The sequence below is a fragment of the Polypterus senegalus genome, chromosome 3 (assembly GCF_016835505.1).
Source record: "Polypterus senegalus isolate Bchr_013 chromosome 3, ASM1683550v1, whole genome shotgun sequence".
NCBI lineage: Eukaryota > Metazoa > Chordata > Cladistia > Polypteriformes > Polypteridae > Polypterus > Polypterus senegalus.
The window spans coordinates 260,233,376-260,377,554 of record NC_053156.1 but is presented as its reverse complement, the minus strand read 5'-3'; the positions used below and the strand labels follow the sequence as shown (position 1 = coordinate 260,377,554).

The window sequence follows — 144,179 nt, the reverse complement described above, 5'->3', positions numbered from 1 at the left end:
TCGGAGCAAGTCACAGAGTAGTTGATGAAAGTCTCTGGATATGTCAGACTACGTGATTGGACTTCACAGGAGTGCGCCGCTGACTCACTAAGATTATATAAATGAATGCCACAACTGAAGATCGCTAGTAAATTCATCTGATGTGACATGGCCTTTAAGACGACAAAGTTGGGAGTTGTTATAAACAGTTTAATAATAAGTTAAATCAGTGTTTCCCAACTGCCGGTCCAGGAACCGATAATACTATGTATAACATCTGTGCCGGTCTGCAAAAATCATTGAAATCCCAGGTCATGTTTTTTGGCCAACGTCAAAAAAAATTACGTCATGTTCTGTCTCAATACTCAAAAGTCCAAGAGGACACGAACGCTGCTATCCGGTCTAATTTTAGTAAAGCTGGATGCTCCAAACTCGAAGTTGGACCTGTGCCTCTGATCTAATTCAGTAAATCTTGGTGGTGAATTCTCTGCTCAATTCAGAAATTACACTTAGAAAGAGAGTCCCAACACTTATGTGTTTCCTCTTCAGGTACTTGTTGGACAAATTATGATACAGAATAAACAGGTTTATTCTATTTTACAGAATGAAGGTCAGTAGGAACAAGACAGAATACATGAGTGTGAATGAGAGGGAGGTCAGTGGAATGGTGAGGATGCAGGGAGTAGAGTTGGCGAAGGTGGATGAGTTTAAATACTTGGGATCAACAGTACAGAGTAATGGGGATTGTGGAAGAGAGGTGAAGAGAGTGCAGGCAGGGTGGACTGGGTGGCGAAGAGTGCCAGGAGGGATTTGTGACAGACGGGTATCAGGAAGAGTGAAAGGGAAGGTCTACAGGATGGTAGTGAGACCAGCTATGTTATATAGATTGGAGATGGTGGCACTGACCAGAAAGCAGGAGACAGAGTTGGAGGTGGCAGAGTTAAAGATGCTAAGATACGCATTGGGTGTGACGAGGATGGATAGGATTAGAAATTAATGCATTAATTTGAGGGTCAGCTCAAGTTGGACGGTTGGGAGACAAAGTCAGAGAGGCGAGATTGCATTGGTTTGGACATGTGCAGAAGAGAGATGCTGAGTATATTGGGAGAACGATGCTAAGGATAGAGCTGCCAAGGAAGAGGAAAAGAGGAAGGCCTAAGCGATGTGGTGAGAGAGGACATGCTGGTGATGGGTGTAACAGAATAAGATGCAGAGGACAGAAAGATATGGAAGAAGTTGATCCACTGTGGCAACCACTAATGGGAGAAGCCGAAAGAAGAAGAAGAAGAAGAAGAAGATTCTGGTGAAGATTTTCCCAGTTTTCTGCCAGTCCTCTAATCAAAAAGGTTGAAAACTGATTACTTGAGGGATGGAAGCGCATTATTATTTTGCACAGCATCTGACTGGGCTGTGTCCCACTGACAATTAAGGCAGAAATGCCACTCTTGGTGACACAAATAGGCCAGCCATGAGCAGTTGTGAATGTCCCTGCGATCGACTGGTACTACACATGGGGATGAGTTCTGTTTTGCACGTAATACTGCTAGAAAACTCTCTGGGCTCTAGCAAAGCTGAACTAGAATATAGTCTGCTTCTTTAAAAATGGATGCATGGTCTGGTTGTGGCAGCACATAACGTGAAAATATTACAGTCTTCCTCTTACAAAATGTAACAAAGTCGGTCAAGTAAGTCATTGTCTAACCTGCTTATTCCCAAATGGTGTTACTTGTTGGTGGGTGGAGGGAATGCGGGGTGCTGCAGCCTAACCCAGCTAGTACAGGGCACAAGGCAGGAAGAAACCCTGGACAGGGTGCCAGTCCATCACAGGGTGAACACACACACCCCACCCTCACATATGGGAGCCAGTTTAGTATTGCCAGTCCACCCAAGCTGCATGTTTTTGGACTGTGAGAGCTCTCTTTAACTATACACAACTCAAGACTTTCTTTTGAGAATTCAGCCAGTGATGGTGCATGTTGCTGTTGCTAAAATCCTTTCACCGGCTTTAAGTAAACTGGTTCTATAAATCCCACTTAGTCCAACCAGTAATGCAATTATTGTGCAACAAGTGTCACACGGGGCTGCCTTTAAGAAAGAAAATGAAAGGATGACGTCTTTAGGCATCAGTAACACTTGTCACCTGTGGGTCTGCCGAACACAAGAAAACCAACAACAAAAAAAAAATTACCAGGAATATTTAAAAGTCGGATTTTAACAAGTTTTTAGTAGGAAACAATGACATTGTTAACAGGACAGCTTGTCTAATAAATCATTTTAATAGCAGTAAACAGATGTCTGGGTAAAAAGGAAACAGATGAGCAGCCTAAGAGATGAAGAGACATGTCTATAAACAGAAGACCAGGGGATCAAATTCAACGCAATTCGTGCTTCTCAGCGGAGAGGAAACGTGCGGGAAAACAGCGCAGTATATGAAAGGTCAGAATTACGTAAGTTGATATTGTCCTCACACAACCAGTCCGACCTGATTTGTCAGCCCAGCTTGGAGACATCACTAGGGGAAGAACTGAAGCCCCCACAATGCTCCTCCACTTGACTGATTTAGAAGAAGAGGAAATAAGTCATTTAAATATTTTAAAGGGGTAATGGACTTTGAAAAGACTAGTCTAACAAGTATTGTTACTCATTAGCTGGGACTTTGAGAATAAACACATACAGTATCTTCAGCTTTAGCCTGACATGTGTGCTCATGAAAGTGAGGGCCTGAGCTTCGGTTAACGTGACAATTCTGAGAAGTGCGAGGCGGCCATTCGGTCCTTCAATCTTGTTAGGTGAGCTGATAGCTAAGTGGTGACATGATCTCCACCTAATGCGCTTTAAAAGTTGCTGGACTTCCATTACATGACTCACTAGTTTGTTTCAGACTTGCTTGTGTGAGGACGTGTTTCCTGACTCCTATCGATTTAACTTTTATCGATGCCATGAGAGGTATGAACACCCAGATTAGGTCCCCACACAGCCTACTCTGCATGGGACTTGAAGACGTTTAACTCCTCAAGTCTGTCAGGTAATTTGTTTACCATGTGTTGTGCTCATTTGTAATTCACTGAGACCGCTTTCACATTGTTATCTCCAAGGGGGTCACCATCAAGTCCCCAAATCCCTAACACAACCATACCAAGACAGTCCTGAGTGCAAATAAAATGTTTTTTTATTCACAAAATACCTTTAACAGGCTACATCTTTTAGCACAGCACATTAAATCGAATATTTCTTCTTCTTCTTTCTTATCGACTCCCCCGAGGGGAGTGTTGTCCGGCTCCTCTTCTAGCTGAGGTTGAGCAGCCACTTTTATCAATGACCCAGGAGTACTGGTAGAAGGGCATAGACTGCTGGAAGCAATTACGGGTCAAAGGGAAGTCCCTGAGAGTAGAGACTGTGAATCACAGTAGCACCCCCTGGTGGCCCCCGTAGAACCCAACGGAACTACAGGTCCCAGCATGCCCTGCGGGTGTCAGTGTGGGATTCCTAACTGAGGGAGGCTGCCATCTTGTGTACTAGGGGGAAAAAATATTCACTACCACTCATCGTCCACAGTCCTTCCATTGCTTTGGCCCCCCGGCTGGGTAAGGGTCTTTGTTCACTCCTGGCCAGGATGCCAGCCTATGTGTGCCATCTATTACAACATTAAAGAGTCTTTTTCTGCTGATCAGCGTCAAAAAGGCCCAATTGAATCTACAGTACTCAATATTGTAAAGCAATAAAATGAAAACTCCAATGGGGTGAATACTTTTTAGATGCACTGGATGTCCCTGTCATTTAGTGTCATTTATTATGAATCATTATAATGATTCATTATTGCTGTTATTGGCAACAATATTGCCTTTTCCAGAGTACAACATTAGTATTTAAAATCACAGAGTGCTGTTTACTCTCAGCCTTCCATACCAAGTTTTCCTTAGAATGTTTTTTTTAGATTATAGGTAGAGAAAAACCCAGAGGACCACTGAGGTGACATCCAGACTGTGTGGTCTCAGCAGTATTTAACCTGAAGGCCCACCGGATGTCAGTGTTCATTCTCGGACCAAGTCTGGAGCTCCGCACCTCTGAAGATATCTTCACTAAAGATGATAACCGCTGCTTGTTTTTTCTTGGTGTGATTGTGCCCGCATTTTTCCCCTTGGACGTCACCATTAAAAAGGGCCAACTCCAGTTCTTTGTGTTCTCTATGAATTTATACTTTTTAATGGATTGTTGATATTGACGAGTCCACGACGACTCCTAGGTCCTTCACATGAGGGGTACTTTCAAGTTTCAGACCTCCCATTGTCTAGTCAGTGGTACTGTAGCCTCCATCCCACAGCCTAAAGACGGGGAGGTGACACTGAACAGGCCCCATCTGACTGAATGAACTGCAGATGGGCACTCGGGGCTGCGATCAACGGGTGTCTTGTCGAGGACTGATTCCTGTTCTGTGTATGATGCGTTTAGTGTAATTTCAGGAAGAAGCTTTGGAAAATCCCTGAATGAGTGTTTAAATGAAGCATTCAAGATTCTTACAATATGAAAAGACTAGGTGGCTTTGCCCCCCGCTCGCTTCGCTTGTCAAACCCTGTTTCATGGGAATTGTTACATATGCATAATAGAACTATTTTACATTACAGCGAGTAACTAACCATATTAAAAAAGAGTAAAACGTAATACTTTGAAAGTAAATTATGTTTCATGTTGTGTTAAGAGTTATTTGTTGCGTAATACGATTTAGTTCTGTTTGGCTTTGAAATTAACATGGAAATACTTTCTAAACTTACACTTTTACTGTAAAACTTCAGTGAAAACAAGTTTTTTAATTAAATTTTCATCAATATCACATTGAATTTTGATTCTGTGTTTAGACTTTCATCGTGACAGTGCAACATATAACTGTTCGTGATTGAATTTCGTTTCTTTCTCTCTATTAAATAAAACGACTTTTTTGAATGTTTGGCTCTGAGATTTTTAAATTGTCTTTGCAAAAGATATTCTAATGGGAAACTGTTAAAAAACATTTTAATACAAATTGCATAGCATGACCTCCTTTGTTGTGTAATGCTATCCATGGAAGATTTAATACATTGACTTTCTTAGATACATCCTTCTTTCTACAGTAATTCATGTGGAGGAAGACCGGATGGTGTTAACGGTTGTAGATATTCTTTGGGATATTGTAAGTTGATGTTTTCATGTTCCGCACAATCACCAAAAACTGTTTTAGCATAGTCTATTGATACACATTTAACCAATTTGCTGTGTAACCGATCGACATTTTTAGCATTAATTCATTTGACTTGTTTCTTGGTGCTAGGATTGCCCGTGTACTAATTTCTTCTGTTGATAACCCTTCGGGATGAAATTCTTCAATAAGATTTGGACATAATAAATCTTCTTTAATTGGGAACTTAAAGTGAGGAAAACGTTTAAATTTATAAGAGCTGAGAGAGCAGAAAATGTATCTGTCAAAAGCATTCACAGGAATGAGAGGTCAGATTACCGTGTGTGCGTGGTTGAAAATGGTTGAGAGGAGGGCATGACTTGAAAAAATCTCATGGCCAAGGTCTTATCTCTTGGGACTTGAAAAAATCTTCCAAAAAGTCTTGTCTCATTTCAAGATTTTTTTTATTATAATAGAGAGATAATCTGGCCGAGCAGTTAAGAGCCACATGGCTGGAATTGGATGAAGTGAGCTGGCCGGCCAGGCACTCCCTGGAAGTTAATAACTCAATGATGCCACTAGACAAGTGCAAAAATTTAAAAATCAACAGAATAATCAAACGAGGACTTGTTGGCAACCATTAATGTCCTACACTAGTATTCATCAGTTTTGTAGAAGCAAATTCTATTGTACATCTTGAAAGAAATACAAATTGTAAATCTCGATGCTCCCTAATATAGAATTGCACCAGCAAGATTTGCGAGTAAAAGCCGAGTGCAAGTGTTGTGATTTGAGCTCTAAGTGACAGCGCGGCTTTGACTTCAGTGCTTTAAGTGTGCACCTCAAAGCTGGCACACTCACATTTAGGGGCTTCTTCTAAATCTGTGAGTTTTTTTTTAAACTTCTCTTATCCCAGACCCCAGCGGAGATGAATATCAAAATATAGTAGACAATTATCATAAACTGGCAGGGTTTCACTCATCAAATGAATTTGTCTTTTGTGCGAGGATCCTGTTTGGATGTGTATTGTATTGCTTCCTGATTTATTCTTTTATCTCAATTTATCTGCTGTAGATTTAACCAAGTATGCCAAGAAGTATTCATTTCAGTTTTAAACTATGCATATCCCATGAGTGAACACACTGCATTGTGTGGTATTTTGATGAAGCTTTAATCTTTGAAATATGTAAAATGGAATATACACCTCATTGAGGTCAGTGAGCCCAACTGTATGAAGATGTAAAACTCTGTTAAAGGCACTGAATTGGGCTAATGATGGTGGGTTCACAAAGTATTCAGACCCCTTCACTTTCAGCACGCTCTGTTGTGTTGTAAATGTAATTTTTAATGGATAAATTTGTCATTTCGGCCTATCAATCTACACTCAATAACCATAATGACAAAAGTGTTTTCAAATATTTTTGCAAATGTATTCAAAATCAAAAACTGCAACCTTTGTTTAGACCCTTTACTGTGGCACTCATAGTTGTGGTCAGGTGCATCCTGTTTGCTTTATTCATCTATGAGATGTGTCTACAACTTGATTGGAGTCTACCTGTGGCAAACTGAATTGACTAGACGATTCACACTACATGTCAGGACAAAAGCCAACCCATGATATCCAATGAGCTCTCGGTAGACCTTCATGATCAAACTGTGGTGAGGCACAGATCAGGGACAGGGTATAAAACCATTTCTAAAGCTTTAAGGGTTCCCAGAAATACAAGGGTCTTAATAAGTCAGAAATGGAAGATGTTTCCTATGATTGTCCATCTGGCCAAACTGAGTAATGAGCCAAGAATGGCTTTGGTTAGGTAAGTCTGAGAGAACACTGGTCAGTCTGACAGAGCTTCAGATAGGAGAACCTGTCAAAAGGACATCCATCCCTGCAGCACTCCATCAATCAGGTGCATATGGCGGCCCACTCAGAATTTGCCAAATGGCTTTAAAAGGACTCTTTCTGGCACATCTCCCAGACATACACGCTAAGCTAACTGCCCAGATTGGTTCTGACTCCTTGTGACCCTGTGAAGTTGGCAGATTTATGAATGAATCTAATAAGTAAAGAATATCAGATTTAGCCAGTGCTTAGTGCAGCTGTTAGACAATTCTGGGCATAGTGAGATTTGTGGAACTCCGATCAAACTCCCAAGTAATGAATCTGAAGCACAACCTTGACAACCTTTTAGATATTGGATGAGACACATAAGTCATAAAGTCTCTATGCCCAGAAATTTCTGTGCCTTCACTCCATATCTACATGAGTACCTCTGATTAACTTTTATATCCCAAGAACTTCATGCTAATTAAATCAAAAATCTAAATTAGTCCAATACGTCTGTAAATGTATGCAATTGAATGTGTAAACCTTGAGATGGAATGATTTTCTGTCCAAGATTGGCTCCTGCCTTATTCTTGAAGCTTTTTGCATAGAACATAAGAAATTTGACAAACAAGAAGGTGGCTATTCAGTCCACCCAGTTTCTTTGTTTACCTAATAGCTTAGCTGTATCTTGTCCAGATGTGTCTAAAAGGTTGTCAAGGTTCATCTTCAAATTCACAACTTGTTAGTTTGTCCAGAGTTCCACAACTCTGGTGCTTCCTGGCTGCTTCTTTATTTCCAATGGTAACCTTGAGTACATAATTCAAGATCTAGCTATAAGAATTCAGCTGGATCTACTTTATCAAGGCCTTCGAGAATTTAGAAGATCTGGATTAGGACCCCCACAGTCACCACTGCTTTAGACTACACAGGTTTAATTCTCAGTGTCTGTCACAGAAGGACGTGTCCTTAAGCCCTGATGTGCACTTGGTTGCTCTTCTCTGCACAGCTTCAAGTGCTGCTATGTCTTTCTTCTAGCGTGGTGACCCTAACTGCACACAGTAATCCAGATGTGGTTTCACTAGTGCATTATATAATCTGAGCATAATGTACCTTGATTTATTCAACAGTTTTTATGATCTAACCTAACATTTTATTTGTCTTTTTAACAGCTACTGCACATTTCTTAAGTGATGAAAACGTTGACTAAACATAACCACATCAATCCTATTCAGAGGTGGACTCCTTCAGGACAATGTCTCCCATCTTGTATTTATAATTTATGCTTCTTTAGATTACATGTCATCCTTTGCACTTTCCTGCATTCACCTGTTTTTTCCAAGTGTTCACCCAGTTCTGAAGCTTGTCTTTTTTTTGTTTTCTCTTCAGTGTTCGCCATTCCTCCAGTTCTAGGGTCCCAGTGACTTTCACATGTGTACTAACTATGCAAAATCCATGTCATTGACATAAATAAGAAAAAGTAACGTTCCAAAGACAGACCCCTGAGGGGCTCCACTGATGACCTCACCCCATGTCGTGCATCCTCCTCTTATCTGTAATCTTTGTCTCCTGTCAGTTAATCAACCTGAGATCCAGTTCTGTAGGTTACCTCGGATGCTTGCAGTCTCTTGTTTCATAAATAGGCTAACCTTCAGTGCGGGCCTGAGCCAATGGCATTTTGAAAGTAAACCATTCTTGACATGTGCTTTGTTTTTGCCAACTAATCTAGCTGCCTGTTAAAAAAAAATGTTGTAGGACAGGGGCTTTGTGTCCTTTAACTGGAAAAAGAATCAAGAAATGCTTAAGATGAATTATAATAGTTGAAGAATTTCAACTTTTAATTTTACTTGATGTTTCATGCCGGTTTCTCAACGCAGCAGGTTCCCTCAGAGACTGTTCTTAGAGCCGCTCTTGCGTGTTCACATATTCACCGCTAGGTGGTGATGTAGCAATGCTAAATGAGTCCATTTGAAGAGTCGCACTGCTCCTTATGCTTTTTACATTTCACTGCTTTAGCGTATTATGGCATTAACAGCTGCAAAAACATTTAGCCCTTAATTAACCATTTTTAACAATACCAGTTTATTGGTTTGTTGAGTCTGCTGTTGTCTTCAGTAATGTCTGAAAAGACTTCAGTACACGAGTATTCTGGTATTTATTATTTCCATAATAATGGTGTTTTTAGCCTGCTCTTGTTCTTTTCCTGTCACCCTCACCAGCTACCGGAGAAAAAGGGCACTATGACACTTTAACATTAAACAGAATATTTTTTAGACGAACATTCAGTCTTTTGTCAATACAAAAATTATCCAGAAACTATTCCAGCATGTTGAAGTAATTCATTGATTTTTGTACACAGAAACAAAAATCTGCGATAAATATACAAAATGTAAAAAACACTTTTGACTCGTTACCTGTATTACGGTTTTTACTGTGCGAATATATTGTTAATTTAACGTATTTAAAATTCCTGATCTTACAAATAAACTATATACATTTTATTAGTAGATATCGTTATCCAACAAAAAAAAACTAAGCAATCTGCAAAAATTAGCATAAAGGCACACTCGAGCGTGTCTACCGTATAGATAACAAAGTAACGAGGAGCGAGTTACACACAGAGCCACCGCACAGGATGAGCGAGAAGACCCTCACTGTGAACCCCGAAATATCGAAGGTGCGGCGAAGACAGAGTGGGCGGGGTCAGAAATCAGACCGGTGCAACATGACGAGACCTGCGCATGCGTATTGCTGCAGCAGGGGATAAATAAACAGGTATTCGTATACAGATGCACGAAAAAAGACAAATGCATGATTTTTGCAGTTAATATGTTCAGATTTTAGAAGATTATTCATCTACTAATCAATACTTTATTTCTGTAAAAACCTCAGTGGTGGTATGTTTCAATTTCTGTTTTGTATAGCATCTAATATCTTTTTTATTAGCTTTTTCTTTTTCCTTTTTATTGTGGCTGTTAACCTTGTGCCCTAAATTTGGTCTACCTGGACCTCATCATTATCAGAGTCCGAAACTGTTGATATCGTAGTTTTATTTTTAATTAACCGATTTTGGGGGAATTATGTGGCTCTCTTGCAATGCCAGAGGATTGGAGTGTAAAACCTAGGCATTGCTTGTGGAAGTAATAACAAACGGGGATTAAGTTATTGTGCTTTTACCTCGTTTCCATCCAACCACCTTCCAAACCTGCTTATCCTGACTAGGATGCCAGCATCACAGGGTGAAAACACACACACATACACCGGGGGTCAATTTAGAAACACCAGTTCACCTGCCATTTTGTAATTAATGACATACTCCATACTTATAAGGGAGTACTGACTATTCAGTACAAAGCTACATGTTCAGGATGGCATATCATTTAAAGGCTAAGCAGTGATCATGACTCCCACATTCCTTTAAGGCACATGGGCCTGAAGCCTGCTACAGATAATTATGCCCAGGAATCTTCAAACTGGGCCAGGTATGCAGAGTGTAATGTAGGATTTTGCTAATAAACGCACTACTAGCAACAAGTATGCCATCAGACAAGAGAGAGAGACAATGCTATCACAGAAATTACCAACCAGACCAATAATCAGCTTCTGGGCAGGCAGTTCCTGATAATAGCTGAACGCTCTTCTGATTTCTGGAAGACTGACGTGCTTGACCTCTCAGCCGCAGTAACAATCAGACGCTCAGGCGGTGCGCCACAATGGGTTATCAGTTTGAATCTCCGCATGCTTTGTAACAAAGTGGGAATCTTGGCATCCTAGGGCTAATGGAAGCAGAATCTGCTGTCAAGGGAGTTAACAGTAAAAACGTATGCAAAAAAACCTCCGTGTGATGCTTGTGATCCATGTATAGTGACAATACACACCAACAGAAGGAATGGATAACAGGCCAGAAAATTGCACTCCCAGTGTCATTCACAGCACACAATCTACCTGAGCTTTCAGTGTGGGACCCTATTAGAATGAAACATTTACCCCAAGACCAAACTGGCTTGTGGATATTTGGCACCTCTCAGCAAGAAGTCGCTCCAAGATGCTATCTAGTAGAAATGCAGTAGGTGGCTCCCTGTATCTCTGTAGATCTAAGATCAAAAGAGCCTTCTGCTTGCCTAGCTGCACAACAATGATGGTGCAGGATTGTTTTCTTCCTGGCCTTGTCAGCCACAGCTGAGCAGCACTAACCTGAGTCCACTTCTTCTCTGCCAGTCTTGACTACAAGGCTTCTGACAGAAAGTGGAAGAGGAGGCTCCCCCTCCCAAAAGATTAATGGAGTGACAGTCTGGAATTCTTACTACAGACTCTTATCTTAGTGTTTATATATTTTTGTGTATGTATGAATATATACGCTCACCGGCCACTTTATTAGGTACAGCTTCCTAGTACTCAGCTGGTACCTTTTGCCTTCAGAACTGCCACAATTCTTTGTGGCACAGATTCAACACGGTACAGAGAACATTAGTCAGGGATTTTGGTCCATATTGAAATGCTAGCATCATGCAGTTGGTGCAGATTTGTTGGCTGAACAGCCATGATGTGAATCTTCTGTTCCACCATATCCTAAAAGTGCTCTATTGGATTGAGATCTGGTGACTGCGGAGGTCATTTGAGTACAGTGAACTCACTGTCATGTTCAAGAAACCAATTTAAGATGATCTGAGCTTTGTGACATGGTGTGTTATCCTGTTTGAAGTAGCCATCAGAAGATGGGTACATTGAGGCCATGAAAGAGATGGACATGGTCAGCAACAATACTCAGGTAGGCTTTGGTCAACACCACCAGCCTGAACCATTGATACAAGGCAGGATGTATCCACGCTTTCATGTTGTTGATGTCTAATTCTCTACCATTCGAATGTTGTAGCAGAAATCAAGTCTCATCAGACCAGACAATGTTTTTCAGTGTTTTGTTGTCCAATTTTGGTGAGTCTGTGTAAACTGTGGTCTCAGTTGCCTGTTCTTAACTGACAGGAGTGGTCTCCTGCTGCTGCTACTTCAAGGTTTGACGTTTTGTGCATTTAGAGATGCTCATTTGTATACCTCGGTTGTTATACCTCTGTTGTAACAAGTGGAAATTTCAGTTACTGTTGCTTTTCTATCAGCTTGAACTAGTCCGGCCATTCTCCTCTGACCTCAGGCATCAACAAAGCATTTTTGCCCAGAGAACTACTGCTCACTGGGTATTTTCTCTTTTTCGGACCATTATCTGTGAACCCTAAAGATGGTTGTGTGTAAAAATCCCAGTAGATCAGCATGTTTTGCCAACAACCATGCCATGTTCAAATTTACTTAGGTTTGCTAGGCTTACTAGGTTTGAACTTCAGCAGCATGGCAATGTCTACTGTATGTGTCTAAATGCACTGAGTAGCTGCCTTGTGGTTGGCTGATTAGTATTTGTGTTACCAAAGTTAATAAAGGTGAACCTAATAAAGTGGCCGCTGCACGGAAGACACCTTAAGGGCTCTGGCAATAGTAATTACCTACCAAACCAGGGGGTTGGCACTGTGTTCTAATGCCCTCTCTCTTCCACCGCTGATGACACTCCTGTTCCTGCCTGAAACCCATATTATTGGAAGTTCAGCCATTTTGAGTCAGTTATTTTCTGAGCTCTGGTCTGGAAGGATGTCATCCGGAACTTGTTGTGTGTTTTCCATTGTTGCCTTATTTCAGTTATACGGTGGTCACCAGGTGGTGCCCCAACACTTGCATTGTTTTGTCCCCTCTTTACAATATATATACTTCAAAAAGTAAACTAGAGTACGCAAAAAGTAAGAGAAGAACTTCATATTCTAAAGTTGTGCAGCTGTGTATTTTAAGGATAAGTTCAAATTTTTCAAGTCAGTTATTTCTTCACAAGCATGGTATATATTGATTGGCCACGCATACTTGTGTTCAAAAGTTAAATATTGGCATTTTACATTAAACCCTATGGAGGACAGGGCATAAAGTATAAAAACTTACCGAAAATGTTCTTTTTGAGTTTGAATAAAAGAAAAGATGCCTTCACAGTTGCTGACATGTTTGGGACAATCAAAAGAATCTGGAAACAATAATTTTATCTTGCATCCATCCAAGCTGCTGTTTTAAGAAGTGTTTGAGACTTCCATGCTTTGTAAATATTTACCTAATCTGTAACGATTTTTTTTTCATGTTTTTTCTTTTTGTAGTTAAGGTAAAGTTTATTTGTCTTGTGTTTTAATTGGTTTAATGGTTGCTTACTGTAAGGCCTACAATATTTTTTACTTGTTTTGGTCAATTTCTGTAATTTCATCTTGCACAGCTAATGCACACAGGACTGCATGGACATAAAAATCTGAAGAGACACGCCTGCAGATGTGCACGTCCACGCAGAATGACTGATGATGAAATTTACGTCACGCAGACCCTCACAGACTCTATTTGATATGCAAATGTGCAAAATGTAAACAGGCCTTTAAAGTAAATGCCAAATCCGAGACTGTTACTTTTTTACAGTCCAACGTCTCCTATTTGCAAATGTACAAAAATTTATCTAACGGGGCCTCATTTATAAAGCTTGAATATGTAAAAAAAGGCCTGAAATGTGTGTACTCAACTCAGGCAAACGTCAGGATTTATAAAAGAAAACTTGACAGGTGAATGTGCATATATTTATGGCAACATTTTGGAGTAACTGGAAAAACATGAACCCTCGATCAAGTAGGAATATGCAGCCAAACCAGCTAAATGATGACTCAACATGTATAATTATTCAAACGCTGAGCCAATATAATAATGTGAATTGACGTGCCAAACATATTAAAGCTCAAATATGATAAATATTCTGCACAGCCTGTAATTTGTTTTCCTTTAAAGAAGACCAATGCTGCGTATCTGCACTGAAGTTTTTTGGTTTGTTGTCACTTAATGCTGGCAAAGGTGTTGTCACTTCTCACAGAACTGGCTGCCAGGTCAGGAATATCGCAGTCAACGTTCACTCTGTCGAAGTCTTTAACCGACTTGTGAGGCGCTACACCCCGTCTTTGTATGGTGTGGGTGCACACACACATAACATGACATGTTGTTACCAACATAAAAAGGCCACTTACACCCGTGTCCGTTTTTGTAATGTAACCTGAGCACTCATACTGCAATAAAGGCACCTATTTTGCGAGAATGAAACCTTATTTGTTAACCATAAGCAATTATGTTAACATACAAGTTATCTGAGATGCCAAGATGAGACTGGCAATCATCAGTACTGCCCTGACACAATGTTGCATGGAAAGGCATCTCCTTCAAGTACAGATGCCATTCGCAGATCAAACTCGGAACACATAGATGTGTTTTTTCCTCCTTCTGTTATGTACACTCTGCCGATGACTAGCAATACGCCTCATCCCCCAAGATCAGACCTTTTTACTTTTTTTTTTTTTGTATTTTTATTTCAGGCATTGTGTGGCTGGAGTTCCTGGCATTTACAGAAGCAGCAACATGTTCCCTTGTTTCACTGCAGCCACCAAAGGAAGATCAGAACTTCTGTATCAAACTACTGGATGTGTCATGCGGCTGCTCCACCAGCCAGTGAAGATCTGCGGCATCCTGACTGCATATGTTTGAGGCTGATTAGTATGTACCATATTTAGGTCTTTCAGGGTGGAACTGGGCAGGTTGAGGAGCGTTCACAAACTCTCATTTATAACAAGATGGTGATTTATATAGGGTAAATTGCATAGAATTATGTGTAAGCCAGGTTTTATAAATCTGATTCTTTTTGCTGTACATTTTCCTTTTTTTTGGGCATACGTATATTTTCATGCTCAAAATCATGCAACGTTTTTAGAAATGAGGCCCCAGGGCATACAGACAAAACTAGAAATGTGCGTACACACAAAAAATTTAGATGCGTAATACTGCGTAAGCAAAGTTCTACCCACTTTGCCTTTATAAATCCCAATCAATATAAATTTTAAAGCACATACAAACACCTTCAGCCCCACTCCGACTCCTCCCAGAATTACACCTACAGTTTTGTAATATGGAAATAAATATAAATAGCCCCTTCAGTTCAGTGTTTTGTTAAAAAAGACAATGGCAGAAGCACATTGAAAAAAGAAGAATTTCAGTGAATGCAAAATGGACGTCCTGCTCAGTACCATTTTGTGGCTTAAGCAGTGGTATAAGCCACACATGAAACTGATGGGAGTGATACAATGTGGCAAAGGCACTGAAAAGTTAAGAAAGTCGCACAGTACCCAAAATAAAAATGAAGTGACCAGATATCAAAGTCGACGTGAAAAGGCCAGTCACAGCCCGAATGAGTAACAACACCACTGGAGGAAGTGACAGAATTCCGGGACTCACACCGAGAGAGCTGCTGCAGTTAATTTCAAGACACTTGTATATCTCACCACAACATAAATGAGACACATTTATGCACCACGGATAATTTTCACATTAATAGAGTGGAAATGCTTTCTGTTTAAATAGGCAAATTCATACTTCTGAAGGCACCTTTATAGCAATGTGCACGCAGTTGAACACTGCAATTACATTTGGAAAACTGGATGTTACTGAAAATTGTGCTTTGATTTTTGCCCATTTAACCACAGTGTAAGGAAATTTTATACAATATATCTTGGGTTACAAGTGGATAATGCCATCCCATACAGCTGGCATGGTGCTACTCAGTGATGACTGAGAAATACCAGATCAGTCAGCCAGTTCACAATGAAAAGCTCCTGTGGCTAAAACCTGAAGATGGACAGAACTTGCAAAGGAGTAGGTAGGGCACAATTCCTCAAAATCTGCCTTTTTAAAGCCGGCTCCAGTTCAGCGCACAGGTCCAAGAGGATAGTTCTTGGAAATCGAAATCGATTTTGAGAAGCCAGTCATCATCATGGGACAAGAAATCAGGATGATCTCTAAATATGCGCTCCCTTCTAATGTCTTCTAACCAACGATAAAGCAGCCATGGTAGATGGAATAGATTGGCCATTGCGTGCACCATTACATTGATTGATTACAATCAAGTGCTTTAAATTTGCAAACGATATTCAATTAATTTTGCTGTATTTCATAAAGCCTGCATCATGGAGGTGAATATAAAAAAGAAAGGGAGACAGAAACACACAGAAACAGTAGCACTGCTTTGACACTTGGTGCCACCTGCTTACAAAACCGAGCAGAAACTTGCATATGCATGGTCTGAGGCTGTTTGTGGCATTACACCTAGTTTTTATATATCTTGACGTGACCGTGTAAATGGGCATACACAACATTCATTTTCACACGAGGCACCAGAGGAGTAGGTAACATACTTGATTTTCTTTTATTTCTGCTTTTTTGAACAAAGAGGAGGTGGATTAAGCAGTCAATTAGATCCTAACAGGGGATCTGTAATTAAAAACTGAAGAATCATCAAGTGGTGAAAACATTTTATTGTCTAGTTTCCTGTTTTTTATCTTCCTTTTATCCTACATGTTAAAAAGGCACTTAGACCATTAAGGGCAATGAGGAAGCATCTCCAAGCATGCTCTCCAAGTCCCTGCTAATTTGCATTGCTTTGTGTAATTCCCTCGTCTCAACACTAATTTGCACCACCGGACTCCTTGTTTGTTGCACTATAAGCACACTCACTAGATTTATGTAACAGATTTTTGCTGCAAAATGTTTATCTTTAATGAACTGTACTTTGTTCTTATCACATGCCCTGTTTGCTGTTGAACTCAGGATTTGATGTACAACATAAAGCACACTGTACACAAATCCTGAGTGGAGGATTGCTAGTTCAGAAGTTATTTATTACTCATTAAACATTCCTTTGAGGATTTATATTTAAAATGTATTCATAATTTAGACAGATCATGATGTATAGATGAGTGCAAAGGTTGTACATGCAGGCAGTGACAGGTCCATGAACATATGTTCGGCTCCTGCCCTGGGACTGTTGGAGTTAAACTTTGTACTTGCCTCCCAAGTTCTGTGTGCTCTGCTCCCCACACTAAGGAAGTGCATTACATAAGCTGGGACTCTAATTTGCGTAGGTATGTGTGAGTGGACTTTGCAGTGCAATGGCATCTCCTTTGCCAGGTTGTCCCTGTCTCATGCCCACTGCTGCCAGGACAGTGGCCAACACCCTGTAAATCTGTAATAAAAATGGTGTCCAGAAAATAGATGGGAGGAATGATTAAGGTTTTGTCTACCAAACTAAAATATGATATATTATTGGCGCGGACCTCCTTAAAACAACTGGCACAGTTGTCGAATTTGGTAATTTAACTAAGTTAACTAAATTAAGCCAAATTTACTCCATGTCCCACCTTACATAAAAAGTACTAGTTCATTCATTCTGTAAACCTGTTTATTTAATTTTCTCTCTTTATATATAAATGCTAAGGTCAGTGGATCTGTCATTCAAACTACTAGTTTCAGAACTTTGATCTTGGTCTTAATCAAAAGCTGATTAACTGTTACATTCTGTAAATTCATATATTCAGTATTTTAAGTAGTGGCAACCTCAGGAAAGTGACCTGTGCTCTTGGTTTTACTACAATAAAGTGATTAATAAAACAAGTTACATGAAGGAAAGAAACAAAAACAGCAGTGAAATGTGCTGAGCATCAAGCAAATCGCAGAGGTGAATTACATAATGAAGAATAAAAAAGAATAAGCAGACAAATTGATAAAGCACATAGACAAGCAGGACGTCATCCTGAATAAGGAGCAATCCAGCAGCAAACAAACACAATAGCTCATGGAGGAATGGAAGGCAAAGTCTAGGATACACAATGCAGGGACGCCACAGACACAAATACACAGCGACAATTGAAAAGGTCATTAAATACTCAAAACTTTGGAATATATGAAAACATTGCTTTTACATCCTTACAGCATGACAATGATCACATTGTGGATGTAACTTTGCTAAGCAAAGGTGATGCATTTGACGTATACTTGATGTTGGAAATAAAATGTGTTGCCAAAATAGAAAAGTTTGATCGTCAAATATTTGAATCTTCTGACCATATGTAGGCATTGCTTTTACATCCTTAGATCAGATGTTTGTTTGAAGAGCACTACTTAGGTCACCAATGTGATCACTGTGAAATTGTATTTTTTTTATAGTAAAATATATATATATATATATATTTCCAACATGGAAATATATGAATGCTCTATATGAACCATCTTCATTTTAAGATTGTAGGTCAACGTGTTTAACTCATCTTATATTGAAATGTTAATGTGTAGAAGTGTGTGTGTCTGTCAGACCCTGAAGTGAGAGGTGGAGTCGGGGTAACAGAAAACTCGCTTAGCCACTAATAATAAAAGTGAGGCCAGTACGTCGGCCAAACGAATCCTCGTAGGAGGGAGGTGCCCAGAGTAGTTCCTTTCAATTACCTGACATCTCTACATTTTAATTTTTTGTCTGACAAATTCAATAGTTTCTAGGACCCCAGGCTTTTTACAGCACAGGCTTACACAGCTAGTTTAATCTATACTAATAAAAGGGAAAGCCCTCACTGACTGACTGACTGACTGACTGACTCATCACTAATTCTCCAACTTCCCGTGTAGGTATAAGGCTGAAATTTGGCAGGCTCATTCCTTACAGCTTACTTACAAAAGTTAAGCAGGTTTCATTTCAAAATTGTAAGCGTAACGGTCATAACTGGAACCTACTTATGTACATATATACGGCCATAGCCTGCAGCTTGGTCACCGTGTGAGGCAGAGTTGCGTCCCCCATCATCACGCCTCCCACGTAATTGAGTGCCTGCCCTTATAAGGCCGTCCGTCTGTAGCAATCCAATAGACACGCTGCCGCTAAATATTCGCGGGTGAAGGACTGTGCTAATGCTAACAAAGATGAGATGGTCAGGGATAGACTAGTGTTTGGCACAATCTTTGCGAAAGTGCAAGAGAAACTTTTAAGTACAGTATCTTAGCTAACATTAAATAAAGCCGTGGACATTGCAAGATCGCACGAGATAGCACAAGCACAGCTGAAAACCTTCGATGCATGTACTCCGAGCGGCTCACGTGAACTGACTGTGAACGCAGTACACAGAGAACAAGCAAGAGCTCCAAAGAGCGCTGAACAAAAAATGCATTACAAAATTGAGAAGGCAGCAAAAGAATGTGAAGCGAGTGACGCATACAAGCATATTCATAAGTGCAGCTACTGCGGAAACAAAGCACAGTGTAAACCTTAAGTTTAAATTAAGTTAATAGACACGCTGCCGCTGGCATTCGTCATGCCTACGAAGAATACGATATTCGCGAGATACAAGTTTAATAAGAAGACGCAGGGCATAAATGACACTTTTGATCATTTTGTAACGGAGTTAAAATTGCTGTAACGGAGTTAAAATTGCTGGTGAAGGACTGTGCTTATACAAACGAATAGGAAAGTAAGGTATAAAGCTTAAGTTTAAATTAAGTTCATAGACACGCTGCCGCTGTCGTCTGTCATGCCTAAGACGAATACGATATTCGCGAGATACAAGTTTAATGAGAGGACGCAGGGTACAAATGAGACTTTCGATCACTTTGTAACAGAGTTAAAATTGCTGGTGAAGGACTGTGCTTATGCAAACGAAGATGAGATGGTCAGGGATAGAATAGTGTTTGGCACAAACTCAGCAAAAGTGTGACAGAAACTTTTAAGTGCCGGATCTGAGCTAACATTAAATAAAGCCGTGGATATCGCAAGATCGCACGAGATGGCACAAGCACAGCTGAGAACCTTTGATGCATGTACTCATCACTTCGATGAATGAAACCTCTTATCTTTACAACGGTTGACAACGAAGATAAGATGGTCAGAGATAGACTAGACAAACAATGAATGTAACTTGAACACAACACATCCTCCAAATATGAGTCTGATTAAAACAAATAATGATAATCAAATCCTTGATGACAGCAACACTCATAACAGTTACAAATCAATTACATTGACAATCATGTTACATTATTTTTAAAATGTTTCCTTTTCTTTTTCATAACTTCTTTAACATACTACTTCTCCGCTGCGAAGCGCGGGTATTTTGCTAGTATAAAATAAAGGTTGGTCTTGCTCATTGAATCTGGTATCATGCAGCACAAGTCTTACCAACCTCATTCATGTACATTAATCTCGGATTCATCAGTCATTCTAAGCCATAAGTCTGACAAGGGAGGAAAATGAGAATACTTGTACACAAATAGTAAATAGGCCACAACTTCAGCCCAAAGCAATGGAGCTAGAAGACAACAGCACTGACCACCACACTTCGAAACTGAGAGCAAAAAAAGTACACTGAAAAAAGTATTCAACTCTTAACTGTCTCTTGCATTGAACTTGAAATAAACAATCTGGATGAAGCATTTTCTTTAATAAGCTTTTGGACGTAGTCCCCTCTGTATATGCCTTCTGTCATTCATTATTCTGGAAAATTGACTGCAGTGAGGGTCTGAATCATTATAAATGCTTGGTTAAGCATATAAATGATTGGTTAAGCTGGAAAATAATTCTTTACACAGAAATAAAAAAAAATAGAGTGGTGGGTCTATTATTTTTAAGACTTCTTCTGAGAAGCACAACAGTATGGAGTCCAGACTACAGTGTTTAATAGTACATGGAAGGATGTCCATGTCATTACATTGCATTCACCATTATTGGGACATGTACTGAGTGAGGTCTTGCTGCAGTTCTTGCTCACTTTCAGTGTGCTCTTTCTTTTCCAAGTTTTGGTCCAGTTTACTGTACATTTTTATTGTGTGGAAATGGTGATTTTGAATTCTGGGGCACCTGCAATAGCTTTAGTGAGTGTTATCATGTTGCTTGTAAATTTAATTTAATTCTGTAGCTGATGTGCGTGGTGTCAGCTAAAAGTGTTAAAATGTAATAGATTGTGAGAGATGAAAGCCTGTCAGAAATGTACATGCAAAGTTTAGGGTCATGGACCAAGCTGGTAAGAACTTATCCTTGTTGGACAGGTGAGGCCACCTCATATAAAGGAAATGAGTATACTGAAATGAATCTGCTGGCATCTGTATGAGGTCTGATAGTTTACAACAGAGTTTCATTTTCAAAAGAAAGCCTCAACATGAAGGAAAAAAACACCATTCTAAAGAAAGAACTTCACAAGTTTTAGTTGACTAAATATAATTGGAAAAATTAAACATAATTGAAGAACAACAAGGGCTCTTTTTAGGCCGGGTATGCACTGTTGGGTTTTTAGAAATCGTGGCTGAGCGACTACTCACATGATATGGTAAGAGTCGCCAGTCGTTTATGTGCTTCAACTGTACACGCACATTCAGTCAGATTGATGCACCACAATGCGGGTGCTCAGACTATACATGTACACATATATGGGTTTACATGTACCCATTGATTTTTTTGCAATAAAGCTTTATCCGTTCAGAAAAGCAATATAGCCACAGGCCTCTCAAAATGTCAACCAAGAAAAGAAATGCACTGCTATACTGTGCCTGAAACCACAAAGACAAGAAAAAGGCACAACCAGACATGCAGACGGTTTGAAAGGCACGGACAATACGGTAAACTTATTTTACAGAACAAATTATAGGTACGTAGTCTATGTAATTTACCACTGTTTCTGTTTATTTGATGTTCTTCCAGTAAATGTTTCCTAAGATATTTTTGGCACTGGGATATCTCTAGCCAAATTGCACAGTGGATGCCCATCTTTAGGGAAGACCAGTGGTAACTCAAAGCTCTTTAAATTAACATAGGGGTAGCACCTCAGCCACCACAAATGAATAACACCCACTTGGATGATGCAAAAGCAGCCATTACTGCACCAGTACACTTACCACACATTAGCTATTAGGTGGTGAAGTGGCGAGAGAAAATTAGTTAGTTGGGGACAGAGAATGATTATTAGGTCAGAATGGGCAATTTAGACTATTTAGCCAGGACTGAAGATAATTCCTATTCTTTTTGAAAGATCTTTAATGATCACAGAGAGTCACAACCTCGATTTTACATCTCGTCCAATAGACAATCCAAGTAGGACAAAGAATATAGATAAAAAAAGGATCGAGAAGAAGACAAGAAACAAGGAAGAGATTGTGAGAATATCAAGGAGGAGAAAAGATCAAAGAGGAGGATTAGGACTGTGAGTCAGTGTGTTGGGAAGATTCCTCACAGTGGGCGAGAGCAAAGGTGCTCCAGTTAAGCTCTGAGGGAACAGGAATGGTCGATTGGTTTTGCCGATGGGATAGGAATGGTGATGAGATGATGGAGCCGGGTTTTGAATGTCATAGCTGTGACCAAATGAGGTGGCTGGGACGCAGGCTGTTTAATAGATGACCATGTTTGTCAGTGTTCAGGCCATGCTGAGAAGACCTGATGGCTGAGCTGGGGAAGCAAGAAAGGGAGGTAGGCATAGGGCAAGCAGAGGAATCGAAAGCAAGTGAACCCAAATTTTAAATTAATGGCTTTAGTCTCTACTTTTAAACCTATTTAATGGGATCTATTTATTTATTTTACTCCCACAAAACAGCACAGATTTTAAGGAATATTTATTGTTTTTTATTTGAAGAACTTGCAATACACTATTTCCTTGGACTGTGTCGGAATAAAATCCACCTATCTTGTTGTCGTGTGTCCTCATTGCACTAGTCCATGTAGGTTAAATGTCTATCGATTTCCTGGGAGCAGAAAGATGCCAGTCTGCATGCAACCCAGGTCATCACATATGTACTATATTACTATTCTCTGTATGATATAAGATATTCTTGCCCCATCACTTTTTCTGGTTAGTGGAATATTAAAAAGCAGTTAGCTGAAAGAAAGGTTCAGAGATCTTACTACCAAAGTGTTTCTAAAGTTGAAAATCAAGAGTTTAACCTTATAAAAGCTGTCTTATTCTACAGAATACAAGGACAGGCTACTGCTGAGTAAATTTACAGCTGCAAATAAATAAAGATCTTTTACTCATGGCTAATTGTAGTATGGATGTGTGGTTCAGATTAGGTAGACATTTTGTAATATGACAGATGCATACATTACAATCATTTTTGAGGATAGACCCTGATAGGGGCAGTTGAAATTTCAAATGCCTCTGACAAAGTAGTAAAAAGTTCCAAGTCGACAGCAAAGCCAACAGACATGAGCAATGGAGGGTGCACTTAGTGGCATGTTTTACAGGTAGAATATAATCCTGGGCAGATTTTAAAGAAGTGTTAATGGTGTAAAATTTGTAAAAGATCTTGAAAATGTCTTTTCATTCGTAGTTTGTATTTGCAAAACTGGAACCTTCGACTCGAAAGTAGTTTTGGGAAGTCTGCGGCAAGATCTCATTTACTGTGTGTTACATTTTATCAATTAAATTGACACAACTGGAGCAATTTTATGTGAAGGAATAAGAAAGTTTCCTCCATTATAGTATCAAAAGTCAAGTAAGACAAAAGATTACTGGCTTTGATAGAAGCCGAGATAATTAAGTAGAGACCTTGGGGTTTGAATACTTACACAACTGATGATATTTCAATAGCTTCTGTCTTCATGGGAAGGTGTTGGTAAACAAGGTTGTGTCGCTCATAAACATTTTTTCCCAGTCCAATGAATCAAAATCTCAGGCAGTGAACATCTAAAAAATAAACTTGGTTAGAAAGTTAAAGAAATATTCCACCCAAAAATGGTAAAGATGTTTTTTTTTAACTGCTACTTACCCATGGTGTTTGTAGTAAATGGACAAGAAAACATTTTAATGTAATGTTTTTATGGTGAACGGATATAACAAAGTTCCTGACACAATAGGCTTCTATGAAGACCAATGGTGAGAAGCAAAACAAAGCATCCAGGCAAAGAAATCTCAATTGGCTTGTGTCATATAATCCACATTAGATATCCAGTATTTTGCTTAAAACCTCCCAAACACATGGATTCTGGTATGATATTGTTAATTAAACCACATCCATTCTCCTGAATGACTGGCGAGCGCAGCACACTCAGACAAGAGCCACCTTTCTGAATTGAAGGCCCAGCTCGACCCCTCTTCTGATCAGGCATCAACAGGCATGTGCCCAATAGCTGTATCTGCTTACTATCCAGGTTGGGTCCTGCTTGTAACCAATGGGATATAACTGGCTCTATGGGATTATTACACAGATTTAAAAAATAGAGAGACATTATACAATAACAATGTACTTGCAGTGGTGTGAAAAACTATATGCCCCCTTCCTGATTTCTTATTCTTTTGCATGTTTGTCACACAAAATGTTTCTGATCATCAAACACATTTAACCATTAGTCAAATATAACACAAGTAAACACAAAATGCAGTTTTTAAATGATGGTTTTTATTATTTAGGGAGAAAAAAAAAATCCAAACCTACATGGCCCTTTGTGAAAAAGTAATTGCCCCCTGAACCTAATAACTGGTTGGGCCACCCTTAGCAGCAATAACTGCAATCAAGCGTTTGCGATAACTTGCAATGAGTCTTTTACAGTGCTCTGGAGGAATTTTGGCCCACTCATCTTTGCAGAATTGTTGTACTTCAGCTTTATTTGAGGGTTTTCTAGCATGAACTGCCTTTTTAAGGTCATGCCATAGCATCTCAATTGGATTCAGGTCAGGACTTTGACTAGGCCACTCCAAAGTCTTCATTTTGTTTTTCTTCAGCCATTCAGAGGTGGATTTGCTGGTGTGTTTTGAGTCATTGTCCTGTTGCAGCACCCAAGATCGCTTCAGCTTGAGTTGACGAACAGATGGCCGGACATTCTCCTTCAGGATTTTTTGGTAGACAGTAGAATTCATGGTTCCATCTATCACAGCAAGCCTTCCAGGTCCTGAAGCAGCAAAACAACCCCGGACCATCACACTACCACCACCATATTTTACTGTTGGTATGATGTTCTTTTTCCGAAATGCTGTGTTGCTTTTACGCCAGATGTAATGGGACATTTGCCTTCCAAAAAGTTCAACTTTTGTCTCATCAGTCCACAAGGTATTTTCCCAAAAGTCTTGGCAATCATTGAGATGTTTCTTAGCAAAATTGAGACGAGCCCTAATGTTCTTTTGCTTAACAGTGGTTTGCGTCTTGGAAATCTGCCATGCAGGCCGTTTTGCCCAGTCTCTTTCTTATGGTGGAGTCGTGAACACTGACCTTAATTGAGGCAAGTGAGGTCTGCAGTTCTTTAGACGTTGTCCTGGGGTCTTTGTGACCTCTCGGATGAGTCGTCTCTGCGCTCTTGGGGTAATTTTGGTCGGCCGGCCACTCCTGGGAAGGTTCACCACTGTTCCATGTTTTTGCCATTTGTGGATAATGGCTCTCACTGTGGTTCACTGGAGTCCTAAAGCTTTAGAAATGGCTTTATAACCTTTACCAGACTGATAGATCTCAATTACTTCTGTTCTCATTTGTTCCTGAATTTCTTTGGATCTTGGCATGATGTCTAGCTTTTGAGGTGCTTTTGGTCTACTTCTCTGTGTCAGGCAGCTCCTATTTAAGTGATTTCTTGACTGAAACAGGTGTGGCAGTAATCAGGCCTGGGGGTGGCTACGGAAATTGAACTCAGGTGTGATATACCACAGTTAGGTTATTTTTTAACAAGGGGTCAATTACTTTTTCACACAGGGCCATGTAGGTTTGGATTTTTTCTCCTAAATAATAAAAACCATCATTTAAAAACTGCATTTTGTGTTTACTTGTGTTATATTTGACTAATGGTTAAATGTGTTTGATGATCAGAAACATTTTGTGTGACAAACATGCAAAAGAATAAGAATATCAGGAAGGGGGCAAATAGTTTTTCACACCACTGTATATATACAGGAACTGACTCACTAGTGAACGTCAGACATCAGTCATTTAACGCAATACTACCACTTAAAACACCACAAGAAAAAACTATTTGGGCCTTCAGTATGTTATACACTACTGTCAAATTGCCTATCCACCCTCTGCTTTTTGTAATCCTCTTTCACTTTAGCGTGTTGGCGGAACTGTAATTAGCAGTACAGTATTCTGTGCATATCATTTGTTATTGTATCTTCCATTCCATTCACTTGCACACATGGTAAAGTTGCTAAATATCCTGAGTATAGTTACTAAAAGATAGACTTTTTTGTATAACAAGTACAGTATAGAAATTCACAAATGCAAAAAGAATATCGTTAGTATTTGGGCAGATATTTATGAAAAAGATTTAAATTTTAATCATTGTAACATGAGATTATTACTTCCGATATTGGTTACAAGAGATGAGTAATAAAACACCCACCGGTATATAAGGTGCAAACATCTTAGTAACAAACAACTATTGTTTCAGCAAATTGATATTAGCTTAAAGGCAGATGATCCAATTTCTTGAATAGTCCATTTTGTAATTAATTTCTGCATTTAGTCATGCTGTTTAATCCAAGAAGGATAAATAGAAAGCAGTCCTCAGTACCATGATTCCAGCACTAGTAAGTCCATCATCGATGCAGTAAGTGTCATGGCTAACACACAACACCCTCGCCTCCCTGGTAAGCAATCATTGCACGTGGCTTCCTACTGCGGAGAGAAACGTTTATAGAGATCTTTCTGAAGTGACATAAGCCCTGTGAAATAATGCCCTGTATTTAGCTAAACACAAACGTGTTACTATAGTCTGAATCATACATGGTAGCTTTGACAGTATATTTTAATGCAGACAAGTCAAACTAGATAACTTCTCATAAAATAATTTCTGAATACTGAATAAGGTTCACAATAAATTATTTTTAAATCCCTAAAAATGAATTTTGCAAATTAAAAAATCACGCACATAACCAACAATATATAATAAATCTGTAAGTAACATACTTGTAGGCAGGCATTCAGGGTAGATTTTGGAGAATGACATATTATAAAATGCATTATAAAATGATATTGCATAAAAAGCATTAAATGATTCAGTATCTAAATTTAAAACGTGAAATAAATTGATTAGCTTCCAAAATGTACCTCATTTTACGGTTATGGCATGAATGAGGACAGTATCTCAGAAAACAGAACAAAAGACTGACTTCTGTCTGTCCAACCTGTTGTAGCTTGAAGGAAGCAATTCTGCCAGTGATGTCCACCTTTCCTTTCATAATGAGCCCATCTTTGCCAAAGTAGCAGCCGGTTCACAGCAAGTCAGGTAAGTGACTGTACACCGAGTCTATGAGTTTTTGGCTTGCATCTTGACTTTTTACTCCAGCAATTTCAAAGAGTTTATCCAGCTTATCTTCAGCCTGAGGGATTTCCTCGATTACATGAAGCTCTTCTGGGTTTAGGATGTGCAGCATATCATCAAAGATTGGCTGGAGGTCACAATGATCCAGTCGCACCTGACGCAGTACGGTATCTTTCTTTTCTGTTAATTAAAAGACATGAGTAAAGACAGAAATGAGTTTTGGAACAGACTTGTCTAGCTGTAAAAGCTCTTCCGAGTTTAAAGGTAAAAAATGGTCCAGAACAATGCAAAGTAACACAGGATGACATATTTACAGAAAACAAAGATATTTTGGCTTATTTGTTCAAATCTTCAACATTCTAAATTATAATAAACTAGCAGAATACCCGCGCTTCGCAGCAGAGAAGTAGTGTGTTAAAGAAGTTATGAAAAAGAAAAGGAAACATTTTAAAAATAATGTAACATGATTGTTAATGTAATTGTTTTGTCACTGATATGAGTGTTGCTGTCATATATATTGTGGCAGGTGGCTGGGTGTGGTCACCAATCAGCCACCTACTTAAGGAGCCGCCACCCTGCAATCAAGGCTGGAGTCGGGGGAGGAGGAGGACGAGGTTGTGGCAGAGGAGGCGAGGAGAGGAGAGGCCCGAGTGTGTTGTGGGACAAGAAAGTGGCTAGTGAGAGCCTGGACTTGGGAAGACAGTGGCTGTTGAGAGCCTAGACTTGGGGGGGGGTTTGGTGGCGGTGCACTTGACTATTTGTAAATATAACTGTAAATAAACGTGGGTGATGAGTGAAACTGTGTCCGCCTGTGTGTGTCCGGGTCGCTATATTTCACAATATACACACACACTCACATACAAACACACACACACACATATATATATATATATATATATATATATATATATATATATATATATATATATATATATATATATACACACATATATACATACATATATATATACAAACATATACATATATATATACACACACACACACACATACACACATATACATACATATATATATATATAGCAAAATACCCGCGCTTTGCAGCGAAGTAGTGTGTTAAAGAAGTAATGAAAAGGAAAACATTTTGAAAATAACGTAACATGATTTTCAATGTAATGAATGTAATTTTTTGTCACTGTTATCTATATATCTATTATCTATCTATCTATATCTATATCTATATCTATATATCTATATCTCCTTTGTGGTGCGAGCAGCTGTTGCTGGGGGTGCCAGAATCCATCGAGGAAGAAAAATGAAAAACATTATTTGTACAAAATCTTAATTTATCTATCCATTCCTAAATAATTAAATGGGCAGGCTATTTCGTATCAGTGCAATACGCTGCTTGTTAAAACGGATGACTCCTGCTCTTATGTGCACTTACTGTAGTGCTGCGTGGGTATTATGAAGTATCGTATCTGTTCAAGTTCTATTTAAATTTTAAATATAAGTAATTTTTATTTAGTCGACAGAAATATGTTTGGTAGGAATGAAAGTTAAATTTAGTCAGCATTGCATAAATTTTTCTTCACCATAGAAATTTAAAGAGTAAATTCAACTTACATTCCTACCAAAGATATTTCTGTCGACTAAATAGAACCTACTTATATCCAAATTCGAGCTGTTGAGCTGTCGCCTGCCTGCCTGGATAAGTCACCCTCGCTTAGCTCTAACTTTTTTACCGTTCATTTAATCATGGCTAGTCAAGAAAAAATCAGAACATGGAAGGAGGATTACACTGAGTATGGCTTTACCAAAATAATTATTGATGGCGAATAAAGTATCCATTATTCATAAAGCTTCAATTGGTGATCATTTTTTCTGCGTTAATCTCATATTTTTTCATACTTCTTCTCAAACCAAGGGGGTGCGAGGGTAAAATGAATCGGGAAGCGCTGATTTATATATATTGAATATACTGAAATAGTTTTACTGTCAAATAATGCAATCAATACGCTGCACATGTTTTGCCCTAATTCTGGGCTCATCAGGCATACACACTCATTGCACCCCCTCTCATGAATCAAACCTCGGACGTCAGCACTAGAGGCGAAGCCTCTCGTGTTGCGCAACGGCGTGTGTTTTGTTTATTTGACAGTATGTAGATCGGGGTGTATATATATATATATACTCCTGTAGCCACAATAAATGCCTTTATTTTATAGACAAACCAGGGATGAACAAGTTCCTTTCTACTGCAGCCACAGCCGTGACACACATAAAAAACATCAATAATAACTCATAAATGTGCAATATCATTTAGGAAAATCGCAACATTTTACTCACCAAAAATTCGGATTATTTGTAAACAAAATCCATCGTCCTTCTCTTTCCTCAAAAACAGTTCAATTACTCTGTCGTACAGATTATCCGAGCGCTTCAGTTCCATCAAAACCTCACTTTCTATTGCCATCGAAGGTAATGCTGAAAGGCGAACCCGCCCTATGGTATTTCTGACATAAGTTTGAACTCGATTTAAGGCTGAAAATATCCGCTCGACAGAAGCAGAGTACACAGGAATGCTCACCGCCACATATACTAATGTGAACAGCCACCCCATGCTCTCAGATTTTTCTGATGAAGGAAGTCAAGGAGATCAGTGGGAGATTCTCCTGCAAAATCATCTATAGCATACATTACAGTCAGTTCTGTTTTTAGCTGAGACAGATCAAAAAGTGCTCCGTGGCTGTTGTGTTAAAGTGTAGAAGGCTGCATGCGTGAAATTTTTCTTGTATTCCCGAAACTTTTCGGGCTTGAGGAGCGTGACAAACATCAGGTTTTCATGGTCTTGAAATCTGGTCTGTGTCTGGCAAATAATATTGTCCAGAATCCTGCCATGGAGTTGGCCGTAGTGCACGCGACGATCTTTCACTCGGAGCGTTTGTGGTGTGTTCAATGGCGTTGTAGACTTCCTCATATCGGCTTCTATCCAATCAATGGGTCTGAATACGGTGACGTTGCCGTACGCCTGCTAAAAATCTGATTGGTTGAAGCAACAGGTTAATCGACATGTATTCTGTGTTAGAGTGCCTCCACAACAGATTCTGAAAGCCTCTCTGCATGGTAACAAATGACGGCTGAAATGTGATTGGTAAAATATTTTAATACGAAACTCCGCCTCCCACAGCTATCGAGCTGCATTCTATTACAGTATATATGGACGAAAGTACGTTCCAGTTATGACCATTATGCGTAGAATTTCGAAATGAAACCTACCCAACTTTTGAAAGTAAGCAGTAAGGAATGAGCCTGCCAAATTTCAGCCTTCTACCTACACGGGAAGTTGGAGAATTAGTGATGAATGAGTCAGTGAGTGAGTGAGTGAGTTAGTGAGTGAGTGAGTGAGGGCTTTGCCTTTTATTAGTATAGATATATACTATATGATAAAACACTAAGGTCTGTGTGTCCAGTCCCTCTAAGAATTCTGATTGGTCAGTGTGGCTCTGGTGATGCGACGAAAGAGACACACAAGAGTAAAGGCATAGGAGGCACACTGAAAATTGCCTTTAGGAGGAGAATAATGACAGGGTCTGAGAAGCAAGGTTTATGGGAACGTGCAAACACAGAGAAAAGGTGCTGAATGTACACATAGGTTAAGGGATAGCAAATTTTTTTTAATTATTCTATTACCTTTCTTTGACAGATACTGTGGCTAGTACTATATAAAGCCAAAGGTATTTCAATAAATACCCTAAATGTTTTCAGTTTTGTGGAAATTGATATTATGTACTGTGGAGGACTGCCGGCTTCCCATGCCGGTCAGCACCCCCAGGCCGCCAGGAGGAGCTCTCCCGACAGCAGGGCCTTATGGACTTTGTAGCATTTATACACAGCCCTGCTGGATACCTTGGGGACCACCAGGAGTCGCTGTGGGGGGGCTTATGGGCCCTGTGAGGCCGTATGACCCGGGAGTACATCATGGTCACGTGACGGGAAGAAATGTCGTGCTCCAGGGTTGAATAAAAGGACTGATTGCCCTGACCCGGAAGGAATTAGGAACTATGGATTGATGGGACAGAAACACCTCCGGGTCAGGGGCTATAAAAGGACGGTGCCTCAGTCCAGACACTGAGCTGTGCTGGGTGGGAGAGGAGCAAAGTGTCTGGGCGAGGAGGAGTAGTTTATAGTGTTGTTTGTAGTGACTTAAATATATGAGTAGTGTGGGAGGTGCTTGGTGCACTGAAGAAAACAATAAAAGGTCTTGGACTTTTACCTGGTGTTTGTAGTTATACCTGAGGGTTCAAGGGAGCACTAGCGCCCCCTACTGCCACAGTACATATATAAAGTACACTATAAACCTTTGGCAAAGAAAATAAAATCTGCTACATGTATTTCAATAAGCATTTGAATGCAAGAAAAAATAATAGCGAATGATGCCATGAGGGCCTTTTTGTGTATATGAGGATGAAAAACACAGAGCAACGCCAGAGTGTTAAAAAAAAATTAAATATGTTATAGTTGTTTAAAAACTATAAGTACGTTTAAAAAAGACAAAGAACTTAAAAGGAAGAGAGGTTTATTTTTGGAAAGAGCATTTAGAGTTCAAGAATGTATTCCAAATCTGTTATGATCTTGTTCTTTTCTTAATTTAACCACTGGAACATTTCATTTCACTTCTCAGAGTGTTCTTGTTAAAAGTACAACTAGTTTATGTCTTACCATGACTAATTATTGTGTTTGCCATTATATAACAGTTGTTATTGTGTTGCTAGGCAGGGATGACTGTCAGTATGTGGCATGTACCATGGCCAATGCAGCTGAGTTTTATTTAGTGATTTGGTTTTGGTGATTCCAATTCAGGCTGTTTTAGATTTGTCTCTTTACATGGTTTCTGATTATGTCTTATCTCCTGCTCCTTTTAAACATAATAAACTATTAAGAGACTGAATGAGGGTGAGGAATGACACACTGTGGTTTACAAAAAATTTATAGCCGTTTGTTTTTGGTGTTGTCCTTTGTGTGCTCCTGATCTTGATTTTAATTCACTTACTTTGGATTAGCATACAATTTTGAGTGTTCATCTTACTATGAGTTTTATGACTATAAGTCTAATTAAATGTCAGGTTGAAAGTTAAAAAAATAACAGCAGTCAAGTAACACTAAAGGAATATTTTGCAATTTTCATTTTTTTCAGATCTGCAAACTTAAATCTGCTAGCTTTCAGTTGTATATTCTGTACGTTTACAGGTTACAGGTTTTACAAGTTAGTTTCACTGCTAAGTTCCTCTTAAAACCTGTCAGTGTTACACTGCATTTTCTGTGTTAATATTACAGTGATCCCTCGCTATATTGCACTTCGACTTACACGGCTTCACTCCATCGCGGATTTTAAATGTAAGCATATCTAAATATATATCACGAATTTTTCGCTGGTTAGCGGATTCCTGCGGACAATGGGTCTTTTAATTTATGGTACATGCTTCCTCAGTTTGTTTGCCCAGTTGATTTCATACAAGGGACGCTATTGGCGGATGGCTTAGAAGCTACCCAATCAGAGCATGTATTACGTATTAAATAAAACTCCTCAATGATATACGATATGCCTCCCTCGCGGTGCTTGATTGTTTGCTTTTCTCTGTCTCTCTCACTCTCTCTGACATTCTCTGCGCCTGACGGAGGGGGTGTGAGCAGAGGGGCTGTTTGCACAGAGGATGTTTGCCTAGAGGATACGGACTATCCTCTAAAAAGCTTTGGCATACTTAAAAGCCCAAAAGCACATATTGATTTTTTGATTGGTTTGCTTTTCTCTCGCACTCTCTCTCTCTCTCTCTCTCTCTCTGACATTCTCTGCTCCTGACACACATTCTTTGAAGAGGAAGATATGTTTGCATTCTTTTGATTGTGAGAAAGAAGTGTCATCTCTGTCTTGTCATGGAGCACAATTTAAACTTTTGACTAAAGGGTGTTACTGTATTTCATGTCTAGAGGGCTCTAATAATGTTAAACAGTGTGGGAGAGTTTATAAGGGCTTAAAATATATAAAAATAACCATACAAACATATGGTTTCTACTTCGCGGATTTTCATCTATCGCGGGGGGTTCTGGAATACAACCCCCGCGATCGAGGAGGGATTACTGTATTGTAACTGTCATGGTCCCATTTGGGAATCTTTTTTGTTAATTGTTTTTTAATTATTGGCTATGTATTTTGCGTTCCTTCTGTTATTTAGTTCACTTTGGTCTCTTGCCAATGATGTTAATAGGAGGCACGAGCCCCTGTTTACGTAACAGAAGACTACAAATATCTCAGCCAGCCACTACATCTCTGCAGTGGCATTAGTTATTTTCCAGTAACTGCATTTTCTGCCACATTTGTTCTCTTTCATGTTTGCAAGTGTAGTGTTCTTTAGACCACTTACTTTTGGCTTTGTCTATTTTGTGTCATTTTTGCATTATCATTTTGCATTTGTTGTAATTATTTATCTCATTCCTTCATTTCCTACCCTATATTTACATTTCTGCTCTTTTAATTTGTCATTTAATGAATTCATGGATTTTATTTTTTTTTAATTATTACATTTTTACTTTATCTTTTCAATATGTTTAATGTAATTATAGTGACAAGGATTTTTTGATGGCTTCTTTACCAATTTTGGGTAATAAACATAACAGTATTTATCAATTTGTGAATACATATCATATTTTAATTCTTGCTTGTTCTTATAAGTGCCTTGTGATGACAAATTTAGTTGTTGTGGATAAAATGCAGTTTGTCAAAAAAAAACCAACTTTTAAAAAGTGCCACTTCTAATTCCTGAAAACCATTGTCTAACTGTTATTGAAGTTGCTGAAGTTTGTGTCACACAATTTGGGCGAAAAAACTGCAGATGTGTTGTGTTGCTGCAAAATGTGTGCTGTGTCTCTTGAGAGATGAGCAAAAAGTGAACCATCTCACAGCCAGTCAGGAGTTGTTAGTTCGTCAAATGCTGATTAAAAACTCTGGAGCATGTCCTAACAGGTGGAGAAACGTGGGTGTACATCCCTTGTGGACTTTTTTTTTGTAACGAAAGTTGAAATTCACCCTAATAAGTTGCTGATTTCATATGATACGCGCCATTCCACAAAACGAGATCCATGACACATGCCAGAAATGGAAAACCCATTGGAAGAAGTGTATAAATAGAGGAAGAGAATACTTTGAAAAGATTGATTTTTTTTTGGACATACCTCACATTTACACTGTGCCTTGTAGAGATTGTAGAATAGTGCATTAAATCTTCAACTTGTTTTTTTCTGTATATTATGACTTGGTGAACAGTAATCATTATGGAATATCTCTCTCTTGCTATTTGGCACTGCGGTGTTCATTTTAACCTTCTCTAGTTTTCTTCTTCATAAAATCTTTTGATACTATTTTGTGGTTAAATTTTTATTAACAACTCTTAAAAGGAATGCATTAGATAGGGATGCAACAGTAAATGATTTTAGGAATATTCAGAAATCAAATCACCTAGCCCACACTGAGAGAGTGCTACTAAGGGAGAAGTAAACAAGAAAGAATGGCAAATAAGAAATCAGTGGCAGAGCCAGAACACACACCCCTCAGAAGGGGAAGGAGTAGAAAAAGGGTAAAATGGAGCAGGGTGTATGATGTACCTAAAGGACAACTGTTGCCTTAATATTATTTTAATTTTGATTATTAATTTTTGTTATTAACACTAATGAAAATATGTATCTTGTGTTGCCAACTGAATGTACTGTATTCTGCATAGATAAGGTATAGTACACCCTCCATTTAAGCAGGGAACAACTTAAAATTTTTTAATGTAAATACTGCATTAGAATTTCAGAATTTAAAATTTATTTTTTTCTTTTTTAGTTTTTATGATAGATTCGTTATTAACACTAATGAAAATATGTATCTTGTGTTGCCAACTGAATGTACTGTATTCTGCATAGATAAGGTATAGTACACGCTCCATTTAAGCAGGGAACAACTTTTTAATGTAAATACTGCATTAGAAATTCAGAATTTAAAATTTAATTTTTTCTTTTTTAGTTTTTATGATAGATATAGCATACTTGTTAAAAAAAAGTCATTGTTTTTGAAATGCAGCAAGTAAATTACTCATAGTCAAATTATTATGAAATAATTTGAAATCACTGTTAAACTGGGGTTCTGAGGTATTAACCCCGGTACTAAGAAAAAAAACATTCCATGTGTATGAAGAATAAAAGAAGATAATAAAATCTTAAATGAGACTAATATAAGACTAAGATGTTAATGTAAACACAACCTGATAGTTCTGTTGTCCAGGTATGAAAAAGCTTTTTAACTGTCACAATATATACTTCTAAAGTTCACTATTTGCTATGTGCTTACACAGAAGCTACATATTATCAAGCAATTATCTGTTAGGTATGCATGAAGCAGCACAGCCACCATGGTATGCACTATGTTTTTCTTTTAATAGGAATGCCATAAGATAAGTGTACCTTGTAGCCAAAGCACCACAGTTTGGTCATTATTATTAGTTACTAGCAAAATACCCGCGTGTCGCAGCGGCAAAGTACTACCTTAAAATTTTTATTAAAAAGAAAATTAAACCTTTTTAAACTGAGGGAAAATATGCCAATAATTATTTGTTAAGGATCTCTTTGTATACCACATTGTGAGTTCGGCCCTCCGGTTGTAATATGACCAAGCTGTGCGCTGAGCTTACTCTTGAGCATGCAACGTACAGTTGGCCATGTGAACAGTAATCTTGTTTCAGATCTCACATCTTGGATTGCTGCTGTCATAATCTGTTTAATGAGTTTCATGGTTTGTTTCAATTACGACAGTATTTATAGGACTTGTGTTGAAGAGACATTCAGCATCTGTCAAGCGTTGTAAGTATACAACCAGTTTCATCGATAACTTCACATCCAGCTTTTGAGAGTTTAAACATTCATAAACATCAAAGTGTCCACTACTAAATTCGGCACCTGTGAATCTAAGATGTTTAAGAGGCATTGGCGGTTGTCCAAAGGTGTAAAATATTTGGCCATTGCGGTACACTTGAAAGCGACAACCAAACAATTCAACGGCAGCCATCAACTCACAAGCAGATGCATAGGTGAAGAGCTTAAGCATTTCACTCTTCTAGTGCTCCTGTGTAGTATAATTATCTCCTGTACTGTCATCAGCCCACACCTTGAACCTGTCCCAGTCATTCAATACATAAGACACAATGTTCCTCCGGATATCAAGAGTGAGCCTGATATGGCCGTGCAATATGTAACAAAGAGAATGGAAAAGGTAGGTGCCATCTCCGGGCATGGAAACCACTCAGTAAGTGACAGTTCTTTGATCGATGGTGATCACCTCGATAGACATGTACCCATGTAAAGTACTTTGTATGTCTAAAATACCTACACAATAACTATAATCGTAATAAATGAACAATAAAACAGCGGAGAAGCCGTGGATTAAATAAAAAGGCTGTAGTTATCAGCAGGGAGACGTAAATTCCGTGGCGAAGCAAGGAAGGGAATGTAGAGACTGGAATGACGGACGGCCTTATATAGGCAGGCAGCCAACAACGTGGGAGGGTCCCCCATCCCAACGCCGCCTCACACGGTGACCGAGCTGCAGGCTATGGACATATATGTATGTAAGTAGGATTCAGTTAGCGTTGGGAATCCGCGTACCAAATTTCTTGAAGATGGGCCCATAAGTAACAAAGACGGTTGAAAAGTTCAATATGACGGCCGACGGTGGCATCATACCACCGAAATAAGTACCAAATTTCAGCCTTCTACCTACATGGGAAGTTGAAGAATTAGTGACGTTGGAAAGTTCAATATGGCGGATGACAGTGACGTCATACCACCGAAATAAGTATGTACATTGGTTTCGGTTAGCGCAGGGAAGCCGCCTACCAAATTTCGTGAAGATGGGGCCATGAATACGAAAATTCAACATGGCGGACGCTGTTGACCGTTATGACCGTTACCCGTAGAATTTCGAAATGAAACCTGCTTAACTTTTGTAAGTAAGCTGTAAGGAATGAGCCTGCCAAATTACAGCCTTCTACCTACACGGGAAGTTGGAGAATTAGTGACATTGGAAACTTCAATATGGCGGCCGACAGTGGCATCATACCACTGAAATAAGTACGTACATCGGTTTCGGTTAGCGCAGGGAAGCCGCCTACCAAATTTCGTGAAGATGGGGCCATAAATAAGAAAGCTCAACATGGCGGATGTTGTCGACCGTTATGACCGTTACGTGTAGAATTTTGAAATGAAACCTGCTTAACTTTTGTAAGTAAGCTGTAAGGAATAAGCCTGCCAAATTTCAGCCTTCTATCTACACGGGAAGTTGGAGAATTAGTGATGAGTCAGTGAGTGAGTGAGTGAGTGAGGGCTTTGCCTTTTATTAGTATAGACTAGCAGAATACCCGCGCTTCGCAGCAGAGAAGTAGTGTGTTAAAGAAGGTACGAAAAAGAAAAGGAAAAATTTTAAAAATAACGTAACATGATTGTTAATGTAATTGTTTTGTCATTGATATGAGTGTTGTTCTCATATCTATCTATATATATATATATCTATCTACAGTATCTATATATATATATATGTTGTTCTCATATCTATCTATATATATATATCTCTATCTATCTATATATATATATATATACTCGCGCTTGGCAGCAGAGAAGTAGTGTGTTAAAGAAGGAAAGAGAAAGAAAAGGAAACATTTTGAAAATAACGTAACATGATTGTCAATGTAATTGTTTTGTCACTGTTATGAGTGTCGCTGTGATATATATATATATATAGCAAAATACCCGCTTCAGCGATGTCATGTGTTTAAGAAGTTATGAAAAAGAAAAGGAAACATTTTAAAAATAATGTAACATGATTGTCAAAGTAATTGCTTTGTGTATTTGGCGGCAGCATCACAAAGTTGTTTTCGGTAGCTGCATCAGAAAATGTACCACGACGCCTGACACGCCTCCTTTTACTGTTTTCTCAAAGCTTGATTGCTGCTGTCATATATATACACACACACACACACACACACACACATACATACATATATATATACAAATATATATACACATACATATCTTCATATCTACATACTGTATCTATATATACATATCTACATATACACATATATATATATACATACCTATCTACATCATATATACACACACATACATACATACACACACACAAATATATATATTATGTGTGTATGTATGTATGTATGTATGTATGTATGTATGTATGTATGTATGTATGTATGTATGTGTGTGTGTGTGTGTGTATATATATATATATATATATATATATAATCTAGATAGGGGTGTGTGTGTATATATATATATATACACATACATACATATATATACACATATATATACTTGTGTGTATGTTTGTATGTGTCTATATGTGTGTGTATAGCTTTGGTCACTGAGTGCAAGGGAAAAATAATAAAATATAGTCTATAAGTTATTAAACAGTAAAACATTAACGTTTTAAGAAGTACAGGTACATTGAGCACTACTGGAGTGGTTGCGGGTAAACTACATTTTAAAGACTGTGTAACACAACAGGTAAGTAACTAACAGCAGCTAAAATGTATATGGATCATCTCTCGGTAGTAGATCCCTTTTGAAAGGCGCTACACGACGGCTGTGGTATAGAAATTACATTTTCTATGTGAACGCTCAAATTTATGCCTCTGGTAATGTGCCTTACCGCATTTAAAGAAAATTAGTTTTGTGTCCTCTGCACTGTTAAGAGAGAAAGGCTTTGGTTTGGGATAAAAGGTGTAAAGAAAGGAAAGTTGCCTTTTTCTTTTATATAGTATAGAGAGATGTGTTCGCTGACGCTATGATCGCCTTTTGGGGACAGTCGCGTGGGTCTTGTGTAGACTGGTGAGACGCCCCTGCCATTAATCAGCTGTGATGGCACTGTCAGTCCTCCACTCGTGTGCGTGTCTTCATAATCCGAGGTGATGACCTCATAATCGATACGCAAAAGAAAGTGTGAATCGCCTTAATATTATTTTTCCGTGGTGTAGAAAAGGGGTCCCGTGTTTGCACTTGTCTGGGCTATAGCGCAGGGGGAGGATGAAAAAAATTAAAAGTGCTCACTTTGACTTAAGGCAGAAGCGCAGTCAGCGCCTCAAAGGCGGCACAGCTATGCACGCGCTGGCTGCTCGACTTTTGCTGGGCAGGAGACCACAGTTTTGCAGACACGCTCATGATATCAAAAGTCTCAGCTCTTTGGAGGTCATTCATATATTATATATATAGCAAAATCCCGCGCCGCAGCGGAGAAGTAGTGTGTTAAAGAAGTAATGAAAAGAAAAGGAAACATTTTAATAATAACGTAACATGATTGACATTGTCATGAGTGTTGCTGTCATATATATGCCTGCCTAAATAAGTCACCCTCGCTTTGCTCTTACTTTATTTACCGTTCATTTAATCATGGCTATTGGCGGAAAAATTATAAAATGGAAGGAGGATGGCTTTACCAAAACAATTATTGATGGCTTAATCGATTATTCATAAAGCTTGAATTGGTGATGTTTTTCTGTGTTAACCTCATATTTTTCAGACTTCTTCTCAAACTAAGGTGGTGCGAGGGTAAAATGAATCGGGATGCGCTGATCAATGTAATCGTGTACCAGGAAATCATGCATTGACAAAAGCTCCCTTTGCTTGTAATGCAAAGTGTGATTAAATGCATTATTTTTAAGCGTTATGGAGCACATGCATCGAAGCTTCTCAGCTGTGCTTGTGCTAAGAAAAGGAAAGATTTTAAAAATAACACGATTGTCAATGTGACCTTTTGTAAGTAGTGCCTGGAGGATTCAGTGTGGAGAAACTCGAGAGACAGCGTGTGTATTAACTTGTGGATTTTTCTGTGAGTATTTGGTGGCAGTCTGACGAAGTTGCTTCGGAAGACGGCGTTAGCTGAGCTCAGCTCAGACCGAAATTAGATGAATGGGAGGGGAGATGATGACGTGACTCCCCCACCCGCCTTCAACTGTCAATCCCCCACAAACACAGTCTCGGAATTTGCATAAGCACACCCCTTCACCTACAATTTTAACTTAGTTACAAAGTGATCAAAACTCTCGTTTATATCCTGCGTCCTCTCATTAAACTTGTATCCCGCATTACCTGTGGGCATGTGAAACGCCAGCGTTAGCCTGTCTATGAACTTAATCTAAAGTTTAGGTTTACACCTTTCTTTCTTTACGAGGCAGCAACACTCATGAATATGGTAGTATATGTCACTCGCTCACTTCTTATTGTTTCGCTGCCTTCTCAATTATATAATGCATGTTTTCTTAAGCGCTTTTTGGAGGTCTTCCTGGTTTTCTACGCACTGCGTTGACAATCAGTTCACGTGATTACGTGGGAGGCGTGATGATGTCACGAAACTCCTCCCCCACGTCATTCCAGCTCAACTCCATTACAGTTAATGGAGAAAAATACCTTCCAGTTATGACCATTAGGCGTAGAATTTCGAAATGAAACCTGCCCAACTTTTGTAAGTAAGCTGTAAGGAATGAGCCTGCCAAATTTCAGCCTTCTACCTACACAGGAAGTTGGAGAATTAGTGATGAGTCAGTGAGTGAGTCAGTGAGTCAGTGAGTGAGTGAGTGAGTGAGTGAGGGCTTTGCCTTTTATTAGTATAGATTATTTGACTGACACTTTTATCCACAGCGACTTAAAGTGATACGATTGGTTACATTTCTTTTGTTTTTCCATTTGGAGCACAGGCAAGTGAAGTGACATGCTCATGGTCACACTGTGTCAGTAGAAGGACTTCATCCACAATCTCAGGGTCTTAAGCCTTTTAACCACCATGCCACATTGGTTCCCTAATTGAGAGCAATGACTTTCCTTTGTTCACCCATGTCACCCATGTTACCTGTAATCATGCAAACCTGCTGCCCAGATGGTCAATGTGACTCTTGGCCCTTGAGTAGTTGCATCTCTGTTCTTGAGGAAAGTAGGCTATTTGCAAGAATCTGCTTTTTGGTGCAAATAATTTATAAATAAATACAGTAAATAACTAAGTTATGCTCTCCTCATGATTCCATAGTTCTGCTCCACCACAAATCAGATGTTGAGAGCATTATTAAACTGGAACTCTGTATAATGTAGCGTACTAACATCTTATGTGAGCTGAAGAAGCTTTAACAAAGTATTACATCTTAAGTTGAGCAAGTCAGTGACTACCACTGGCTAGTAACCACAACTATTGTCTAGAATTTACTTCCTATTTCCAAAAAAGCAGATCTTGAAGCTAAAGTTAAAGGTCACCACCCTACAGCAAAACTGTATTCACTATTAAAGACATGCCAAGGAAGCTGGGGGTAGCTTCTGTTTTAAAAAAAAACAGAAGTGAGATTTTATGAGTTTTTGCAGCTTTAGAAGTCATGGATCTTACTGATAATGGGTGTCAGTTCTCTGTAAATCACATTCAAAACACATACAAACACACATGTAACCAGTCACACTGTAATCAATAGAGATGTAACAATGGGCCTAACATGCAATGTCAAAATACAAGAAAAGGCTTGTGGGAATGATATTGATTTCAGTGAGAGAAATATTCTGGTTCAGTATGTTTTTTTTTAATTTCATAGTTTACATAATGATAATTCTTGTGCCAAATACAAGTTTCCCAAATAGCTGTGACAGGTAATTCAGGCAAATTCCCATTCAATAGCATGACCTTAAATGTAAAAGCAAAAGTGCCTCACCTTTGGTAATAAATGAACCTGTTCTGCTCAGGGCAGAGTTGTTACTTGAAGTAGAGTCACAGCGTAGAAGAGGTTCTGATTCGTCAGCAAAAAATCCTTTTGATTTGTCCACTGGAGAACGCTCTGATATTGGAACAAGCAACTCCAAACGTCTGTGAGCTGGACTCTGATTACTATTTGTGGATGTCATCAGTTCTTTTACGTCCAACTAAAAACAGAAAAGGAATTTAATAATGTTTAAAACACTACAGGCAACCAATATACAATACACCACAAGATACCAGAAGCAGTTTTCATTTTTCAAGCCCCTACATTAGGGATGAGAAATAATGTTTATGACTGTGCTTTTAATGTTTTTTCCTGTCAATTACGATTAAGTATGAAAGAATGTTGCTGTTTCTCAAAGAACGTGCCACCCACATTCTGTACTGCATAGCAAAAGTACAAAACTCCCACATGTGCTTTATGTTACAGAAGTGAACTGACAATAGTCTTTACAGCCCTGTCTGCATCACTTTAGGAATAGAATATCATAAGTGAGTTATACAGCTAAATGAAACTGTCACTTGTGTGCCTCAGAATGAAATAAATTAGTTGTTCTTTTGATCTTTTACACCACAGCTGACTCTCATTAAACAACTGTTATTTCTGAATGACGTAAAATGTTTGATAAAAAGTTTTATATGCACTTATTGTAAAGCTGTTTTGCACTGCTGTAAAGATTCTGTTTAGAAATTGATTTTGCTTCTTAAAAGTTCTGCTTGCTGAGAGCATGCTGCAAATACAAGTACTGCTAAGTCATGTTTTGTTAGATTAGATATTAAATACATTTGTTACATTTTATTAATAATGTACACCAACACTGTGCATTTCTTATTAAGCTTTATAGTAGATACTTATTATTCTTTAAATTGTGGACTCGAGACACTTTTCACCATTGGAGCAGTGGCAGTTCAAGCTAATGCCACATTACACGACATCTAGTCGGAGGGAATGTCAAAACTTGACAAGTGCATTGGCTGATTTTGTCACAGGGCCATGTCAGATAACACAACCAGCACAGTTTCAAATTTCCAAAGTATCACAAGCTAGCCCCCCTTTCTCTGACAACCAATTACATGCTACCTGACAGGGCAAAGGGGTTTACAATTTTGATAAGTTCAGCTGCAATCTTGGCCATTTTTTTCTTTTTTCCTTCTTATCATTGTGTCAGAAGCACAAGTCTTTCTTCTGTTCGCGAAGTCCAAAATGCACACATTCCTTATTCCTTACTGCTACATTGTATGCATTGTGCTTCTGGCTTGGCGCACACTGGTTGTCAGCTCTCATGCACACAGAGCTCATTATTTTGCTGGGGTGAGTCGTCGACAATTTAAGGGAGTCACTGGGTATGTCACAGGATTACGCTGCGACTGCCTCCGACTTCCTAAATTACCTAAATTAATTACATGACTGAAAATCTCTGGAAAACTTGTGTAATGGGGGCTGCACGGTGGTGCAGTGGTAGCGCTGCTGCCTTGCAGTTAGGAGACACAGGTTTGCTTCCTGGGTCCTCCCTGCGTGGAGTTTGCATGTTCTCCCCGTGTCTGCATGGGTTTCCTCCCACAGTCCAAAGACATGCAGGTTAGGTGGATTGGCGATTCTAAATTGGCCCTAGTGTGTGCTTGGTGTGTTTGTGTGTGACCTGCGGTGGGTTGGCACCCTGCCAGGGATTGGTTCCTGCCTTATGCCCTGTGTTGGCTGGGATTGGCTCCAGCAGACCCCCGTGACCCTGTGTTCAGATTCAGTGGGTTGGAAAATGGATGGATGAAGTTGTGTAATGCAACATTTTAACTTTAAGTAATTGAGAATGCATACATTAAATTAGTAACACACCTTATAAAAATAAAGAAGGATTAAAAAGACAAAGATCTAGCAACACAGTTGCTTTCTACTGCCTGAGAGCTAGGAAGTACTTGTCGATACAATGGTATTAATTAACATGAACATTAATTATTACTATATTAATTCTGTATCATTTCACGTAATACTGCAAGCAAGTGATGTGCTTTGTAGAGCAGTTTGTCATGGAGATTATATGCAGTATATATATTGTCACACACATGCACTTGGGAGACAGTTTACAGGCTCAAATAGATGCAGTTACCCACCGAACCGGGGTTTGGTGCTGCCTTCTAACTCTTCTTTCACTTCCGGTTCCAACCCTCAAGATCACGCCTCTTCCTGCAGACCCACTTATACAGTATATACTGCCTTCATTTTCTTTTGTGCCAGTTACATTTTGAACTCAGTTTTACAAAGATGTCATTTCCTTTTTTTTCTGTGTGACAGTATATGGGGGATCCCCCAAAATGTTTGACAATGTTTTTGCACTTATTTTACAATATATAAATAAATTATATATATATATATATATATATATATATATATATATATATATATATATATATATATATATATATATCAATAGAAAATATATAAAAATTTTATACAAAATAATTATTTCCTTCAGTTTTTTTACTGGTATCTCTTTAAGCATTACGGGTGAGTTCTGCCCATGTCTTTAGTACACTCCAGCTGTCCTAAAAAACTGAATGAGGCATTGAAGATCTTAATCCATTCAATAATGCTGTTAACCCAGTGACATACTACAGCATTCTGAGTTGGTGCGTATGTCAGAGTATGTTGAATCTTGTCGCCTTTAAACGTTATGCCCACTTGCTTAATTATTCAAATTAAATCTTAGGATAGAAGAGGCAGAAATTACAAGGGTAAATGCCAAGTGGTATCAGAGTCTGTGAATTATATACAACATCAGTAAGGAAGATCCCTAAAGCAGGAATTAAATTCGCAATAAGAAAAAAGGAGATGTTACAGTCCTCTGCAGATTTTTCAGAAAAAGCAAAAAAATTTAAATACAGAGAACATAAAGCAGAATAATATCACCAGAACAAATGAAAGTTGTAGCATACTATATGAAAAATCACTGGACATATTCTTAATTTTCACATCTCCTGCCAGCTGTCTGATAATAAATATAATCCCTGGCAGTCTGGGTCAAGTTTTTAAGAACTAGGAGGGCACAGCTGTTTCCAAAAATTGACTTTTACCTCTGTTTCATTATTGTGCCGTAAAGTATGGTATCTCCCCTTTAAAAACTAAAAAAAAAAACCGTGAACACTCAGATTATCCTCTTAGATTAAATTATGCTTGCAGTTCTGTTTGTAGAGCCAAATATAAAAATGAACCCAAGACCCTCATTCCACTGAATGTACTTCTCTATCTTAAAATTTCCTTCCTTCCTTCCATCTGGTGTAAGTGAATATCTCATGAATCTGACTTCTGGTTTTGCTTATCCAGCACAGGCTAGTAAGAAGTGAAATTATACAGTATGTCTACATTTAAAAAACAAGAACACTATTTAAAATACTTACTTATTATGCATATTTGTGCAATGACTTAGTACACTGCAATAATTGCTGATTAGTCCTAAGCATGCAGATGCCTTTTCAGTTGTGGTACTTAATAATAATTCATTTATTGGACAAAGGAGTATTCATGGCTGCAATGACTAAAGATTTGTAGCTGTCACTGGAGCAGAGTTATTAAAAGGAAAAATAGAAACGTACAAATGTCATTGATTTTCCAAACAGTGTTTAAATGCACACAAAATATTCTTCTTGTATTTTTCCTGTAATTTCATTATACTTTTTTAAAGCAGTTTTTTCCTGTGTAAAGTCAAAACCATACTTATCAGCTTTTGCCATTCATTCTACAAGCTTCAGCAGGTGATTGTGGTGCTGTAATAATTAAAGGTGATGACAGATTACTGAATTCTGTTCTGACTATCAAAGTTATCAGCACACTAATTCAACATAACCTGTTATCATAATTTCAAAACAATATGGCGTTGCGCAGGACATTCCTAATGAAATTGATTCATTCATATGGTATCTAATCCTAGAATCAAAGGGATAATTATTACATGATAATCTAATCTGTCAACTAACCTTTATTTTTTTATTTTACTTTTTCCAACTTCCAAGCTCCTTGCATGAACTATGCAGCTGTGATTTGACCTTGAAAAGGAAAGCACCGACTGTGGTATGTGATTTGAGATGTAAATGTCTAAAGAGCTCTTAAAGATAAGACATAAACACTGGATAATGTAAAAGAAAATGAAATTCCAGAAAAATTCCAGCTATTACGCTGTATTGCAAAAACTGTTTTGGAAAATTTTACTAACATAGGAACTGTGATGAGCAGCCACTTTATCATCATTATTATTATTATTGTATATTTTTCTGATATATCTGATAAACACTTTCAAGAATAAAATATAGTCATATTGCTTAAATACTTTTTTTACAGACGAAGCACAAACAATTATTATGGTTATTATTACTATAACTTTAGTGACTGTGACTAGAAGGGAAAATTGGACCTTTGACCATAAGTTCACTTGCTTTTTGCACGTAACTCGTATAAGCATGGCCTCACAAAGGGCGCCGGACACATCAACAGTAATGTATAATGTTTAATAGTGAAATATCAGGAATGGGACATGACCCTAAAGCTTTGCACTTAAAGGTGGACCAACAGAATTGAATATGGTAGTGCTCAAAGAAAATGAGCAGGTTGTCAAAAAGTCTGACTCTAATAATAATACTAATACATTTTATTTATATAGCACCTTTTCCATGCTCAAAGTGCTTAGAAGCAACGTCAACACTGGTTATGTAAAATGGGAAATAAATATTGCCTCATCTTTCTAGTGAATCATACTGAGAGATGGCCAGGAAGCTAAGAAAGAAGTCTATGAATACATTGTCAGAGTGTCCACAATGAAGGCTAGTGTTGGTGATGTAATGTTGTGGCTGTGCAGCAATACATGAAAGCCAAAAGAAAATATGATCAATATGGATGACTGGATATAATCTTTCATAGTAGCAGTGTACACATTTGGGAATGGAATTTTCCATCAAGTGCTCCTTCAAAAACTTGCTCCTTGGGATGGATGCTTTGGAAGCAGGCCATCAATATGAACTCAGTGCTGTTTATCAAAAGGAAAAACTTTCCATGCAACTATCATTGATTGCATTTACATGTGTTTTAATAATCTGTTTTTGTCACAGATATCCAGTTTCAAAAATGACACATATGCTCTTATTCTGGTTGGAGAAACAAGGATGTTGATCTCCGAGAAACCAGGTTAACACAAGCAGACATCAACCTCCAGTAAATACCTCCAAACTTATTGGACAGCACTTTATCCCACAATAACGCAATGCAATACATGAGCTTTTCAAAGCTATAAATGGAAAATTCTGGAATGACCAAGCCAGTCACATGATTTTAATCCAATTGAGTATGCCTTCCATATGTTGTAAGAGAAAACCTAAGGGGAGAAGCCCCTGAAACAAGCTGGAGCTGAAGATAGCTGCATTACAGACTTGACAGAGCAACACCAGAGAAGATACTCAGCACTTGGTGATGTCTTTGAATCAGACTACAAGCAGTCATTGCATGCAAGGGATATGAGACAACATGCTAAACATGACTGCTTTAATATACTGTATCTATCATTGCTACGTCCCAAACATTATGGTTCCCAGAAATGGGAGACCATGTAGAAGAAGTGCTGTAATTTCTACACGGTGTGACCAAAATGTTTGCAAATACCCTTAAAATAAAGTCTGCAAAAAACACTTTAATCACATCTGAATTGTTTGACTTGCAATTTAAAACTGTGGAGAAGACAGTTAATTAAGGAAGAATGTGCCTTTGTTCTTAACACATGCACGCACACATTATACACACACATATATACATGCGTCTCTACCGCTCACATATGTTGATTTCACTTTCAGCAAACAACAAATCTTTTAATTCTTGTGGATACACCTCTTCATTGGGAAGAAACACTATTTTTCCCTGATGGCAACACGAATTAGACGATCTACAAGTCTCAAAGCCGAACAATAACTACATACTGTCATATCACCTATGTCCATATATTCGATCTCTTTTCGCTGTTCCGTTATTTCACCGAGTAGTAATTTCCATTTGTTAGTGCTAATGCGTCTTTACTATATTTTTTTTGAGACTTCGAATTTTAGTACTTTCTTAATCTCTAACCTGCTCTGCATGTGTATTGCGTGAACGTTTTTGAACTTCTTTACGTCGTTCTACTTTGTCGTCTACTCTTTGTGTTTTAGAGTGCAGGAACTTTGTCTCACAATAGCATTCACTTGAATGAAAAGTGATTGTATCGTGGGCGTGGTTGTAAATATTTGAGAGGTGTGCAGGACTTGTCAAAATCTCTTGGCAAAAAGACTTGTCTTGCGGGACCTGAAATTATTCCCAAGATTTCCTTTTATAATAGATATATATAAAAAGTATATATCCATATATATACATACTGTATACAAAGTTGACTTGCTCACTTACTCATCAACACAAAAACTATTTTCTGTTCAGTTAAAAAGCTGTAATTTGAGCTAAGAAAGGCCATTTCAATTTATCAGTATTTAGGAGTAACCCCACAACAAAAAAACTAATGCCACAAATCTCAAAAAAGCTTTGACTGATTTAATTGAAATTTGCTGACATTTGGTTACAAATGTTGGTGATGTGCCATCTGTTGGATTAATGGCTTATTTCCTGGACTCCTGATAGTATCATTTACTTTCCTACAGACTTTTTGGAAATTTCTTGGTTGCTGCAAAAATCTTTAAAATAAAAAGCAAAGTTTTTATTATTCATCTTAGAACTTCAATATACGATTAGTTAGTAAATGTACATGATTACAAATCTGCGGTGGGCTGGTGTCCTGCCTGGGGTTTATTTCCTGTGTTGGCTGGGATTGGCTCCAGCAGACCCTGTGAACCTGTAGTTAGGATATAGCGGGTTGGATAGTGGATGGATGGATGATTACAAATCTCCATAAGTGCTAGAACTGAAGGGAAAAGTCACTGGTCAATATGTTTAATCTCCTAGGTTGAGGGCCTCAACTTCAGTTCTGGGGGCCCACAGATGCAAGTTCATGTTCTTCCCAAATTAGTTAGAAAACAATACTTGCCAATAACAGAACTAATTCATTTTATGACTTGTTAGTGTTTAATTTGCTTGTGTCAGATCATTCTTCCCAAATTTTTCCATTATGAGGACATCCAAATGATTTTTGGTCTGGAGCTGCTAAGTGTTTCTAAATAATTCTCTCTACCATTTCTTTCCAAATATATTATTAAAATGGACACATCATGATGAAGACACAAAGATGCAAGTGGAACCAACATACTGTAGGTGATGAGCTGCTGGTTTCTTTTGTCATTTGGATTTCAATGTAAATTAGCAACTGGTTAAGGAAGCAAACAAGTAGAAATAGAGGCTAGCCATTCAAGATGCGAAGAAACAATTAAGAGCTCAATCTTAGTTATCTAAAACGAAGCATACGATAACTAAGAAACTTTGTTCAAGGAACAAAACTGAGGATTCCTGTCCTTATATACAAGAGAGTTTTTATTCAAATGTAAAGGAAAGCAGCCCCCAATCAAATAAAGTTTTGAATTGAAGAAGTAAAATTTAAGTGCAACACCATAACAAATCCATGTCATTGCTATTTCCATATGAGCTTCTGAGGATGTAAATAATATATATTTTGTTATAGAAAGTCAGTTAGTTATGCCCATGTGTTGCTAGCATAGTGGCCACATGGTTAGCCCAACCCTCAACCAATCCAGGTCAAGTTCCACACCTGTTTTGTAATTCATGATGAGCTGCACATTCTCTTCCCTATGTTTGTACTGGTTTTCTGTTGGCAACTCTGGCTTTTCCCCATTCCTAAAAATGTGTCTTGGGTTAACTGAGGACTCTAAACTGACCAAGAGTGAGGATGCGTGTCTGAGTAAATGGGCGTGATGATGGACTAATCTGCCATTCCCTCTTGGGTGTCTGAAATAATTCCAGTGCTCCTGTGACTCTGAACTAAACCAAACAGGTTTGAGAATGCAAATGTGGTGTTAAAGATTGAAAATCAATACATTCAGTGTGCAAAGGTAATATATATGAGGTGTGACAATTTAATTCCAGGGATGGTCGTGTAGTGTTGCCCGTGCTACAAAGTACTACTGAGACATTGGAGAAGTTGAAAGTGCCATATAGTGAGGATGCTATGAAGGAGAACAGAAGGGATTTACTGTACTTTAAAGTTGACAGTAGCTGCTAGTGCAAAAAATGTGCACATTTTTCTACAGGTATCTTCCAGTAATTAAATGGTCACACCTTTTACTTTAGTAGTTATTAATAAACAAGGTCTTAATTACAGTATTTGCTTAATCTTTTATAAATATTTTTTTCACCATGACTAACAGAAATGCTAATTTTAAAATGAACGTGGTATATATTTCTGTTGGAACTGATATTTTTTTAAAGGATTCTACACTGACGGCATTTAAAAAATGAGATTGTGGAACAATTATAAAAATAAAATAATTAAGAATAATTTTGGGTTAAATTACAAAACCTTATTTCTTCTCAATAATGACATAAAAATGCACAAATATTTTTCATAAGAAATATCCATCCCAATCCGCAAAAAGTACTAAGCACATAATAATTAAAAAACAAATAGTTAATTGACACTATGCAATCAACTTATTTTTTTACCTGTGCATCATCCTCCATCACTCCTCTGATCTTCTCCACGACATCGTTACGTCTGTGCTGTCGGAGAGAACTTATGAGTTTTGCAAGATTGGCATCTGAATCTCGAATAGTCCAGTGCTGTAGAGCTGCATATGCTCGGTCTTGATCAGAGGTGTAGCCATTTGAGAAAGCTGACACTTCCCTCTCAGATACATTGATTAGTGATTTATATAGGTCTATCCACTGGCTGCCGATTTGCATTGCCACCAGTCTAAGGATATCCACACCTGAAGAAACAAAAAAAAATCTTCAGAGTACACATAACTAAGAGTGAAAACTATGTCATTTAATAGACCTAGGTTTGTGTGTGTGAGTGTGTGTTATACATCTGGAGCAATAAACCGAGTATCTGTGTTGCTCTGTCAGTTTCTGTTATCTTTTCTTATGCACTTCAGGGACAATTCCAATCAATCCTTGCAGAAGTTACTATTGGAGAGAAAAAGCAACTGTTTCTAGAAAAAATGAATTCCATGAATAAATTCTACAGACATTATTTAAAAGGATTAAATATCACACATGTAATATGAAAACTTTTTTTGAGAAGGCAGAAGGAGCAGAACTCAAATTAATCAATATATTTTGTAAACTGGAATATTAGAAACCTTAATTATGACCCCAAAAGAAAAAACATGTTATCAAATCTGACATCCTTAAAGGTCGAGATGGTACTTCTACAGGAAACCCACTTAAAAAGGAAGGACCACTTTCAGTTATAAAGAGATGGGGTTGGGTCAGAATTGTTCATTGGAACTATAGTACGAAAACCAGAGGTTGTTGGAATTTTAATAAAAGAACAAATCTATTTATTTGTAGCAATTGACATAGTGTTGCATTTTAAGGTGAGATAATGCCATGGAGATGGAGACTCTATAACCTATAAGAATCTAAATCAAATATTGCTAACATATACACGACAAGGCATTTGCATTAGTTTCCAGTATGTGTACTCATACACATATAATGATCTGACACTTTAATTGTGTATTAAAATATCAAATATAACATCTAAAACAAATAGTTTATTATGGATCACAATGTCTCTTGACTTGTGGTCATTTTTGTACACAATATTCCTTTTTCTAATAACTTACTACCTTCTATCACATTAACTATTGCAAGTATGATGCCATTGTCATGTACAACAATATTCCTCATACTGTGAGGCTCAAAACGTTTTCCCAGCAACATTCCACTTATAATTGGTGACTTAATCCATTGTTGCCAGCACAAACTGCTATTTTTTTTAAAAACCAATGCTTCTCAAAAACATTGCTCACAGGATCATACTATTCAAGACTTTACATTGTTAACACATTATATTCACTTATAGTCATGTCACTTTGGGCAAGGGGTTTGATGAAATATTAAAAAATGTATGTGGCTATGTAAAATAATTTTATTACTCTAACGCAGGAATCAACAGACTTATTTGCTGTTATCATTTTTAATATGATCATTGGGCACTAACTATATTCTTAAATATAACAGTAAAAGCCAAAGTTTGCATTCAAATGCATAATCATCATCTCCATGTGCTGCACTCGCATCAGTGCACAAAGCACTGCTGTTTTCACAAGTTGAAGAAATGCATTTGTGCCAGGTGTTAGTACCAGTCACTGTCACTAACAAAACAATGTCATCTTGTTACTCTTTGTTCCTTTCACATAGTTACAAATGTGATGAGGCATTGTAAAGTCAAAGTTTTATTGCTATATTGTCATATTATTGCCAACTAGGTAGATTTCCATGATTTCACAAAGTAGGGAAAACACAAACTGCTGTTATTTTAGTTTTACCAACTGTACACTGGGAATTAATGTTTTATTCATTTTTAGAACAAAGTCTTCAAGAGATATTGCGGTTCTTTTCAGAAAAGGTATGAACCATGTTTTTATCTATACTGGATGTCAAAACATTTTCAGGGCTTCCTCGAAAGAATCCAAGATCCCCAACTGCTTCAAAAGAGCATGCATGGACAATCTCAAACCAGTGGTACACTCTACCTTTTTAATGACTCTGGTGCTGAGAAAAATTAAAAGGAATATTTCAGACAGCTTGGACTACCTCCAGTTTGATATGATCACAACCAATCCAGCGAGGATCAAATATCATGTCTACTACAGAGCATTTTGGCACACAAGGATAATTAAAATTACTATGCCTGAGTACTGTTAATTGACTACATGTCAGCAATTAACACTGCTATTCAATGCTCCTAGATTTGGGTCTTGCATCTACCCCCTAAAACTGCATTTTGGACTGGTAGACCCATGTCATGTGCAGAGTGGTAATGTCAATTCTTCAACACAGTTGCTGAACAGGGGAAGTGGGCTAAGCACATGCTGTTGCCAAACACAACTCCACCACCTTTGGAGGCTTGATCAAACATAATGAGATAACTTATTATACCTTATAGAGAAGAGAAATGCCATCTGACTCAGTGCCAGTTATGAATGAGTAACTTTACATTTCTTTGAGTCACCATCACTGATTACAGACACTGCACACACAAAGCATCTTTCCTACCATCAAGAAGGGTTACCAACGTCTTTAATTTTTCAGATGTCTCAGGAAAGCCTGGATGTCACCAGCTGTGCTCAGCAACATTTATGTAGGCTACACCATGACTCGCTGCATTACATACGGTTACAGAAATTGTTCCAGCTCAGCCAGCAAACCACCACAAGAAAAAATGTAGGCCTTCAATAGCCATAGCCATAGGTGGTTGAGAGTGTGTGTCAGAGTGTGCCTTGTGTCAGGCTGGTATTCTGCCCACACCTCAGTCCTGTTGCAGCTAAAACTACTAGACTAGGCTTCACTTCTCTACAGAATTCACACGAGAAATCCTTTGCGGGCCCTGCTCGCGAATCATTTCCTGGATCTGCCACTTGCGACAAATCTTGCTGAGCTTTAAAATAAACACAAACATCAACTCTGTCTTTAATATCTCTGTCTTTCGAAACTATTATCGCTGTCAACTCGTCACATGTTGGTTTATTATATATGTGAGCGTGATCTTTTGGATTCATATAGAAATCCAAGAAGACTTCTTTGTCCGTGTTTTTCAGATACATTTCGTGTAATATGGATTTTTACTCATTATTGGCTGTAGAATTTCTAATACATCTGATCGTTTAACTCTTCTGATTCTATGTTGCATCGCTTCTCCGTGATCATAAATATAAACCTGACCGAATTGTGGTTTCTTAGAAATTAACTTGTAGTAGCTCTGTCATATCACCTATGTCTATATATTTGATCTCTTTTCACTGTTCCGTTATTTCACCAAGTAATAATTTCTGTTTGTTAGAGCTAATGTGATCTTTACTTTCAGTGTGTTGAGACTTTTGAATTTTATTACTTTCATAATCTCTAACCTGCTCTGTATGTGTATCGCGCCAACATTTTTGAACCTCTTTACAACGTTCTACTTTGTCTTCTACTCTGTCTTTTTTCTTCTACTGTTTGTCTTTTATTTCCACCCCCACTTGGACCTGTTAGGTTTTCAATTCATCCCTTGGCACAAAGTCTCATCCATTGTGACGTGAAGTTATCTCTCTGAAAATGTCTTGTCTCGTCTCTCTGAAAAAATCTTGTCTCGTCCCAAGATTTTTTTATATAACAGAGAGAAATGTATGTTAAGATGAACAGATGAATAGGAAATTAAGAAACAAACATTTCTTTGTGCTTATTATTCTGATTTACTAAAAACAGATGGATCTTCTCAAACCATTTTTCCTGATGCTGATGTGCTTTGCTATCTGTCTGTCTGTCTGTCTGTCTGCCTGTCTGTGTGTCTGTTCATTAATCAGCAGGGAGACCCAGTTCTGACCTTACATTTGACATAAAATACCTTTACACTCACAAACAATGAAAGAAAAGGCACAGAAATTAAAAAGTTTAACAAAACATTGTTTCAGTGAAAATGAACTGTAAATTGGTCTAGGTCTAGAGAAAAAAAGTGGCTTTTGCATTTTGGGAGTTGTGGTGTAATAAAAGCAAAAAGTGAACATCTTCCGAGGCAGTATGTCTACATGCATAATGCACCCCGCAATGACTCTTCAGATCACCTGCTAAAATGTGCCCAGCTAGGCTAACATGAGGGACCTTATACATTTAACACAACAATAAAGAAGCTGAGTCATATTTTTAAACCTACATTTAAATAGTAATGGCACATTTCTCACATCATTTAAATGAACAATGGTGCACTTAGTTGTCTTTCCAAACACCATAACTAGAACAAACTGGATTAAGCTGAAAAGGGGCACAAGGAACTGAAAGTTAAACTCTGTGCTTAAGTTTAACCACAGTCTGAAGAATGAAAATTGCCCAGAGCTGTTTCTAAGTTTACTTATCACACAACAATAGCATACAGTATGCTAATACACTACTGAAAAACAACGCAGTTTTTGCTTTACAAAGGGGAAACTTAATTTCAATTTGAGGTTTAATTATTAGAGCAGATGTACAAAAATTACAAAGTACATTCTCCTGTATCAAAGTACATTTTAGAAACACATAACTACAGTTCAGCTGATTTGTAGGAAGACTTTATCTGCTATATGAGATGTGGTTTGTTTTCAAGGTTGCCAAAAGTACAGATGGCTGCTTAGGATCACATGGTAGGGGTAAGCCCAATATGTCCTTGAGAAAAAGAGTGAAATCCAATCTGGCAGATGAAGGGCTCTTCTGATAAGACAATGGTGGTAAGCAGGGGCTGCCAGGACAAACTGTGAATGATTGTGTTCCAGACAGAGATACTCACATGGCACCAGGATAAAAGACAAAGCTCATACAACCAAGAGTAGGAAGTGGGAGAGCATTTGAAAACTGTCTGGCACAACAGGTGGCAGCACAAAAATCCCACTTCATAGACTCCCGGCTGGGCTACAGTCAGATCGAGCAGACTGCCCATAAAGAAGCCTGGCACTTTAAAAGCAGGTCAGTTAATGGAAGAGCAGGGATACCAGAGACCAAGAAGGACATGTAGCTTGGTGGCTCTCTAGCCACTGTCAGCCACCAAGATAAGTGTTTGGCACTGAAATTAAAGCCATATTGTATTTAGTCTAGAATTGACTGATGGGAAATGATTCATAAATGAAATATGAACATTTTGAAGTATATACATACAAAGCTAGTCATGGGTCATTTTAATACAATTCAGAGTCAAGGTGGGGCCACAGTGGGCTGGGCCAGGCACAAGTCCTTCAAAAGATCCACTCACACACCTACCACCCTTGGGCCAATTTAAACTTGTCAGTTAACCTATCCAGTATATCTTTGGGAATTTAGGACAAAAATCAGAGTGCCCAAAACAGACCCAGGGAAAATGTGGAAACTCTACACGGACAATGTAAAGGCAAAGAATCCAAACCTAGGTTGATGGATCTATGAAATAGCAGCACTAGCCATTGCCCTACCTTGTCATTTAAAAAGCTGATATGACCAAATGAATAACAGAAGTTTGAAGTTTGAATGAAGTTCTTTGTGGATTATCGCAAATTTTTCACATGGGCTACTTCGGTATTCCAGAGTTTTTTTTACTTTTATATGGTCAATCACCATTGGTAAATGTTGCAGTGTCACTAGCAGATGCCATTGAGATGTTTTCTCAGGCAGTACACATTTGTTGACTTGGATTTCCTGGTACAAGTTCCTGTCAATGAAGCTCTCAAGAAATAATAATCTTGGCCTCACGCCTTCTTTTTCTGTATTCATATTGCATTAAAGAACTATTTAATGGGCAGAAAAGTAAGATATTTATAGTATGCATTTTGTTATTGACAGCTGCAGGTTTATTCTGCCACATTAATATGACAGAAAATAAAAAAATGCATTGTAATTCTAGGATATCAAGATGAATATAAAACTGGGAAGTGAAGAAAAAGCTCAATAACAGTGAGCAGAAGAGACCAAGAAAGTACAAGAGACATGGAAGATGAGAGTGATTTTGTGGTAGTTGAGGAGGGGGTAAGTAGAGTAGCCACTGAAGTGTCAGCGCAGAAAGAAATAATCCAAAGTAAGCAGATTCAGTGATGCTGCATTTCTGTTTCCATTTTCTTCCTTAGTTAAGTCTGTGGTCTCCCTTATTATTATTATTATTATTCTAAAAAAAGGGTATTTGACCAAGATCAGGTTTATTAAAATGCACAAGCACTTTCTATAATCCTTTATACTAAAATTCCCTGACGTAAAGAAAGCTACTAAAAATTGAATGAAAATGTTAAGAACATTGCTAATATCCTGTATGGCACTTACCTTGACCATTAGCAAGATATATCCATTTTTCTTTGTTTTGCACTGGAGAATGAGGAGTTTTATTAATTGCCTTCTCCACAATACTGCTTGGGTCCTGTTTTGGTCCTTTCTTTAGAACCCTTGAGCTCTTCTTAACACTGCAAATCACAATCACCACTAACACCAGGAGCAAAAACAGGACTATCATCCATGGGAGATGCTCATTAATGTCAAAGCGTTTGTGTGCACTTGGTTTTGATGACCCCCTTCTTGTGGTCCTGAAGTTAGTCACTGATGATGATCTTTGCCGGTCTTCAAGAAGACTTACTTTACTTTGGGATTTTGTGATTTCCTGGTATTCTGTGGTTAAAAGGTATCCGTATGTTGAACTACGAAAGGCTGCCTCGTTTGCTGTATTAGATGACTCTCTCATTGTACTCACTATGGTAGGCTCTGGTGTGCTGGCCAGGATCCCAGACGAAAGATCTGAAATACCTAGATGAAGAAAAAACAACAGATGGGAGTCTGAAGTGGCTGCTAAATAAAAAATATTAGGATCTATAGACTGGACAGCTGGATATAACAGTAATATGAAACTGGCACTTTTTAGTACTATTTTAAATTTACTTAAATTTCAATGCTCTGTTGAAGGCAAAGAAGGTCAATCCCAGAATGTCAATGTCTTTTAGTATCCTGGGTAGGGACAACTAGTTAACAGACAATATTAGGATGCCCAAAAGTAACTACTGTGGTATCAATTAAGAAAAGATGTACCGTGGGGCGTAATAAAGTGGTTGCGCATCCCCAGGCTTATGGCTGGCAATAGGGGGCACACAAGTTGTAATACTTAAATTATGCAAGTTTCTGTTTTTTACTGTGAGTTAGGGAATCACACAAGTGCACCCACAGTAGTAAGCAGCATGGAGGACTCCTAGAATGTGCATTTCTTTCACAAATTGTAATTAATAATGCACATTTTGCAGACATACAATTGTAACAATTGTATAACAAATTTGGCATATTTTATACAAATTTATTTCCCCCATATCTGGGGATATTTAAATACCCTGGGTGAACCCAGAAAATGGACAGTAAACCAGCATATTGAGTCAGAGACAAGACAAGTTCATTACAAGTAAAAAGAAAACACACACAAAAAATTATGGCTTATTTTAAAATTAGTTCACCACTTAATTCCGATTTCTTCCCAAAGAATTAGCGACTTCCGAAACAAATGTTTAATAGGTGCCTTAGGCTGGTGTGACACTAAATGATTTTTTCTGTGATTTTTACTTTTAGCCTTCATTTATATAATTCGTAGTGTGTTGAGGACAAACTAGGGTGGCATACACCTCACGCATTTTGTCGTGTTGTGCGACATCCCCTTTGACTCAGTCATACTAGTCTATGACTCTCTCCTACAAGTAGAAGGGGCCAACTCTTCTGTAGGACTGTCAGAATGAAAACTGCTATGCAGATATAATTCAGGCTTATTTTTTTAAAAAGGCCTTATTTGAAGGTAAAATCTGACATTTGATTATAAATGATCAGTTGTTTATTGTACATGCACTGATTTCGGCATTGTGCAAAACTGCAGTATTTTACAGATCTGTGTTTGCAATTCACTTCCACAATCAACCTTTTCTGAATTTTTAATGGTTAGCTTGTTATCTTCATTTGTGAAACTTTCAGACAGATACAGTACCTTCACAGTGTACTTTGTTCCTAACTCAGTATTCAGCAACTGTACTTTTTGAACATTTTTCCAGTGCTCTAAAAGTACATCTGATTCTGTCCCGTTCACTCTTAAACCCAAGATCTAAGACCTTCTAATTAAAGCAAATGAATAATAACTCATAATTCTGATTTTTCTTATATTCCAACACTATAAGATCCCAACTTTAAGCAGTCTCATCAACATAAACCAACATGTTGTGTCCTAAAGTCAGTTTCTGTGATGCTACACTCATTTATATGGGGACAATTTAGAGTTGCCAATTAGACTAATATGCACATTTTTAGAATGTTTAATGAAAAACCATCATTAATGACAACACAGCATGCAGTCTTCACAGGGGTAGTATTTTAACCATGAACTCTGAAGTTGTGAGAGTTCTTCATAATTATTTTGTGCATTTATTTTATTTTATGTTATTTTATTTTATATATTAATTTGCACCTTTTCTCTACTGAGGCTAGAGAAAAATAAATCAACAATTTCCAGTTCAGTTTATGGTTCTTTTGCAGGTTCAGTTTGGTGAACTGATACAAATTTTCTAAACTGAGCAACAAGTAAATAGTGTAATAAATTCAAAAATAAATACTTTTACCACATCAAGCATAAGCAATTTCAATACAATTAAGTTTCGTCTACTTATTATTTTTATATGCTTATGTATTTCTAGCTGACAATTTTAAGCAGTGGAATATTTTGTCAAAGCAGAATCAGGCTGAGTGACTTTTTCAGAGTCACCCAGTAAATCAGCAGTCAGTACTGAACTGGTAGCTTTGTGCTTTACAGTCCAATGCATTATAACACCTAAGATCAATTAAATAATACAGAAATAAATATTTAATATCATACAAAGCACTTAATAGGAACAAGCAGAAACTGATTACAACACTACAAAATCCCAACTTTAAGGAGTCTCATCAACATAAACCAACATGTTGTGTCCCAAAGTCAGTTTCTGTCTTATGTGGCTGCTGGTTTGACATATAATGCCTAAAACAATGAGGTGTATTTAAAAATATTCAGCTCACCTTTATCAAAATATTGCTGCATTTGTAAAGGAAAAAAAAAGCAGGCAGATTATGCAGACCCTAAATTGAAACTGAGACAATCCCACTTTTCCATATGAGACCACAAGTGCCAACAGTTTTTTTTTTTTATTCTGAATGCTGTGATATACGCAGTACCCTCTCTATTGGGCACTTCCAAAATAATAAAGCAAGTCCGACTTAGACCTGCTAGACCTACCTGCCTCTTACCTGCTGTTTCACTTTGTTCACTATTCTCACTTGTTGTAGTCATTCTAACTGACCCCTATTCCTCTCAGTCCTTATCAGGACAGTGATCCATAAAAGCAGCCATGAAAAGAAGCCTGAATCTTTACAAGCCACATCTGCTGGCACCATGCTTCACAACAATATTATTAACATTTTTACCTTTTTCACACTCGGTGCATCTGCAAAGAGTGAGGCACTTATGAAAATATTGTGTGGGTCACATTTTTAGCACTCAACTGGTGTCCTGTGCTATTAACATATTATGATATGTGTTGCTGTTGCAGGGACAGTTGTGACGAATGGGAGGCAGGCTTGGGAGTGGAACCCCGGGGAAAGCGCTTTTTGGGAAGGTACATGGCACCTGCTTGGTCTGCCTGGGGTAAATACCAAGCGGTTTAAGAATTGTGCACCGAGTGGTCAGCACCAGTCTGACAACAAGACAGCAGTGTACTGTAGGTGCTTCTCTTTTGTTGAGTGCACCTGCAAAGGATTTTAATGGCTCTTGTATTTAAATATCAGTTGTCCAAATACCACTAGAATTTTTTTTTTGCTGTTGATGTTTGTTCTTGTTGTGGCCAACACTGTGGACTTTACCATAATAATGAAGTGTAAAAAAAGTACATACAAACGTAATGTAAAACCCAAAATCATTCATCTAAGTTTGAATATATTTGAATATTTACTTATTTTTAATTGGAATATTCAAACCTTATCTTTTGGCTAATTTGACAGGCTTAGTGCAGTTGCAAGGAAAGAATAAATATGGTGTTTTGGAGAACACAAATATAATTTGCCATATTTGCAGGTACACTATTGGAAAAGGCAGCTTTGGTTTTGCCCTCAATGTAGGGTCATCACTGGGCTGTTTTTGTTTTTTTTAGCAATAAAAATCAACTAAAAACATAATTCTTTAACTGCAATCCAGCTGTTGGCAGGAGCTCCAAATCATTTTTAATCACCTTTATAACGTTACTGATCACAAGTGTAGCATGTAGTGCCTTTTAGGTACTTTAGCACCCCACTTCCCACATTAACGTCTGAGTTCTCAAGGAGCTTAATGTTAACCCAGTTCATAGTTACAGGGAGTTTGAACCTGACACCTGTCACACTTTCACTGACACTGCACTACGCTATTATGGGGTCAATTTAGAAGCGCCAATTAGATTAAGATGCACATCTTCGGAATGTTGGAATGTTGAATTACAAACTGTGCAACTGTGGGAAAAACCATCATTAATGACAGCACTGCATGCAGTCTTCACAGGGGTAGTACAGTATTTTAACTAAGGACTCTGAAGTTATGAGAGTTCTTCGAAATTATTTTGCGCATTTATTTTATTTTATGTATTACTATGGTTAGAGAAAAATAAATCAACAATTTCCAGTTCAGTTTATGGTTCTTTTGCAGGTTCAGTTTGGTGAACTGATCCAGATTTTCTAAACTGAGCAACAAGTAAACAGTGTAATAAATTTAAAAATTAATACTTTTACTACATCAAGCATAAGCAATTTCAATACAATTAAGTTTTGTCTACTTATTATTTTTATATGCTGATGTATTTCTAGCTGACAATTTTAAGCATTGGCATATTTTGTCAGAGTAAGCAGAATCAGGCTGTGCGACTTTCTCAGGGTCACCCAGTAAATCAGCAGTCAGGACTGAACTGGTAGCTTTGTGCTTTACAGTCCAATGCCTTAGAACACACAAGATCAATTAAATAATACAGAAATAAATATTTAATAGTATACAAAGCACTTAATAGGAACAAGCAGAAACTGATAAGCAGAAAGTCACAGCTTAAACAATGTCAGTTCCAGAACAGAGGTCTGTCTTCTTTCTGGATCCTTCTTAATACGATTTGAAATTGTAATTTTATCTAAAAGTTATCCCTGTGCTGTCGCTGTGCAGCACAAGGCATGAAACAGACCCCTCTCTGGGTTCACATACTTGTGTGTAATTCTGGGCACCTGATTGTCTGATAGCTCAGTAACTAAAAATAAATAATAAATTAACATTCAGACAGATGAAGTATAAACTATACAATATAAAGCTTGCCACAGGCACCTGTACACTCGTCTGTTATTGTATAGTATAATAACTGCAATTATATTACTATAATATATTACTGCAATGTTGCTGATAACACTTGTTACGGGGTCGGCACAACAATGACCCAACATATTAGATTCAAATCCCACATTCAGTAATTGTTTGTACCGAGTGTGATGTGTTTGATGGGATGTGGTTTTATACACATCTCAAAAAGACATTCATTGTAGTTTCATTGACAATTTGTTCAATGTAAGTGTGTGCATTAAGGGAGCTGTGATGGACTCTCTCTTTCTAGATGCTGCCGGGATAGGGTGTGGTCTCCACAACTTTGAACTGGCTTAAGCATTTTCAGTAAAGCATGACTAAGCAAATTCCCAGAGATCACAAACACAAAGGGAAATTATAACTGTTCCTTTCTCCATGTATCAGCTCTAAGCAGCATCAGCAGACTTGAGCCAAATATAATGCTGAATAAGGTAAGTAAGAGCTTGTCTGTTATAGTAGCCAATATCTGGACACACATAACATCACATAATCAGCCAGTCCAGCACCAGACTCAGTAGGGCTCAATAGCTCCAGGATTTCATTCCAGCCAGTTACAAATGAATAAACCCATTGCTAAAGCTGAACCTTTGTTTAGTTTTACATTTAGTTTTGTTTTGGTCTTCTAACAAATGTCACTTTGGATTTGGTGTTGGACTGTGACCACTACTCTGGAACGCAATCATTTATTTCTAAAATGTTACTACTGTACATAACAACACATACAACACTAATGTATTGAATTGCAGCTAAGTCTACTAACTAGAAGTGAGCTTTTCACTTAGCAAGGGAACAGCGAAATGTGGCTGAATTTGAGATAATAAACAATACAAATACAAATATGAGCTGATATGTTGGAGAATGGCAAAATTTCTCCCAGTACTTTTTAAAAAAACAGATATTACTTGTTCAAAGATGGTCTTGACGGCTGAAAAAAGCCAGGACCGGATCTGTTTACCTGAGATTTAAACAGTTATCTTATGTTTTAAGCTGGGGACTCATGTTCTTGATCATGATAGGAAATGAGAATCACTAAAATAAATCAATGGATAAATGGGGAGAATAAACAAATGCTAAAAAAAAGTTAAAAAGCATGACAGTACATTTTTCTGACACAATACAAAGGCAACTGCCTATAATTGCAGTGAACCACATGGTCCCTGGCTTTCCATTAACTATCCACTAAGTTCAAAATTGATTTGCATTAGGCATGTCAAATAAATCTCTTCTTCATCAATTATAAACCGACACACTAACCAACATTCAAATGGAGTATAAAGCTAAAAAAGTGAAAGGATAAAAAGGAGTAAGAAACACCAAAATATACGACAGCCATGGACATTTAATTTTTCTTAAAAGAATATTATCTACTTTCTGACTAATGTGTGTACAAAATGGCCATATGCTACAAAATGAGAATCGCAAGCAGAATTTTCAAGAAAACATCTCCATGGTCTGAAACAGGAGATCATACTTTAAAAACTTCTATTTTACTACGCAGCTTACACATGTGATGGTGTTTGAAATTTTAATAATATTACAACATTGTAGTTACATTTTTTTAAGTATTACATCAGGTGTATTTCTTCATTAAAAATATATATTGCCCTGTGCATACAGCAAAACCGTATGGCGGCTAATTACAAGGGGGCAAAGAGAATTAATTCAAGCTACATTGTGGACAGGCTAATTGTTTCCTAAATAGATGAGAGGACTTCAACCCAGAAGATCCTTCTGAATCTGACGCTGACTTGCTGAAGCTTTATCTGTTCCAGTCTTCAGGGTTTATGGCCCATGTTATGCAAGCACGTCAGTGGAGCACCTTCTGGGCTTATCTAAGATACGTAATACAACTCTGAGAGGAGAGGGGTTGCTGGTGCTAATCGTGACCTTTTTTTCCCCCTCCACTGTGGCGATCAGATGGCTAGTGAGGACTAACCCAACCCCGTCTGGTTTCTGGCCTATAAATCTCGAGAAGGCATCACCCTGTGATTCAAGCATTTTACAAGTTTGAGCTCCATTTCATTGACTCACATTCAGAGAATGTTTCGCTTAAACCCTAAAGATGCTGCTAGAGATTCTTTTTGTTGGTTTATCTTCAGCCATAGAGTGATTGTTTGTTTACTTTTGAAGAAAACACCAATGGGTGTTATTAAATGAAAGAGGACTGGTTGGTGCCCCAAAATGTATTATTTCCAATGTCTTATTCCTCACAGATGAAGCACAAAATTTGATCTTTTTTTTTAATCCTGCAACACAGTTGCCATCATGGCAATAAAGATGGAAATCCATTATGGGTCCCCAATTCTTTGTGATGTCTTGGTCATCTGTCAATTTTACAATGTATAACTCATCTATACAATGCACTATTTGCGAAAACAGCAAAGCTATTCTGAAAAGACAGCAACCAGAAAACGCACACGTATGTATATATATTATAAATATCTCATTGTATATCATGTTCTACACTATAATAACTTCTAAGAACATACTCATAATTATCACCGTGTATATAGATGTTTAATATCTGATTAAAATTTCATTTTTTGCTTCTAGTTGTATATTTTTTTGTGGATTTAGTGGACTGGCTTTGACTTTAATTATTGTCTGTTTTGATTATTTATTATTTAGTTTGAATTAATCTTTTCTTTAGAGTGTTTTTGTTTGTACAGTTTATTTGAACATTTTTGTTTTACTCTGCTTTGTTGGATATCTTGTTAAATTGAATTTAATCCCCCACTTCTCATGGTCATAGTTTATAATACAATAATACTATAAATAAATAAATATCATTCTCAACTATTCATTTTCTTAACCTGCTTATCCAGGAGATGGTGGTACGGCAGCAGGAGCCAATCCCAGAACACCAACGCCATTTTATCAACACCTATTCACCTAACCCAGGGGTATCCAACTCCAGTCCTGGTGGGCCAAAGTGGCTGCAGGTTTTCATTCTAACCCTTTTCCTAATCAGTGAGCAGTTTTCACTGCTAATTAACTCCTTTTCCATTCATTTTAATAGCCCTGTTTTTAAGGATTCAGTCCTCTGAATTGATTCTTTTCTTCAATAAATGGCAGCCAAACAGAAATGAGATGTAAAACGAGCCAACAAATGTCCAGACAAATTGGAATGTCAAGCTCCAGTCAATTTCACTCCAACCAGTTTCTTAATGAGAAGCCAATTCTTGTTGTTAATTAAAGCCATTATTGAATATCATAACTTGTTACTGCTCTCAATCTGCCACAGCAAACTGTTGATTTTCTGTTGTTTCTAAGACCACCGTCAAGATGTTTTGGTGACCTGAGCAGACCAGCATGACTGAGGCTTTCACCTTTCTTTACCGTTTTTCAGGTTAGCTGGTCATGTGGCTTGTTTTGTGTCTCATTATTTTTTGGCTGCTCATTAAGGAAAAAGAAACAACTAAGTGGTCTGAGTCACGTCAATCAAAACTAAGGTAAAACAAGTTATTCAGCAGCAAAAACGGATCGCTAATTAAAAAGATTAGGGGTTAAAAGGTTAGAATGAAAACTTGCAGCCACTGTGGCCCACCAGGACCAGAGTTGGACACCCCTGACCTAACCTATTTCAACTGAGGGAGGAAACAGGAGTATCTGGAAGAAACCCACATGGACAAGTGGAGAACATGCAAACTCCAAGCAGGCAGCACCCAGGACTTCAACCCTTGGTCTCCTTTTTGCGCTATTTTCTCGTTATATTTTTTTGCAATATCAAGCATATTCTGGATTTTTTTCAGGTAAGGGAACTAGAGAAACTTTAAAGGTAAGGAAGTTCTTCTAACTGATTGGCAGCAATACGTTGCATGCTGATTAGCATATGCAAGTAAGATTTTCTCTGTACTCTGTACATGTGGCAATAATGAGCCTATAAATTTACTAGGCAGCCATTTGACCAACAATACATATGGACACTTTTTCTTGGATAACTTGATTAACTAATATAATATCTATAAATGAGACCAAGAGTTCTCTCAGCCTCCCTCACTTGAACACAAGTCCCGGACAGGCTCCTGGATGTTACCGACACAATCCTTTGCATTGGTCACTCCACTGCACGGTTATGTTCTGTGGATGTTTAACACTTGTCATCTTCTCATAATTTGTTTGTCTAACAAATCAGTTTATTAGAGCATTGTACAATGCCTAGAGAGCTCTTCTAGTTGTGTTTTTTCTTTCTCTACACACCATGACCAGGACATTTAGATGTCATTTAGGAGGTGAGGTATGCCAAAGAGAAGGGGATATGACAATTAAGGGGCAGTGAGTCCAAATTAAAAAATGAAGTGAGCTGCATGCAATAGACAACACCCATTTGCTGCCACTAATTGTATTATACTGGTAGAGGAAACCCTTGTTTTATGTGAGTGCAATTTCACTACAATGTGCCAAATCAAATCACATCTTCTAGGCACATCACATGACAGTAATGTGCAATGCAAACTTCATCGTGCTGTCATATAAAGAATTAATCTATTAAAGTCAGAGAAGAAAGCTCACTTATAAGAATGTTATCCATGTAAAGTATCCAGAGTATTTTACATTTTTTATCAAACAAATAGGACTGTGGGTGTTTGTTTTGCTTTTATTAATTGTTAAAAGGTGTTCTAGTTTATCTTTGTTCAGGTCTCTGCTTTACTTGTGTTTTTTAATAAAGCTTGAATCTCAACAAAATCATCAAACAAAAATTTGTATCATTACCAGGTCAACAGTTTTAATTATTTAAATTATTTAATTGTTTAAGTAAACAGGTCCAGTTTATGTATAAGACTAGCACTTAGCATCATTTTCAAGGAAATTTGTTGATTTCTTAATTTGCTGCCCACTTAGCTTGTTTACAGTTAAGAGTTGTGGCCCTCAATTAAAAAATACTGAGAACCTCTGAATTAGACAAACTAATTCATATATTGTTAGGATCTAATACTGTCTTTTATTTTATAAGCTTACATTACATCTCTTTGTTCGACTCACAAAGAGAATACAGACAACTATCTTTTGATGCTTACTTCTTTAGTTTCATTTGGCAAGATAACAGCTCCTGAAGCTCTGGCAAACCCGTACAACTGATCTCTGAGAGGCACTTAGCTCAGACTAACACTAAAAGCATGGAGAGTAGAGTTATTTTATAGTGTCTACAAGGAAAGTGAGTCACTAGCTCCTCCCGTCATGTCTCCAAGGAAATGGGTTTAGCTGATGTAATGTTAGCTGAAAGCAACTGGATAAAACCAGTCTCTGCATGGTGTACACGCCCACTAAAGACTTCCTTTGTGCTTGACAGGTGTCACGTTGCTTGAACTGATCAGCATGCTTGTAATGTACTCTATAGTTTAATATAAAAATAACTCTTGTCACAAAATATGTGCAAATTAAGACACATTTTCCAGATCACACTTCATCTAGACAAACATTATTGAATAGTCATTTATATAAAAAAAAAAAACTATTCAAATCTACTCTACAGAATGTGTAATGTGTATATATACTTTATTTGTGATTCACAGCTTTGGTTGTTTTAGACTACATTCTCTTAATATGATTCTATGTATATTTCAATAAATAATTAGTTTAAATCATAAACATATGAACTATTGTCTCAACATCACAGACAAAAACAGATTTCAGAATTAATGTTGTATACATATGCTGACAAATCAAGAGTCTAATTTAATTCTTGACAATATAGAAGCTATGATTAACATCAGAGAGAAAGGTCTGGATAAAAAGAAAATGATTTCTCAATATATTACTGTTAACGAACAAATGTGAACCTGCATAATCATATTTTATATTCATAAGAAGCTGAAACTACTCTAACATTTAGCTTGATCACTATGCCACCCCAAAACTGAATTGTCAAATGTATTGACACTTAATGCTGTTAAAGGAGTATGATAGAGGCTGACAGAGTTCTTATTCAAGACATAATAGATAAAGTATGTTAAAAATCATTCTAATTCATCCATCCATCCATTCTCCTAACCCATTAATACAAGGTAGGGTGCGAGGCAGATGGAATCCAATCCAGTCTTTGGACAGGACACCAGCCCATACTAACTTGTTGGTTTAAATTTGTCAAGAATTACATTGTTAGGAAGAAATGTAGTAGTTTGTATAGGTCTTAGGTTAACAGAATGTATATCTACCTATTCGATATATAAAATGCTACGGGTTGTCTGTCACGCAAAAACTTGCAAACCCCTGAACTTTGATTTGAGCCTTGATCTTGGTCTTAATCATCAGAGTATACCATGATACACATAACAATACCCACGATTTGGATGTACAAGCTACCTCGGCCAAGAAATTGGGCTTTTGGTCCTTCTCATGGCAAGCAGTGATGCAGCTATGGACCTCACAGCAAGCAGCAGCAGTGATGCGTACCATGGCTGACAGGAAAAGCACAGCAATTACTCACCGCTTAGTAGCTATAAGCTGTTACTAACTCTTGTGACAGTGAAACTCAATGCACAGGCCGAATGATTGTTTTTGTTGTAACTGCAAGTCATACATATATGTATGTCAGGCAAACAGCTGTGGCAACATTGAAGCAACCTTGGCGGTGTGACTTGGGGTGCTGTGTTTCGTGAGAGGTATATGTGCCACTTTTCTTCGGGGACAAAAGGCCCAATTGTTACTGGTTTGTTTATAAATGAAGAACATTGTGACTTTTGCAATGAATGTGCTTTAATTTGGAATCTGCTCAACATTTTTGGCCAATAAAAATAATCTGCATTCTGAGGGGAGACTCTAGCTTTTAAGATTAACCTCTAGATTGTTTTGTACATTGGGACAAAGAAAAGTCATATGAAAAGGGAACAACAAAAAAGATAACAGTGGTATGTCTTTCATTTCCTAGGAACATCTGAGTACTGGGGTGTTTTCCAAACAAAGATTTTTAGTGAAGCAGTATTTAGTTGTATGAAATTAAATCAAATGTGAAAAACTGCCTGTGCAAAAATCTGGGTACCCTTGTAATTTTGCTGATTTGAAGGCATGTAACTTCTCAATACTGATTACTTGAAACTCCCAATTGGTTGGATTAGCTCATTAAGCCTTGAACTTCATAGACAGATGTGTCCAATCATGAGAAAAGGTATTTAAGGTGGTCAATTGCAAGTTGTGCTTCCCTTTGACTCTCCTCTGAAAAACGACAACATGGGATCCTCAAAGCAACTCTCAAAAGATCTGAAAACAAAGATTGTTCAGTATCATGGTTTACTGTCAGTTTCAACTGTAAGGAATGTAATCAGGAAATGGAAGGCCACAGGCACAGTTGCTGTTAAACCCAGGTCTGGCAGGCCAAGAAAAATACAGGAGTGGCATATGCGCAAGATTGTGAGAATGATTACAGACAATCCACAGATCACCTACAAAGGCCTGTAAGAATATCTTGCTGCAGATGGTGTGTATCTATACATCGTTTTACAATTCAGCGCAATTTGCACAAAGAACATCTAGATGGCAGGGTGATGAGAAAGAAGCCGTTTCTGCACTCACGCAATAAACAGAGTCACTTGTTGTATGCAAATACTCATTTAGACAAGCCAGATTCATTTTGGAACAAAGTGCTTTGGACTGATGAGACAGAAATTGAGTTATTTGGTCATAACAAAAAGCGCTTTGCATGGCAGAAGAAGAACACTGCATTCCAAGAAAAACACCTGCTACCTACTGTCAAATTTGGTGGAGGTTCCATCATGCTGTGGGGCTTTGTGGCTAGTTCATGGACTGGTGCCCTTGTTAAAGTTGAGGGTTGGATGAATTCAACCCAATATCAACAAGTTCTTCAGGATAATGTTGAAGCATCAGTCACAAAGTTGAAGTTACACAGGGGTTGGATATTCCAACAAGACAATGACCCAAAACACAGTTCGAAATCTACAAAGGCATTCATGCTGAGGGAGAAGTACAATGTTCTGGAATGGCCATCACAGTCCCCTGACTTTAATATCATCGAAAATCTATGGGATGATTTGAAGCAGGCTGTCCATGCTCAGCGGCAGCCATCAAATTTAACTGAACTGGAGAGATTTGTATGGAAGAATGGTCAAAAATACCTCCATCCAGGATCCAGACATTCATCAAAGGCTATGGGAGGTGTCTAGAGGCTGTTATATTTGCAAACGGAGGCTCAACTAAGTATTGATGTAATATCTTTGTCGGGGTGCCCAAATTTATGCACCTCTCTAATTTTTTTATGATGCATATTGTTCTGTTAATCCAATAAACTTAATGTCACTGCTGAAATACTATTGTTTCCATAAGGCATGTCATATATTAAAAGGAAGTTGTTACTTTGAAAGCTCAGCCAATGATAAACAAAAATCCAAAGGATTAAGAAACTTTTTCAAATGACTGTATATGGTTTATCACAAATTAATACAAAATCAGATTAGTCCGTTTTCTAATAACTAATAAAAATCAAAGTAAAGAAACAATTATGCAGTAATATGCACACTACATAGAGGAAAAAGAACAAAAACAAATTAGCTTGCCTGGAACAAGTTAGAGCAGCACCCTGATGAAATACTTTTATACTGAAACCTGTTAGAACCCAGTAGGTACTTGGCAACGATTTGTCGCCTAGTAACACAACCAGTCAAGAAAGTATAGTTTGTAAAACAAGTCAAAAATGAAAAAACGTTTCACTGCTTAATTGTCAGCAGTAGCCTTGTCAATCGACCTGATAATTATTAGTGATGAGCAGCAACATGTCAAAAGTGAAATGTACACTATACACACAGATACTTATCACAATCATTATTTTCTTACTGTTACTGATAACTATATTCATCTGTTATGGAAAAATGTATATTTACAGTATATAGTTGAATATTTATATCAGCCTCACAGATTCCCGAGACTTGGTCTGAATGTTAGTCTGGTGGCTGTGGACTGCTCTAATATAAGTATGGGTGTATGTGTGTGTATCAAGTACTGTATGGGTGTATGTGTGTGTATCAGTTAATATAAGTTTGGGAAGTATGGGCGTATGAGTGTGTATCAGTTTGACCTATGATGGGTTGTCGTTCTGTACAGCATTGGCTGCTCTCTTTCATCCGCTTGTGTCAGGATTGTCTCTGGCTTCCCTGACAACCTTGAATTGTATTGAGCAGGTTTCTACATAAATTTTAAATTTATTTAATTTAAATTTTTTAAATGTCATGATTTAGCTGTAGAAATGTGGGTTTCATATTATCTCTTAGGTGCACCCATTCCTCTCAGACATTCACCTAATTCTTTGGATGTATATCAGTGGTTCCCAACCTGAGGTGATTGATATTTTTGCCAAGGGGGTTTAAGAGGGACTGAACTAGATGAGCTACACTGCTGCTTGTACTCCGCTTATCTCTCCTGCTGGCAGTCCTAGTAGTATCACAGCAATTTTAACTGTGCAGCACATCTGTTCTTGAACTGCACTGCAGGTGTTATTGGGGGACAAAGCTCATCGACTGTGTTTCACTGCTTAGTGGTGCGCCACCACCCATTGCTTCATAGGAGTCTCTAATCCCCCTAACCCCACGATCACTGATGCTGTGTCATTTCCTCCCGGCACTTGATACTTCCTGGGAAACCCCAACCCCAGGATTGTTAATCAAGTGTCTAAGCGTCACAAGGGATATACAAGATTACTGAGATTTATAAAGATAAATCACTCAATTCACATTTAACTGTTAAGCACTCTGCGGTGGGCTGGCGCCCTCTGCCTGGGGTTTGTTCCTGCCTTGCACCCTGTGCTGGCTGGGATTGGCTCCTGCAGACCCCCGTGACCCTGTGTTAGAATATAGCGGGTTGGATAATGACTGACTGACTGTTAAGCACTTGAGTTAAAAGCTTATTGTTTTGAATATAGTTTGTTCACCTGCAGTTCTGTATGTGGTTCAAAAATGAGAAGTTTTACTTCTTCATCAAATATGTTATCAAATTTGATACTTTTGTAGTGGATACAAACATAAATCAAACATTTCCTAGAAAAGGTATGGAACCACTGGTGTATATATTCTTGTACAAAATATGGATTTATAGAATAATTACTGTTTATCTATTAGGAAGTACAAATATTTTCAATTTAACAATGTAATGTTTTGCTTATTATAGAAGTTAAAGACTACAGGGAATATCTGTAATGTTATAGGTTAATTTTGAAATAGAAAAATTGTAGACAAATAAGGTTGCTTCCTTCATGTAAACTTTATACTTTGAAAATAAAATTTACATTAAAATTTATTTTAAAAAAATAAACACCAGAGTTGAATTTCCACTCTCAAAAAGCTCTACTGTAATTTCCAGCTTTCTTATGGCCATTGTTTACAGTATAAACATAACCATTAAGCAAGCGTTTGTCCTTAAAAATGTGTTGACCTTCTCATGTCTTAATGTAGCTTATTTTGGACCAAAACAAGTTTTATGTCATTAAGTTCAGGATGAAAATGCAGCCACTACATTTGTTATTACTGTATATGCTTATAAATACTCCTCTCCTACAGTCACTAAAGAAATTATACACTTAGAAATCAAATTCAAAACAGTTATTGCTTCAAATGTACAAAGTCTTTATAACATGGGACAAAATACATGCAACAGTTCAGACTAAAAAGCAGTTTGTCCATCTAAAGTGGCCTAGCATTAGAGAATGCATAGTTTGATCTGTGAGTGTAATCTTGCTTCACAACAATTCTACCAATTCTTTAGCAAATTAATAAATTCAGTGGAAATGTAACTTACTGTCTTGTAAAAAAGAAGTAGAAGAACCCCCAGTGTTTTCCTCTGTTGAAGATGACCTTGTGAAAATCTCCATGGTGAAAGATGGGGCAAATGAGAGTGAGCATATATTGTCCGACTCTTTTGTTCCAAGCACAGCAATTACAAGCCCCTGTGCTGAACAGTTTGTGTGGGTCTTACAGCGCAGTACGCTAGAAGGCACATCAGAGAAAGTCCCACGAGGACACGGTTTACATTTCACATCTTCCAAACTGTTGCCCTTTTTTCTGACACCCCAGCCATTTGGACAAACCGAGTGAAGCTTACAATTGTTGTTTTGCAAAAAGTAGTTAGCTGGACAAGTGCACTCACGATCATACAAGGCCGTGCAGGGGGATTTTTCAGTCATAGGTTTGACACAGTGCCTTCTGCAGCGGTGACACTGCTCGATGCCATTCTCATGTTTTGTGTAAGTCCCATTCGGACATGGGCTGCATTCTCTTAGATATTCATCTGTACAATGTTTGGAAACATACGTTCCAGCAGGGCACTTGTCACACAGCAGCTCCTCCCCTGTGTTCTCATCTGTGTGACGATACTTCCCACTCGGTACAGATAATAAAGCTTCACTAGAAGCTTTTCTGCTGTGAGCTGAAATGTCACAGATGAACACAAAAAGGAGCTGAAACAAAAACAAGCATGTCAAAGTTAGGCAAGCAGGCAGGCAGCACAAAACGATTTTATGTAAAGTCATTTTGGTTCACAAAGAAATGAGAAATAATTTAATACCATGTCAAAACTATTTCATATTCACACAGTAGTAGGGCTTAAGGAATAATGTAACATTCCTGAAAACCATTATATTTAGAGTATATAACATTCTTAAACCTTTTAAATGCAGTTCAGAGACATAAGGAGGTGTGTAGGCTAGAGCCTATCATTGCAGCATCTGATGTAAGGCAGGATTCAATACTGCAAAGGGACCATTTTCAACCACAATTTAACTTAACAAACACATTTTTAAAGATTTGGTGGGAAACCAGAGGGCCCAGAGAGGAGAATGGCCAGGGTCCAGACTGGGATTCATAAGGCAGTCTGCATTAACAACTGCATCACTATGCCACTCCTACTGTATATAGTTTACTGTAAATAACTTAAGACTATAAATAGAAGAATAACATACACAACCGACACACACAGTATAACCACATTTTCCATATCGCAATAGGTTAGCATGAATTGAACCTTACCAAGTCAACAAGACGTCTCCCTTTTATACAGGGAAGAATTTCATGGGCAGTGTTTCATAAGGTACAGTGCCTTCAGAAAGTATTCAGGCTCTTTCATTTTTTCACGTTATGTTGCAGACTTATACTAAAATCATTTAAATTAATTTTTTCAAAACAACTAATACTCAATATCCCAGAATGAAATATCACTTTGACAATGTATTCCGACCCTTTTATCAGTACTCAGTTGAGGAACCATTGGCAGCCATTACAGCCTATAGTCTTCTTGGGTATGATGCAGTAAGCACCACACACACACACACACACACACACACACACACCTAGACATGGGGATTTTCTGCCATTGTTCTCTGCAGATTTTCTCAGCTATGTCAGGGTGGATAGAAACCATTGGTGGATAGCTATGTTCTAGTCTCTCCACTGATGTTTGAGTGAGTTCAAGTACGAGTTCTGACTGGGCCACTCAAGGACATTCACTGAGTTGTCCCTAAGCCTCTCCTGTGTCATCTTTGCTTTGCGCTTGGGGTGACTGTCATGGTGGAATGTGAATCTTCGACCCAGTCTGAGGTTCAGAGCGCTCTAAAGCAGATTTTCATTTCTTTGTCCTTTAGGTGCCTTTTTGTAACCTCCAAATGGGATTGCATGACTCATTTACTGAATATAGACTTATGTCTGACCATTCTGCCATAAAGCAGTATTAGTTTCTCCCATCTCCAGACAGATTCTTTAGAGTACAGCCAGACTGACAGTCAGGTTTTTGACCATCTCTCTTTACCAATGGCATTCTCTCCCAATTGTTCAATTTGACAGGGTGGCTACCTCAAGAAAGAGTCACGGTTGTTCCAAACCTCTTCTATGTAAGAATTATGGAGGCTACTGTGTTCTTGGGAATATTCAATGCTACAGGAATTTTTTTGCCATCCCTAGATCTGTGACTCAACACATTCCCGTCTCTAAGCACTGCAAGAAATTCCTTCAACCTCACAGTTCGGTTTTTGCTCGGACATACGTTGCCAACTGTGGGACCTCATGTACACAATTGTGTGCCTTTCCTAAACATGTCCAGCCAATTGATTTTACCACAGGTGAACTCCAAACAAGGAGTAGAAAACAATGATCAGAAGAATGGGATGCACCTCAGCCAGATTTCAAGAGTCATAGCAAATGATCTCAAACTTGTGTCAACGTGATATTTCAGTACATTTTTTTATTTTTACAAAAATTTCTAAAATCCAGTTTCCACTTGCTTGATAAGGAAAAAAAATAATTAAAATGATATAAACATAAGGCTGAAACATAACACAATGTACAAAAATCAAGGGATCTTAATATTTTCTGAAGGTAATTGGCCTCTCATTATTTGAGGGCCTTTTACATTCATCAGTAGGGTTAACTCTTAAGTCTTTTACAGTAAATACCCCCTGGAATTAAATTAATACAAATCTCTGGTTCCTGTTAAAGGCTCTGGTGAATTAAGAAGAATGCATCATAGAAGATTAGTCATGTACTAGAAAGGAGAGCAACAAGGCAAAAGTTGAATCAGAATCCAAAAATAAGAGTCATTACTAAAAGCAAATACAGAGAAACCAACACAGTGAAACCAAGTGAACACCATTAACATGACTACAGAGTCTCTACTTTAAGTATCATCCTTTGGAATTTTCACTCCTAGCAGACCTGAATGATGAGCATGTCATTATGACCAATATACTGATTACAAGCAGGAAATCAGTACAGTAAATAAGACATGCGAGGGAAAAGCTACAGCACTTATTTTATGGACACGTGAATGAATTAAATGAGCTGGTTCAGAAAATATGTGGATCAGGGAATGGTTTAACAGTTCACAAATGACACATAAAATTGAGCAAACATGTCTCTCTATTACAATAATATACTGTATATATATATATATATATATATAATCTTGGAAAGGAGATGAGACGTGATCTTCTCGGAAGACAATTTGACGTCCCGTGAGAGACACTTTAACGTCACGCGAGACAAGGCAGTGTGACATTTAAAACAAGTTCGTGGAAATCTACCCTAGCAGTTGTTGGAACACTTTTGGCAGTCACACACTCCCAGCTCTTAAAACAATGACAAGCAACAAGCAGAACACGCAGCTCACCAGCAGATGATCCGACCGATTCTCCTTAGCATGTGTTCAGCTACCCCCCTTCAGAACACGAGCAGCGTTATACGTCCTGCGAGAAAGAGATTTAACCACACCCAGGGCCAGAAATAAAGGACAAGTATTGTTTTTACAAAAGTTTGAAAGTAAAAGTGAAAATAATGCATATGTAACAATTCCCATGAAAATAACAAACTCTTTAAATTGTATAAAAAAAAAAGCTGTCAAATTACTGTAAGGAATCAAGTCAAAAAAAAAAATCTAGTCAAAACAAAAAAAAAAAGCTGTCAAATTACTGCAAGGAATGGCAGTCATGATCCTTTTTCAAGATGTACTCTGCAGCTACCAGCCCCTATCCTTTGAATGTGTCTGAACAGTTCTTCTGACTGCTTGGCCACTGCCTATGATCTTTGGCTTCTAACAATGTATTTTACACATACAAAGTGCAACAAGCTCACACAAGAAAAGCTAAGAAAGCTAAGCAAAAATAAAACAAGCTGATATAAAATCATCTTCTTGGCCAACATTAATTCACTTTACTAAGCAAACAAAGTGAATGTTAACTGACTAGAATATGGCAAGTAAATGGCACCACGTTGTGTACATTCCCTTAGTGACATCTCTTATAAAGTTGTTGCATGCTCTTATTGAAAGAACTGTTAAATACGAATGTCAGGTACATAAAAGCAAATTACTCTCTTCAACTGTATGCCAGCAAGGTCTATAACAGCTGCTTTTCAGCACAAATTAATTGTGTTGACTATGTACTCAGCTATGTCAAAGTCCAAAGTGTTGTTTGAGCTGTCAACAGGTGTTGCGTAGATTGTACATTTCCAAAAATCCAGTGTCTATTTGATGTTTTAAGCTCATGAAAATGGCTTTCAACAAATTTACATTAGTGCTGAAACACTAGTTAAGCTCACTCAAGGAGCATAAAGATGTGATGTAACTGGTTTTGTGAAATGCATATTTAGCTTTTATTATAAGAAATATTATGATCAGAGTGAATTATTTTTCTTTTACATGGTAGGCAAAAAAGAAGGTGGTGTTCTAAGATGTCACCAAGCAGGGAAGGGCAGGGAAGTGGTAAAGAGCTAGAAGTATCTTGGGGGTTCACATTAAAAACAAAGTCTGACAACACAGTGGCACTGTATAAGAAGGGCCAGAGCAGACTGTACTTCCTGAGGAGAGTCCAGCCATTTGATGTATGCAGCAAGCTGCTGGAAATGTTCTACCAATCCATAGCAGCCAGTGTGTTATTCTATGTCGCAGTCTCATGTGGAAACAACTTCAACTGAAAAGAAGCATAATGCCTGAACAAATTTATCAGGAAAGCCTGTTCAATCACAGGGAGAACCCTGGACACACGGGAAGCTCTTGTGGAAAAGAGGATGATGGTAAAAGTGGATGCCATAGGCTTACTCCACCACATTGTGCTAAGAAGCACCTCTAGGGGTCTTTTTTGCATACTGCTGTCAGGCAAATCAATGCTTACACCCGACATACTCTTTAAGTTCATTAAAAAAATATCTTCACAATATATCTTTATTTATGTTTTGATTCATCAATTAATTCATTGGCTTTATTATTGTCCTGATAGTCTGTATCCTTGTTTTTTATGTTTTGCTGTTGTAAGCATCTGAATTTCCCTTTGGGATAAATAAAGTTTATCTAATCTAATCTAATGTGTTCTCAAAGCTTATTTGTCTTTTCCTCACATTCCATAATATCTAAGGTGTTACAGGGGGACAGAGTGTTTCCTGACAGCAGTGGGTAAAACTGGAAACAATCATAGGAGTGGGCACCAGTCCATCACAGGGCATTCACACACTCATTACAGTTGCAAAATATTTGTGGCATAAACTGCTCGTCTTTGAACTGTGGGAGGAAAACTGGACACCAAAAAAAAGCTCATACACACACACACATAAAAGTAGAGCATGCAAACTTCACAATGACACAATGGTACCTGACAATATTCATATCACAAGTTACACTGTTCTGATGACCCACAAATTAACCTATTTGTTCTGTTTAATGTCAAATGTTTTTCAAACATGTTAATGTTTAGTTAGTGATAGAATTTTCATATATGAATGGTAATCCTTGTTAAGCTTGTCTACACGTGATATCCGATATGGTGTTCCACAAAGCTCTATCCTGGGTCCCCTGTTATTCTCAATCTACATGCTTCCGTTAGGTCAGATTATCTCAGGGCACAACGTGAGCTACCACAGCTATGCTGATGACACACAGCTGTACTTATCTATAGCTCCTGATGACTCCGACTCTATCGATACACTAACACAATGTCTTACTGGTATTTCTGAATGGATGAATAGTAATTTTCTCAAACTAAATAAAGAGAAAACTGAAATTTTAGTAATTGGCAATAATGGATTCAGTGAGGTTATCAGAAATAAACTTGATGCACTAGGAGTATAAGTTAAGACGGAAGTAAAAAATTTAGGGGTAACCGTTGACTGTAATCTGAATTTTAAATCGCTAAAATCACTAGGACAGCATTTTTTCACTTAAGAAACATAGCTAAAGTTAGACCTCTTATATCATTGAAAGATGCTGAGAAATTAATTCACGCTTTTGTTTTCAGTAGACTAGATTACTGTAACGCACTCCTCTCAGGACTACCCAAAAAAGACATAAATCATTTGCAACGAGTGCAGAATGCAGCTGCTAGAATCCTAACTGGGAAAAGAAAATCCGAACACATTTCTCGAGTTTTGATGTCACTACACTGGTTACCTGTGTCATTCAGGATTGACTTTAAAATACTGCTTATGGTTTATAAAGCCTTAAATAATCTCGCTCCATCTTATATATCGGAATGCCTGACGCGTTATATTCCAAATCGTAACCTTAGATCTTCAAATGAGTGTCTCCTTATAATTCCAAAAGCTAAACTTAAAAGAAGTGGTGAGGCGGCCTTCTGCTGCTATGCACCCAAAATCTGGAATAGCCTGCCAATAGGAATTCGCCAGGCAAATACAGTAGAGCACTTTAAAACACTGCTGAAAACACATTACTTTAACATGGCCTTTTTATAACTTCACTTTAACTTAATACTGATACTCTGTATGTTCAATTCATCACAATAACTATTCACAGTGGCTCCAAAATCCATACTGACCCCAACTCTCTCTTCTGTTTCTTTTTCCGGTTTCTTTGTGGTGGCGGCCTGCGCCACCACCACCTCAAAGCATCATGATGCACCAACATTGATGGACTGAAAGCCAGAAGTCTACGTGACCATCATCATCAAGTCCTTCCATGAAAACCCTAAATACAAAGAGGACTGTTTGACTCATGTTAGGTAGACTGCCCAGAGGGGACTGGGTGGTCTCTTGGTCTGGAACCCCTACAGATTTTATTTTTTTCTCCAGCCTTTGGAGTTTTTTTGTTTTTTCTGTCCACCCTGGCCATCGGACCTTACTCTTATTCTATGTTAATTAATGTTGACATATGTTTATCTTTTATTGTGTCTTCTATTTCTCTATTCATTTTGTAAAGCACTTTGAGCTACATTTTTTTGTATGAATATGTGCTATATAAATAAATGTTGATTGATATTGTGCTGTCCATTTAAGTGTGTGGATATTGTTTCCACACAATGTATTCTACTACCTCTTTTAGACAAATAAGTAGCTACTTATTTGGGTTTTTAACATTGCTTCGTTTAGCCTCCACCTAGCTGCTGATAAAATGTATTATACTCTGGAATAAATGGATATGACTTGCATAACTACAAAGAAAGATCTTTTAATACTCTTTCATTGTAGTACATTTTTAAGTATAAAGATTAATGGGTAATTTTTCACTTGTTATTGCATCAGAGAAAGATTACATAGAATATTGTGGTAGCCAAATCAAAATATTACAAAATATTTAAACTCAGACTATCCATTAATATGAAACCTCAAAAAATGAATAAACTATTCAGGCAATTTCTTCTTTTTTGTTGTCTTCATAATTAAAAGTTACATACAAGGGGAAACCTAAAGGTTTTGAGCCTGAACCTGAAAAGTGGTATTTTGGAGTACTGATTTTGTTAATAGTCCAAGATTGCTGCAAAATGCAAAATCAATTATTGTGATATCATCAAATTTTTAATGCTTGTGATTAAACACAATGTAGGAGATTCAGTCTTGCATAGTCAATGTGTACAGTTCTGAACTCAACCCAGAATGTTGACACTTGAAACGAAGCAATTAAAGCTCCATCAGCACCAAAGAAATTTAAAGTACATATCATGTGCAAATTTTAAAATGATAATGAGGGCATAGTTCATATGTCTTGAAAGGGCCCCAAAATGGTCAATATTGCTTGGAAAGCTGTTAACCATCCTTCTTCTACTCACACCCTACAAGCAGCAAGTCTTGCTCTGTAGAAGTATGGGTACAAAGAGATACAACACCTTCCCTATTCTCATGAGCGAGCTCTTTCCACCTGTTCCCTAGTCTGAGGGACTACCTCAGTGGGACACACTGCTATATGCTAGTGATAAAGACGTCAAGTCGGTTACAGACGAGTGGCTGTGCAGGTCAGATAAATTGCTTAGAGTGGCTTAGAATAGTTTTTTCAGCACTATAAAAACATGTGCTAGTGTCCATGGAGAATGCACTTAAAAATAAAACCTGTGTTACTCTTAATGGGTCAACTGCTAGGACACTTTTAATATAGTATTCTAGACAGTTCAGGCTATTTCCATTTTGCTTCATTAAACATATTGACAATGACACCATAATATTGTGGTAGAGTTTGTTGTCTTGCCACTGAAATATCAGAAGATAGATCTCTTCTCCTCATTGTAAGTAATCAGGCCAACGATGGTGGATATCATTGGCAAATTTAATGAATGGAGTTGGAGTGCTGCTTCTGAACCCCACAGGCATAATTAAAGTTGAACAAGGAATACAGGTGCCAGTCATAAAATTAGAATATCATGACAAAGTTGATTTATTTCAGTAATTCCATTCAAAAAGTGAAACTTGTATATTAGATTCATTCATTACACACAGACTGATGTATTTCAAATGTTTATTTCTTTTAATTTTGATGATTATAACTGACAACTAATGAAAGTCCCAAATTCAGTATCTCGGAAAATTAGAATATTGTGAAAAGGTTCAATATTGAAGACACCTGGTGCCACACTCTAATCAGCTAATTAACTCAAAACACCTGCAAAAGCCTTTAAATGATCTCTCAGTCTAGTTCTGTAGGCTACACAATCATGGGGAAGACTGCTGACTTGACAGTTGTCCAAAAGACGACCATTGACACCTTGCACAAGGAGGGCAAGACACAAAAGGTCATTGCTAAAGAGGCTGGCTGTTCACAGAGCTCTGTGTCCAAGCACATTAATAGAGAGGCAAAGGGAAGGACAAAATGTGGCAGAAAAAAAGTGTACAAGCAATAGGGATAACCGCACCCTGGAGAGGATTGTGAAACAAAACCCATTCAAAACTGTGGGGGAGATTCACAAAGAGTGGACTGCAGCTGGAGTCAGTGCTTCAGAACCACCACACACAGACGTATGCAAGACATGGGTTTCAGCTGTCACATTCCTTGTGTCAAGCCACTCTTGAACAAGAGACAGCGTCAGAAGCGTCTCACCTGGGCTAAAGACAAAACTGCTGCTGAGTGGTCCAAAGTTATGTTCTCTAATGAAAGTAAATTTTGCATTTCCTTTGGAAATCAAGGTCCCAGCGTCTGGAGGAAGTGAGGAGAGGCACAGAATCCACGTTGCTTGAGGTCCAGTATAAAGTTTCCACAGTCAGTGATGGTTTGGGGTGCCATGTCATCTGCTGGTGTTGGTCCATTGTGTTTTCTGAGGTTCAAGGTCAACGCAGCCGCCTACCAGGAAGTTTTAGAGCATTTCATGCTTCCTGCTGCTGACAAACTTTATGGAGATGCAGATTTCATTTTCCAACAGGACCTGGCACCTGCACAAAGTGCCAAAACTACCAGTACCTGGTTTAAAGACCATGGTATCCCTGTTCTTGACTGGCCAGCAAACTCGCCTGACCTTAAACCCATAGAAAATCTATGGGGTATTGTGAAGAGGAAGATGCAATACGCCAGACCCAACAATTCAGAAGAGCTGAAGGCCACTATCAGAGCAACATGGGCTCTCATAACACCTGAGCAGTGTCATAGACTGATCGACTCCATGCCACGCCGCATTGCTGCAGTAATCCAGGCCAAAGGCGCTCCAGCTAAATATTGAGTGCTATACATGCTCACACTTTTCATGTTCATACCTTTCAGTTGGCAAACATTTCTAAAAATCCTTTTTTTGCATTGGTCTTAATTGATATTCTAATTTTCAGAGATACTGAATTTAGGACTTTCATTAGTTGTCAGTTATAATCATCAAAATTAAAAGAAATAAACATTTGAAATACATCAGTCTGTGTGTAATGAATGAATCTAATATACAAGTTTCACTTTTTGAATGGAATTACTGAAATAAATCAACTTTGTCATGATATTCTAATTTTATGACCGGCACCTATATAGCATGGTGCTCAGCACTCCATCCTGCAGGATGCCTGTAATGAGAGTCATTGTGGAGAAAATTATGCCATCAATACATACATGCTAGACTCTACCAGTTATAAAGTCTAAAATTGATTTGTAAACGCTGGCAGTAATGTCCAAATGAAGGGACGTGGGGATCAGCTTTAATTGAACAACAGTGTGAAATGCTTAGTTATATTTCATAAACAGTAGACAAACTAGGTAAAACCAAGGAGCTGATAATAGACTTCAAAAAGCAGGAGGCAGTTCCTGCCCCCAAGGAAATGTCAGCCATTTAAAATTTGTAAGACTTTCCACTATTAATTACTTAAAATGGGCACAACACATCTCAACTACTGTCAAGAAGGCTCTTCAGAGCCTTTACAACCTTACATATCTGAGGAGGTCCTGGATGTATTTATCTATGCACACCAACCTCTACAGGTTTACCATGAAGTCTGTGCTCAATGATTGCATACCATGCTGGTAAAGCACCTGCAGAGCTTGACACCACAAAACACTGCAGTGTGTTGAGGTCAGCACAGAATATTACTGGCACAAAGCTCTGTTCTGTTCAGGACATCTATAACTCATGCTGCCTAAGACCTCAGCTATTCTCTGTATTCACTTTGTCCCTGGACAATTAGCACCACTAAATTTAGGCTGTCTATATCCATAGACTATTAGATGTGTGCCTTGTACGTATTGCATTCACTGTCTGTGTTGTTGCCATTGTTTTATTATATTAGTGGCACTGCTCTGTGACAGACATACAAGTACATCAATCCATCCATCATCCAACCCACTATATATGCCAAACTACAGGGTCACGGGGGTCTGCCGGAGCCAATCCCAGCCAACACAGGGCGCAAAGCAGGAACAAACCCCCGGGCAGGGCGCCAGCCCACCACAGGGCACACACACACAAACACACCCAGCACTAGGGACAATTTAGAATCACCAATGCACCTAACCTGCATGTCTTAGGACTGTGGGAGGAAACCAGAGTACCCGGAGCAAACCCACGCAAAGACTGGGAGAACATGCAAACTCCACGCACAGAGGACCCGGGAGGCGAACCCAGGTCTCCTAACTGCGAGGCAGTGCTACCCACTGTGCCACCGTGCCGCCCTTATATATATATATATATATATATATATATACTCTCACACACAGTTAGGTCCATAAATATTTGGACAGAGACAACTTTTTTATTTTTTTTATTTTTTTTTATTTTTATTAATTTTATTACAATCCATACAAAACAATCAAGTTTTTACAAAAAGAAGAATTGTGTTAAGAACAGATCAATCCTTACCCCTGAGAGAGAGAGCAAGCCAAACGGCGTAAAATTTAAGGCTTGTAAACATACCTAAATTAATAAATTCTCTGTGCTTTATAAACTTATTTTAAAATATTACTGATTAGATCCTGCCATGTTTTGAAAAAAGTCCTTACAGATCCTCTAAATGAGTATTTGAGTTTTTCCAGTTTCAAATTATATAACACATCGGTTTCCCACTGACTTAAAAGAGGAGAGTTTGGGTTCTTCCAGTTTATCAGAATAAGTCTGCGTGCCAAGAGTGTAGTGAATGCAATCACAATTTGTTTGTCCTTCTCCACTTTAAGCCCCTCTGGAAGAACCCCAAACACAGCTGTTAATGAGTTAGGAGGGATTGGGAGTCCAAGGCTGTCTGAGAGGTAATTAAAATTTTTGTCCAGAATAATGTTAATTTGGTGCAGGCCCAGAACATGTGACCCAGTCATCACATCATGCCCTGGAAACATTTTGGAGAGTTTTAGTCGAGACAGATGTGCTCGATATATAATTTTGAGTGGTATAATTGTATGCTTTGTGCATATGGAGCTCGAGTGAATTCTCTGCATTGCTACTTTCCACTCCTTTTCTGATATATTAATTGAGAGATCTTTTTCCCAGTGTCCTCTTGGATCTTTGAAAGGAAGGGATTGTAAAATGATTTTATATATTGTAGAGATGGAGTCTAATTCCTTGAGATTGAGCAATATTTTTCCAGCGTGGATGAGGGTGCAAGATGAGGAAAATCTGGAAGGTTCTGTTTAACAAAGTTCCTGATTTGAAGATAGTGAAAGAAATGTGTAGCTGGAATGTTAAATTTGGAATGTAATTGTTCATAGGATGCAAAGATGTTGTCTATATAAAGATCTCTAAGCAAGTTAATTCCAAATTTTTCCAGATATTAAAAACTGCATATGTTTGTGAAGGTTGAAAGAGGTGGTTCTCTTGCAGGGTGCCACAGATAGAAGCTTCTCCGTCTTAAAATGCTTTCTACATTGGTTCCAGATTCTAAGTGAGTGGAGCACAATTGGGTTATTAGTGTATTGCCGATAGCGTGTGTTTATTGGAGCGCAGAGCAAGGAATACAAAGAAGTACTGCAGGATTTTACTTCTATTGCTGTCCAAGCCTGTGTATGTTCTTCTATTTGTGTCCAGGTTCTTATCGCCTGTATATTTGCCCAGTAATAAAACTGGAAGTTAGGTAGAGCCATGCCGCCTTCTGCCTTTTGTCTTTGTAGGGTCGCTCTTTTGATGCGTGGATGTTTTGAATTCCAAATAAATGAGGTTATTGTTGAATCTAATTGCTTAAAGAATGATTTATTAATGTATATTGGGATGTTTTGAAATAAAAAAGGAGCTTAGGAAGAATATTCATCTTAACAGTGTTAATTCTTCCAGCTAGTGTGAGATGAAGGGTTGACCATCTATGCAAGTCTTGTTTAATTTTTTCCATGCAGACGGCGAAATTTTGTTGATAAAGAGCTTTATGTTTACTTGTGATGTTTACCCCTAGGTATTTAAACTGTTCTGCAATGATAAAAGGTAGGGTGTCTAATCTAATATTATATGCTTGAGAATTCACTGGAAAGAGTACACTTTTATTCAGATTAATTCTGAGACCAGAGATCTTTTGAAATTCTGTGAGTGCTGCTAAGACTGCAGGCACAGAATTTTCTGGGTCCGATATATACAGTACCATATCATCTGCATATAATGAGATTTTCTGTTCCAGTCCTTCTCTGCTAATCCCCTTTATCTGATCAGTATTTCGACAATGTATTGCCAGTGGTTCAATGGCAATCTCAAACAGCAGTGGTGACAAGGGGCATCCTTGTCTAGTGCCACGTTCTAGTTTAAAGTAGTCTGAGCAAATGTTATTGATGCAAACTGAAGCTTCTGGGTTAGTATACAGTAATTTAATCCATGCACAAATGTTCGGGCCAAACCCAAACTTCTCCAATATAGTAAAAGGTATTTCCATTCAATCATGTCGAATGCTTTTCTGCATCCAATGATAATAATATTTCTGGGGTGTTTGATTTAGTTGGTGAGTATATTACATTAAACAGGCGTCGAAGATTTGAAGATAAGTGTCGGCCCCTAATAAATCCAGTTTGGTCTTGTGATATTACAGAGGGGAGCACTTTCTCCATCCTTCTGGCTAGGGCTGGGCGATATATCAAAAATTTATCGTTACCGAAATTTATGACTCTCATCGACGTCATTTTGCCCATGTCGGTAAATTCGGTATTTTAAAAAAAAAGAAAAGGCATGTGCAGGTTGGCGATGTTCATGTCCCTTTAAGGCGCTGTGCTACGTTACAGACTTGACGGGTGGAGTCACATGACTCTACTACCTGTAACAAGACGAGACACGGGTGAACAAATGGAGGACGATTTAAATGTTGAAGCAGCAGCGACGAAGGTAGAGCTGGTGGAGGAGGAAGAGGAGACGCTTGTTAACAAAAAAAATGCATCATCAATCGTTTGGCAACATTTTGGATTCAACAAGGATGATATTGATCAAAAAATTGTTAAATGTAAACTCTGCAAAAAGACTGTTGCGTCAAGTCAAGGTAACACAACCAACCTCTTCCACCACCTGCAGCACAACCATGTGATTCAATTCAAGACATAAAAAGCTCAAAGCGAGAAGAGATTAGGAGGACCAGCAAAAACGTCTTCCTCCACCAGGCAGCGGTCAATAACCGAAGCATTTGCTAGTACTCAACTATATGGCGAACGTCAAAAAGATGGCAAGAAATCACAAATGCTATAGGCTACCACATAGCAAAAGACATGGCTCCTATTGCTACAGTGGAACGCAACGGGTTCAGACACTTCATGAAAATAATTGACAAGAGATACGAACTCCCATCACGAAAATATTTTTCAAAACTATCATTCCCAGCATGTACAGCACAGAGAGGAAAAGGTTGCTGCTGAATTGAGATACGTTAAACGCGTTGCAGCCACATCCGATCTCTGGTCCAGCCGCACAATGGAGCCGTATATTAGTCTCACAGTTCATTACATCGACAACAAATGGGAGCTGCGTACCAGAGTGCTCGAGACGGCCTATTTTCCATCTGATCACACGGGGGAGATGGTTGGACAGGGGTTGAGAGCGATGCTGTCTGCATGGGACATCAGTGAAGAGGACCTTGTTGCTATAACAACTGACAACGCCCAAATATTGTGAAAGCTGTCAAGCTCAATAAATGGACACGGGTGCAATGTTTTGGGCACAGGCTGCACCTGGCAGTCGGTAAGTGTGTACATCTTAATATATTTGGGTGGTGACATCTGGTGTGTTTTAAAGTGACTTTAATTCTGTGTGTCATATTCAAAATTGAAAGTATTAATGTTTGAATAATGTTTATATAGGCATAAAATACTTAAGACTGCTGAGCAGCAGTGTATCCAGAAAGTTTTACAGAAGACTTATTGTGAGCCAGTGTTGATCATGTTGTGCTGTGAAATGTAGCAAAATACATGATTTTTAAAATGTTTTATTACTGTGCCAACCCTTTTTAATTTTGTAAATATGGTCTGAGAGGTCTTATTTAATTCTTACTTTATTTTGCTTGCTTTATTTGAGAATTAGACCATGAATTGGGGTGATGTTGGGTGTGAAGATTTGGATAGATATGCTACCTCAAGGCCTTAGCAGAGATAGGCCTTTGTCCATGATGGCATTACATTTGCACAATCATTGTTTACTTTGTGAATAGCCAATGAGAAACATATTTATTATTAAACTATTTTGTTTACAAGGGATACACATTTTTTAGAGAGCATGGTTACATATTGTATCCTACACTTTTTATTTTGTTCAGTTAATAAATCTTAACCACTAAAAGTACTTACTACTATTGTCTTCATTTATTTTCAGTGACATTTTACAGTCCTTTAAAGTGGTAATAATATAATTGCAATGAATAGGTCTAGGGGGAATAATATTATCAAAATAACTGGAGGAACTATGCTGCCTGCCACAGCCCCATCAAATGAAAAAAAAAAAAGTTTGTTTTTTTGGCACTTGGGGTGGTTATCGTCCATTTATCGTTATCGAGGTTAACTGCTCAATTTATCGTGATATTGATTTTAGGCCATATCGCCCATGTTTACTTCTGGCTATGATTTTATATAGTATTTTAACGTCGTTATTCAGAAGTGAAATTGGTCTGTATGATGCACTTTGTAATAAGTCCTTATTTTGTTTTGGAAAGACAGTGATTAGTGCTTGGTGAAAGGTCTGTGGAAGAGATGGTTATCTCTGGCTTCTGTAAATGTTGCTAATAGGAGGGGAGCTAGCTGAGCGGAGAATTTCTTGTAAAACTCTGCAGGGTAGCCGTCAGGGCCTGCTGCTTTTCCACCTTGGAGTGACTTTATAGCATCTAGTAACTCTGATAATGCCAGAGGTTTATCAAGTTCCTCCACACTAAAAACTCTATTTGTGGTATCTGTAATGTATCCAGAAATGCATTAGATTGTATATTGTCTTCTTTAAACTCAGTAGTATATAGGGATTTATAGTAGTCTCTGAAAGTGTGCATTATATTTTTTTGTTCGACGATTTTATCTCCGTTCGTGTTAGTGATTACCGAGATTGCGTTGCGCACTTCTTGCTTGTGAATTTGTTGAGCTAAAAGCTTATTAGCTTTCTCTCCATGTTCATAGTAATGATGTCTGGATTTGTAAATTAGTTGTTCAGTTTCTTTAGTTGTCAAGAGGTTTAATTCTGAATGTAGAGCCTGCCTCCTCTATGTAGAGTCTCGCTTGGTAGTCTGGCATGTTCTTCATCTATTTTAGTAATTTCACTTTTTATCTCTGCTACTTTCTTGCGGATTTATTTCTGTGGGAAAGATATGAGATAATCTGTCCTCTTAAGAAGGCCTTAAGAGTTTCCCAGAGTATTCCTGCAGAGATCTCGGGGATGTATTTGTCTCTAGAAAGAATTTGATTTGTTTGGATATAAATTCAGTACAATTCTCGTCAGCTAATAGAAGCGGGTTGAGGCGCCATCTGCGGGGTGAGTGTATGGGGCTTAGTAATTTCAGCTCCAAGATCATAGGTGCATGGTCCAAAATAACAATAGCATCGTATTTACAAGATTTAATCTTAGGCAAGAAGTTATTGTCTATAAAGAAGTAATCAATCCTTGAGTAGCAATGATGTACTGGTGAGTAGAAAGAATATGTTCTTGAATTTGGGTTTAAAAACCTCCAGGGATCTGATAAGTTGTGATCAGTTATAAACTTTGTAATTATCTTTGCGGTGTTAGTTGCCGTTCCCCCTGTGGAGGAAGTCTATCTAAAAGTGGATTTAAAACACAATTAAAGTCCCCAGCCATTATAACTTTATGAGTGTTCAGATTGGGAATGGATGCAAATAAATTTTGTATAAATTCCTTATCATCAACATTAGGTGCATAAACATTTATCAAAATCAGTTTACAGTTAGATAAGTCTTTCATGACCATTACATATCTCCCTTCAGGATCCAATACTACATCTGATGCTACAAATGGTACTGTTCTATGTATGAGAATTCCCACCCTCTAGTTTTCTTTGTAAAACTAGAATGGAACATTGGCCAGTCCAGTCTTTTTGCAGCCGGAACTGATCCTTGCTTAGTAAGTGGGTTTCCTGTAAAAATACTATTTTAGCATTTAGACCTGTTAGGTGAGAAAGTACTTTTAATTCGTGATTCAGGCCTTTAACATTCCAGCCTACGAAGTTAACTGTCCCATCATGGAGACACTGATTCTGAGTTTTTGATGTCATTTTATACTCTTAACTGGAAGTGAGATAGTTTAGGTCTTGTTGCCATGCAGCTTATTATTACGTTGATAGTTATAATTATAAAGATTGAGAGGATAGATTAGGTATAGATCAAGCCTGCTCTCTTTCTCTCCCCCCCTTAACCCCCCACCCTCCCTTTTTGCCTCCCCAAGTGAGGCTAAAACCCACTTCACGCAGTCCCAGTCCTCTGACATACCCAGAGACAGAGCACGTCCAAAGCACAACAAGCCCCCATGCAGTGGCGCTTTAGGTTAAAAGATAGAGATATCTGTTACCAATATAGTCTTTAAAAGAGAAAAAAAAAAAAAAAGATTTTTGCACTTAAAATATATATATATAGTCTTCAGCAATTTTAGTGCATTAAGATGATACACCCAGATAATAAACCCGGTGATGGTGTTAAAGATGTGTCCAAAATAAGCATAAGCATAACAAGTCTTAATGCAGTAATAGCAATAACAGTAAACCAAGGGTATGATATTGAACAGTCTCGTTTAGGGTACACATGAAATAATTAGAAAAGAAAAAAGAAAAAAAAAAAAAAGGAGGAAAAAGTAATTAAGCACAATAAAACATAAACAGATAGCGCCCTAGTAATACTAAGTAATAATAAGAATATATGAGAATATATGCTGATAAAAAAAACCCGTATTTTAAAATGAATAGATCAGACAGTAGATTATGAATCCTAGCTTTATCATTTATCATTTACCGCCATGACTTTTTTCTAATTTTGGTTCTGTAACAACTCAGATGCAGTTGAAGTGCGGACTTTCAGCTTTAATACAGTGAAGTGAATAAAACGATTGCATAAAAATGTGAGGCAACTAAAGCATTTTTTAACACAATCCCTTCATTTCAGGGGCTCAGAAGTAATTGGACAATTGACTCAAAAGGCTATTTCATGGGCAGGTGTGGGCAAGTCCGTCATTATGTCATTATCAATTAAGCAGATAAAAGGCCTGGAGTTGATTTGAGGTGTGGTGCTTGCATGTGGTAGATTTTGCTGTGAACAAACAACATGTGGTCAAAGGAGCTCTCCATGCAGGTGAAAGAAGCCATCCTTAAGCAGCAAAAACAGAAAAAACTCATCCGAGAAATTGCTACAATATTACGAGTGGCAAAATCTACAGTTTGGTACATCCTGAGAAAGAAAGCAAGCACTGGTGAACTCAGCAATGCGAAAAGACCTGGACACCCATGGAAGACAACAGTGGTGGATGATCACAGAATCATTTCCATGGTGAAGAGAAACCCCTTCACAACAGCCAACCAAGTGAACAACACTCTCCAGGGGGTCGGCATATCGATATTCAAGTCTACCATAAAGAGAAGACTGCATGAAAGTAAATATAGAGGGTGCATTGCAAGGTGCAAGCCACTCATAAGCCTCAAGAATAGAAAGGCTAGATTGGACTTTGAATAAAGAACATCTAAAAACGCCAGCACAGTTCTGGAAAACCTTTCTCTGGACAGATGAAACCAAAATCAACCTCAACCAGAATGATGGCAAGAAAAAAGTATGGAGAAGGCGTGGAACAGCTCATTATCCAAAGCATACCACATCATCTATAAAACACGATGGAGGCAGTGTGATGGTTTGGGCGTGCATGGCTGCCAGTGGCACTGGGACACTAGTGTTTATTGATGATGTGACACAGGACAGAAGCAGCCGAATGAATTCTGAGGTGTTCAGAGACATACTGTCTGCTCAAATCCAGCTAAATGCAGTCAAATTGACTGGGCGGCGTTTCATGATACAGATGGACAATGACCCAAAACATACAGCCAAAGCAACCCAGGAGTTTATTAAAGCAAAGAAGTGGAAAATTCTTGAATGGCCAAGTCAGTCACCTGATCTTAACCCAATTGAGCATGCATTTGACTTGTTGAAGACTACACCTCGGACAGAAAGGCCCACAAACACACAGCAACTGAAAGCCGCTGCAGTAAAAGCCTGGCAGAGCATTAAAAAGGAGGAAACCCAGCATCTGGTGATGTCCATGAGTTGAAGACTTCAGGTTGTCATTGCCAGCAAAGGGTTTTCAACCAAGTATTAGAAATTAACATTTTATTTCCAGTTATTTAATTTGTCCACTTTTGAGCCCCTGAAATGAAAGGATTGTGTTAAAAAAATGCTTTTTGTTCAACCCACTGAATTAAAGCTGAAAGTCTGTACTTCAACTGCATCTGAGTTGTTTCATTTAAAATTAATTGTGGTAATGTACAGAACCAAAATTAGAAAAAAGTTGTCTCTGTCCAAATATTTATGGACCTAACTGTATATTATACTTTCTACACATGACAATAAATGTGAATCAAGTTTACTGGTCCTGATTTCTTTATATAAATACAAAGTAATATATTTCAACCATGTAAGAACATCCCAGATTCTTGTAAATATTGGAATGAGGAATTGCTTAAGCAGAAATTAAGCCACCAGTGCTTGATGATATGACATAATCTAAAACTGTACTCTTATTGTTAGCTGCTATTAGGAAGGCTGCCAGACAAGAGGCACAATACATTTATAAATGAATGGCTTAATTGTATTGTTTGAATTATTGAAAAGAAGCTAAAATTCACTGCAAAGATGAGGTAATATTAAATTAGATTCAACCTTTTGAAAATGCCAGTAGGTTTCAAAGCCAACTTTATGTTATAGCCTGCATTTGTTCCCTGGTTTACATACTTTTCTGTTTTATTATTTTGTTGTTTTTGAGTTATTATAATTTTTCATGTGCTTTTTGTATTTTTGTAAATACTGATATGTGTATGTATCATTTAGTATTAATGCATTTAACTGTGTTACTTGTGCTTTTTGGGTGGAAACCCCAGAGGTGAGACCACCAAAACATCACTGTTGCTACAACCGCACTTAGCCTTTACATTTAGGTAAAGGAGTTTGTTTTCCATAGAGGTTCATTGATTGATTAATTTATTATAAGAAGGTATCTTTAGGATTGTTCTTATTTACTTTTTTTATTATTTTTCACATCATTTTTTATTTCTGATTATAGGATGTTGCTTTTTGAATTTGTCAGCCTAAGGGTTACCTTTTTAGGCAAATCATTTTTGCCCCTTCCTTCTCTATTTTTCCCTTATTCGTATTGCTTTTCTTTTTTAAAAAAAAAATTATTTATAAAAATTCTCATGATGAACTTGTCTCTCAAGAGTACAGTTTCCTTACCTCTCCCTTAATGAACATTTAGTGTATGTTGTATATCTGGGAGATTTTTGAACTATATATACCCAGTGTCCCTTTTTGGGCTAGTGCAGGCTGAAGCTTGCCTGTTGAGGCTGGGAGCAGGTTCTCTGGGATTAGGACTATCTTTAGGAAGGGTAGTGAAGGCTTCCAGCCTGGTTTGTGGGTCTTTTTGGGGACTTTCACCTTTTTCCCCATTTTTGTGTCACCATTTCACAACAACCTTAAAGTATTTATTATTTCATTTTTTCTAGACTGGCTAATTCCATTTGGCCAAATGAAAGAGCAAATCTCAAGCTGTATTTTGCTTATCCTGGCAAATCTAGCAATTATATAATTTTAAATTTTTTTTTAAAATGCAGCTGTGTATCTGAGCCTTATTTGTATCCTGATTAGATCCAGTTTGCCATCTTAATATACAGGCAAAATTCCATTACAACGAACACCCAGGAACCTAAAAAATATTTTGTTGTAACGAAAATTTTGTTGTAATGAGATTTTGTATTTGTTACTATAGTGCTTTCTTTAACTTGTATCCAGGCGTTTGCAATCATTTCAATAGCTTCTTTTGCGTTAATTTTAATCTCCCCCTGCCTACAAGTTATGCTGATGAGAATTTTTCTCAGCATTTCCTTGCGATAATACACTTTTAGGGTGCGAATGATGCCCAAATCTAATGGCTGAAGCACTGTCGTGCAATTGGGTGGGAGGAATTCAACGCAAACATTATCTAAATGTGGAAGCATGTTGTGGGCAGCACAGTCATCAATCAGGAGCCGAATCATTATTTCTTCTTCATATTGTGAGGTTTCTGAACATTTTTGTGACTCCCCCCCATTCCCCACTCCTCACCCAATGGGAACAATACGTTTCTAATATGAACTGTTATTGTTTTTTCATGTCTGCCGTTTCTATAGAAGGGTGACAATGAGTTAAATTCGAATCAATGTTTTTCAAATGTTGACGATCATTAAGCAAAGGGTATCACTGAAAACCACAGGAATCAAAAAAGGCAAAAAAAAAAAACAGTACGAGGAAAGTTCGAAGAAAGAAAAAAAAATTACAGTGTTTCTGTTTGGGGATCGTTGTGCACAACTGAGCTGCGGCCACAGAACTAACTGCTCTGTGGATGATTCATTCAGGCATTTCAAGGTCTTTTGTGCACTTCGTTGTAATGAAAGTATCTGCTGAATGTACTTCGTAGTAACAAGATTTCTATAGGCTCATATGGGGAAGCTGTCAGGACCATAAAATTACTTTGTTGTAATGAAAATTGTGTTGTAAAGATATTCGTTGTAATGGAATTTTACCTGTATTAGTAGACACCTTTGCATGAACTCTTTAATTTCTTGGCAACCTCTCACAAGGAATAACTTCACTTCAAAAAACAACAATAGGTCAACATATTTCTTAAGAAAGCTGTTTCAGTTTGGCCATGTGTGAATCTCTTAAATGAACTTTGGGAATTCTAGTACCTTTTTTTACAACCCAATGAAAGACCTGTTACTTGATTTATAGAACATAATACCAGGTTTCAGGGATAATAAGACAAATATAAAGTTTCTCCAATAACCTATTAGCATTTAAACATGTTTAATTAATATTAGCTAAGACAGTGAGTGTATCATTAGGATACCACAGTAATGGCTGTTGAAAATGGAGCTTTGTAGCCATATCAGAATAATAAATTATAAAGTGGTCATTTTCAAGCAATAATAAGAATTTGATACATTAGCACTTACTATATTTTTTAAATAATATTAATGGTACATTGATAATGTATCACTTTTTTTATCAAAAACATAAAAAGATCTGGGTGATTCCAAACTTTTAAACACTAATGTACATGGGTAATGGGACATTACCATTTGGTGTGCATCCTACTGGGTCTGAATTACAATTTGCATAAGTGTGAATCCATAAAATTTTATCACTCACACAGATTACACTGTGACTCAGTTCTTGTTCACTGGTATGTTTTGTTGTGAAGTTCAAAATGAGACCCAAAATCTTTAAATGCAGCAGGAGCTGGATGAATCCTGGGTTGCCATGCCTGCTTATCTACAGTACTGTTGCTAAATGTTTGTTCAAAGGCTAGTTAATGAATTACACAGAATTTAAATTTAAGGGTCATCTACTTATCTATAGGGCGGAGTGGTGGCTCTGAGGCTAGGGATCTGCATTAGCAATCTGAAGGTTGCCGGTTCGAGTCCCGTAAAATGCTAAAAGGGACTCTGCTCTGTTGGGCCCTTGAGCAAGGCCTTTAACCTGCAATTGCTCCGTCCTGGGTATGATGTTAATCTGTATCCATCCCTGCATGTAGGCTCTCCAACCTGCAGGAAAAAACTTGGGGGTTGGTGGCAGACTTGGCACTCTAGCCACCATAAAAACCTCACACTGTTCTGAACTAATGTGGTGATGAGGTGTCACCCGTTGCATTGCTGCACTCTGGTGCTCCTAACCTTCTCCTCCTCCTCCTCCTACTTATCTATACACATACTAATAGAGAGAAAACAATGCAAAACATGTTGATTATTGAACTTTCAATCTTTACTGCTCAAATGACAACAAAAATATGAAAATAATCAGAAAGTAAAACAGTACAACAACAAAAATAACAGTACGTCTTGCAGTCCTCTAGTATCCTGTGTGACCTCTACCTGCAGCCACCACTGCTTGACACTTCTGCCACCCTCTGGTGCACAGAGCCAATAAGCTTCTAAATCTGCAGTGGTGTGATGTTATTTCATTCCTGCAGAAAGGCCAGTCATAGCGGATAGTCACTGGAAGACAGAGGGTCAAGGCAATGAATGTAGAAATACAGAGTATCCCAAAGGTGCTCTGTGGGATTTAGGTCAGGAAAGAAGACACTCTTGCACACTAGCATACATTCCACAGGACAGCTCTGTCCACAGCTGTTTGGCATTGTCCAGCTGTAGGGGCAGGTCATGTCGGAAGTATCAGCAGAGGGCCTCTGTCAGTTTTTTTGGCTTTTTTGTGACCTGTGCATTACTGCTCTGTCACTAATAAATCTGTTAAGTTTTAGCAGGTGTATAGGTAATGGATCTGGAACTACCTGTAAAATAGACCAGTCTGATGCATCAGTCCTGCTCTATCACTCAAGATCTGGCAACCCGATCTTGCCCCCATCTATCCTGCTGAGGTGCTGAAACCTTGTCCGCAGTATGAACCCAGTGGAGCAGGCCTAATCCATACTGCCTAGCAACCCTGACACATGACACACCTGACTGCAGCATCCTTGCTTCTGAAGGGTGACCTAATTAAGCATTTTTCATCTGGACCTCCCACTGCCTTACTGAAAAAACTGTATTGCTTTTTCAAAGGGTTGAAAACAAGTTAACAATTTTTTGTGAAAGTAAACAAGATGTAACTATAGTTTTTTCAGTTCAGAACATATGCTTCTTTTTCTTAGTTGATGGGCAGCATGGTGGCGCAGTGTTAGCACTGCTGCCTCGCACTAAGGAGACCTGGGATCAGTTCCCGGGTCCTCCCTGCGTGGAGTTTGCATGTTCTCCCCGTGTCTGCATGGGTTTCCTCCAGGTGCTCCAGTTTCCTGCCACAGTCCAAAGACATACAGTTTAGGTGCATTGACGATCCTAAATTGTCCCTAGTGTGTACTTGGTGTGTCTGTGTGTGTGTGCCCTGTGGTGGGCTGGCACCCTGCCTAGGGATGTGTTCCTGCCTTGCACCCTGTATTGGCTAGGACTAACTCCAGCATACCCCCTTGACCCTGTGCTAGGATGTAACGGGTTGGAAAATGACTGACTGACTGACTGAACTTAGTTGATATGATTCTGAAGCAATAACAAGAATTTCATCATGAAGGGTTATCAACAGAAGAAATGAGTACATGGGCGATCCTAGCACAGAGAAACAATGAAATCAAATGAATTAACTCCAAAAATTGTGGATCAGCTACACGGGAAATTGGTTAAATGCATATAAATAGACTATGCTGAAACAGTTGGTGGTGATCATGCAGAAGATGAAAACAACAACTTACAATATCTCGTATAATATCTACAACCATTAACACCGTCCGGTGTTCCACTGGACGAATTACTGTAGAAAGAAGGATGTATCCAAGAAAGGTAATGTAGTAAATCTTCTGCGGATAACATGAGACAACAAAGGAGATCTTGATATGCCATTCATATTAAAATGTTAACAGTTTCCCATTAGAATAGCTTTTGAAAAGACAATTAACAAATCTCAAAAAAGTTTTTTTTATTTAATTGAGCGAAAGAAACGAAATTCAATCACGAGCAGTTATACATTGCATTGTCACAATGAAAGTCCAAACAAAGAACCAAAATTCAATGCGATTTAGACAAAAATTTAATTCAAAAATAGTTTTTACTGAAGTTTTACAGTAAAAGTGTAAGTTTAGAAAGTATTTGCATGTTAATTTTAAAGCCAAACACAACAAAATCGTATTACGTAACGAATAACTATAACACAACATTATTTCAAATTATAACTTTTTACTATTTTTTAATATGGTTAATTACTCGCTGTAATGTAAAATAGCTAATTCTATTATGCATATGTAACAATTCCCATGAAAATAGAAATCTGTTTACATTGTACATCCACATCCCCTTACGCAAGCGGCAGAACCACAAACAGGCTAGCGTGTAGCGCAAGCCCGGGGGTTGGCAAGCCAAGCAAGCAGGGGGCAAAGCCCCATAGTACAGTATATAATGACAAAATACTGTATAATTAAGATATTTTACCAAATGTATAAGAACAGTTAGAGAAGTTGAATTTAGTAACACAGTTTTAATATCAATAGAAAATATACAATAACAGAATCACATCGAGATTACTGGTAGCAGTTTCTGTATTTTGTCATTTATGTTTTTTTGTGTGATATTGATGAAAAGGTAAAAGTGAAAAGAGATTGAATATATGATCATAGGTGATATGACAGAAGTGCAGTGCATGTAATGCAGATCATGCGGCACAGCAGCAATCCATCAGCTGATCAAGCAATGAGAAGGTTAAAAAAATTGTATGTGTTTCCCATTGTATGACCATTTAAGAGGGGGTGTCGGAGGAGCAATTGCATCTTCCTGGGGTGCGTTCAGCCCCACTCTTCACAACGCAAGTGTCAGAGATGTGAAGTGGTTGGCGCAAAGCGCAAGTAGAAGGGTTGGGGGGTGGGCGAGCAAAGCGAGCAGGGGGCGAAGCCCCTAGTACTTCAATAAAAGAATGTGGAATGCAGAACCTTGTGACTGAAAGCAAGGCAGGAACCAGCCAAGGATGTGGCACTAGCCATCTACAAGGCTCACACTCATGCTTACATCCACATTCACTTCTTCACAACAAATTTATAGGCCATAGTTAATCTAACCCAATCATCCTTAAAGCATAACACAGTACTCACAGAAAATGCATCCTAACACACATTTTCCATTAAAACTGTCTCTGGGCTGGCTAGGATTACAACTTGACTCTTCACTACAGCGCTAGCCATTACAATAATAATCTACTGAAAATAAAACAAAACCTTAAGGCATTAAAGAACATTTTGAACAGGGCAAAAGGTTTTGTAAAGGTGAAATACCCTTTGAAAAATGTAACCCCTGTGCAAATGTCCAAGAACATATTAAGTGTATGAATGAGCTCTGCATTAAATTACACATTTATCGAGCCTGCAATAAATCTGATTAGATCATTTTCATACTTACAGAGTTTTCTATGTTTACACTCATTCGATCGAGGACCTCAGAGTTGAGTCAGCTGGTCAAGGTCAAGCTGACTCATCACTGATGTCTAGTTTTTCCCTTAATTTCACTTTGTCTTACTTTAACAGGAAACACCTGCAGTTGAGTAAGTGACCACAACACCATAGCGGGAAACTCTGAAAAGACCTTTAATTATTAGCTTTTCAGAATTGATTATTTTTTTTAAAGAAAAAAAGAAATGATATTGTTTGGGACTATATTTGTGAACACTAAAATTGCTGACCTATTTCTTGTTCCAATACTCATTCTTTTATTATAAAATTAACTGTGTATTGTTATATAACTGAAAGAGTTCAAATTTATGTCTTATTTTTGAATAAGCTAACTTGTGTTTGGCAAAATAAAAATAGTAAACACTATTATATTACACTATTAGCCTATCATGACAATAAATATATTTAAACTTGTCATTTAAACATTAGGTGAAACTATGGCAGTAATTTAAGTTACAGTATATGTGTGTTTTGTATCCTTATTTCTGTCACTGATCACTGTCTTGAGAAACATTTTATCACAAAGTTTTTGGTAGATTTGCTAAATCCTAGTCAATTTATTGAGACTACTAATGGACATCTAAGTTTTAAATCATTCTGCCTAATATGGAAGATTGGTATTTATACATCTGTGGATAGCTTAAAGGTAGTGCATATGTTTTGTACATCTAATACTCCAAATTTAACTTTCAGAATCTGTGGATCACAATATCTTCAAATATTTTAAAATTTTGAAATTGATTAATTAATTTGAGAACAGCATTCAAGCAGGAAACCAGGAAACTCTTCTTCACAAAAAAATGAAAGAAATTTAAACAAATTACCACGTCTCCAATTGTTGAAAGAACTTGATGAACAGAAGATGCTCCTCTAATTTGTAAAATCTTACGTACAGCATTTTTTAGCTTTTTAATACTGTTTAGGTGAGAAAACTTACTGGGCATTTGAGGACATGCATTTTAACTTTTCAAGCAGTAACTTTGTATTGTGTTTATGATCCTTATCTTTTGAAAGAAATTTCACCCATTCTATTCTTTACCAGACTAAACATTTTTTCCTCTGGGTTTGTCCAACTGACTGCAATCCTGCCTACAAGGTCGCTCATGTCATGCCTACAAACTTCACTCGTGACATGGCCATACAATTGTGTCATTCTTGACATAGACATTCCAAAGCACCACTTGTTCAGCAGTGATCAAATATAGGTTTGTTTGTTACTTGTAAGTACTTTATTACAGAGATTAGCATTAGCATGCTCTGTGCGTATCAATTAAACAAAAATCTTACTCACACTGGTTCATTTCATACCTTGCTAGTTAACTGTGATGATAGCTAATGACAGTGAAAGCTGCAACAAACTTGCAAAGATGTGAATTTCTAACTCTTACTCTATCTCCAAGTATACCTTGTTGATCTTTCTTTTTAGCTGAATAAATTGGCCAACACTATTTAGACTTTTGAGAATGACTGTGTCGTGAGTGTCACAAGTGTGCAAATTGAGATGGGCTGAAGTTAGAACCATTTCATGCTATGCATTTTTTATATGCATGGGCAGACTCAAACATTTTCAAGACTGATTGTACTGCACAGATTCAATGTTAGATGCAGCAATGTAACGGCTGGGCTGTGAAGATCTAAGCCTTGTAAATATACACCAGTAGTAGAGATACTTACTTTTTACTCATTGGGTTATTAATACCAATATTTCAACTGCTAAATTGTCCTGACTTCACCTGTCCAACAGAGATGTGTTAATTGAATTTTGTGTAAAGCTCAAGAAAAGTGGTAAAGAAACGGCTGAAATGCTGAATCAAAATATGGACCAGATGCATTGAGAAGAGCAGTGATAGTCATAATATGGCAATAAGTACCATCACAAAAATTTTACAAGGAAGTAAATTTTCATTTGATGAATAATGTTAATTGCTATGAAGATGATATCAAAAGGTGTACTGCTGCACAACTCAACTTTGAAGAGGTTTTAGAATGTATAGAGAGTGAAGAAGTTTTATCTTTTAAAACAAAAGACCTCCAATCCCAAAGACTCTTCAGATGTGGAACAATAGGAATATACGTAAAACATTTCAGTCAGCCTTCACATAATTTCCAATAATTATAAAAGGATTTCCAATTCTGAACAATAAAAACAATTTCTATAAGATAAAACTATTTTCACAATCCTTGACCCTAGGGATGGCGCTTATTGTATACGGCAAATTACCTAGTATTTTAGCAAAAAAAACAGTTATGCATTAACAAATAAACAATTCAAATCTGGCCTTTGTGCCTAATAAATTAGCTCCCTACACATGTATTTATTTCAATTTATTACTGCAAATCTCAAGCGAGGTTATAGTGGAGACAAAGAAATTGTTGACTTATACAAACTTTGTCCCATTTCAGATTTATACAGTAGGTCAAATATAACAGGAGCCTGCAAATGACATACAGTGGTGTGAAAAACTATTTGCCCCCTTCCTGATTTCTTATTGTTTTGCATGTTTGTCACACAAAATGTTTCTGATCATCAAACACATTTAACCATTAGTCAAATATAACACAAGTAAACACAAAATGCAGTTTTTAAATGATGGTTTTTATTATTTAGGGAGAAAAGAAATCCAAACCTACATGGCCCTGTGTGAAAAAGTAATTGCCCCCTTGTTAAAAAATAACCTAACTGTGGTGTATCACACCTGAGTTCAATTTCCGTAGCCACCCCCAGGCCTGATTATTGCCACACCTGTTTCAATCAAGAAATCACTTCAATAGGAGCTGCCTGACACAGAGAAGTAGACCAAAACCACCTCAAAAGCTAGACATCATGCCAAGATCCAAAGAAATTCAGGAACAAATGAGAACAGAAGTAATTGAGATTTATCAGTCTGGTAAAGGTTATAAAGCCATTTCTAAAGCTTTGGGACTCCAGCGAACCACAGTGAGAGCCATTATCCACAAATGGCAAAAACATGGAACAGTGGTGAACCTTCCCATGAGTGGCCAGCCGACCAACATTACCCCAAGAGCGCAGAGACGACTCATCGAGAGGTCACAAAAGACCCCAGGACAATGTCTAAAGAACTGCAGGCCTCACTTGCCTCAATTAAGGTCAGTGTTCACGACTCCACCATAAGAAAGAGACTGGGCAAAAACGGCCTGCATGGCAGATTTCCAAGGCGCAAACCACTGTTAAGCAAAAAGAACATTAGGGCTCGTCTCAATTTTGCTAAGAAACATCTCAATGATTGCCAAGACTTTTGGGAAAATACCTTGTGGACTGATGAGACAAAAGTGGAACTTTTGGAAGGCAAATGTCCCGTTACATCTGGCGTAAAAGGAACACAGCATTTCAGAAAAAGAACATCATACCAACAGTAAAATATGGTGGTGGTAGTGTGATGGTCTGGGGTTGTTTTGCTGCTTCAGGACCTGGAAGGCTTGCTGTGATAGATGGAACCATGAATTCTACTGTCTACCAAAAAATCCTGAAGGAGAATGTCCGGCCATCTGTTCGTCAACTCAAGCTGAAGCGATCTTGGGTGCTGCAACAGGACAATGACCCAAAACACACCAGCAAATCCACCTCTGAATGGCTGAAGAAAAACAAAATGAAGACTTTGGAGTGGCCTAGTCAAAGTCCTGACCTGAATCCAATTGAGATGCTATGGCATGACCTTAAAAAGGCGGTTCATGCTAGAAAACCCTCAAATAAAGCTGAATTACAACAATTCTGCAAAGATAAGTGGGCCAAAATTCCTCCAGAGCTGTAAAGACTCATTGCAAGTTATCGCAAACGCTTGATTGCAGTTATTGCTGCTAAGGGTGGCCCAACCAGTTATTAGGTTCAGGGGGCAATTACTTTTTCACAGGTTTGGATTTTTTTTCTACCTAAATAATAAAAACCATCATTTAAAAACTGCATTTTGTGCTTACTTTTATATTTGACTAATGGTTAAATGTGTTTGATGATCAGAAACATTTTGTGTGACAAACATGCAAAAGAATAAGAAATCAGGAAGGGGGCAAATAGTTTTTCACACCACTGTACCTCACTAGTTTCCTCCTGTTAGAGTGTTGCTGTCTGTGTTACTACATACTATTCAGCTATTCTGTCAAACTTTTTGTTTTGTTGATGACTTACAGTAAGTCAGTTGATCAAATGAATATTCAATAATGGATATTCTTGCTTACTTTTCTCACATTTTGTGCTTTTCAAACATTTTTTTTCTAGCATGCTTTAAATACCTATAGGTCTTTACGATTTATTGTTTGCATTGACTTTACTTTCTGCATCCCAATTAAAAAAATTTGTGCCCCTTTTACAGGTACGCCAGACCGCCCAACACCCTCACACCTCAAAAACATGAGCAGTTATGTTAATTTGCCTATACTGGATAAAGCCTGCATTGGCTTCGACTCCTCAAAACCTTCAACTGGAATACATAACATCAGAAAATAAATGAACAGAATACACCACAATTGAAAACTGAACAGGGCCACACAAGGAGCTTGTTAATATACTGTCACTACTTTAACCTTAATTGAGCTTTTCAGTATAAATATTTAAAATATATACATTGACAATCCCATTTTCTCTCATACCAATTACTTACTGTTTTCATTACTTTTCTTTCTAAAGTGTACAGTAGGTCTCGCTTTTTTAAAGAGCTGTGAAAGTAAATTGTAAAAGGTGTCTAAGGGTTCAAATAGTTTGTCATAACTGAAAACTTTTAAAATAAAACTAATGCACAAACTCAGAGAAAATTACTAGGAACACTGTACTAATACTGGATGAGGCTTCATTTTGTTATCAAAACAGCCTAAGCTGTTCGTGGCATGGGTTCCACAAGATGCTGGAAAAATTCCTTTGAGATTCTGGTCCATGTTGACATGACTGATTTCTGATGTTTCCTGCAGATTAGTCAGCAGCACAGTCATGCTGCGAGTCTCACATTCTACCACATCCTAAAGATGTTCTTCTGGATTCAGATTCGGCGACTGGAAAGGCTACTGAAAAACACTGAACAACATTGCCAAGTCCATGAAGTCAGTTTGAGATGACTTTTTCTTTATGACATGGTGCATCATCACCATGGTGCATTCAAGCAATGATTGATTGGTATTTATGGGCCCATGTGCTAAGAAAACACTCCCCACACCATTACCCCACCACTAGCCTGGACTGCTGACACAAGGCAGGTTGAATTTTTCTCTAAATGGAGTAAAACCTGATGTAGTCTTCAGTTGTAGTCCATCTGCCTCAAGGTTTGACATATGGAGCATTCTGCTCACCACATTGATACAGTTGTGATTGGTTATCAGAATTATCTGGCCAGTCTGACCGTTCTCTTCTGACCTTTGTCACTAACAAGGCATTTAAACTGGATTTTGGTTTTTTTTGCACCATTCTGAGTAAAATTTAGAGACTGTTGTGTGTGAGAATCTCATGTTTATCTTTTATTGTGTCTTCTATTTCTCTATTCATTTTGTAAAGCACTTTGAGCTACATTTTCTTTGTATGAATATGTGCTATATAAATAAATGTTGATTGATTGATTGATTGAAAAGATCACCAAATACAGAAATACTCAAACCAGCCTGCCTGACACCAACAATCATGCCATGATCAAAATCAATGAGTTCTAATTTTTCCCTATTCTGGTGTTTAATATGAGCATTAACTGAAGCTCCTGACCTGTATATGCATTAATTTAGGCATAGTGATGCTGTCATATGATTGACTGATTAGGTACATGTTTGGATATGCAGGTGTTCCAATTAATTTGCTCAGTGACTGTGTATACAGTATCTCTTTAAAAACACAATTTAATCTCAGTTTGTGGACATTTGTAATTGCTACAGCCTTTCACTTTTGAAAATCCTTAACCTGAGGACACTCATGGGTTAGCATTCCTTGTCTGTGTGGCATTTGTACATTCTTCCATTGTCTGTGAGGGCTTTACCCTCCCACATCCCCACTGTGTGACTGTGTATGTGTAGGCCTTATGATGAACCTATGCTCTTGTCCAGAGCTGTTTTCCTACCTTGAACGTAGTGCTGCAAAGGTAGAATCTGCCCTCCTGTGACCCTGAATTTGATGAAGTCGTTTGGAGAATGTTATGCTTTTAAATTAGGTGGGATAGTCAGAAATGAAAAATCCAACAATTGCACATGGATAGAATATGTTTGGTAGAAAAAGTGTTATGTAAAAAATGTAAAGAAAAACATCAGCAAATGTAAAGCTTTATTCAAACTGTTAGTGAAATGACATGTGTGTCCTGCCCTGGCTACCCATTACCCCAACACTTAATTTGGTGTGTTCTGAAAATGGGTGGATAGCTGAATGTGAATCTAATCCAGCTTGTTTTGAAACATTAAAATTCTGTTCATATATGGAGGGAGTTGTTACCAAAAGGACAACAATGGCTTCTTTTTAAAGAGCAAGATTCCTAACTACTTGGCATATTAATCAGGAAAACAAACAAAACACTGAGACTAAATGCTATACATGCCACATGTGTACCCATGATTATTCCTCTTTTTTCTGATACCACCGGCTGGCTAGACACATACAGCATAAAAGCAGGTGTTTACTGTAGCTCGCTGGGTTTGCTGTTAACGCTGCAGCATCTGGAGGGTCTTGGCAGGAATATTAATAATGTAACCTGAAATGCAGCTCAGGGTGCGGTGGCAGCTGGCACTCTCTCTCTTTAAAAGCCAATCATGTCAAATATCTTTCATGACAGGGCTACTGATTGTCGCAATTTGAAGGTTTTGCCTGCTAGGCTGCAATCCCCTCCATGCACTCCCCACCTTTTAGCCAAGGGTAAACGTAAAAGAGATCCTCTGCGTTCGGAAGGAAATGTAACCTGGAAACCGAGTGGGAACAAAGAAGACTAGTTGGGCAGCACGCGATCGCAATATGCCAATGGCATATACTCACCGCCGCTCCCATGGAAAACCAGGCCATCATCTTCGGCAATTAGAAAAGGCAAGAAGCGCAAACGAAGCCCATTTCTAGACGTCCGCGGATGCCACTGCGCGTTGACTCAAGTGCTGCGCCAACATCTTCCCTCCGCGCACACCATCATTTGCGGACCCTCATATTTGTTATTCGATCAATGGTGGTGTTTCTTCCATCGGCAATTCTTGAAAGTCAGTGTCACGAAATGAACCGGCTTGAGATAGTAGGGAATGAGCGCCTGGTTCTGGCAGCCGGCCGGTCCAATTCCCATAGCTATGCCGGTCTAGCAAGTGAAAGCTTTCGGCCGGGAAGTCTCTCCAGGTCTGTCGATGGGGGCCCCCTGCCTCTCTGCGGTAAAAGCACTGTGCTCGCCTAAAGGAGGCGGCGGCGGCAGTGGATATAGGCGCTCACGTCACCACTGAAATCCTCCAAGTGACCGGCCAATTCTGCCGCTCCGCGTTGCTAGGGCACGCAGGCTGGCGGCACGCTGCAGGAGGAGGGCACGCGGGACCATCTCGAACGTCGACACGTTCCTCATATTGAGTTTCTAGAATTTCGCCCACTCTCTCATTTATAGCGAAAGAACCCGAAACAAAAAAAAAAAACATGGAGTGACTCGCGTTACTGAGACTCGGCACTAAGCACCACCGGGGAAACTACAACGCTGAACTGTCGCAGCCAACCTGAAAGATTCCTTTGTGATGGCTAACAAACTGGACATTCTCAAAAGGATTCTTCTCGGAATTCTGCTTCCCTTTTTTGAGAATGGAGCGGACGAAAAGGTATTTAAAATAGAATACACAGCAAGTAGCCCCTATAAAATTACAGTTGTCTGATGAGCTTATTCTCCGACAGCCAATTTTAATCAATTTTTCCCGCAGATTGAGGCCCTATTTAAAGCCACGGCCTTAAACTAGTTAAAATCACGTATGGTATTTCAGGTTAAGATGTATCATTTAAAAAAACATCATTAGATGTTTTTATTATTGCTGATTTGAAAATTCTGACATTTCGTAGGTTTGTAGGATCAATATTGTTTCATATACAGAGTAGAGTAAAATTACTTGCATGTGTGTCCAACATGCAACAAGTGAGTATGAGTACTCAAAACCTGTCTTGTGTACCTCGAAACATCTGGAAAATCTCAGGACCGTATGTTAGTGCAGACTGTGGATTCAGAAAGTATGCAGACCCCTTCAATTTCTACACAATTTATTGGGTTGTTTTAAATGGATAAATTTGCAATTTTTGTCCATCCGCCTACACCTAGTAACCCATATTCACAAACATCCATCCATCCATTTTCTAACCAGCTGAATCCAAATACAGGGGTCTGCTGGAGCCAATCCCAGCCAACAAGGCAGGAACCAATCCTGGGCAGGGTGCCAACCCACCGCAGGACACACACAAACACACCCACACACCAAGCACACACTAGGGCCAATTTAGAATCGCCAATCCACCTAACCTGCATGTCTTTGGACTGTGGGAGGAAACCCACAGAGGAAACACAGGGAGAACATGCAAACTCCACACAGGAGGAGGATCCCAGGTTTCCTTAGTGGAGGCAGCAGTGCCCAGGCCACCTCCTAACTAAGAAAAGAAGGCAGCAGTTACATCTTGTTTACCACTTTGCCACTTGTTTTCAACCCTTTGAAATTCACAAACAGAAAACATGTTTACTAAAATTTTTGCAAATTTATTAAAGATGAAAAACTGAAATCTCTCACTTATATAAGTATTAAGACCCTTTGTTGTGGCCTTTCAGATTGTGGTCAGGGGCATTCTGTTTGCTTTACTTATCCTTGAACTTAACCGGAGTCCACCTGTGGCAAACTGAATTGACTGGACATCAGTCAGAAAGGCACACAATTCACACTGCATGTTAGGACAAAAACCAAGCTATAAAGTTCACAGAACTCTCTACAGACCTCTGTGGTCAAATTGTGGCAAGGCATAGATCAGAGCAAGGGTGTAAAACCAGTTTTTAAAGCTTTGAGTGGTTCCATAAGCAAAGTGGTTTCAGTAATTGTGAAGTGAAAGAGGTTTGAAAGCACTAGGATTCTTCGTACATTTGGATAATCCAGCCAAACTGAGGCACTGGGCAAGAAGACACTAGGTCAGAGCGGTGACTAAGAACCCTATGGTCACTCTAAAAGAGCAGCTCTCTACCAATTGGGCACTTGTGGTAGAGAGGCTAGACGGAAGCCACTTTTGAGTGAAAATCATGACTGATCTGATGATATAAGATGAAGGTGTTTTGCAGAACTCTAAGAAATACACTACCAGTCAAAAGTTTTAGAACACATCATTTTTGTCAGTTTTTATGGAAATGCAGTTTAATGTCTTAATGTTTCATGGAATCAAACCATAGCACAAATAAACAATGACAAATTTAAAATAAGTCAAGGAATCATTAATTGAACAAAAATTTTATTCAAATTTTAGCCACCTTTTGCTGATATAACAGCCAAACTGTAGTAACCCTTTTGATTCTGAAGGCCAGTAACGCTGTGCAAGTCACCAACTCAGCATCTAGCAAAAGAACCCCAGACCATCGTATCATTTCCCCTCCATGTTTGACCCTTGATGTCACACACTGAGGAACCATCCTTTCACCAAGTCAATGGCGTACAAACACCCTGCGTGATGAACCAATGATTCATATTTTGATTCATCAGTCCATAAGACTTTCTTCCAGTCTGCAGTAGTCCACAGCTGGTATTTCAAGGCCCTATTTTGTCCTTTAAGGAATGGCTTTCTTACTGCCATTCGCCCTATCAAACCTGCAGCACAAAGTCTCCTTCACAGTAGAAACTGAGACTTGCTTTTCTCGACCACTCCTAAGTTGTGCTCTGAGGCACATGTCACGCAAGATGGTAACCTTCAGAAACTTGTCTTCTGATTGGGTTGTGATTTTGGGTCTGCCAGATTTCTTCCTTTCAGAGTTTTTTCCAGTTTTCTATTGCCTTTGGATTGAGTAGGACACCTTGCTCACTGCCCATTTGATTTTTTTTGCAGTTTCACTAAATGAAAGGCCAACAGTTCTAAGGGTAATAATGCTCTATCTTATTTCATTTGTTAATTGCCGTTTTCTTGCCATTGTCACTGGAATGTGCTTTGTTTCCGCAGTAGCTGCACTTATAAATATGCTTGTATGCGTCACTCGCTTCATATTGTTTTGCTGCCTTCTCAATTGTGTAATGCATTTTTTGTTCAGTGCCATCTCATCTTCGTTTGCATAAGCACAGTCATTCAACAGCAATTTTAACTCCATTACAAAGTGATCAAATGTCTCATTTATATCCTGCGTCCTCTCAGTAAACTTGTATCTCGTATCGTATTCGTCTTAGGCATGACAAACGGCAGTGGCAGCATGTCTATGAACTTAATTTAAAGTTAAGCTTTACACCTTGCTTTCCTATTCGTTTGCATAAGCACAGTCCTTCACCAGCAAGTTACTCTGTAACAGCAATTTTAAATCCGTTACAAAATGATCCAAAGTCTCGTTTATACCCCGCGTCTTCTCATTAAACTTGTATCACGCGAATATTGTATTCGTCATAGGCATGACAAACGCCAGCAGCAGCGTGTCTATAAACTTAATTTAAACTTACGGTTTACACCGTGCTTTGTTTCCGCAGTAGCTGCACTTATGAATATGCTTGTATGCGTCACTCGCTTCATATTCTTTTGCTGCCTTCACAATTGTGTTTTTGTTCAGTGCTCTTTGGAGCTCTTGCTTGTTCTCTGCGTACTGCGTTCACAGTCAGTTCACGTGAGCTGCTCGGAGTACATGCATCGAAGGTTCTCAGCTGTGCTTGTGTTATCACGTGAGATGTCCACGGCTTTATTTAATGTTAGCTAAGACCCGGCACTTAAAAGTTTCTCTCGCACTTTAGCTGAGTTTGTGCCAAACACCACCCTGACCATTTCATCTTCGTTTGCATGAGCACAGTCCTTCACCCGCGAATATTTAGCGGCAGAGTGTTTCTAGTGGATTGCCGCTGATGGACGGCCTTATATGGGCAGGCACTCAATTACGTGGGAAGCGTGACGATGAGGGACGCAACTCCGCCTCCGCCGAGCTGCAGGCTATGGCCGTATATATGTACATAAGTAGGTTCCAGTTATGACCGTTACGCTTAGAATTTCAAAATGAAACCCGCCTAACTTTTGTAAGTAAGTTGTAAGGAATGTGCCTGCCAAGGAAGTTGGAGAATTAGTGATGAGTCAGTCAGTGAGTGAGTGAGTCAGTCAGTCAGTCAGTGAGGGCTTTTCCTTTTATTAGTATAGATTAAATTTGAAGAAGAACTGAGGCGCTGCTCATCACCTGCCAAATACCTTTCCTATGGTGAAGTATGGTGGTGGCAGAATCATGCTATAACATTGCTTCTCAGCATCAGGGACAGGGAGACTTGTTAGAACTGAGGGAAGGGTGAATGCAGAATGCAGAGGTCCTTGTAGAAAACCTTCTCCAGACTGCTTGCAACTTCAGACAGGGGTGACAGTTCACCTTTTAGCATGACAATGACTAAACACATACAGGCAAGTCAACGTAGAAGCGGCTTTGGAACAAGTTTCTGACTGTCCTTGAGTGGCCCAGACAAAGCCCACACCTAAACCCTATAAGACATCTGTGGAGAGACCTAAGGTTGGTGGTTTATAGAAGCTTCCTGTTCAGTCTAACATATCTTGAAAGGATCTGCCATGAAGAATGGAATAAACAGTCCAAATGCAGGCGTGCCAAGTTTGTAGAGACTTACCCAACAAGACTTGAAGCTTTAATTGGGGATTCTATTGCCAAAGGGGCTTCCCAGTCCTGAGTTAAGGGTGTAAATACTTGTGAGATGTGAGACGACATAAGAGATTTCAGTTTTTGATTTGTAATAAATATGCAAATCTTTCTGAAAAGATGCTTTCACTTTGCCATTATGGGTAATTGAGTGTACATTGATGGACAACAATGGCAAATGTATCTCTTTAAAATTAAATGTACAACAAAACAAATAGCAAAAAGTGAAGAGGTCTGAATACTTTTATGAACCCACTGTACCCTTACCAGCTCTCTGTAAAGAGAGGGGTAAAGAGTAGAAGCATTTTTTGACAATGTGATTTTGAAGCTACCATCTGTAACACATCACAAGGCACAGGAGAATATCAAAGAACTTAGGCAAAAGCACAAGTCTTATAAGGCTGAAAACATAACACTCTCAAATCCACTTATTTCTTTCAATTTTGGTCACAGGATAGGAACAAACCCTAAACAGGACACCTGTCCATTGCAGAGCCCACTCTCACAAACACACATTCAAAGGACAAACTTGGAATTGTTAAATAACCTGATAGAAAAATAGGTATAACCGTCATAGGAGGAGATGCTGACTCTACACAGATAACAAAAGACTATGCCATTTTAACCCAGTACACTTGAACCATAAGGTAGCAGTGCTAGCTATTGTACTACAATGCAGTCCTCACAGTGGCTAAAAAGTCAAGCAAGACTGACAAAAGCTGCAAAGAGAATATTTACCACTGCAGCCATTTGCTCTTTATCTGCCATGTGGATTGGCATACAAATACCCATCTTTTGCATCTGATGTAATTACTGTAGAGTAAGGCCTCCTTCAAAGTTCAAGCTTGTAGGTAAAAAAGAAATTGAACCAGTTCGTTGGTTCCCAGAGGTAGTAGAAAGTGCCTTATTCATAACATACAAGTTGCCAATACTTATCTTGGTTTTTTAAATTAATTGTTTATTGGATTTCAGACAGAAAAAGCAAAACAAAACAAAGCAAAATAGAATATTTCACATATTATAGATTTGAAAAAAAACAAAAGCGCCCCAATCAGCCCCATTGCCCACCACCAGCTATCTCAGCCCATCCGCAATGCATGTTAAACAAATCAATCAAGAAATCACTCAATCAAGCAATCAATCAATAACTAAAACAAATAGGTGACTGATAAAGCCCAAAGATCTACACATCCAGCTAAGTGAGAGAAACAAAGGTTGCAAATGAAGTTAAATTATGGATTCGTTGCAATCCATGACTTAATCGCATAAAAAGTGCTTTCTCATTAGCTGATGGCTTGTGCAGAAACATCACTGATCCATGCAGTTGACAGTTCTGAAAAAGCAAGGTTATAAAATGAAAGAAAAGGTAGCAAAGTCGGGGATCTTCCATCAAGAAGCTGTACAATTGTGGCTGTAGGTACAGAAAGCACATTGATCTTTTGTTCCTGGCATCACAGGAAACTGTTTGTTTAGAAGATCTTTCTGGATTCTTTTTTAAATATACTTACCCATAATTTTGCCCCTGTGTACCGATCATTATGTAACTTAAACAATACTGCTTGATCAAAGTTATAATGAGAATTTTGCAGAGCAAGCTAGACCCTGAAATACCCTTCTCTGTTCACAAATTAAATAGTTTCTGACTCCTTAGCTAGTCAGAGTAGGACCTGTCATTTAGTCTAGGGTTGCGGTCAGTTACACTTCTGGGCACAACATTCAATGCTGTCTTGTTTTCATTTGTAGCTTATTGGCTAGAAAAGTTCACAATGCTCCAAATGCAGTAACTCTAGTGCATTATAGAGCTTAAGTGTAATGTCTTTTGATCTATATTCAGCACAAAAAGTTTATAACTAACAGTAATGACCCTATAAACCTATAATATGTGCTTACTTTATAACGTACCATTTTAATCACCTTTATAATTGTTTCTGCACATTGCCTGGGGAGATGAAAATGTTGCACAACATAAAACCTGTAAATCTTGTTCAGACTGTCAGTGGCCATATTTAAAGGATGATCTGTATGTAGATACAACAAAACTATTATATGCAACCGATAATGAATAAATTAATAAAAGTGGATATTGAGAGAATTCTTTTACCTTTTCCTTTATGCAGTTTATTATTATGATCTCCATGTTTATCAAGAGATATAAATATTAGAACCTTTTTAAACACACTCCGTCTGTTTCAGAGTCATGGGGAGGTAAGAAGATAATCTATCACAGGGTCTATTCACATATACAGGACTAATTTGTGGTGCTAGGGTGTTGAACCATGTTAGCCATTATGGATATGACGAGAAGTTAAGCAAAATGAGACCTTTTATTGGCAACTAAACTAAACTGCATATCTTTAGGGACACAGGAGAAAAAAACAGAACACTGAGTGGGAAACTCACACAGACACAGGGAGAATGTGCAAACTGAACACTGGCTAACCCACTACATGTTGTAATTGCCTTTCTTTTGTAATTTTTTGCTAGTGTTACATATTTTTCTCTGCTAAATGCCAGACTGTTTTTTTACATTTTTGAATATGAGAATGCCAAATATTTATTTTGTTATTAATTATTGTTATAACATTGTACAATCTGAAATTTCCACAGTGAATTTTGTTTTGAATATGGACACTCCCATTATGGGCACACATGGTGAGGAATGCCTTTACAGGCTGTTAGGCAACGTTTACTGGATGTTGTGCAGAGTGATGTCATTGGCATCATGGCATCTAAGCCATTTTTATAAAGCACTTATTGTCCAAGTTTGTGGATTCATTCAAAAGTGTTTAGTGTGTTTTAATTACTTTTAATCCCTAAAGAGATTCCTATAATAGAATATAAAGTGTGCTTTTTATTACACCGATCTCCTGCTAAGGCTGCTACATAACCCTAAAATATAGAGTTAGATTCTTGCCACTTCTTTGTGGTGATCTCAACTTGCAGTACTCACATGTTTGGTAATATTTATTAGAAGGCAATGGGCAGTATTGTTTTGGCTTTCACAGATTATTAATTAAGATCCACTGGTAAAGTCACTGTCTAGAAATAAGCTTCATATATTAATATTGTAACAAATTGTGAACTGAACAATAAAGTGGATCTAAACAATATAAGAGCGTGTTCTATGAGTGTAATCCAGAGGAAGGGTTGAACCACAGTCTATTCTAGGTTCAAGAATGGGCATCCTCATCTATTTACAGCTCATCAGTGCAACAAACATACTGACAAGTAACATGGAATAGCCATTACAAAATTTGGAAATGACAGCTAGGTGCTGTCTTGTGATATCTTCTTGGAAAATTGTATCAAAAGGTTATGTGTTAGGCCAGAGGATCTATTAGATGTGTTGTAGGAAAGTAAAAATCTCTCCAATATTTTGATGCATATTTGAATGTCTATCATAGGAGAAAATGTCCCATACCATGACATTAGATGTTCTAGTGACGTGACTTTTGCAGTGCTGTCTGGACTGCTCAGCTGTCTGAGTCATTTCCATGTATGAATCCAAAATTGATCAAACTTAGAAAGAAGTGGGTCTGAAATCTAGGGATGACCTGATGCAGATCCACAGCTGGCCCAGTTACTTCAATCCAATATCAGTTAACATGCAGTCAGATGTGGCAACAATTTTGTCACAGACGTTGTAACGGATACTGTGAATGGCATACCACCTCTCAAACATGAATGGCCCTTAAGTTGCCCAGTCATACACAGAGGCCATCACATCTCTTTCCTTGGTAGAAAACTTTGAATAAAGGCATTGTGACCATCACATAATCTAACAATGGTAGTGGCTTTTCAGTCGCACTGATTATTTTTGATGGGTGTGAGAGCAGCATTATTATTAACATTATCTCATTGTTATATCTGTACTGCCATGTACTGTACTGTATGATGCTGATCACCCATAAGGTAAGTATTCTAGTAGCTCACAAGTGTATCAGATAGCAGACCTCATAATTTGCATATGTGGCTAGGCCGATTTTCCCTCCAGTTTGTTATGCAAATTAGGGAATTGCTTTCAGGTACAATTATTATTCCTTCAGGGCATACATTTTGTGCATATTTTTGTACTTTTTCAATTTTTTTACATGGGATGCTACTGTTACTGTAAGTCTAATCAAAATTCTAACCTCTGAAGAATGTGCCTCACATATTTTCAGTTTCCTTTAGCTCATAAGGGTTCAGACTTACTTTGCATATCTTTGTAACATATCATTAAAGCAAGCTACAAACCTTGATGATAATCTTACAAGCTTGTACAGATTCTCCTACTTTTGAAATGTAATATATTTCCTTTTTTCTTGAAAAACTACTTAAAGTTACAGTCCCTGTTCACAGAAAAGACATCAGTACCACAATTAAGAAAAGTGCAAAGGACAAAGTGTGAAATGTCCAATTTCAAGGTCAGTGTATTTGAAAATACAAGACATAACATTTTGTAAGCATGAAAGCAGTCACTACTGGATTTCAAGGCTCTTCCATCTGCCACTTGTTTAAATCGGTATTAGGCCTCCTCCCATATGCTTACAATAGCAGAAGATTTTCAAAGGACTAATCAAGGTGTTTAATAGGCTTGCAGAAATCTCTTGCTTCGTCAAAGAGCAACTGAGGCATTTCAATAAGTACGAAACATTGGTTTAACTAACTGACAGCTTTGGAAGTAATCACAACACATATGCGTCTCTACCACCTAGTTCATAGTAGAAATATAACCTGAAGCATTAAGACTGAAAGCAATACAAAACAATACTTGAAGGCACAGAGGTTTAGAAGTGTTCAAATCCTACACAAATTTATTATGATTTGAGCAGTCCTTTTTGTATTTTCTCACAGGTTTATAATATATGAGGTGCAGAGTGTTGACTAATATTTGGAGATTTGAATGCACAAGAAGTTACAGTGGCACGCAACAGTATTCAGTCCCCTTGAAAGTCATCATAATTTTCTGCAGACAAAAGATTTGTTCACATGTTTATACATTCATTATTTTCAAAGAGAACTCTTATTCTGTAACAATACATTTCCAAAGTAAAAATAAACCATTTTCTGTAGATATTTAACTGAGGAAGGAAAAGTCAAAAGTTAATGTTTGCATAAGTATTTAAACCTCTGTGCTTTGGAAGCTCTAGGTTTACACAAATGACAAGTTAAGGTGACAGTCATTTAACCATAATTAAACATAATTATGTACTACTTGTGAGTCCTTTATATCTCTGTATTCTGACTTTGGAAATGCATTGTTGCAGCATAAACAATCACATTAAAAATTTTGAATGGATAAATATGCTTACAAATCTTTTGTCATTTAGAAAATTCTGATGACTTTCAAGGGAACTGAATACTTTTATATGTCATTGTAATATGCTGTAGCTGAACTATCTTTAATATTTTATAGTAGCCTCCATTTCTAGCTGAGCCTTTAGTGAATAAAAAAGTACCATCATTGTTATGACATTGCAATGAATTAACACTTTCTAGAGCTATTTTAAAGTTATTTTGAACTTTCTGTAGATTTTAGATAATTGAGAAATTATTGTAATTGTACAATGGATCTAATACAGAAATATGGTAAAAAGACAACAATTCAAGAAACAAAATTAAGATCTGGTATGTAAGAACTCAGAACGTTTATTAAAAAGTGACAGAAGGTGAGTAGCATATAAATGCTTAAAAACCAAGCCAGTTTTAAATCAAAGTTTCTAACTTAACATGGAAGTTAATGGCTAAAGCTCATGACATGACCACAAAGAGAAAATGGACATTGTTCTCACTAAGTTTCACAGTTGTCCGTCCTAACCAGATGTATAATGATCTGGTACAGCACCTGCGTAGCTCAAGAATGTAAAGCACTGCAGAGGGTGTTGAGGTTGGCAAAGAACATCACCAGCACTGAGTTGCCTTCTCTTCAAGCCATGTACAACACTCAGTGTCTTAGAAAGGCAAACAGTATTATCAAATGTCTCAAGTATCTGGCACGGTTGCTTTTCTAATTCTTCCCTTCTGCCTAAACATAAAAGACTATTGCCAGACGCACCAGTAAATTCAGATGGAATTTGTATCCACATGTTGAATGATGAAAAGCCAGTCATAGTGGCAAATACTATACTTGTTCTTATATATACTGTATGTGCAAAGATGAGTAGACTGGCATCTTGACCAGGAGGGAGACTGGTTTCTTACCCAGATGGGAGGCCATAAGGGAAGGACCTGGATGGACAGGCATCCTGGTCGTGTCAGTTGCAGGTGTCTTTCCTGGCCGGGAAGATATAATGGAAGGACAGGGAAGGACTGTCGCTTGGGGCCATGTAGTCTACCAGTACACCAGATGGCAGTATCCCTCAGATAGAGCTCCCATTTGTACACCCAAATAGCTCCTTGGGAATTGTAATACTGATGGACAGCCCTGCTAGGGTATATGGGTGCTATCAAACGGAGTTGTAGGGAGAGGACTCAGACATTTTAAGGAGGTTCCACCTGACTTGGAAGTGCTTCCTGGGTGTAATCATGTGGCACAAGAAGTACTCCCAGGCCTGGCTTTAAAGAAACAGCTTGAACTTCTCCAGGCGATGGAGCACAAGGCTTGCCTGGAGGGGAGTAGAGGAAAACTGTTATTGGAATCATGCTTGTGAGTACTTTTTTTGGAGGAAGAACCTGAAAAAGGCATTTGTGTAATAAAATTCTGTGTATGTGCACTTTTGTCTGGAGTCTGGAGCTCTTTTGTCACAATAGATATTGTATACAGGTGCTGGTCATAAAATTAGAATATCATGACAAAGTTGATTTATTTCAGTAATTCCATTCAAAAAGTGAAACTTGTATATTAGAATCATTCATTACACACAGACTGATGTATTTCAAATGTTTATTTCTTTTAATTTTGATGATTATAACAAAGTCCCAAATTCAGTATCTCGGAAAATTAGAATATCAATTAAGACCAATGCAAAAAAAGGATTTTTAGAAATGTTGGCCAACTGAAAGGTATGAACATGAAACGTATGAGCATGTACAGCACTCAATATTTAGTTGGGGCTCCTTTGGCCTGGATTACTGCAGCAATGCGGCGTGGCATGGAGTCGATCAGTCTGTGGCACTGCTCAGGTGTTATGAGAGCCCATGTTGCTCTGATAGTGGCCTTCAGCTCTTCTGAATTGTTGGGTCTGGCGTATTGCATCTTCCTCTTCACAATACCCCATAGATTTTCTATGGGTTTAAGGTCAGGCGAGTTTGCTGGCCAATCAAGAACAGGGATACCATGGTCCTTAAACCAGGTATTGGTAGTTTTGGCACTTTTTGCAGGTGCCAGGTCCTGTTGGAAAATGAAATCTGCATCTCCATAAAGTTTGTCAGCAGCAGGAAGCATGAAGTGCTCTAAAACTTCCTGGTAGACGGCTGCGTTGACCTTGGACCTCAGAAAACACAATGGACCAACACCAGCAGATGACATGGCACCCCAAACCATCATTGACTGTGGAAACTTTACACTGGACCTCAAGCAATGTGGAATCTGTGCCCCTCCTCTCTTCCTCCAGACTCTGGGACCTTGATTTCCAAAGGAAATGCAAAATTTACTTTCATCAGAGAACATAACTTTGGACCACTCAGCAGCAGTCCAGTCCTTTTTGTCTTTAGCCCAGGCGAGACGCTTCTGACGCTGTCTCTTGTTCAAGAGTGGCTTGACACAAGGAATGTGACAGCTGAAACCCATGTCTTGCATACGTCTGTGTGTGGTGGTTCTTGAAGCACTGACTCCAGCTGCAGTCCACTCTTTGTGAATCTCCCCCACAGTTTTGAATGGGTTTTGTTTCACAATCCTCTCCAGGGTGCGGTTATCCCTATTGCTTGTACACTTTTTCTACCACATCTTGTCCTTCCCTTCGCCTCTCTATTAATGTGCCAGGACACAGAGCTCTGTGAACAGCCAGCCTCTTTAGCAATGACCTTTTGTGTCTTGCCCTCCTTGTGCAAGGTGTCAATGGTCGTCTTTTGGACAACTGTCAAGTCAGCAGTCTTCCCCATGATTGTGTAGCCTACAGAACTAGACTGAGAGACCATTTAAAGGCTTTTGCAGGTGTTTTGAGTTAATTAGCTGATTAGAGTGTGGCACCAGGTGTCTTCAATATTGAACCTTTTCACAATATTCTAATTTTCCGAGATACTGAATTTGGGACTTTCATTAGTTGTCAGTTATAATCATCAAAATGAAAAGAAATAAACATTTGAAATACATCAGTCTGTGTGTAATGAATGAATCTAATATACAAGTTTCACTTTTTGAATGGAATTACTGAAATAAATCAACTTTGTCATGATATTCTAATTTTATGACTGGCACCTGTATACTCTAATTGTTTATTTACAGAATGGTGTGTTCCATGTAAGCTGTTGTGTTTTTGTGTGTATTTTGTTGGTATTGTATTATTGTCCCTATTCCAAGGAAACAATTAAATAAATATTTCATTGTACTGTGTACTTCACAGTACTTATGACTATAATCTTGAAGTTGAACTGTATGCTGAGTTTCTTTGTGGCTACAGCAAAATATATCCCTGGGAATATTTGATATTTTTGGGATGAAAATGCTAAAGTACATTACATTAACTCATAATTTAAATGAATATTTAATTTAAACATGTGTTCTTTCTGACTCAAGTTTTTGCCTTAAGATTTTCTTTTTCTGTCTTTTCGGTCATTTACCCAATTCTATAAATATGTGAGCAATTGTGTATGCGTCTGTGTGCGCACTGGTTTTAGAAAATGCATGGATAAGGAAAAAAGACATTTTCACAAACCTGGAACTACCATTAACACCATATGATAGAGTTAGCTGGAAAAAAAAACTGTTGTCATGTCAAAACAAAGCTGCAAAAGGTGCATTTACTTGTTTCTTATTCTTTTTATCTTCTTTGTGTATACTGTCCTACAAATCTGTGATCTAATCGTCTCCTTTAATGACAGAGCAATGCTTGGCATTGGCATGTATGCAGTGTTCAACAATTCAGGAAACAGCTGGACCTTGTAGAGAAATGCAAACTGACTAACTACAATACCCTCTTGTTTAGAGGTGCATGCCAGACAAACTGCTTGGCTGTAATGAAAGAGACAGTCAGTATTACATGTTCCTTGGCTGCCTGATTAATCCATCATCCCCTGAGTGGACTCACCTGCTGGCATCCAGAAGGAGGTAGAACTAATGCTGCTTCTCTTTCAGGCATCCAGTGTTGCTTAGTTTGGCCCACTTCCAGTGAGCAAAATACCTTGTGGTAATCAGGGGGCTTGTTAGTGTTCCAATGTTGACTTTAAACTGAAATATTATTCTGGAACTATGGAATAAACAATAAATGAGCTTTGAAGATATGCATTTCTTAAGCAAACAAATCTGTTAACAAAACTCACACCACCTTTTTCTTTTGACCAGCATTATGCAGAATAAACAGATTTCATGATGTTCATGTACGTAGACAGTGTGTGTACTGTAGCCTTGTGGGGCCAGACATGATTCTCAAATGACAACTCGCTAAAAAGCTGTAGTGAACAGAGGTGACATGCATTATTGAAAAGGCTCTGCCCACAGGATTTCTTCAAAAACACATTTCCCCAATTTCCTTCAGTCCATACACTATTCATTTGTATTTGGGGTTGCAGTGTCCCGATTCTACTTACAGTATGCATAATGCATAATTATGGAGAGACAATGAGAGAGAAAAAGAAAGTGAACAAAAGGCTTGACAATGAGAAAAAATAGAAAGCTAAAATCACTAGTATCAGTTTAGGAGCTCTGTAACACAATGTAACTGAGCCTTAATAATTCATTTGTATATTGCAATGAGGATGGTGAAAAAACAGACAGACACATGGACCACTTGGCCCCATGCATTTGAGATTGCTTCTGTCTGCTAAAATACCATTCTGTCATTTTGAATATTGCATCACTATATGGCATAACAACATTAAATACCGTTTAGATGGTGTATGTATATACTATGGTAATATTCTGGCATGGCATGTTTGCATCTCCAATTAGACAGTAATGTTAACTTAATTTAGTTATTCATTTAGACATTGCATCTCCTGTGGCTCGTCAATATTGACTCTTTTAACAGCAGTCTTTTTCACCTCCTTTGAATGGGGTGTGACACAACTTTAATATTTTGCAATTCATATTTTCATGACTGTAGCTGACAATTATTTCAACCTTAAATCGACTCCAGCATTGTTGTATCTGTGAATAACAGACAGCACATACACAGAAACTGTGACAATGTATTGTTCACCTTTACAACTAGCCCACTGATGTCTTTGAAATGCCTGGTATCATCTGATTTTACAGAAAGTTTTTCTCAGCATGTTATGTTTATTTTTAACACATGCACTGCTCACCAAACACATGGCACATATTTATATATTTAATAGGGGATCATAATCAGAAGCTTGCTCTGTCGGACCAGTCAACAAGCACACTGCAGCTGTTTTCAGTTCAAATTCACTGCTCCTGCTTTAATGCCACCTTCATGAGGCATTGGATTTGTTTAGCAATGTGACACTCAGTGAGCCATCTAATTATTCCAACCCACTTTTAAGTAAAATTCACTCATGGTTGTCTCAGACATATGTATTATAAGTTTGGCTTTGCGAGGCTATTTTGTGTGCAGCACGTTATATTAATGGAAAAGAAGGCCAAAATAAAAGGAAACACCAGAATTGTTCTCTTTTTGAGTTTGTATTTTAGCACACTGTAGTAAGCACTGTGATGATAGGAATGAAGCAAATGCTGGGCTTGTTTATTAATCAACAATATACCATCTACAAACCTGTTATTGGATGGCAACCAGGACTGGTAAATGATGTGTGAGTCACACGGGCATGATATTGAGGGACTCAGTCACTGCATCACAGACTGTATTAACTTGTGTGATGACACTGTGGTACCCTCAGAGACAATGCATTTTTTTCCACTCAAGAGGCCCTGAATTACTAAGTAGCTAAAAGGTCTCCTGAATAAGAAAAGGAGAACATTCAAATCCGGTGACAAAGAGTCTCTGAAGGATGTACAGCTAGTGCTGAAGAAAAGCTGAGTGAAGGAAAGGAAACTTGCAAAGCTAAAATGGAAAACAAATTCATTCAGAATAACATGAAAGATGTCCGGAATGGACTGGAGATAATTACTAGACTCAAGCTATCCAGGGCTCAGGTGCAAGAAGGAGATGTGGACAGAGTTAACACCCTGAACCAATTTTGAATAGATTCTCCCTCCCACTGCCACCTTCTTCCAATGACCAGTCACCACTCTAAGGCTTCAGAAAGTGGGCAGCAGTTTGTGAGACTCAAATCAAAGTTGTACAGAGTGGTTATCTGAGTTACTGTAGCTTTTCTCTCACCAGACTGGCCTTTCTCCTATGAGCTGTTTCACCGACAAGCCATATTCATTTGCATAACTGCCGCTAACTTGCCATTTTTTGTTTTTTGCACCCTTCTTAGTAAACTGTAGGGACTATTGTGTATGAAAATCCCAGGAAATCAGCAGTTATAGAAAACTCAAACCAGTCTGTCTGGCACCAACAATCATGCCAGTGTCGAAGTTTTTTTTCCCATTCTGGTGTTTGATGTGAATATTAACTGAAGCTCCTGACATACATCTGCATGATATTATAAATTGCACTGCTTTCACATGATTGGCTAATTAGATAGTTTTATGGATAAGCAGGTGTTCCCAATAATTTGCTCAGTGAGTGTATGTCTTCCATTGCATAGCACCCAGAACAGTTTCACAGAGATTTGGGTAAAGCAACTGTTTGAAGTCTGCAAGCTTGCTGATTGATCCAACTAAAGTGGGTTGTAATCTGTGGTGTGCTTGTTTGTGTATTGTATATTTGCATATCAGCCATCTATGACTTGCTCTTTGTAGCCCAAGGCATAGCATTAATGTAATGTAAGTAATTCTCTGTCCGTGTTGTAGCATACTCATGATAGCCTATTTAGACACAGCTATATCCCTCTCTCTGTTTTTCTGTGGTGCTTAAATGCAAAGAAGTAAAGAAAGAATCTTCTGGGGGTGTAAATACTCATTTTTAATATTAACTTAACCTTCCTCCAGATCGACTGGATGTGCTTGTGAAGTTTGCTTTGGTTGGAATAACAAATTGGTAAAATGCCCTTCAGCATTTTACGATATGTTCGTTATCCCTCCTTAAACGTAAACTGAGATCTGAGTTAATGTTTTGAATGCCGCCTTTGACTCGAGGTGGAAGAGCTGTGGAATAACGTCAGGCTGGTAAGGTGTGGCCCAGGCAAGGGAAGTCCATCAACGAATATTTTAATTTCTACACAACAGAGGTCCCTAAGGCGACACAGTTACACCATGAGTCACGCTTGGCAAAAACAGAGTGAAAAAGAATGGCACTAAGCACTAGGTAAATGTGGCACAGGCTCTCATTTATCACATATCTGCTGTTGTATGTAATGAAATTTGAGACAAATATTCCATTTTAGAGAACATTGAGGTTAACGATTAGCCATCCATTTTCTAAAACTGTAACCTAACAATTAGGGTTACTGGGACCAAGAGCTAAGCAAGCATCGCTGATCACAAAGCAGGAATCACATCCTGGATGGCATACCAGTCTTTTAAAGAACTGCAATGGAGCAACAATTGTTAGCCAGGCTTAAGGAAGAATTCAAGAAAATACTGGGAGAATGTAGAAACTTCCCACCCACCCAACTTCTCTTACAATCCGAGTGCTGTGATGCAGCAGTGTTACCCATTATACTGTCCAAAATAAACATTTAGACATTCAAGTTGCTGGAAAACATGTGACCAATATCCTGACAATGGAGCAACTGGAGATGTGTAGTTAAATGCCAATGTTTATATTGTTTGGTTAACAAAGAGGCAATCTTGTCAGTGTGTATTAAATTATAAAATAAATAAAGATTACTTGCATTGTAGTAATCCACCTTAAAAAAATGAGGTGTTTGTGTTTGTTTCTATGTAACTGTGTATCCGTCCAATTGCTATGTCTCTGTTATATGCTATTTGGTTTGGGATTTGTAAGAGCAGTGCTACTGTTTCTGATGCACCATCTGTTGGAATAACAAATCCAATGCATTGAATTACTACACATATTACAAAATACATTCTAACAGATTGATGCACTGCAAATGTTAATACTTAATATACTTAGATTTAAACCCATGTTAAACATAGCCACATAATTTAGTAATGCAATGGTAAAAATGAAGTACAGTATATTAAATAAACAGTACACGGACTTCAGATAAGTTTCTCTTTGTATGAATTGCTTTAGGGAACTGGTGGCACAGCAATTAGCTCTATTGGCTCACAATTACAGGAGGTAAGGCTTGGTTATTATCTGTATGGAGTCTGCATAGCTTCCCTGTGCCTGTTTTATTTTTTTTCAGCTACACTGTTTTTTCTGTTCTTCATCTCAAAAACAAGTGAGCCAGGAGACTGGCCAACTCTAAATTGAGCCTTTATGTGTTTACCCATTCAAGTCTGGCACCTGCCTTGCAAATGAACTGTAAAATATGGATTAACAATTGTGAATGCCATAATGGAGGGACTGGCATCCTAATGATGGATGGCAATTCTTTGCCTGGACAGGATTGAAAAGTGTGGATGGACACACATCCTGGCCGGGTTGGTTGTCAGAATATTTCCCAGGAGGCCATAATGGAAGGATAAATGGAGACTGCTTCCCGGAGCCATATAATCCCCCTACACACAAGGTGCTGCATCCCTCTAGTGTATCTCCTATTTGTACACACGCAGGGCATACTGGGAGCTGTCGTCCTGATGGGCAGCCCTGTTGGGGTACTTGGGTGCTGTCAGAGGTAGCTGCAAGGGAAAACTATTGCTACTATGGGGGGCTTCTGTCTGGCCAAGAAGTGTTTACACCATGCAGTGCTGTGGCATGGAAAAAAACTCATCTTGCCTATTATGCATAATTTCTAGTTCTCCTTATTATAAAGGCCATTGGTCCACACACTTGTCTCAATATTACAGTTTATGCATAGTTTGTACAAATCTCTGCCACTCCAAAAAACATTACCAGTGAAACGCTGCTTTCATGAAAAGACATTCCAGGGTCACAAACATGTGGACACATGAATCAATTGTACCCGCTCAAAGGTTGTTCTCTTTGGAACAAAAGTCATTAATAAAATACCAATTGACTGGTGTACTTTTTTTGCTCATTGACTACTTGCATGAAATTGTGGAGAAAATACATTCTTTTCCCATTCTTTTTTCATCTGCATACAGAAAGTATTAAAATAAAAAAATAAAAAATTAAAAGAACACCTGTGGGTGAATGTCTGTCCTCTTCACTAGAATTAGAAGACACAAGAGAATCAGTATTAACTAAATCTTTGCATAACATACCGTGTTAGTGAGATAAAAGGAGGTTTTAAAGTATATGGTAATAAAAGACTCCAAGACACAATATCTTGGGATGGTGGAAGCCGTAGCACAATAGGTACAGCATTGCCCCCTAGTGCTTGTCAGGTGTCAGAACATGGCACTGTTTCTCAGTTTGATCTCCTCTGTGACATTCTTAGTCCCCCATATACTCCCCTGCGGCCAGCAGTCAATTTCAGACAAATTGTCTTGATCTTCTTGACAAACTGATGAATATAGCTGTAGGGGAAGTAATAGAAGTTCATAAATTTTATAAGGTATATGTGGGTATTGAAAGACAGCAAATTAAATTACAACCAGTGGGAGTTATGGGGACTATTAACAAGGTGAAAGTAAGGGCAATTGTAGAAATGCCAGTCTAATCTCATGAGATATTTATATAAGAGTGTACCTTAGAAATTTAATATTTATATGATTTAGGGAAAGGCGTTCATTCCAAAATAATAACATTCGATGATGACACCATTTCAGAGCAGCTGGCTCTGTTCGGGGAGATCAAGATGCAAACTGTAGCAAATACATTTTAACATTAATAAGTGTAAGACCTTACACACCAGATATACAAATGTAGGATTTCCAGATTCAAATTCAGGTTCAAGTTAACTGTTAGATGTACAGAGTCTAGTGATCATCTAGGATGAATTGTCCAGAAACTACAGCACTTTGTGAGGGTGAACAGAATGTTGGATTACATATTGTGAGGAGCCAGTATCAGGGGCAAAACATCACCAGGGTGGCACAGAGCAGGACTAAGGCCTGCAGAACTCCTACTCCTGACATTAGCCATTGTGGAAGCACAAGTTCAGCTGAAGACTTAGCCCAGCCCTACCCCATTCTGGCAGTACTTTGGCCTTCAGTGGCCTCTTATGTCCTGTATGAGTCACTAGAAAAGTAGAATAACTAAAGTTTGAAGAGTTCAGATAAGAAGAGAATGTTCCACGTAGAGTGAGGTCATCAGTGAAAGCCCCCAGGGATCTGTTCTGGGTCCATTACCTTTTCTGATTTATATTAATGACAGAGATTTTGGTATAGCTAGTAAACTTGTGACATTTGCAGAAGATACTAAAACTGGAGGAAATGCAGACACTGAACAGGTAGCAAAGCAAATCAGAAAGACTTGGACAAGCTTCAGAACTGGGAACTGCAGTTTAATAAAGAAAAGTGCAAAGTGATACACATGGGCAAAAGGAATGTCAGTTATGAATACAAGATGGGAGACACTATCCCAAAAGAAGCAACTTCTGAAAGTGATTTAGATGTTTATGTTGGCACATCATTTTCATCATCTAAGTAATGCACATAAGCTGGTAAAAAGATACATAAAATACTAGGTTATATAGTAGAAACTATAAAAATATAAAAATAAATTGACTATATAATGGACCAGGTTGACGTCACCTGGAATACTGTGTGCAGTTCTGGTCAATATGCTACAAAAAAGACACAGCAGCACTTGAAGCTGTGCTGATGAGAACAACCAGGTGCATAACAGAACTGAAGGACATGTTGTACTTTGACAGACTCAGAGAACTAAACCCGTTTTGTCTCAAGCAGAATAGTCTGTATGGGGACCTAATCCAGGTCTTCAAAATTCTCAAAGGCATTGATAATGTAGATCTAGCAGAATTATTTCAACTAAATAGTGAATAATGCACTCAAGGACACCAGTGAAAAGTGCATTTAAGAAGCCATGAAGCACTTCTTTACACAAAGAGTCATGGGAATCTGGAACACACTACTAAGACATAAAGTTGAAGCAGAAACCTTGCCAAGCTTTAAGAAGTATCTGGATGAGATATTGGAATATTTTAGCAATTAGCTAAACAAATGAACTTGATGGACTGAAGGCTCTCCTCTCATTTGTTAGATTTCTTATGTTCTAATGGATGTTTGGCCTCCAGCAGCCTTGTATGTCTCGTATGAGTCCCTGGAACAGTAGAATAATTACACATGTGATGCTGAGATGCTCTATTAAAGCATTATTAGAAGGAAATGACCACCACCTTACAAGTGCTGAATTACAAGTAAAGGCAAAGAAAGTGAATCTTTAACCTCAAAAAAAGAAAAACACATAGATAGACATATAAAAGCTTTAAAATTCCTGAAAGGTATAAACAACATTAATTTGTTCAAATTAATCTTTAAGGGATTGAAATAAGCAGCCAGAGCAATAAAAAGAAGTCTGAGAAGACCAGATTGAAGACAGGGAAACAGCACTGCTTCAGACTGAAGGCTATTAACCACAAGATTTACTTGCAGGTCAGTGTTGTGGATTGAAGGGTCACAAGTGTGATACCCCTTAAAAATGAAAATGAATAAAATAGGTGGATATTCCTGTAGACACTGTATTGAATCTCCTGAGTCATATACTTGATGTATTGATTAAGATTTTACTATTTTGACCTCAATATGTGCGTCTTGGGAACTGCATTGTGTGCAGCAATACAGGGGCGCCGCAGGGGACTGTACTTTCTCCGGTCCTGTTCAATCTATATACATCAGACTTCCAATATGACTCGGAGTCCTGCCACGTGCAAAAGTTCGCTGATGACACTGCTATTGTGGGCTGCATCAGGAGTGGGCAGGAGGAGGAGTACAGAAAGTTAATCAAAGACTTTGTTAAATGGTGCGACTCGAACCACTTACACCTTAACACCAGCAAGACCAAGGAGCTGGTGGTGGATTTTAGGAGGCCTAGGCCCCTCATGGACCCTGTGATCATCAGAGGTGACTGTGTGCAGAGGGTGCAGACCTATAAATATCTGGGAGTGCAGCTGGATGACAAATTGGACTGGACTGCCAATACTGATGCTCTGTGTAAGAAAGGTCAGAGCAGACTATACTTTCTGAGAAGGTTGGCATCCTTCAACATCTGCAATAAGATGCTGCAGATGTTCTACCAGACGGTTGTGGCGAGTGCCCTCTTCTACGCGGTGGTGTGCTGGGGTGGCAGCATAAAGATGAAAGACGCCTCACGCCTGGACAAACTTGTTAAGAAGGCAGGCTCTATTGTAGGATTAAAGTTGGACAGTTTAACATCTGTGGCAGAGCGACGGGCATGAAGCAAACTCCTGTCAATCATGAATAATCCACTGCATCCACTGAACAGTGTCATCTCCAGGCAGAGGAGTAGCTTCAGTGACAGACTTTTGTCACTGTCTTGTTCCACTGACAGACTGAGGAGATCGTTCCTCCCCCACACTATGCGACTCTTCAATTCCACCCGGGGGAGTAAATGCTAACATTAATTTTATTTTAATTTTTTTCATTTTTATTACTTTTTAATTTAATATTGTTTCTTTGTATCAGTATACTGATGCTGGATTATGTGAATTTCCCCTTGGGATTAATAAAGTATCTATCTCTCTATCTATCTATCTATCTATCTATCTATCTATCTATCTATCTATCTATCTATCTATCTATCTATCTATCAACTCTTACTTCTGACTCTCCATTGTACTTTCAATTAATTTTCATCTTTAAAGGCACTTTGTCTTCTTGCTGTTATTCCATTTAGTTATACTAAGACAAGTTGCAGGTCCCAAAGCCTCTGTAATACAATAAAAAGATGGATAAACAGGCGGTTAAGCTATGAGGAACTGGTGTCCCATCCACAATTGGTTCCTGCTTTGCAACTGATGCTGATGGAACAGATGTTAGATCTTCAAGAATTAGTAAATGAAAAAGGTTTAATAAAAATTGACAGAGTCAGTCAAGTTTTCTTCACTTTTTTATAAAATAATTTTGTACCTTTCTGATACTTAAAATGTTCAAAACTGTTGCTTGACAGCATTTGGGCTCAGGTTAATTTCTGGACAATGTGATCTGGGTAGAAAGTTTGTATTTCTCATGAGTTTCACAGCATTTTTCTGGTTTCCTTCAGAGACATGTGCTCAGGGCAGCTGGCCTGCTTTCACTTTATTTATATACACTATGTGGTGCCTGCTGGCAAAGTAGATTTTAGCTCTCTCACATCACAATGAAGGAGAAGAGGACTTAAAGAGTACAAAAGCATTAGGCAGAATGAGGACCAAAACATGACCATATTCATACAGCCTGAAAAATGTATTAGCAAGCAAAGAGCACACATCCATTGGTGAAGAACTGGAGGATGGGATGTTTAAGAAATTGAAAGTTTTCTCTTAGAACTTAGCTCTCACTTCTCCACTACAGTCCATGCAATTGCTACAACAACTCATTAGTCAATCGCACAATCAGCTTTACCTTCATCCATTAAAAAGAACTTCAAGTATTTAAATGTATCCACTTTATAGCAGCTGCTCATCTCTTTTTTGTAGGGAATAAGTCCCTATTTTCTGGGAGAGCACAGTGACCTTTGATTCATATTTACACTAATTCTCATCCCAACTGTATTACACTCAGCTGAGAACTATTCCAGTGCACACGAACAATGAAAGTGAAGAACAGCTTCCACGAAAAGGATAAATACATCTCTTATCATTCCAAACTGGATACTCTCCAAACCTTGCCTTCTTATCTTGTCCATGATGAGAGAAGAGGGATAGGGATGAGACATGGAAAAGTCCAACACTCACATTGAACACACTTAAATTAACAACAAGTACGCAAACATAGTTTTTCTTCCACAAATACTGAGTCTGAATGGTACAAGGCAGTGATCATAAACCCCTTACTCTTGTTATGTCTTCAACAAGATACCATGGAGTGCAGAATCATAGTTCCCCAGAAGTAAATACATACAGAACTGAAAAACTCCTATAACTTGACTAGTGTCTGTGCAAGGACAAAGAGTAGTTTCACTATTCCATAACTAGGAGGGAACCCACATTAGTCCCCCTAGAACTGAGGCTCTACCATTGGTCATTGTCTCCTTTCAGGGAATAATTGTCTAGTGAAACTGCCATGCAGGCTCAGGTAGAGTACATAACCTGAAGGTGATGTGTAAGAGTGATATGGAAACAGACCTTGGCAATAGAAATATTCAGAAATAAACTAATCACTAATCACCACTATATTTGTAAACGAATAAGCCACATTTAAAATTTCACTCTGCATAGAATCAAAGATTAAATCAAAAATTAAGTTGACTGTACACCTCAGTCTGAAATCTGTGTGTCTTATCCACTTTGTTTTCTTAAATGTTCTAGTTGTTTGTGGTTTGTTTGTTTTTGTTTTTTTCAATGTAATAAAAGTCCTTGATCTTCTTTAATGACTGTGACCTTCTGACAGATGGATCCTTTACTACTGCTGGGCCTCTGACAAGAGATGGTGAGGGATGACCTCTCAAATTTTGGATCGCTGTTCTCAATCATTCTGTCTCCAATACTAAATGAGTGCATTCACCCATGAATAATGTATGTGGCTCAGTATGGCATACTTGGTAATGAAAACGCACTATAAATTGCTAACATTCATTTTCTGTTTCTTTTAGTGAGACTTCCAAGTGAGAGGCCTCTATGGCACTCAGCTTTATCTGAGAGTCATGCTTTAACTTTTTAAGGTTGGAGAAAATGCTTTCCTTACACGTAGATCCATAAAAGCTGCAATAAAGTTGCTTTTTGCCAAGAGGATTTATTAAATTGGTAAGTTTTGAAAGCTAGTATGTGTGGAAGTGTTTTACATTGATTAGTAATGATGCTTCAAGTGTCCATGGACTTGAATTAGAATCCTGGCTTGATCATTGCCTATTAGGAATTTATATATTCCTATGGATTAATCCTTGAAGAGTTCTCTCTTCTTTTCAGGTTCAAGTTCATTTTCTTCTGGAACTATGTCAATGTGTAACCCAAAAAACAAAAGACACCACTGTAATGCAGTCGCTGATCTACCGCACTTCTAAAATCATTCTTGACTTTCATATGAAGGGCATAGTGACATGGCCAGCATCACATCATAAACATTTGGTGGCCAGAACAAACATAGGTTACAACACAGATAAAAATTAAAAAATAACAACAATAACAATAATAACAATAATATTAGTAATTCCCAAACTGGTGTAGCATTAGAGACATGAGCATTGCAAACTAATCGTAAATAATCAACCCTGCAACAGGAATACCACTCTAGGCTGTGAATACATTGCTAAAGGCTGATTTAATTCATCATATAAGCACAGAATCAACAAGCTAATTAAAAGGGCCAGCATAGGTATAGGACACACTCTGGACCCTCTGGAGGTAGTAGCAAAGGAGAGAATTAAAAGAAAACCGAGTAGTACTATGAACAATGCTGTTAAAACTCTTCAAATATTGTCCTCCACTGTTCATCATCCATGATTTGATTGATTACATTCTTGAGATCCACACCTGCCACACTAAAAAATGTCTCCATGCTTTGTCTGTCGTGGAAAACCCTCTGACGTCAGGCTTTGATTGGATGGTGATTTTGCCTTCTTTGCATACATTGGTGAGGATACAGTAAATAGGAATCATGGGTAAATGTTTACAGATAATTATTGCACTTTGATTTAATTGAATTTTGTGATTATATTAGGCTAGTCATCTGATTTCTTGTACCTAAATTAAATGCATTTGTTCATGATTTATGGCTCTCTATGATTAGATTAAGATTGTGCTGTCATCATCATTGTAAACTACCTGTTAGGCTCATGGGTTACATAGAGAGTTATCTTTCTAATAGCATTGTATACTGCTGTTGAAGTGTAATTAATAATCCTTTTAGAGAAATGTAAAATGATTTAAAAAATCAATGATGATTTCACTCAAAGCATCTTCTATCACTTGCCATTGTGTGCTGATGCATTTGCACACTCCCAGCATTGTAACCAACTTGTTTTCAGCATGTCAGCAGTTAGCATGTCAGTTACTATTCTTGGCTGTCTATTAGGTCACATGTGCCATTGTCAATTTTTAATAATTTTGTGGATTCATGATATATACTGCTACACAGTCATAGCAGATCCAAATCACTTGTGAAATGAATTAGAGATTTCAAATAAAAAAAAAAATTAGATATGAGCAAAACAATAGAATTGAGTCAGTTTTACCTGAGGTTTGCATGTAGCCTGTAGCAACATACAAAGTCAAATGTAGCCAGCAGGAAGCCATTATACATGCAAGGGCTCGGGACTGAACTGTTTTAATATGCTCCGCCCTCTGCATCACAACAGAATGGCCATTTAAAAAGAGTATAACTAATAGAACTTATCAATTTTATAACAGTGCATACTAGATGCAACATTACATCCTTTAAATATGACACAAAACAAATTTTGTAAATAACATATTCAGGTTATTGCACTAACTTCTACAGAGTCCGTGTTAGAACTTTCATGGTTGTGAAGTCATTGATAACATCTACAATATTCACTTTGATGCTCAGGTTCCATTGGATGGCTAGGATTGTAAGACATTTCAATCCTTCTTGGCGTACTGTTGAGCATAAGAAATTCTAATCAACTTATTTTACTTAAAATGCTCTCTGTTAGGCACAGTGACTGGAAATGTGCAAAAAGAAAATTACACATCTCAATGCACAAATCTGGGTAAATGCTCTGAAGCTTCCTTCTTTGTTGCTATTAAGAAATTCTAGAGATGTCCATTCATCTTTAAAAATGGCTCAGTGTATCTTCTTAAGGCAGTTTACACTCATAGGCTAATGTCAAATCACCAGATATTGATACATATGTTACAATTTCAAAAACAATGGTGCTCTGGCTTTGAGACTTTTCTCTGGCAATGCCCTACCCTCAGAACTTTAGGATTAAAGACAGTTGGCAATTCACCCCTGTGAAAATATCTGCTTACTTCATGCTGGCACTGTGATGCTGACAGCAGTCACCCAGTATTTATTAGTATAAGTATCCGTAGATCAACCTCATGCCATGCTCTCACTACATTACCGTTAGTCTCTTGACCTCCAAAATAATAATTTTTTTGGGTGGCTTCAGTTTGTTTCTCCCGGGTAAGGGACTGTTTTCCACTGATCTCATTCTTGGCAGAATTTATCCATAGGCAAAAGAAAATGTTTTTTCCTCTGGAATTCAATTTAACTTAAAGCCAGTTGCACCAATGTGATTTTATCTACTAAAAACCCACACCATCTGTCATGCATGTGTGTATTAGAAAGCTAAAGAGGATAAAAGTTGAAGGGATGCCTATGCTGTTTATGAGTGAAATCAAATGACGGGAGGAGATGTAGTCAAAGCAAAAAACACATTGGAGCTTTCATATTTACTCTTCAACTGAAAGCTTGTGAAAAATAACAGATGCAGATCTTTAGTTGCTTCCTACTGGGTACCTGTGGTCTTAGGAATGTCTGTTGACATTACCTGTTTTGGCAAATTCTTCACTGGCTTCTGTTTGCTTTGATCAAATGTCAGCATTTTGGAAAATTAAAAGCTAAACAAGCTATTTAGACTGTACCTTGATTTCTACTAATGAACACCTCATGTTGCGTTTTCCACATCTAGGTGGCTGAGTACAGATTAAAAGCTTGTGGGCAACCCTAAAGAAAATCGGAGTGATGCGAGGTGGAGCCCTCCAGGGAACAGTGTAGGTAAGCAGTAGGAGAATCTGAAAAGAAGTTCAGTAAATGTCTTCCATTTAAAGCCATCCTGTATTTTTTAAGTTATATTATACAAAATAGTGTATGAGGGTTAATTGCCAAGAGATATTTTTACAGTGGGAAACAGCACCACTCAGAACTGAGAGGGGGCTGACATCACATACTCTGCATTTGACTGCTCTCTCAGTTCTGTTATGGCTGCAGCGAGGGAAGGGTTTTGATTTTTAGTTAGATACAGCATTCTTTTATTATTCTATACATTATTTGTACATATGTTTATTTGGTATTTCAGGTCATGTGGGTGATAACACCCTGTGTGTATGTTTTTAACAGGTCTAAATTATATTTTACACTTTAACAGTTGCTTGTTTTGTTATTTCTGCTGTGAAGGCCCACAGGTGATGGCAACCTCAGTATGTGTTGTTAAAAGTGGAATAAACAGAATAGTGTTATGGAAACATTTTCTGCGGCCTCTATCTTCACTTAATTCACAACAATGAGAGCTGCTAGAGATGGCGGTCACACTTGCTATCTCCTCAGGCTGTTTCAAGTATTTAAAAGCAGGGTACTTACATTCATGGATGCTCAGTTGCTGAAACAAAATCTTTGTCTGCTTTTCCACTAACACAAATTGACCAGAATGAAGGTGCTGGGCCAGTTTATTTTCCATTACAAGCAAGAAAACCTCAATGAGACATTAGTTGCACATGGATTTTGTTAAATGTAAGTAACATAGTAAAACAAATTAAGAATATTATCACAGCGGAAACTGTTGGGACCATATAGTAAGTAAGAATTTCACTGTACAGTATTCTGTACATTTTAGAATAAAGACCCTATAAACTTGTAGACAGACAGACAGATAGTGTCATGCATGCGCATATGGGGACCACCTTCCTGCCTCTGGTGAGGTAAGCAGTTTGACCCTGGGACAAGAGTGGGTGCTGACGCTAACATTTTCATTTCCTTCCTCCTCCACAGACAAGAAAAAATGCCTGAATAGGATGACTGACTCCACCCTTTCTTGACTCAGCCCTATAAAGCCAGCTCATTCCGGGAAGGTGACTTTAGATCCTGAACTAACAGTTGTAAAGGACAGAGCTCCTGAACACCTACCTGAGTGCTAAAGCCTTAGAATATTGTGTTTGAGCCATCTGTCGACTGTCTTGTTTCAATTTAAAGGAGTTACCAGGGTGCTACCATAACTTACCTTTGACTCCTCAACATGTCTGCTTACCTAGCCTCCCTTACAATAGACAGATGCAGTAGATAGACAGAACTTTGTCTCAATACGGAAATGTAGCTTTTTACAGAGGCTGAAGAATTATAAGAGACAACAACAATCCCACTCAAATACATGACATAAATACTAAGAAGCAGAAAATGTCTGAGCTGGCTGAAGATAAAAGAGCAGTCACATTGAGGCATTATAAAGACATAGCGCCATAGATATGAAGGAGCCCCAGTAGTGTTTCTTGACACACTTCTGCTAATTAATTTCTTGGCTGAAAGTATTTAATAACAGTTAGTCAGAGAAAGGATTTACAGCATTGTTCATAAAGACCATGAGACATGCGGCATGAGACAACATTTTTTCCACAATACAGTATGCTGATTCAGGTTTCACAATACAATTTTCTTACTATATGACATTTTCATGAAAGAAAAGTACTGTATATCTAGTGTTATTTATTATTAGAAATTCATAAATGTAAAGTGAATAACAAATTCAAATAATTGTGCAATTACACAAGTTTTAACATGTTTTTTTATTAAAATACAACAATAAATATTGTAAAATATTGCACTGCAGTAATTAAAGAACTTATTGTATGTTAATTAGAACATTCAAGTAAGAATTTCACTGTACTCTATAAACGTGATGATAATGACCATATAAACCTATAGTATAAAGTTACTTAAGTATCAAATCATTCAAATTTAAATTTGTTTTTTTGTTTTCTGAGTTAACATCTAACATTGCTCCAACAATGCTTTCCTGCTTGAATGCCCTACTGACCTTGGCAGAGTTGATCAGTTGGAGTTGACCAACTCTGCCAAGGATGGTCCTAAGCCTGTCTGCAAAAGAAGGAAGGTGGTCACCCTGCCAAGGTGACCTGAACCAGGCAACCAGAGAAACATGACAAGAAATCACATGGATATTCCGGAATCAACTTCTTCGATTCATGCCGCTGCATCCAGGGCAGCTGATGTGCTAGCATTAGGGACCCAGTGCTATGGTGTGTAGTGGGCTATTGGCCAAAGAAACAAAATCATCTCATCAAAATTGGGAATTTGCAACGCCGCCTGGAATGTCTGAACTCATCACCATGTTGGCCAGAAATGAATCATTGCCAAGGAACTGTCAAAGTGCAAAATTTCCATCACACACTAACAGGATCTGGAACCATAACCATGGAGCTGCCATCAGTCAACGATACAATGACACTATTCTAGTCTGGTGGAGTCTAAAGAGAGGCTTCATGGTGCACAAATAAACGGCCAAAAGAGTGATTGTGTTCCAACCGATATCGGATCCCCTGCCAATCATCACAGTCAATGGCACCATCAAATCTCACATCATCTCGACATACGCTCCAATTGAAATTGTTTTCAATCAGGCCAAGGATAATTTCAACAAACAGTGGACTTCATCCTGCAGACTGACGTAATCATGTTGGCTGGCAATTTCAATTCTCATGTCAAAGCAGACCACATGGGCTGGGAAAATCGATGGGCCGGTTTGGACATGGTGATCTCAATGACCTTCTGTCCTTTGCCACCACCATCAACCTCACAGTCAGAAACAGCCACTTCCAACATTCACTGAAACACCAGGGGCCTCATGTATAAACGGTGCGTACGCACAGAAATGTTGCGTAAGAACTTTTCCACGTTCAAATCGCGATGTATAAAACCTACACTTAGCGTAAAGCCACGCACTTTTCCATGGTACCTCATGCCTTGTCGTACGCAAGTTCTCCGCTCGGTTTTGCAGACTGGCGGCACCCAGCGTCAAAGCAATGCTACTGTTCTTGTGTGATTACTCATTATTTTCATGACGCGGCTTTATAAATACACAGAAACTAACCGCATATTGTTTATTAGTGTAATGCATCTGATTGTAATTAACTCGTAACAATATAATGGTCCAGGGAACAGCCATAGTATTCCAAATACCATAACTGCTTTAGCGTTGTTTGTTACTCTTCTTCTTCTTCTTCTTCTTTCAGCTCCTCCCGTTAGGAGTTGCCACAGCGGATCATCTTTTTCCATATTACTCTCACTGCACGACTCGGAGTATTTATATCACTGTATCTGAGTGTGAATCACAGCAGCAGCTGATCGGAAAGAGAATTATCGGTATACAGCTTTAAGGACATGCTGTCTCAGCCACTGCAAAACGTTTTAAAGCCTTTCCTGTACAGACCTCGCGGTTCAGAAACAGTTTAATCCCAAGAACTTTAAATGCACTCAATCAATTGCTCCTTGTAGAACGGTTTGTACTTATAAGTACAATCACCCCACTGTAAACTTGCACTACAGTTATAATATCTCACAACCTGGGCCACTTTATAAAGCGCGTATTTACATATGATGACGATATCATTTTTAAGGTGAAATGCAGCAAAATATGTTTGTTAAATTATACACATAAAACTTTAACTTCATTTAAATAATCTATATTCTTCACTGGGAGTGTCATGAAGGATAGAATAATTAAACATGTACTACGAAGATATTTCAATGTTCTTTAAACGTTTTGAAGAATCGGCACTAAGCTTACAGATGGCTTAACGCCTATTACAGAGCTGATTGTATGGCATCGGTTACTTGGGGAAAGAAAAGCAAGGACTCTTGGGGCGGCCACGCCAATATATATTGAATATAAAACAGAAAGAGAAAATAACAACACAGCTAAAAACGCAGCGACAAATTTCGATAAAAGATAAATGCTTGTTATGAGCACGAGGCTCATGAAACACATGTTTAATAATGTGCTTTAGCTCCTATCATCATGAAAATGACATCACGTATACATCTCAGTATTTTAGTTATTCAGAGAGCTGTAATATCACGAATGTAATGGACTCTGTGTCCAGTTGGAGGAAGAGAGCCAGTTTAAGAAGCAAGTAGTGATTCACACATATAGATCACATACGAGTAGAAGATCAAATACAAAACAAAGCATTTAACGTGCTACTTTAATTACGATGTGATTTGAGAAACTGGTTAATTAAACGATTTTAAGATGAAGTTTATAATGTTCTACTAAATGACAAAATAAACTACGTGATTAAAGTGGAAATGTCGAGATTGAAGTTGACACTTCGTGCTTTTTCCCCACCGTGTGCCTTTTTTCTCTGTACCCTAATAAACTTTCATATGACACTCAGACAGTGGGCTTACAACTCTTCTTCTCACGGCGACTTTGATATGTGACTTCTTTTTATTTCCGCACTGTGCGATTTTGTGAATGTGAGCTTTCAAGTTTCTCCAACACGCTATGTCACTCGATCAACTTCATTTTGTTGATTATACCACGGTTTATTTGAACAAATAGTATGTTTTTCCTTTGCCTCCACTTGGTATTTGCTGAAATTCTTATATTTTCCCCGTGCTTTTCCCATTGTCTTTTCACAGAAGGCTGCGCTTAAGGGCGATTTATATTGATTTGCATATTCAAATAGGCGTAATTCTGGGAGGATTTGGGGCGTTACATAATGCGCATGCACGAGAGTTAGAGAGGAGTACGCACAGATTCCTGCATCTGGATTTTTCTGTACGTAAGCACATTTCGGCTTTTGTGCTTACGCCATGTTATAGTGCGAGTTCTACGCACGGCGTTATACATGAGGCCCCAGATCACGTGGCCAAATTCATATCACAGAGACTCGGCTATACTGGACTACGTCCTGATCAGCTCCCGCTTCCGGTCATCTTTCAAAGACATCAATTCAAAGCGTGCACTGGACGGTGGATCGAACCACTATCTCGTCCGTGCAATGCTTAAACAGCGACTTGAGTGAGCCAAAAGGAAATCACGCCACTCAGCGAAGCTGGATTGGAAAAACCTGTTGAATCCCATATTCAACCAGGAATTCCAGCTTGCACTATCCAATTGATTTGCGACACTGGTTGAACAAGAGGATGTCAATGTTAAAGAAAAGCAAATCTTGGGCACCATTGTGGAATGTGCAAAAACACTCTGCCCAACAATCCACCATTGAACGCAGCGATGGAAATCTGATGAATGCTTGGATATGCTAGAGGAGCGAAAAGGAGCCAAGCTGACAGATTGCGAATGATATCGACAGCTCAGTTGTAATGTCCACCATCAGCTGAAAATCGAATGTGAAGCATATTGGAATCGAATAGCTGTGGATTTGGAAGAGGTGGCCATGAAACATGAACTTAGTATGTTTTACCAAACACTCAAATGGTTGAGCGGAAAAGCGAAATCAACAAATGCCAACTTCCAAAAGGGCGACAAATCTTTTGTGCAATCATCAACTTAACATCTCCAGCGATGGAGGGAGTTGTTTGCAGAACTGCACAGTCACAAACCACCACAAGGACTACCAGCTGTGCCGGGACACATGAATCCACCAGAGTCACCAATGTCTGATGCCGAACCGACAATTGATGAGGTGAAGGCAGCCATCCACACCCTGAAAAAAGGCAAGACGTTGGGTATCAACAAGGTGACAGCCAAAGCAGTCAAGGCAGGGAGAGATATCTTGTTCCGTCGACTCTATTTGCATTTTAAGACCATCTGGCAAACCGAGCAAATGTGAACTACATGGAAAAAGGCTATCATCATACCCATCCACAAGAAAGGTGACTGCCATGATTGCAAAAACTAACATGGCATCGGACTGCATTCAATTGTAGACAAACGTTTTTATGAAGATTATTCAGTCCAGACTATCAAGGTATCGTGAGCAGACTAGCTGAGAAGAACAGGCAGGCTTCCATCCAGACTGGGGATGCTGTGACCAGGTCTTTACTGTCCACCAGTTGATAGAGGAAACGAACAGTAATCATCTTCGATTTTTAATTGGTATTTGATTGCATCCACTGGCCTGCCCTCTGGCAAGCACTGGAGACTAAATATATTCCTGAGAAGATCGTCAAGCTTCTCCAAGCAAATTATGACCAATTGTGTAGTCAAGTGCAGATCCATAATGGTCTTTCTGAGGAATTCACCATCAAGTCTGGAGTCTGCCATGAAGATGTGGCCTTCCCACTGCTTTTCAACATTGTGATTGATGCCATCATGACAGCAGTGTTCTAGGATAGGTGTGGAGTCCAGTTTGGTGAGGACCAATTTCTAATAGATCTCATGTTCGACAATGATAGCACCATATTGGACGCAGAAGCCACAGATATCCTCTACAATATCGTTCACATCTCCCACTCATATGGGCTTAAAATCAAATCGGATAAGACCAAATTACTGACAACTGATGGATCACCAGCCATTGTTCAACTCAGTGGCATCCGGATCGAGCAAGTCTGTGAGTTCAAATACTTGGGGTTGTTGGTGCAGAAAAAAAAATTGCATTAATAGCAGAAATCCACAGCTGAATTGGTCAAGCAGCTGCAGCATTTGCTTCCCTGAATTGTTTCTGTGGAAGCGAAACAACATCTTGACCAAGACCAAAGTTTGTCTATTCCAAATTCTGCCAAACCTCCTGTATGGTACAGAGTCCTGGAAACTATTCATATCAGATTTAGACAAGTTCAAGGTCTTCCAAATGCGTTGTTTAAGCCAGATTCTATGTATATCTCTATTAGATCATATCCAAAATAAAGAAATTCAACACCAGTGAGAGAAACTGCCGACCACTGATGAGCAGATCCAGGAGCGATGACTACGTTAGTTTGGCCACATGTGCCAAATGAACCACAATCGACTAGTGCACAAACTCCTCTGGTGAAATCGACCCAGTTCAACAATCAGCACCAAAGAAAACTTGGATCAAGCAGGTCAAAGAAAACGTGAGAAATCATAGACTAGGCATCAAGGAGGCCAGAAACACAGCAATGGACCGCTGGGCATGGAAATGCATTATGAACAAAATGTAACAACCATTGGCCAGAAGAAGAAGCCCTACTAATCAATGAAGAGTCTATGAAGAACTTAAAATTGCGTATTTACTTTAAAGAAAAATTAGATACTCATGTCAATGATGTGTGTAAAGCTGAGACCTTTCTGCTGTGACAAATCCTGTGTACTTGAAATACTCAACTGAGTATAGACACAGAAGGGATAAACATATGATTTGACCAGAAAAGCATTCACTGGGGAATTTGGTTGCTTTTTCTCTCAATCATGCTAGAGGACTGCTGTTGAGAGCAATGTAAAATCCACTGCTGTATAATTTTTCCTTACTGTAATCTATTCCTGTTTCTGAATCACTATAATGGATCGGTGCATTGATGGTTCGAGAACTAGTTCTCACATTCACAGCTCATGAGAGCTGTATTCACCGCACCTTGTTATTTTCAGTAGTGGTTGAGTATATCATGAGAACTGTGCCAATATACCATTAAGTTTGTACTTTGGCAGTCCCAATAGAGTTCTATTTGAAAATATGCATGTGGATACAGTGATTCATTTATGAGACCATATTACAACTCACCGCACTCATTCAAGGATGTGACTCACTTGATATATCTAACGTTTTTTTCTTTGCCTTTGTGTTTCATTTCAGTCATGTGTTAATATCATATAATACATGATACAAGGACACATTTTATGTTGCAGTATTTTATATTGCGAAATTTGATATAGTAAAACTTTGTCTCATGTCTAATGGCTATAACTTTTGTTTTTATTCTCTCCAATGTTACTTTCTCCAGTGGGTTGACAGTGTGTCCCATAACTGAGCCTTCTTTCTTTATCAGATTGTTGATCTGGTGGACCTCTCTTGAAGTAAAGTTGCCAGACCAGTATACCAGAGAGCAGAAAATCACACAGGCCACCATAGAGCTGTACAACATGTAAATAATGTCACTATTCATAAGGAAGGAGGTTTTCTTAGAAAAGAGCATGCTATGCCCTTTTTATACAGTTCATCTGTGCTGCTAGACCAATCCAATGTCACTGATGACCTTCTCATGAAAAGTGACTGGATGTTGAAGCTCTTTGGTGTTGAGTAATCCACAACCAGCTCTTTGTTTTTGCTGATGTTGAGTTGAAGACATTTCTCATTGCACCAAGAAACCAAGTTCTCCACTTGATTCCTATACAGTACTCTGTTTCATCCCCATGTCAATACAATTCATTAGTGCAGAACTGTCTGAGAATTTCTACAAGTGACATGACCTGGTGTTTTATTTGTAGTCTCAGGTGTACAGAGTGAAGAGAAAAGGAGACAGGGCTGGTCTGTGTGGTGCCCCAGTGTTGCTCACATCCATATCAGAAACAGACTCTATTCAGTCTGACAAACTGTGGTCTGCCCGAGTGGTGCATTATCCAGGACACCATAGGCATATCTCTGAGTTTACCCCTTAAAAGGAATGACTTGGGATAGTACTGAAGGCACTGGAGTAACAAAAAAACACAATCCTCACAGTGCTGCCAGTCTTGTCCAGTTGAAAATAATAATAATAATACATTTTAGTTATATACAATAGCTCCTTTCCCTTGCTCGTGGTGCTATATGAGCCTTGACAAGCAAGTCTTTGTCCGATTGGCAAACTGCATGAATGAATAATGAAGGACCACTCTTTAACAAAGTAAATGTTTATTTGTTGATAGTGGAGATTTGAGCTGAACTTCAAGGCAAACTCATCAGCAGCAGGTGATATCAGTAACAAAATGTCAATAGGCAAAACACAATCTGAAGTCATTAGATGGCCCAAAGTTATATTGTAATATTTTTAGTAGTGATGGAACTTAACATTTTATTATTTATCATTCTCTTTGAAACTATTTCAGATAATTTAATAGTGGGCAACAGTGATGTCACATACTAGTGTGAACAGGCATGAATATAGATAGCAACAATGCCTGCATCCTAGCAATGTTAGCAACGGCCAAGCAATCCCACGACACTTCTTTGCTCAGCCATGGAAATGCAAAATGTAAACAATGGAGTAAACAAAATTGACTTATTAGAAGGCAACCAGCAAAATAGTAACCAGACTACAGTGATGGCCACAGAAGTCTGGTGATACAATCAATACACAGCATTTGAAATGAAAGATGTATATAATAGAATAAATAAGATTAATTTCCTAATAAATATAATAGGCAAGCATAATAACAGAACCCAGCAGAAATCACTTTGCAAAATAACAACTTATAACTTAAGGGCACATTATATCAAAACATCATGGGTAGAAACAGCAGGTTAAATAAAGAAATTGTTATTTTTTTAAAGATGCATCTACATCTTACATGTTTGGACCAAAGGAACTTCCCAGAAGGACTTACTGAGAGTGGCTGCCAAGAGCTTAAATAAGCCTCTGCCAACACTTGTGTTTCAATGTTTACCATGTCTGAGGGAAACGGAAGGGACGAGATTGTTAAAAAACGTCTGGTTGTTTACCTTATGAGAAAATGGCTGGCACTCTTCCAATATAGGGTTGGCCTCTGGAATCCTTTCTACATGTTTTGATTCATCTTTCCATTCAAAGTTAATTTAATCTTATATTTTTTAAATTAAAAATTGTGGTAAGAAAGACACCAATCCCTGCTGACTTCAGCTAAATAATGGGAATTGGGAATAGAAGAATGGATGAATAGGAGACGTTAAGATGTAATTAAATAAGAGATTATTTATGACTATTGGTCTCTTATCACATCAAACAAAAATATGCAGGGTACTGGGTGGCACCATGGGTAGCTCTGCTATGTTTCAGTTTTAAAATCCTGGGTTCAATTTTCAGTCTTGTAACTGTGTGTAGCTTATACAGTCTCCCTGTGTCATTGTGTTTTTTCCTCAAGCACACCAAAGTCTTAGAGAGTTGGGTTTATTGGCATACACCTAACACAACCGATATCAAGTAACCTCATAGGTTCTCTTCTACATGCAAGATAGGAAGAAAGGTATAAAGGTCAGCTCCATATACTTTCAGGTATCTGACACTTCATTACAAACTCCTCCTTCTCCTTGTAGTTGTGTGCTTTCTTTTTTGACTTTCTAGGTTAACAAAATCCTGGCTTTGTTCTCTGACTTTGATTTTCATTTTCAAAAGTCACATGTTTTCAAGGGTTAAAAACATGGAAGTAGTGTAGATGAAGGGTGAAAATGGTGAATGATATCTGTGTTTTTAATGAAAATATAGTAGAGTGAAATTTCATTCATTGTGGGTAGTGTTTAGCCATGTTGAATTTGCAAAAAATAGTTTTCCCCCTTTATGTTCACCTGAAACCGTTTTCTGAGAAATATGCAGCCTTAAACATTTTATATACCATAGGCTAAAAACCTCAAGGAACAATGTTGCTTTCTTTCCATCACCCCCCAAAAACTTTAAACCCTTTTTAGTGAATTTCACGGCAGTAAAATTGCATGCGAAAATAAGTTTAGGGTCAATTTCATGAAAATCAGATATTTCATTTATCTATCCATCCATTATCCAACCCGCTATATCCTAACTACAGGGTCACGGGGATCTGCTGGAGCCAATCCCAGCCAACAATGGACACAAGGCAGGTAACAAACCCTGGACAGGGTGCCAGCTCACCACAGGGTATATTTCATTCATCACTGTTAATATTTTGTGATGTTATACATTACATGACCTATGGCAGGACATTCTTGCCACTGAAGAGAGGTGGCCTGGTGTGTGTTGGTCAATTATGCAGAGTGGTATTTTATTGCACGGTGTACAAGTTACA

General features: G+C 38.2%; 1 protein-coding gene across 1 annotated transcript; it reads right to left on the bottom strand.

Moving 5' to 3' along the window:
* Positions 1-26,051: 26,051 nt before the first annotated feature.
* On the bottom strand, positions 26,052-106,193 carry tnfrsf21 (tumor necrosis factor receptor superfamily, member 21). The gene is made up of 6 exons (XM_039748982.1): positions 105,555-106,193; positions 72,619-73,276; positions 56,796-57,269; positions 50,496-50,761; positions 41,829-42,036; positions 26,052-27,264 (listed from the first exon to the last, which is right to left on the bottom strand). The coding sequence occupies exons 1-6, from the start codon at positions 105,582-105,584 to the stop codon at positions 27,035-27,037; spliced, it is 1,866 nt and encodes a 621-aa protein (XP_039604916.1). The 5' UTR covers positions 105,585-106,193; the 3' UTR covers positions 26,052-27,034.
* Positions 106,194-144,179: the final 37,986 nt, after the last annotated feature.

Coding starts and splice junctions, on each gene's coding strand:
- tnfrsf21 (XM_039748982.1), bottom strand. CDS start 105,584: ATGATGGCCTGGTTTTCCATGGGAGCGGCG. Junction 57,270..72,618: donor TACTTCTTTTTTACAAGACA/GTAAGTTACATT, acceptor TTCTTCATCTAG/GTATTTCAGATCTTTCGTCT. Junction 27,265..41,828: donor AGGTTCATTTATTACCAAAG/GTGAGGCACTTT, acceptor TTTAATTAACAG/AAAAGAAAGATACCGTACTG.